Source organism: Phascolarctos cinereus, unplaced genomic scaffold (genome assembly GCF_003287225.1).
Source record: "Phascolarctos cinereus isolate Bilbo 61053 unplaced genomic scaffold, phaCin_HiC Scaffold_2;HRSCAF=192, whole genome shotgun sequence".
Classification (NCBI taxonomy): Eukaryota; Metazoa; Chordata; class Mammalia; order Diprotodontia; family Phascolarctidae; genus Phascolarctos; species Phascolarctos cinereus.
The window spans coordinates 218296805-218440983 of record NW_027555625.1 but is presented as its reverse complement, the minus strand read 5'-3'; the positions used below and the strand labels follow the sequence as shown (position 1 = coordinate 218440983).

At 43.2% G+C, this 144179-nt stretch overlaps 2 protein-coding genes across 2 annotated transcripts; one reads left to right on the top strand and one right to left on the bottom strand.

The window, feature by feature from the left end:
• The first annotated feature begins 25692 nt into the window (after nucleotides 1-25692).
• TOGARAM2 (TOG array regulator of axonemal microtubules 2) lies at nucleotides 25693-109516 on the top strand. Its single transcript, XM_078149783.1, is given in 21 exon segments — nucleotides 25693-25837; nucleotides 28919-29069; nucleotides 29873-30019; nucleotides 31259-31531; nucleotides 36885-37096; nucleotides 41425-41452; nucleotides 41455-41623; nucleotides 43703-43749; nucleotides 46873-47054; nucleotides 48376-48532; nucleotides 48849-49013; nucleotides 52578-52722; nucleotides 53580-53685; nucleotides 54623-54858; nucleotides 56679-56837; nucleotides 59525-59642; nucleotides 61252-61346; nucleotides 63558-63747; nucleotides 65312-65528; nucleotides 85763-85849; nucleotides 105089-109516. Coding segments are annotated over 20 exon segments (3018 nt in total). The 5' UTR covers nucleotides 25693-25837; nucleotides 28919-29041; the 3' UTR covers nucleotides 105346-109516.
• Nucleotides 109517-134897: 25381 nt separating this feature from the next.
• On the bottom strand, nucleotides 134898-138680 carry PCARE (photoreceptor cilium actin regulator). Its single transcript, XM_020983724.2, has one exon. It carries the CDS (start codon nucleotides 138678-138680, stop codon nucleotides 134898-134900), a length of 3783 nt encoding a protein of 1260 aa, XP_020839383.2.
• Between the last annotated feature and the right edge of the window lie 5499 nt (nucleotides 138681-144179).

Here is a 144179-nt window from a genome sequence, read left to right as displayed (position 1 = left end):
CCAATACTATAGTGTGAAACTAAGCTCTATTGGGAGAAAGAGAAGGATCCAAGAAGGGATAGGACTTTTGCTTGGGATGGATGAGACAGTAATAACTGACAACAGAAAGAAAACAGAGCTTTTCTATTCTTATATTGCTTCTCTTTTCTCCGCCAAGGAAAATGACACTGGAAATGACAGAACAAAAATAACAGGGACCCAAGACAAGGAAGGAGATAGTGAGAGAGCATCTAACTGATGAATTAAAGTCACCCTGCTCAGATGAGTTACATCCTGAAGTCTGGAAAGAGCTGGTAAATGTAATTGCCGAGCCATTGTCAGTAACATATGAAACATCACGAAAAATGGGAGAAATACCATAAGATTGGAGAAGGGCAAATGTTGTCCCCATTTTCACAAAAAGCAAGAGAACCAAGTCTGCAAACTATATAAGTTGCAAACTATATATGAACTTGATTTTGATTTCTGGGGAAATTCTAGAATGGAACATTACAGAGATGGTTGGGGAGCGTTTGGAAAGGGAAGCAGTGATTACAAAGAGCCAGCAGGGTGTCATCAAGGACAGATCTTGCCCAATTAACCTCTTCTCCTTTTTGGAAATATATATATTCCTAAACTAGTCAGTGAGGATAATGCTATAGGTGTGGCATACCTGGATCAGAGCAAAGCTTTTGTGTGTGTGTGTGCGTGTGTGTGTGTGTGTCCACAGTTTAATTTTTCTCAAGCTGGTTTGACATGCATTTCATAGGAGTTCAGTTCAAAACTGGACTCCCCTAAGGGGGCCAGTTTAGAATTGGCTCAAATTGGGATTTTTGGGGGTGTGGGTTATATGCCCTTTGAAGAGTAGGTGTACCAATCATCTTTGGGAGGTGGGCTATATTAAAATGAGGGTCTTTCAGTAGGTGACCCAGGTCATTCAATCCTGATCAAAAGAGACATCAGTTTCCATATCACTTGTCTTGACAATAGGGAGGAATCAACATTCTTCCAGGCCACATAATGTCTAAGCAGCATAATGAGCCAGAACAGACCCATTTAGATTACATCTTAATGTCTTTCTGAAGAAGGACTGAACTTAGAAAGAAAGGGGGATGGGGAAACTCTGAGTTTCCAAGATAATGATTACCAAGAAAAATCATTTTTCACATTCCCCCATCTGATTCTAACAAGAGAGGTAGACTTCTCAATGAATCACCAACTGATACGGTCAACACTTCATCAAGGGTTTTGGGGACTTGTAACAATATGGGAGAGGAGAGGGAGAAACTGATCAACAAAGCTTTTGATAAGGTATCTCATACTGTTCTACAAAGAGTTTTACTGAATGATCTCATAGGATCCTTCCATTTCTTTTTTTTTCTTTTTAAAAATTTTTAATATAAATTTATTTATTTTTAGTTTTCAGCATTTACTTCCACAAGATTTTGCATTCCATATTTTCACCCCATCTTTCCCCTCCCCCACCCCAAGATGGCATTCTGAATACCCCTTCCCCTAGTCTGCCCTCCCTTCTATCTCTCCTCCCCCTCCTTCTCTTATCCCCTTCCCCTTCTATTTTCTTGTAGGGCAGGATAGATTTCTGTACCTCATTTCCTGTATTTCATATTTCCCAGTTGCATGTGGAAACATTTTTTTTAAACATGTGTTTTTAAAACTTTGGGTTCCAAATTTTCTCCCTTCCTTCCACCCACACTCATTGAAAAGGCAAGCAAGTCAATACGGGCCATACTTGTGCAGTTATGCAAAACACTTCCATAGTAGACATGTTGTGGAAAACTAACTCTATTTCCCTTAATCCTATCCTGCCCCCCCATTTATTCTATTCTTTCTTTTGACCCTGTCCCTCCTCAGAAGTACTTCCTTCTGATTACCCCTTTCCCAATCTGCCCTTCTCTCTATCAAACCCCTGCTCTCTTGTCCCCTTCCTCCCCTATTTTCCTGTAGGGTAAGACAGATTTCCATACCCAACTGAGTGTGTATGTTATTCCCTCCTTAAGCCAAATCCTATAAGAATCAGGTTCCCTCATTTCCTCTCACTTCCCCTGATTCCCCTCCACTGGAAGAACCTTTTCTTGTCTGTTTTGTGCAAGATAATGTACCCCATTCTACCTCTCCCTTTCTCCTTCTCCTATTATAATCCTCTCTCACCCCTTAATTTTATTCTCCAGATATCACCCCTTCATCTTCAACTCACCCTGTGCCATCTATCTATCTATCTATCTATCTATCTATCTATCTATCTATCTATCTATCTATCTATCATCTATCTATCCATACATATAATTTTTTCCCCTCCCACTACCCTAATACTGACAAAGGTCTCATGAGTTATAAATATCATCTTTCCATGCAGGAATGTAAACAGTTCAGCCTTAATAAGTCTCTTATGATTTCTCTTTCCTGTTTACCTCTTCATGTTCCACTTGAGTCTTGTATTTGAAAGTCAAATTTTCTATTCAGCTCTGGTCTTTTCATCAAGAATGCTTGAAAGTCCTCTATTTCACTGAATGACCATTTTTTCCCCTGAAGGATTATACTCAGTTTTGCTGGGTAGGTGATTCTTGGTTGTAATCCTATCTCCTTTGCCCTCCAGAATATTATATTCCATGCCCTGCAGTCCCTTAATGTAGAAGCTGCTAAATCTTGTGTTATCCTGATTGTGTTTCCACCATACTTGAATTGTTTCTTTCTGGCTGCTTGCAATATTTTCTCCTTGACCTGGGAACTCTGGAATTTGGCTACAATATTCCTAGGAGTTTTCCTTTGGGGATCTCTTTCAGGGGAGATTGTGGATTCTTTCAATTTCTATTTTGCCCTCTGGTTCTAAATATCAGGGCAGTTTTCCTTGATAATTTCTTGAAAGATGATGTCTAGGCTCTTTTTTGATCATGGCTTTCAGATAGTCCAATAATTTTTAAATTCTCTCTCCTGGATCTATTTTCCAGGTCAGTTGTTTTTCCAATGAGATATTTCACATTGTTTTCTAATTTTTCATTCTTTTGGATTTTTCTACTGTGTCTTGATTTCTCATAAAGTCACTATCTTCCAATTGCTCTATTCTAATTTTTAAGGAAGTATTTTCTTCAGTAAGCTTTTGGACTTCCTTTTCCATTTGGCCAATTTTGCTTTTTAGGGCATTCTTCTCCTCATTGGCTTTTTGGACCTCTTTTGCCATTTGGGTTAGGCTTTTTTTAAGGTGTTATTTTCTTCAGTATTTTTTGGTCTCCTTTAGCAAGCTGTTGACTTGTTTTTCATGATTTTCTTGTATCACTTTCATTTCTCTTCCCAGTTTTTCCTCTACTTCTCTTACTTGCTTCTCAAAATCCCTTTTGAGCTCTTCCAAGGCCTGGGTCGGATTCATATTTTTCTTGGAGGCTTTGGATGTGGAAGCTTTGACTTTGTTGTCTTCTTCTGGTTGTATGTTTTGATCTTTGTCACCAAAGTAAGATAATATAGTCTGACTCTTTTTGCGAGGTTTGCTCATGATCCCAGCCAACTACTTGAGTTTTAAACTCTTTGTTAGGGTAAAAGTCTGCTTCCAATGTGAAGAATGTACTGTCCCAAGCTTAGGGGGTTTGTATAGCTGTTTTCAGAGATACTTCTAGGGACCTGTAAATTTTCAGTTCTTCCAAGGTGGTATGATAAAGGTCGAGGTGTTTACTCTTTTCTTGGCCTGAGCTCTGGTCTTTGAGTGACCGGCCACAAGCAGTCTTTTCTCTCTTGGAACCGTGAGGAGGGGTTCCTCTCCAGCCACTACAAGCTCCACCACGCCAGTGCTCCTCCTCACCCCAGGACCGCCACCCAGAACTGTGACCCAGATCCAAGCACTGGCAAAGCAAGAGATTCCTGCCTCAGCACCAGCAAAGAGATCCCTGCAGTCCTGCTCTGATCAGCCACTTGATTCCCCCTCAGTCTGTGGGCCAGAAGCTCAGGAAACAGTCACCACCCCTGTACCCGCGCTGTGCGCTCTGGAACTGGCTCTGACCTAGCTCTTTTCTCACCACAAAAACAGACTTTTCCCACTGACCTTCTAAGTTGTGTTTGGCTTTTGTGGATTGAGGAGTCTGGAAACCGCCCCAGCTGCCTGTGATTCGTTCCTCTGAGGCCTGCTCCAGGTTCGCTGCAGCCTGCCCGCCCACACCGCGCTGTGCTCCTCTCCCAGCCCGGCGGGATAAGCCTTCCCGATCAACCATCCAGGCTGTCTTGGGCTGGAAATTTGTTTTACTCTGTCTTGTTGTGGGTTCTGCTGCTTTAGAATTTGTTTAGAGCCATTTTTTAAGGGTATTTGGAGGGGTTTTGGGGAGAGCTCAAGCAAGTCACTGCTTTCCCACCACCATCTTGGCTCCCCTTTCATTTCTAAGATTCTAAGAGTTTAGTACCTTGATTAAGTTACTCTTGCCTGATAACCCTGGTCCTAAATTGCTGGATCCCTACTAATCCCCAGCCTGTCCATGCCAAACTCTATAGATCTGAGGTCCACCATGCTTTCCTTCCCTGCAATGTACCTTCAGGGCCCTTCCTTTTGTTGAGCTCATTGGAAGGGTGAGAGAGTCAGCCCTGAAGTTCGGGCTTGTTGGAGGGTAAGAGAGCATGGCATCAAAGAGGGAAAACCACCTGAATGACACTTATTTTGGGGAGAGACAGTCTCTAGCAACCTTTGCTGATGTTTAATTTTTTAAAAAATTAGTGGGACACTAGAGTAAAACCATAGCAGGGCACCTGTCATTTTCAGTGTCCGGGCCACCCTAAATCCTCTAGGTCCTTGGGCAACAGATGCTTGGTTACTGTCAATCAACCAGCATTTATTAAGTGCCTGCTATGTGCCAGGCACTGTGATAGGTGCTAAGTAGGGAGACAAAAATAAGCTTGGGGGAAGGGGAGACAACATGTACATCTGTAAGTCTATACAAGGTAAGTACAAGGTAACTTTGGTGAAGGAAGGCCCTAGCAGCTGAAGGGGAGGGGCAGAAGGGAAGATCAGGAAAGGTCACATGCAGAAGGTAGCATCTGAGCTGAGTTTTTAAGAATACTAAGTACTGTAAGAGGTGGAAATGAGGAGGAGGGTTTTCCAGGCACGGGGCACAATCAGTGCAAAGACACAGAGATGGGGTGGGAGGAATATATGAGGAACATGTGAGCAACAGCAAGAAATCTATTTGGCTGGGCCTTAGAGTGTGTGTAGGAGAGTAGTGTATGATAAACCTAGAAACATGTTTTGGGGCCAGGCTGTGAAAGGCAGAGGAAGCCACTAGAGATTTTGAATAGGATTGTGGCCTGGTCAGACTTACGCTTTAGGTTAGGAAAATCATTTTGGCAGCTGTTCCAAGGATGGATTGGAGAGAAGAAATGCTTGAGGCAGGGAGGCCGATTAGGAGGCTACTGCAATATGCCAGTGAGAGTCGAGGGGCTGAACTAGGGCAATGGCTCTGTGAAAAGAGAGGAGGGCATGAATATGAGAGCTGTTACAAAAGTAGACCAGTCAAAACTTGGCCTCTGTCAACAGCCAGTCACTGGGTACCAGGCAAGCTTTTAGAAGCAGATTTAACTTGAAAGTACTGGAGGGGGATCGTCTGGAGCCCTTTTTCACTTGGTGGGGGACTATGAGAAACCAGAGAGGGAACCTATAAAAAAATTGATATCTTTTATTTTTAAATCACCTTCCTTTCTGAATTATCCCTTCTCATCCATACCCAGAATGTCATCCCTCATATTAAAGAATTTTGAAAGTATATAGAGAAAAACAGTCTAACAAACCCAACCAACATATCAGCTGAGTCTGACAGAGTATGCAATAATTCATATCCATACTGCCCCACCTCTGCAAAAGAACAAGGAAGATCCATTTTCTCTTATCTTCTACAGGGCCTTATAAGCACAAAGTTCAGTTTCATTGCTGTAGTTATTATATATTGCTTTCTTGGTTCTGCTTTAGTCCAGATAAGCCTTCCTATGTGTCTCTGAATTATTTATATATTTTCTCTTTTAAATAGTATTAATTTTTTCAAATTACACATAAAGACAATTTTAAACATTCACTTTTTAATAAAATTTTGAGTTCCAAATTATCTCCCTCCTTCCCTTCCCTTCTTCCTCCCTAAGACGGTAAGCAATTTGATATAGGTTATATATGTGCAATCATGTAAAACATATTTCCATATTAGTCATGTTGTATAAGAAGAAACAGAACAAAAGGAAAAACTACAAAAAAATAAAGAAGGTGAAAATAGTATGCTTCAATCTGCATTCAGACTCCATCAGTTTTTTCTCTGGAGGTGGATAGCATTTTCCATCATGAGGTCTTTGGAATTGTCTTGGATCATTGTATTGCTGAGAAGAGCTAAGTAAATCATAGCTGATCATCACACAATGTTGCTATTCATATGATGTTCTCCTGGTTCTGCTCACTTCACTTTGTATCAGTTCATGTAAATGTTTCGGGGTTTCAGAAAGAAATCAGCTTGCTTGTAATTTCTTATAATACAATAGTATTCCATTGCATTTATATACCACTACTTGTTCAGCCATTTCCCAATTGATGGGCATTCCTTCAATATCCAATTCTTTGCCACCACAAAAAGAGCTGCTATAAATATTTTTGTACATATAAGTTTTCCCTCCTTTTTTATGATCTCTTTGAGATACAGACCTAGTAGTGGTATTGCTGGATCAAAGGGTATGCACAATTTGATTGCCCTTTGGGCATAGTTCCCAATTGCTCTCCAGAATGGTTGGATCAGCTTACAACTCCACCAACAGTGCATTAGTGTCCCAATTTTCCCACATCCTCTCTAACATTTATAATTTTCCTTTTCTGTCATTATATTTGCTTTTTAACATGTGATAACCTTATATTATATCCATGTACCACAATTTGTTTAGCCATTTTCCAATCAAGGGGCATATGCTTTCTTTCTAGTTCTTTGCTATGACAAAAAGTGCTGCTATGAGTGTTTTGGTTCACATATGTTCTTCTTCTTTTTTTTTTTTCCCTTGGCCTCTTTGGTATATATGCCTCACAATGGGATCTTGAAGTCAAAAGGCACAATGGATTTTAGTCAGTTTCTTAGTGTAATTCCAAATTGTTTCCCCAAATGGTTAGATCAATACATACCTCCATCAACAATGTGATTACTTTGACTCCCTGCAACTCTTCCATCACTGACTATTCCCATCTGTTGTCATCTTTGCTAATTTGTTGGGTGTAAGGTAAAATTTTAGGGTTTTTAAAATTTGCATTTCTCTTAAAATTAGTTTCTTACTTTCAACATTTTAAAAATAGGTGAGATACTAGGCAAAAAAACCCCCCAAAACAACAACCTTTGCAGGATTCCTGCCATATTCTAGGCCACCCAAGGTGACAAGGTCCTTTCTCAGCTTGGCCATAGCTAGTCGCAGCATGTGCCAGGCAAGCTTTTAAAGAAATGAAATTTTATTTCAAAGTACTGAAGGGAGATCATCTTGAACCCTATTTCACATAGTAGGGAATCTGAGAAACCAGAGAGTGACCTTCTTGAAGCTGGAAGAATGAAACCTGACCGAATTGGAACCAGGTTCCCCAAGATCTGATCTGAGCCTCAGATGTGAGGGATGCCCCAGTGGGTCACATTTAGACCAGTACATGGTGTCCTGCTATTAATGAAAGGCTTACCCTCCAGTTCTCTCTTACCTGCTAGAGCTGTTGTGGGGGGGGGGGGTTGGGGTGGGAAAGGAATGCTGCTCTGGACTTGCACACATCAGTAGGATGGGAGGAGGAACAAGGAGGCAGGGGGCAGGACAGGAAGCCCAGCCACCTCAGATCCTTCCTGCTCCCCGGCCTCTGTGCAGGGTGGCCTCCTGGGGGTGCCCTTACACTGACTGAGCAACAAAGGAAAAGAGGCCAAAGGGAAAACTACTCTTTCTCTCTCTCTCTCCCTCCCTTTCTCCCTTACAAAGGGATTTCTCAGACTTCTGCAGAGAAGTGGTTGCTATGCAGCCTTGTTTATTCAGGGTGAGCAACACTGTATGTGCAGGTAGAGCGTGCACTCTGCTTTGTTTCTCCGGGCTGTGGTTACCTGTGCCTGCCCAGACAGAAAGGGGCCCCTCAGCTGCGGGTGCAAAACTGTCACCTTGGACTTGAGGCTCGGCAGTGGCATCAAACAGGGGCGTGGAGGGAAAGGAAAGAGGGTCAAAGGTGGCAACCCTTTGGTAGCTGCCCTCACGTGGGAGGGAGTGAAGATCCTGGCCAGGTGTGATGGAAATCAGATTACAGAAGTAAGAGGGAAATGCCCAACTCTGGGAAGTGAGGTGAGTGAGTTGTCCACCGGGTGGTCAGGGAAGCGGGGAAGGAAGGCATTGTTGGAGTTCAAGGACGTGTGACACATTTTTGCAGAGAAACCCAGGGCCCCTGAGAAGGAGACTGCATTTCCAAGAAGAAAGGGCAAGAACAGTTTGAGGGGAGAGGGAGGAAATGGAAGCTGTCTCAGACCACCCCCTTTCTTCCATGCCAGACATCTGTGAGGAGAGAGGTGCTGGCCATCACACAGAAGCCTGGGGAACAGAACCTAGCTCAGTAGCCAGCAGGGAGCAGGTGATATGTGCAGATATTTGGGAGATGATGCTATTGATGAAGGAGGGGAAGGCTCAGGGAGACCGGGGCAAGAGTCTATGCTCCATCTTCTCTGTTTCTCTGGAGATAGCATCTAGTCACCTAGAATGAGTGACCCCCTCGTGCTTTGGGGAATCTCTTTTCTTTAAATTGCCATGTTTTGTTTTTATGTATCATTTTGATTTCAGAATGTGTCCCTCTTCTCTCCTGTCCTAGGCAAGCCATCCCTTGTAAGAAATAATTTTTTTTTTCCAAAAGGGAAAAAATCCTGACAAGGCTAACCCCACCCATTTACTGAGTCTGACAGTATGTTCAGTGTTCCCCATCCAGAGACCCCCCACATCTGCCAACAGGGAAGGGAAACCCCTTTTCTCATCTGTTCTTCAGGGCTAGTCTTGTTTATAATTACGCAGTATTAAGTTCTACCTTTTTTGTTGTTCTTTCCATATATATTATTGTAGTTGTATAGATCGTTCCTGATTCTGCTGACTTCCATCTCAATCAGCCTTCCCATGCTTCTCTGAATTCCTCATACTCATTGTTCCTTATGATCCAGTAATAGTCTATAACATTCATTCATGTATCACAATTTGTACTTAGCATCTAAAGGAAGGACATACTGGGAGAATATGTGTGAGGGTGCTGAGGGCTATGGGCAGGCAACTCTCAATTATTGAGCAACTGATTGGTGGATTGTTCAGAGCACTTGTTTTTTATACCTGGGAGAGGCACTTATCTCTTAGACCATTTGCTCTTTCTTCCTTTCACCACAGGGTAAAGAGGCATGGTGGAAAGGGGTTTGGTCAATTTGGAGTCCAAAGACCCAATTCAAATCCTGGTTTTGCCATTGACTATTTAATTTCTTTAAGGCTCAATTCTCTTATCTGTAAAATAAGAGAATTGGATTGTATGATCTGTAAAGTCCCATCCAGCACTAAATCTATGATCATATAACCCTAAATATTTCTACATGTTCTAATCTAGAAGGATGTGTAGAAAGACAGAACATGGGGTTGGAGAAGGCATTGTGGTGTGGTGAAAAGAGCCCTGGATTTAGAATCGTAAGGTTTGGCTTTCAACTCCTGACTCTGCCTTATATTGGCTGTGTGACTTTGATTAAGTCACTTTCCTACTTTGAGCCACCACGTCCTCATTTCTAGAAGAAATGCTTTCTTGATTTGGGTTTGCTCATCTGTAAAATTGAGGGGTTGACTTAGATCTCTAAGGCTTCTTACATTTCTAAACCCCATGATCCACTTCTGTGTTTTGAAAGAGTGTGATGGTAGGGGTGTTTATTGATGTTCATTGGTCATGGCTCATCAGTCTTTGGTATGTCATTGTGGGGAAAAGACCATCCCCTTCTAGTGCCCTCAGTACTAGAGTTCTTAGCCTAGGGTCAGTGAATCTGCCTTTTAAATATTTTGATAGCTGTGTTTCAATATCATCGGCTTGCTTTGTATTTCTATGCATTTTATTTTAACAAATGCATTTAATAAATGCTTTTAAAAACATTCTTCTGAGAAGGGGCCATAAGCTTTAGCATACTGTGCCAGAGGGGCCCATGACACAAAAACAGGTTAAGAGCCCTTTTCTCAGTGGCCTTCCTCAGCCTTTCTGGACTGCCTTTGGAGCTCAGTGGAGGGAGAGCCCTTAGGGCCCGGGGCCAGTTCTGCACAGCCTTCATCCTGTCAAATTCCATGTGGGCGCTGTCACCCCAGAGACAACCTCAGGGAGGGAATTAAAGGGTGGAGGGAAGAGACCCTTACTCAAGAGTGTTGATCCTAATCTCATCCATTCTCTCCTCTTCCTCCTCCTCCTCTTCTTCCTTCTCCTTGATGTCTCTTTCTCTGTCTCTGTCTTTCTCTCTCTGTCTGTCCTCTCCCCTCTTCCTCTTCTCTCACTTCTTGCTATCCTCTCACTTCTCAATCTTTTGCAGTCTGGCTTCTGATCTCATCACTCGATTAAAAACTATTGTCTCCAAATTACCAATGATTAGATCTCAATCAGTCAGTCAACAAACATTTACTAACGGCTTACTTTGTGCCAAACACTGTGCTGGGAATACAAATAGAAATAAAAAGAATCACAGTCAAGGAGTCTACATTGTAAAGGGGGAATAAAACACTTAAAAGGCAACTGGAGGGGCGGCTAGGTGGCGCAGTAGATAGAGCACCAGCCCTGGAGTCAGGAGGACCTGAGTTCAAATCCCACCTCAGACATGTGACACTAGCTGTGTGACCCTGGGCAAGTCACTTAACCCCTTTGCCTAGAAAAACAAAACAAAACAAGGCAGCTGGAAAAGGGGGAGGGGTGGAAGAAGGTTAGGGGGTGACAGGTAGAGAAAGTCCTATGGAAATGAGTCAGTAATGCAGCCTGGAGACAATGAAGATGTCTTTGGCCTGGGCTCTCTCTGTGAATGGGAGGTTCTGGAGGAACCAGTGGATTGAAGGTGAGGCCTCAGGGGTTACCTGAGGTACTTCCAATGGAAGTGGAGTGAGCTTCCAAGGTGAAGAGGTATCTATGACATAGTAGAGAAAGTCCCGTGGAGGAAGGAGCATGAGCTGGAGAGAGAGATGGAGGCAGACTGCCACCTCTGACGGCCTTTTCTCAAGCCTCATCTTTTTTTATCTATTCTGCAGCATTTGACCCAGATGACTACCCTTTCCTCCTGAATATTCTCTCTGGGTTTTGATGAAATTGCCCTCTGTCCCATTCTTCTCAGGTTTTTTGGTTATTTATTTGTGACGATTTTTTTGCTAGCTCATCATTTATAATATCTCTATACCCTTAAACCACAGAACAACTCTGTAACCTAGAGCAAAGCACTTGATGGGCTTCCTTTTGTACTACTGAGCACTGGGACCAAGGTTCTGCCTGTGTGGCTTACAGAATTGATGGAAAGAGAAGAGTGATGCATCTCAAGTCTTATGGACTTCTTGGACAAAGACTACAGAAAAATATGTGAAATTGAGCTCGCTTTTTCTGGAAGGGGATGGCTCTTGGGCTTCTATCCAGTACGATATCATTGAGACTCATCTAAGAAAAGCTTTTTTTATTTCCCTTCCCCTCTTCCTTTTGGCATCTGCTTATGAGTGCATAGGCAGAGTGGGTAGGCTTTCCTCCAGTGAGGCGGGTATAAGGGACCTCAATTCACTCATTAGTGAATTTAATTTTTCCAAAAACGTGACTCTTTAATACACATCTTTGGATTTCACTACCGTACCTCAGCTATCCTCTCCTTCGGTCCCTCTTCTCATTGAAGTTCTTCCTGGAACTTCCATTTTGAGGAATGACCTGGAGCAGCCAGCTGGTCTTCATTCTCTGGACTCTATTATCCTGTCCTGACCTGGGTGCTATGTGCAAGGTACTGGGAAAAGAAAGAAGAAAGTGAAAAAAAAAACCCAACAACTGTCCCTGACCTCCAGGAGCTTAGTGGGGGATAGAGCATGGAAAGAAATAGGTAAATAAAAGGTAATTTGAAGGAGAAAGCACTACCAACAGGGAGGACCAGGAAAGACTTCCTGTAAGAGGGGGCACATGAGCCAAGCAAAGCTATAATTGGGAGTTTTTTGTACTGGGAGCACGTGACATGAAAGGCTTGTTGGGTGGAGGAGGTGGACGTTGTTTCATGTGTAGAGACAGAGACTCCATTATACTGGGGAGACTGATGGAGAGGCTATCTACCCATCAGAACACTGGGGAGCCTCTAAACTGCCCATTAGGATCCCTGCAGGCCTCACATTGATTTGGAAAACCACACATTAACATTATCTATGTTATATTGGTCTTTTATTTATTTTGTTAAATATTTCCCACTTAAATTTTAATCTGGTTTGGGCAGCAGAGTGTTCCAGGCCACAATGCCTTGGGGCAGAATATTTGACACCTCTGTACCAGAGGAATCAGCCACTTGGCAACTTCCTATTTTAACTCTTCTTGATCACTAGATCAAGCTGATTTCAGTTGTTTCTTCATATTTGGCATGCAAGTGGGTGGGGTGGGAGTGGAGTGGTAGCTTTTACAGCAACCATACTTTTGGAGGATGGGGTTTAAACCAACCTGATCCTCCCCCATCTTCAATATGTCATATTAGAGTTGGAGTAGACTTTAAAGATCACCCCGTTCAGGGATTCCCAGTCCTTTCCAGTCCTTGAGTCCCTCCTTGGATTTAAATAAATCTTCTCATGCCCTCTGTTCAATATGAAAGCAAATAAATTCTAGAGTTTACCATGGATATGCCCATAAGACATAAAATAGAGGTTGATTTTTCATAAAGAACACTTTATTGGTTAAATATATTTCATTTTTGCACCACCTAAATTTTTCTTTGTATCCTTCTCCCTCCCAGATAGCCATCCCTTATAATGAAGTGTTTTTTTAAATAAGGAAAAAAATAAAAACAAAACCTCAGCAATATCAATCAATATGTTGAAAAAATCTGACATTGTATACAATGTTCCACACCCCCGGACTCTTCACTTTGACAAAGGAATGGGGGTGGGGGGTAGGGGAGAAATATCTTCACATATCTCTTCTTTGGGGTGAAGCTTGCTGTTTACAATTTTGCAAATTTCTGTTTTGATTGTTTTGTGGTAGTTAAGAAAGAAAACCTTTTTTTTTTAATGAATGCTACTACTTTTGGAAAATTTCTTCAGTTAACCACACTGGAGGAAAGCCTACCCACTCTGCCTATTCGCTGGTAATTCAGTAATGTGTTTACCAAATATTCCCCTATTCTCTCTTGACGAGCTTCTAGTACTCAAAGAGGTATGAGTGCTCTAAGGTAGGAACTCGCTGATCTAGTCTTCTTCCTTTTATGTAGGATGAAACTGAGGCTCCAGAGTAGGAAAAGATTTGCCCAGGGTCACAAGAAGTTCATTCAATTACTGAAATTTAGGCTGAGTTAAGATGGAGTCAAATGGGTCACTCATCTCATAGACTCACAAACTCTTCAAGTTGGACTCAATCAATAAAGCATAAAAGCTCCTATTATGTGCCTGGCACTGTGTTAGGTATAGGGGATACAAAGAAAAAAGGGTGGCAACCTTGTCATTAAGTATTTCACATTCCATTGGGGAATGGTGTTAGCTATTACAGTAAACAAACTTTTTTTTTTCAGTGAGGTGATCGGAGTTAAGTGACTTGCTCAAGGTCACACAGCTAGTAAGTGTTAAGTCTCTGAGGCTGGATTTGAACTCAGGTCCTCCTGATGTGAAATGTGAAAAAAGCCAGAGAGGGCAAAACTTCAAGAGAAAAAGGTTTCAGGAATGGGAAGGTGGAGACATCCACAGGAATTCATAGCCCTTCTCTTATAAGACCTAAGGCATTGCCTCCAGTGGGTCAAACTTCCTTAAGAGGCAGAAAAAGACTGTGAGAGAGAAGTGGTGGGAGGAAGGGAAAAACAGAGGGAGAGAGAATTGGTGAGAGAGAGACAGAGACACACACACACACACACACACACACACACACACAGAAAGAGAAAGTGAGAAAATGGGGTATTTACTGCTTGCTACCTTGGTTGCCTCCTATCTGCAGACAGCTAGGCTTACTGTGAGGCAGCTCCTGCAGAGCCACTGAGGGGACTGGCTCACTGGGCCATGGCCACCATCTATAGGTCTGGCCAGAGCTCAATCTAGTTATCTGGAGCCTCTACCTTTTCTTCCCCGTTATTCAAGGTCTAGCTATTTTCCCAGTAGTCCTTGCTCCCAGTAGGACCCTTTTCACATCATCTTATCCCCCGCCGTCTTACTACTACCCCACAAGTTCCCCCCTTGCCTTTTTCCTTGGTTGAATACAAGTGCTGTCAATGGCCCTCCCCGCTACATCCCATCCCAGAAAATTTCCTGTCTTTGGACAAAGCCCCCATCACCCTGTGTGTTATAGATTTTACTACATAGGGTCTCCAAGCTGTAGCGATCACATTAATAACTTTTCATCTGAAAGTCACTTAGTGAAATAGAGAAAGGGACCACATGGACCTGAAGGTCATTATGCTGTGCCTAGGCTGCAAAGGGAGGAGCTAAATGTTTTAACAGAATGTATCTGATTAAATCTCCAGAGAAAAAAAATGTTAGGGAGGAGAAGGTGCTGACTAGAGAAAAGATCATTAAACTACTTCCTTCCAGGCAGGAAATGGCAAACCCTAGGAGGGATTCAGCTATGCCCCTGTCCAGCTGGGAGGAGGAAGCACAGAAACACCCATTGATTTTATTAATGCATAGTGGATAGGGCACTGGACTTGGAGTCAGGAAGGCCTGGGTTCAGACTCTTCTTAGAATTTTATTAGCCATATGACCCTGGGTAAGTCACTTAGCAGAAACTGTGCTTCAGTTTTCTCATCTGTAAAGTGTGTGTGTGTGTGTATATGTGTATTTGATGGTATCTAGTCCCTTCTAGCACTAAAACTATGATCTGATGATTCTTAAAGGAAGCTAAGGATTATAAGAAACAGAAAGGTGAGTAGAGAATGTATTCCAGACTGGGGGGAGGGGGGAGGAGATAGCCTGTACAAAAACATGGAGGTAGGAGATGAAATTCCAAGTTCAGGGAACAGAAGTGGACCAGTTTGGCTAAAATAGAGAGTTCACAAAAGTAAGCAAAGTAAAACAAGCTGGGAAAGGTAATCTAGAGCCAGATTTTGAAGGATTTTAAAATGGTAAATTGAGGAGTTTGAATTTTATCCTAGAAGCATCAGGGAACCCCTAAAAGAGTCTTGAAAAGGGGAGTAAGACAATCAGGCCTATGCTTTGGGAATTCTACTTCGACAAAGATTTATTAAGCACCTACTATGTGCTAGGTGCCAGTGGTACAGATGAAAAGAAAAAAGAAAAATCAGATCTAAGACATCTCCAAAGGCCTCGTGATGGAAAATGCTATCCACAAAGAGGAAAGAACTATGGAGTTTGAATGCAGATCGAAGCATACTATTTGCTATTTTTTTTTGTTGTGTTTTGTTTCCTCTTTCTGGTGATTCCTCCTATTGGTTCTAATTCTTACTTACAACATCACTAGTGTGAAAATATGTTTAATAGGAATGTATATGTATAGCCTATATCAGCTTGCACGGGGTCTTGGAGAGAGAGGTGGGGAGGGAGGGGAGAAAAATTTAAAACTCAAAAGCTTATGGAAGTGATTGTTGATAATTCAAAACAAATTAATTAAAAAAGTAGAGAAAGAAAAAAGAAAAATCATCCCTGCTTTCAAGCAAGTTACAAATTTTACTAGGGGAAACAGTTCTTATTATATACATGCATAGTAAATACAGAGTAATTGGGGAGGGAGTGCTAATAACCGGGGAGCTCAGGAAAGGCCTTTTGTAGGATGCCACCCTCAAGCTGCTCCTTGAAGGGAGTTAGGGATTGGAGAGGCAGAGTTCAGCCAGGAAGGTGATTTTGGCAGCTCTTTGGAAGATGGATCAGAGGGGAAAGAGACTGTCTATTTGCAGGGAGATCATTGGAAAGTTATGACAGTCCAGAGGAGAAGTGACGCAGGCCTGAAATCGCTGGTAGTTGTGGCTGTGTGAATGGAGTAATGGAGTGAAAGGGATGGATATGAGACACACTGTGCATATACTCCCTCAGAATTCACTTCCTCTCTTTTGGAAACATTTCTAATAAGTTAATTACTTGGTTTCTCAGGCTATAGCAGACAAGAAGTAGCAAATAGGAAACAAGCGGGTGGATGGGACTGATCCCTGGGTAGAAGGATTTTTAGAGGCAGAAACAATTGATATCAACAAGAATTGATAGATTAACAGTGAGGATGTAGACATAGGAAACTATAGAAAGCAGACACAAGAATTCCAAAAGCATAGCAGTCTGGGGTCTTTTAATGGTGGGATCAGAACTTGAGGGTTTCACTGTACTATAGCCCAGAACTAAACTGATACTCTTGTTTCTGGTTTTTTTTTTTTTTTGGCTAGGCAATGGGGTTAAGTTACTTGCCCAGGGTTACACAGCTAGTAAGTGTCAAGTGTCTGAGGCTGGATTTGAACTCAGGTCCCCCTGACTCCAAGGCCAGAGCTCTATCCACTGTGCCACCTAGCTGACCCTAAACTGATACTCTTTTTTTCTTTTTCTTTTTTTTAATTTTTAATTAATTGATTCTGAATTATCAGTAATCACTTCCATAAACTTTTGAGTTTTTAGTTTTTCTCCCCCTTCCTCCCTCCCTCCCCAAGACTGCACACAATCTGATATAGGCTATACGTATGTATTCCTCACTAGTGTTTTGCTTTTGACCACCGCCTCCCTGTCCCATCTCCCTTCTATTAGCCCCTTCCCTTTTCTTCCCCTTTACCCTTACTACTTCTTCCCTCCCTTCTATCCCCTTTCCCTTTTCTTTCTCCTTTTCCCTCCTACTGCCTAAAGGGCTAGTTAGATTTCTATACTTGATTATGTTGTTCCCTTCTTCAGCCAAATCTGTTGAGAGTAAGGTTCAAACAATGCTCATCTCCCTCCCTTCTTTCCCTCTGCTGTAATAGGTTTTTGCGCCTTTTCCTGTAATGTAATTTACCCTTGTCTGCCTCCTCCTTTCCTTTTCTCTCAGTACATTTTCTTAGATAAGATTAATTCACTCCATTTAACCCCATTTGATTAGAATTTTTTTTTTATCATTACATCAAAGTCACTTATATCTGCCCACTTTATGTATACCCCTTGAACATGGTGTAATAACAATACAGTTCTCAAGAGTTACAAGTGTCATCTTCCCTTGTAGGGATGTAAATGGTTTGCCCTTATTAACAACATGTTGTATTTTTCTGTCCTGTTTACCTTTTTATGTCTATCTTGAGTCTTATATTTGAAGATCAAATTTTCTGTTGAGCTCTGGTCTTTTTGTCAGGAAGGTTTGAAAGTCCCCTATTTCACTGAATATCCATTTCCTCCCCTGAAAGATCATGCTCATTTTTGCTGGGTAGTTGATCCTTGGTTATAATACAAGCTCCTTTGCTTACGGAATATTATATTCCAAGCCCTACGGTCTTTTTATGTAGAAGCTGCAAGGTCCTGTGTGATCCTGACTGTGGTTCCAAGATATTTAAATTGTTTCTTTCTGTCTGCTTGCAGTATTTACTCTTTGACCTGGTAATTTTGGAACTTGGCTACCATATTCCTTGGTGTTTTCAATTTGGGATCTCTTTCAGATGATTGGTGGATTCCTTCTATGGCTATTTTACCCTCTGGTTCTAGGACCTCAAGGCAGTTTTCTTTTATTATTTCCTGAAAGATACTGTCCAGGCTCTTTTTTCATTGTATTTTCAGGTGGACCAATAACTTTTAAATTTTTTCTCCCTGGATTGATTTTCCAGGTCAGTTGTTTTACCAATGAGACATTTTACATTTTCATCTATTTTTTTATTCTTTTGTTTCTGTTTGACTGATTCTTGCTCTCTCATAGAGTCACTAGCTTCCATTTGCCCAATTCTAATTTTTAACAAATTGTTTTCTTCTATTAGATTTTATACCTCCTTTCACATTTGGCCAATTGTATTTTTTAGGAACTTGTTTTCTTCAGTGTACTTTTTTTCCAGTTGGCCAACTGAATTTTTTAAGGACTTGTTTTCTACTGTTAATTTTTGTTTTTCTTTTTCCGGACTATTGACTCTCTCTTGCATACCTCTCATTTTTTCTTCTATCTCTCTTCTTTGACTTTTAAAATCCTTCTTGGGCTCTTCTAAGAAGGCTTTTTGGGCTTCAGACCATAAACTGATACTTTTAATGATGATCCTGAATCACCAAGAAAAGGTTAAGAAGTCTCTTCCCAGAGGGCTCTATAAGGTGTCAAGAGGAGTACTATGAAATAATACCGGAAAGGTGGGATGACGATAGATCGTGAAGGACTTCAAATACTAATCTGAGGAATTTGTATTTTATACTGAGGCAGTAGGGAGCTATTGAAAATTCTTGAGTATGCGAGGAAAATGGTCAGACTTATACTTTAACAATATCATTTCTATAATTGTACAGAGGATGGTTTGGAGAAGAGAGAAAGTAGATTCAGGGAGATAAATTGGGGCTCAGTAGCAACAGTCCAGGCAAAGTCATAGACTCAGATTTAGAGCTGTAAAGGACCTTCCTGACCATTGAGTCCAACCCCCTTATTTTATAGATGAATTGTTGTTGTGTGTGTATGGTTTGTCCCTCATTGTCAAAGAGGATGATGACATCAGGGAGATGATGACGGGGCTTGCAATTGACTTTGATTTGAGTGAGGGAGGGCTGTGCAAAGTCATCTGCCTCACTTTCTCCTCCGGAGCCATCTGGCTCCAGTGGCCAGATATCAATCAGGATGACTAGAGATGCCCCTGAATGCAGGGGGAGACCTATAGATGAGTAAACTGAAGCAAGAGAGGTTAACTAACTTGCCCAGAGTCATGCACATAGCTTGTGGATGATAAGTCTTATCTGGATGATAAGTCTAGTGTTCTATCCCATAGATCTAGTGTCCAGCCCATGCTGCCTCTCCATAGGAGGTGATGAACTAGAGCTAAGTGAATGGATAAATAAATGGATTTGAGAGCTGTGGAGGGTAGAATCAACAAGACTTGGTTTATGTGGGGGCTGAGGGAGAAGGAAATCCTTGGAGGACAACTCTAAGCTTGTAAACCTGACTGATCCCAAATTTGTCTCAACTTCTGTCATCATATGATATTATGCATAATTATTATCTGTGTTGATGTCTTATCACCTCTTCTAGGCACCATGAGGGCAGAGATTGTGTTCTAACTCATCTTTGTGAGATAGTACCTATACGCTAGTTGCTGTTTGATATGTCTTTTGAATTGAACTGACTTGAATCTCTTAAGGATGTGGAGCTATCCTTTGAATGGTGTCTGAATTCAAGGGGGCAGAGGGGGTCTTGGATGGATTTCAGGAATGAAGGATGTGTGGGTGGCTGGGTCAGTCAGTCAATAAACATTTATTAAGTGCCTACTATGCGCCAGGCACTATGCTAAGCACTAAGGATACCAAAAGGGGCAAAAGACAGTCCCTGCTTTCAAGGACAGTAAGATGTAAGAAGACTGGAAAGGTAGAGGGGGCCAGGTTATGAATGGTGTTGAACACCAAACAGATGGTTTTGTATTTCATCCAGAATATGATAGGAACCGCTGGAGTTTAATGAGTGGTGGAAGGGGAGGGGATGACACCTGTGCTTTAGGAGAGTCAGCTTGGTGGCTGAATGGAGGATGGACTGGATTGGGCAGACACTGGAGACAGGCAGGCCCACCGGTAGGCTACTGCAGTAATCTGGGGGTGAGGTGGCAATGTCAGAGGAGAGAATGTTCAAGTGATGAAATCAGCAGAGGTGAAACCAACAGGCCTTGGCCACGCTTGGATATAGAGGGGGAGAGAGAATGAAGAGTCCAGGGTGACTCCCAGGTTGCAGACCTGGGGGTCTGGGGAGGATGGTGTTGCCCTCTAAAGTAATAGGCAAGGTAGGAAGGGGGAGGTTTTTTTGGGAAAGATAATGAGTTTGGTTTGGTCAGTTAGATAGGAGGGCCATACCCATTCCTTCTTTCTATCCCTTTCCCCATCTTTTTTATTTCTCCTCTTTTGCTCTATAATTCATTGATCCTTTGGCCTCCTACCTGTACTGCCTCCTGTTTGGATTCCATCTTCCCAGATCTTGGGGACCCGCTCTCAGCAGGGCATGGTTCCCAGACATGGGCCCCCTGCTTCCTCTGGAATGTGCCTGGCTCATGACAAACAGGTCTGGCTCCTTGGCTTTTGTCTGCACGCTCCTTGACATATGAAACCCCTCTTAATTTCTGTGGTGTTGATCATTATGGAATCCCTACTAAGCTGCCTCTCATTCCCCAGCCTAAAAACAGTGTTAGGGTAGGTGGTGTTGAAGTCCCAGAGCCCTAGGTTAGGGTTGGGGGCAGGGTTTGGATGACCTGGACACCTTTGGATTGTAATCTCTTTAACAACAGAGACTGTCATTTTAAATGTAGGGTTAAGTCCATAGGACCCTGTGAAGATGGATACTTAATGACCACAGCTCTAAGATGTTAGCTCTTTCACCTTTAAAACCTCATAAACATTTTATAAATGTGGTATGAAAAAGCATAAAGAATTTTTTGATGCTGCAGTCCTGTTACAAGGAACCCATGACTTGTTGATTACAGTTTTATAAAGCAAATCCGCCTATTATTTTGCTTGTAATTGCCATGTTATTAAAAGTTAGAAGCAGGTAGAGAACTGAGTTTTATCACCTACCAGTAATCTCTGTAACCTGGGACAGATCCCTCTCTGGGTCTCAGTCTTCTCATCTGTAAAATGTGCTTGTACTACCTACTCTACTTCAGAAGGTCATTGTGAAGATCAAATAAGACAATGTAATCAATCAGTAAATATTTCTTAAGCACCTACTATGTGCCAGGCACTGTGATACTGGAATACAAAAAAAAAAATCAGTCTTTGCTTTGGAGTAGATTATAGTTCTCTCAGGGAGGACAACATGTCCAAGTATAGGTTTGTGCAAAATCAATAACAGTTTTGGGGTTTGTTTTTTTTAGAGGCAATCGGGGTTCAGTTGTCTCACCCAGGGTCACACAGCTAGGAAGTGTCTAAGGCCAGATTTGAACTTGGGTCCTTCTGACTCCAGGGCCAGCATGCTATCCATTGTGCCACCTAGCTGCCTCTAAATACACTTTTAATAGCTTACACTTGCACTAAAGCTTTTGAGACACTTTATATAAGGTAATCTGTGGGGGAGGCATTGGAGGGACCATGAAAAGTCTCTTATAGGAAGATGAATTTGGCTGAACTTTGGAAGAACTAAGGGATTCTAAGAGGCTAGGCCTTGGGGACAGCCTGCCCAGTAGAATGGAGATGTCTGGGGTAGAGAGCTGCAAGAAGACCTGCTTGTCCCAATGAGGTGTTTGGGAAGGGAGAGTGATGGATAATGGTCCTGGAAAGGTAAGTTGGAACCAGGTTGTGAAGGGCTTCTTACCATCTCGAAGCCCCAGACTCTTTGTTCTTACTGAAGTTCTCAGACCCTTATTTTTCCCTTCCCAAGTTCTCTCAACCAGCTGTTTTTGTTTGATTGTTTTTAGGGGATTGCGGCAGCTTCAGGCCAGCTGTGTCTGGTTAGGCTGGGCCTCTCTGGAAAGCTACTGCTTGGTTTTTCCCTAGGTACCTGGTTACTTCCTTTGGGGATTGTAGGCACCCCGGAGGGAGGAGAGGTGTTTGTGAGATGGAATGCTGCATCTCCTTCTTCTGACAGTGTGTGTGTTCACGAGCCTGAAGTTTAGGCGCCTTCATCTGCCTGTGGGTGGCAAGATGCTCTTATTACTGATGCCAGAAAAAGCAAGAGTTTGTTCCTTCCCCTGATAAAGCCAGGATTGTTGGCAATCTGTGGAGTGAGGTCAGGCAAAGGGAGTCGGGGAGGAGGATGGCCGAAGGGAAGATGGGAGAGGAAGGAGATAGGCTAGAGTCCCTGCTGGGGTTTGGGGCAGCCAAGCCCAGAGGACTGGCTGGCTGAGTGTTTGACCAGAGCCGTTGCTAGGAGGCCTGTCTGCCCTCTGGGTGCGTGTGGGAAGTGGGAATGACGCATGGTGGGGGAGATGGGGAGGGGAGGAGGAGAAGAGAGTGGCTGGTGCCCAGCAGTCAGCAGGAATGCTTTTCATTGCTTCTAAAGGGTCAACCTTCCCAGTAGAGAAGTTTTATAACCTAGCAAAAGTGAATTGGTAATGAGCCTCTTCCTCCTTCCAATTGCTTTCTTTTACATAAGCGGGAGGGGTGCTAGCTCATGCTGTGCAGTCTAATGAGGAAGAATCCTTCCCTCTAGGTCAGGACGTAGAAGTCGTTTAATCCTAGTCTCCCCAAGTTTGTTGGGAGTGAGAGGACATGGGTTCGAATCCTAACTTCAACACTTTACTACCTCTGTGATACTTCCCCTCTCTGGGGACTTAGTTTCTTCATCGGTATAGTGAAGCAGTTGGACTAAATAGCCCGAGGGGTGCCTTCCTGCTCACAGTCTCTGCCCTCATCACCCCAGGCCTGATCTATTGCAATACCTGCTGGCTGGTCTGCTTGCCTCGAGTTTCCCTGCTTTCTATGACCTTCAGGATCAAATACAAAACCCTCTGTTTGGGGTTTAAAGCTCTTTATGACCTGGCCCCCTTACCTTTCCAGTCTCCTACCTCATGCTTCCTCACATGGTCTGCAGTCAGTGACCCGGGCCTCCTTGCTTTTCCTGGAACAAGATGCTCCATCTCTTTATCCCTGGCGTTTTCACTGTCTGTGCCCTCTCCCTCCTCATCGCTGCCTCCTGGCTTCCCTGGCTCCCTTCAGGTCCCCGCTGAAATCCCAGCTGCTTCTGGCAGCCTTTCCAACCCCCCTTCATTCTAGTCTCTTCTCTCTGCTGATTATCTCCAGTTTACCCCGTCTACAACTTGTTTGTGTGGAGTTGTTTGCACTTGTCTTCCCCATTAGTCTGTGAGCTTCTTAAGGGCAGGGGCTGTCTTTTGCCTTTCTTTGTATCCCCAGCACAGTATATACTAGGTACCTAATAAATGCTTATTGACTTATTAGTCCTATACGTGCCACTGGCACTGATAGCTATGTGGCTCATATGGATAGATCACTGGCTCTGGAGGCAGAAAGTTTAGTCATTTCACTTGTGTCTGACTGATCCCATTTGGGATTTTCTTGACAAAGATGCTGGAATGGTTTGCTGTTTCCTCCTCTAACTCACTTGGTAGATGAGGAAACTGAGGCAAACAGGGTCAAGTGACTTGCCCAGGGTCACACAGCTAGTAAGTGTCTGAGGCCACATTTGAACTCAGGTCTTCCTGATTCCAGGCCCAGAGCTCTATCCACTGAGCCACCTAGCTGCCTCAGAATCAGGAAAACCTGAGTTAAAATTCTTCCTCAGACCCATAACAGCTGTGTAACCTTGGGCTAGTCATTTGACCTCTGTTTGCCTCACTTTCCTCAACTGTAAAATGATGATCATAACAGCACCTTACTCATAGAGCTGTTAGTGTCTCAGGAAATACTACATGCAACACACGTAGCACAGTGCCTGGCAGTGCTGTAGGTGCTTAATCAATGATTGTTTCTTTCTTTCCAACGCAGGGGCCTCAGCTTCCAGTCAACTCAACAAACATTCATTAAATGCCTGATAATGCAATTCATTAAGCCCCAAAGGGCACTGTGCTGGTCTCTGGGAGGTACGAACCTGAAAAACTTAGGTGTTTTCTCTTGGGCCCAAACATGAGTAAGAGGGAGGTGTCAGGGAATGGTTGTGTTGTACAGCTGAAAGAAGAGGCAACATGGGATAGTGTGCAGAGATCCAGCCTTGCAGTCAAGGACTCCTGGACAAGGCACTTTGCCTTTGTGCCTGACATAACTTTTTAAGTCCTAAAGTCGCACCTGATCTTCATTGGTAGAGGAAGTGTCCTCATCTGGAGTTTCCTACACAGGGCTGGCCCATATTCCAAGCAGTTGAAAGAGCAGTGGGGTTGGAGTCAGAAGACTTGGGTGACCTCCTGGTTTGGGGATTAGCTGGAGTTGCTCTATTCTTTGCCCCCTATGTGGCTGTGGGTAAGTCATTTCCCTTCTCTGGGCCTCAATTTCCTCATGTCAGTCTGGATGATCTTGAAGGTGCCTTTGTCAGCATCCTCTGCTGTACTGCATTCAAATGCCAATATGGGGGCTCCTTTTCGATGGGCATGGGCTTCTCTGGCAGTGGTTCATTGGATCATGGGGTTTTAGAGTTAGAAGGAACCTTAGATGTCATCCAGTCCAACGTCCTCATTTCACAGACAAAGAAACTGAGGCCTGGAGGGATTAAGTTAAAAGATCAACCCAGGGTGATGATGTTAGTAAGCTATTGGCCTCAGTTTCCTCACCTGTCAAATGAGCTGTCACTGGGCAAACCACCCCAGTATCTTTGCCAGGAAAACCCCAAATAGGGTCATGGAGCGTCAGATGTGACTGAAACAACTGAACAACAAAAAACAGAAAGGACTGGAATCCAGCCCCACTGACTCCAGATCTCGGGCTTGGGGCTGGAGGGAGAGGGGAGAAAGCAGAAGTCAGCTACAGAGGGGTTGCTGTGACCACTATACTTAATTACCACTACTACTGCTACTACCACTACTACTACTAACTACGTGCAGTTATATAATGCTTGAAAGTGGCAAAGTGCTTTCATAAGGGTAACTCTGTGAGGTAGGTAGTACAAGTATCATTACCCCAATTTTACAGATGGGTAAACTGAGACTCAGAGAGAAGTGACTTGTCCAAGGCCACACAAGTATTATCCCAGTTCAGCTGGGATTTGAATGCAGAACCCTTTGCTTGGTACCATACTGCCTCCCTTTACTTCATTTCCGTTGCCTGGTCCTTAGTTTTCTCATCTGTAAAGTGAGAGGATTAGGTAAAATGGCCCCTTCCCTCTCTGTAAGTCACGATTCTCTTATCTTCTTTGCAGTTTTCTCTCCATGATAGGGTAGGATGATTCCTTAACTCCCTTTCCATGCACCTAAATTGCCTGCATTACAGAACAGTCTGAGTTTCTTCTAGAGAGTTACACACAAGGAATATGATTTCCAAGCTTTGCCTGGGATGTTTGATAATAACAGAAACAATAATAATAGCTAGCATTTGTATGGTGCTTTGAGGTTGGCAAAGCCATTTACAAATATAATCTCATTTTATCCTCACAACAACCTTGGGAGGTAGCTAAGTGTCCTGTATCAGATAGACCTATTGCCTCATCAGTGTGGGTGCTTCACGAAAAAAAGTACAGATTGCAATCCCATGCAGCCTTGGAGATGATGATATTCCATGATTTGCAACTGTGTATCCTCACTGAACGAGTATAGATGTTAAAATAATTTTTGTTTTAAGGAGAAGCTAGGGTCCTAAAAAAGACTACATTTTCCAAAGGGTGGATTGCCAGCTCTTCTCCTCCCGTTCAATTCAGGCTCTGGTTCATTGTCCCTACATGAGGCCTGTATTAAATGTGTTACTGATGGATCAGTCCTATAGGTTGTCTATCCAGTTGCATATCATAATGTGGACCATAAGCCCTCTTTATTCAGAGTTTTCCTAGGCCAAACGGTCAAGTGATTATGTATCTCATTTAGGATGCTCTGCAGTGGTCTGAAGCTTGATGCCTCAGCACAATGCCATCCACCAACGGGAGCACCCGAAGGACCTCACCATTTAAAGATCATTCCTCTTCCATTTAGACTTTGTACTGGACATCCTCCATGACATCGGCAAACATCTTTGGGTGAGCATGCATCTTGTTATTTTATCCCTTTCTTGAAATTGATATTCAGAAGATTGAGTTATCTTATTTACATCTTTCATGCTATCCTGTGTGATTGACATATGCATGGGAGATACCTTGTGACATATGCATGGGAGATACCTTGTTGACATGTGCGTGGGAGACAGTTTGTTGGGGAAGAGCATTTAAAACCATGTGTTGTTCTGCTGAATCAAGTGAGTTTTTTTTTTAATCATCAACAACTAATAAGCGTAGTGGAATATTGTGTTCTGTAAACCTTTCAACCAATCGTGTGACTGCTACAGAATATAAAATGTACATGTGGCCTGATCTCAATTATTAACTGTAAAATCCTGCCTATTCCCTTCTTGTATACGTCCCCAATATTTTTGTGAAAACTTCTCTCACAAAAATTTTATAGAGATGGGGAAGATAGTATAAAGGTCACTAGCTATTAATATTCTTGGATACCTTTTTTAAAAAATTTTATTTTATTTAAAAAAATTTTTTTTTGAGTTGAACATTTTTTCTCCCTTTTTCTCCCCCCCCTGCTCTCCCCAAGACGGCGTACAATCTGACATAGGCTTTACATTTACATACCCATTAAACATATTTTCACATTAGTGAAGTTGTAAGTAAAAATTAAAACCAATAGGAGGAACCATCAGAAAGATGAAACAAAATTCAACTTAAGGTAAAAATAAGTGAGAGCATTTGACTTCCATAGTTCTTTCTTTGGATTTGGACAGCATTTTCCACCCTGAGGCCTCTGGAAATGTCTTAGATCCTCTTAATGCTGAGAAGGGTTCAGTTTAACATTCTTAGTCATTGCATAACGTGGCTGCTATTGTATACAAAGTCCTCTGGGTTCTGCTCACTTCACTCAGCATCAGACCATATAAGTCTTCCCAGGTTTTTCTGAAGTCAGCCCGTTCATCATTTCTTATAGAACAATAGTATTCCATTACATTCATATACCACAACTTGCTCAGCCATTCCCCAATTGATGGGCATCCTCTGGATACCTTTTTTTAAAAAAGTTCAATTTTATTTTATTTTCAGTTTTGAATTCTCTTCCTCCCTCTTCTCTTCCCTTCCCTATTAAGAAGGCAAGATAAATGAAACCTGTTAAAAATATGTATAGTTGAGCAAAACCAATCTTCACATTGGCCATGCCTTCCTCTCCCCCCTCCCCCTGCAAAAAAAAGAAAGAAAGAAAATATGCTTCAGTCTACACTCCGAGTCCATCACCTCTCCATCTGGAGGTAGATAACATGTGTCATCCTGAGACTTTTGGGCTTGTGGTTGGCTGGGCATCTTTTGAAATGGAGAAATGAATTTGTTAACTGAAATCTTCATAGATCTTTTCCAATTTTTGTCTGTTCATTGAGCTTCTAGTTTTATCTATAAATACAGAATTACCTGGCTCAGTTGAGTCTCTTGCCAAGCTTTCTTTAAATTTATTTCTTGCTCTGGACTCTCTCATTGCTTTTTGAGGTTATGCTCTTCCTAATGTTTAACCATTTTCCTTCCAACTTCATGGTATGAGCCAGCACTGCCCTTGCTTGGTCCTCAGCTCTCTCGCTCAGCAAGGAGATCAAATGTTCACGAGCGATTTCTAAACTCTCGTTCTTCTCATCATGATTAGTCTTCCTAGCAAATGCTGAGATAGTTAATGTTCCTCATAGATCGATTCCAGCACACGTTTTTAGGCGTTTTCAATTGTGTCTGTCTCTTCTTGACCCCATTTGGGGTTTTCTTTTTTTATTTTTCTTTACTTATTTTTACTTTTTACGAGGCAGTTGGGGTTAAGTGACTTGCCCAGGGTCACACAGCTAGTAAGTGTCAAGTATCTGGTCTGAGACCAGATTTGAACTCAGGTCCTCCTGACTTCAGGGCCGGTGCTCTATCCACTGCGCCACCTAGCTGCCCCTTGTGGTTTTCTTGACAAAGGTACTAGAGTGATTTGCCATTTCCTTTTCCAAGTCATTAAACAGATTAGGAAACTGAGGCAAACAGGGTTAAGTGACTTGCCCAGGGTCACACAGCTAGTAAGTGTCTGAGGCCAGATTAGAACTCAGGAAGATGAGTCTTCCTGGACTCTAGGCCTGGTGCTCTGTGCACTATGGTGCCACCTAGCTGTTTACCTGGCACAAAATAGGTGCTTAACAAATGCCAGTTCCCTTTTCCTCCCTTCCTCCCTCTCTATGTTCTAGCCAAGCTGGCCTCCTTGCTGTTCCCAGCACATGAGATTTGCGTCTATCTCCCCCATGTGTGTCTTCTCAAAGTCAGGTCTCCCACATTCCACCGCATGGCTAGAGTCCTCTCTCTTCTCCCTCTCTATTTCTTGGAATTCCTGAGCTTCCTTCAAGGCTCATTTCAAGTCCTCCCTTTTTCTTCTAGTGGGCCCCCATCACCCCTCCTTCCCTTGAAATGATTTTATTTTGCATATTTCACATTTTCTCATCTATACTAATTTCGTTTTCCCTCACTAGAATGTGAGCTTGAGGTGAGGAACTGTTTCATTTTGTCTTTGCATACTCAACACTTCAAAATTTTGCACAGGACTAGGCACATAATAGGTGCTTAATAAATACTATTTTATTTGAATTTTTGAATTTAATGTGTTTATTGAAGAGATTTCCCCCCACCTTTTTTTTTTTTTGCTTTTTGAGTATAGCTGACAGTGGCTGCTTCTGGAGGAGAGGGCTGGATATGACTGCTGTGTTTGAGTACCAAATGGCGAGCCCCGTTACCATGGCAAAGGCCCCTGCCTGACCTTACCAATGCCAGGGACTGAAAATTGGCTGGGTTGATTCATCTACTAGACTTGAGCTATTCTTCCAGGTTTAAACCAGGTTCTGAGTCACATGGCTTTGAAAAGCTCTCCAAAGGGCTGAATGTGTCCAGCACTTTGTAGCTGAACTTGTTTCACACATTGGCCCATGGCCCTTGGCAGAAAGTCCGTCCTCTAGCCCCTGCTCACCATGGAGCATAGTGAGGCTGGCCAGCTCAGAGCCCTGTTCCAAGAGGGATTTGGTTCTTTTCATGTGATCAAGGTATATATTTTTTTCTCTCCAGGTTAGACCACCAGATGTTGGGGGTTAGAAACCTCAGCGACCACCAAGGCCCTGGTGGCCAGATGCCCAACGAGTAGCTCCTGTTGGCCAGAAGACCTTTGCAGAGTCCTGTGCTCCTTGAGACATGGCTACACATGATGACTTCAGCACAGGTAACAAACTCCCAAGGGGGAGGGGTCTCCCGGGGTTGTAAGGGCTCTTCCTCCTCAAATTGAGTCAGGGCAGGGTGCGTGTGAGGGTAAGTCCTCAGCTGGGGCCAAGTATCTCTTCCTCGCATTACAGCCACAGAGTGGCAGAGGCTGAATTACATCCTGGAAAGGAAACTGCCCTATAAGTCAGGGGAGGTGTTGCTGGGGAGCCGGGTGACCCTGGACAAGTCTCTTTGCCTCTCTGGGCCTTAGAGGATTGGATTAGATGATCTCTAAGCTCAGTCTAACTCTAGCACCCATGTGGCATTGGGGGATGAGTATGGAGACCTAGAATATGGGAAGGGGCTATGACACAGATGTCAGGACATTTTGGTACAGGTGACTCAATCAAAGATGTGCGTCAATCAACAGGCATTTATTAACAGGCCAGACACTGTGCTGGGGGCTATGGTGTATACAAAGAAAAAAATGAAATAGCCCCTGTCCCTAAGAAGCTCAGTTCTATGGGTAAGGAAGAGACAAGTACAAGAATTAAGTGAGTACAAGAAACATAAAAAACCGATCAAGGCAAATTTCATCTAATTGATCCACCTATGACACTGGGTCTCCTTTGTGTGGTCCTAATAGTTTACAGGCACAAGGCTGTTTTTAGTCTTCCCTCAATCATTGGCTAAGTTGGGTCTGGCTTTCAGAGTAGGGCCTGAACCTTGGCCCTCTGGCAAGTGGGGATGGTGCCAAGCCCTCTCGATTTTTCTTTCTTTAGTCACCATCCCCATAGGTGTTAAAACCCATGTCTTTGTTTCCAGCCAAATTCCGGATTCCTGTAGCAATATATTGTGGCAGCATCCCTCGATCCAGTGCCAGCTCTGGGTTCCGCACCTTCCATGGTCGCAATAGAAACATCAACTCAAGCCTGCAGGACCATGCAGGCCAACGGACAGGAGAGGATGAGGGTAGGATGGTCTCCACCCGGGTGAATTAGAGCAAAATAAAATGTTGTCTAGGGTTTGTGAACAGCGTGCATACACACATATGTACATATGTACATTTACACACATCTATAGGTATTTATATACATGCGCATGCATATATGTGAGTAATGATGGTCAAGTATATGCATGTGTACATTCATTAATGTGTTTGTTTATGTGTTTATACATATATACGCACACGCACAGACACACACTCAACCTTCAATTATTCACTATTATCTAGGTCCAACAACCTAGATATTCCTTCTGGGCACTGCCCCCCCAGCAGCACTAGCTAGAGAACTGAGGCTTGTTTAGATCAGGCATGGAGGAGGAAGTGAGTGCATATTTGAATGTGTGACTGCCTTCTTTAAACATTTGAAATTTTTATTGCTGTCTTTTGTTTCTCAATCACTTTCACTTATGAATATATGGGGCAGCTGGATCAGGAAGGTCCAAGTTCAAATGTGACCTCAGACACTAACTAGATGTGTGACCCTGGGCAAGTCTCTGTGTACCTCATTTTCCTCAAATATTAAAGGGGGAGGGCAATAGCACCTACTTCCCAAAGCTGCCAAAATGAGATATTTGTTAAACACATTGCAAACCTTAAAGTGCTATGTAAGTGGTAGCTATTATTATTACAATTACCCTCTCCCTTTCTCTACCTAGCAAGCTATCCTTTGTAATGAAGATTTAAAATTTAAAATTTAAAAGGGTGGGGAAGAGCTGTTCAGCAAAACTAATTAACACATTAATCAAGTCTAGCAGTATATGCAATGTTCCAAGCCCAGAGTCTACCACCCTTGCAAAGGAGGTAAGGAGGCACATTTTCGGGTCTTCTCTCTGAGGCCAAAGCTTGCTAATTATAATTATTAAGCATTTGGTTTCTTTCTTTCTTTTTTTTTTATTATTACTAACTACAATTTACCTTGTTGTAGTTATTGTACACATCTATGTACACACATCTATGTACATACATGTATATTTGTCTAAGTACACATATACACATACACATGTGTATATGTATGTCTATATATAATATTAAATTTTTTTTTTTTATTCTGTTTACTTAAGTCTGTATGCTAAAACTATATTTAGAGGTCGTTTTTAGATCACCTTCAGTTTTACAGCAGTAGCAGGTGGAATCATTTGTTTGCCCCGATACTTTGCTAGGCTTGGGCCAAGGTAACTCAGTTGTCCTCATTTGTCTGCCCACAGCCTCCCCCCAGTCCCTGCTGAAAGTCCAGATGGAGAAGCAGGGCCCTGTATGGGGCAGAAATGGAGACCTGACCAGCCTCAAGGCCTCAAAGGCTTGGCAGTCCAGGAACGGCTATGTGAAGAATGTGGAGGCGGTCTCTTCAGGGCCCCACCCTCTCCTGCCCGCCACCGTCCGGGAGATGGAGGCCAACAGTGCAGCCTTAGAGACCACCCAAATCAAGGACAAGCTAAAGAAGAGGAGACTCTCTGAGGGGCTGTCTGCTTCTCCCCGAGGTGAGCCCAGTGGTTCTGCTTGTGAAAGGGTGAAAACCAGGAATCAGAGAGGCAGGTTTTAGGCCTGGCTCTCAGCCAGGTGAGCCTGGACAACTTATTTCCCTTCTCTGGGCCTTGACTACCTTATCTGTAAAATAGGTGTGGGGGTGGGGTGGGGTGGGGGGGAATAGGGTTAGGCGGTCTCTACAGTCGATTTTAGCTCTAATAGCTTGAGGTCAAAGTCCCAATGAGGAGAGGAAAAAAGAGACTGCCCTGAAAACAGTGGAAGCTTTGTCTGTTTGATGGACAAAGACCCCATCAGCCACAGGAATCCTGGGATCTGGAAAGAGCAACAGTGGACACAAGGGGTTGGCTGTGTAGGAACTCTGTTTTTGTTTCCCCCATAAATGTCACACTGATCACAGCAGCCGGGGCTCAAGCATCCAGTCCTGACTTAGGCCTGGCTAGAACTCTGGGGAAGTAGCGAAGTGGGTAGAGCCCAGGGCTCACAGGGTCATATTAGAGATCACTCAGTGATCTCTCACAAATCCTTAACCAAAGGATTTGTTCAGTGAAGCTTAGATTCAGTCAAAGGGCTGCCCTTGAGGACCTAGAGGGCCACATGTGACCTGGAGACTTCGGGTTCTCCACCCCTGAATCCAGTGTTTTTATTATACAAATGAGGAAACAGAGGCCCAGAGAAGTTAAGTTAGTTGTCCAAGGTCACTTAGGGTATCATAACTAGTATTCAAACCCAAATCTGCCGTCTCCAAACCCAGTGGTCTTTTATTTAAACTGCACTGATGATAATAAGTAAAAGGGCTTTGAGTTCTCTGGAAGAAAGGGCTTCTCCAAATCCAGGGGATTCTCCTTGGTGCTGATCATCCTAGGAGTGTGTTTGTTCTCCGTTACTGGTTATGTCTTCCCCACTGTTTCCCCCAGAAAATGGCCTATCATTCCGGCCATGGGGATGTTCCTTTTGTGCTGTCTGTATATCTTGTACGTGCGTCTGTTGGCCTGCTGTTCTCCCCAGTAGACTGTGAGGTCTGAGGGCAGGGACCATGTCTTTGCCAGAGCTTAGCAGGGTGCCTGGCACATAGTAAGCATTTAATAAATGCTTGCTGACAGACAGACTGACTGACTGACGGTGGATCCCTCCGGTTCCAGATCAGACCTCTGTTCTGTGGTCTGTGTGAATCCAAGCAACAACATTCAAACAGTTGGCAGGCCAACGAAAATCAAATGACTTTCCCTGAGTTTCCCCTGGAGGAAACTTGCTGTGTAAACTGACCAGAAGAGGCCTCTTAGGCTCAGGTTCAGGTTCAACCAAGAAGCAGATGTAACAAGCTCTCACGTGCTATGTACTGGAAGTGCAAAGACAAAAATGAACTGCTCCCTGCCTTCAGAAGCTTACATTCTACTAAGTCATTTGTGGGATTGAGCTCAAGCACAGGAGACACCCACACCCACACCCATACCCACACCCCCACACCTCTTGTTCCCCAGGGGGTTCAGTTCATCACTCACTCTTCATTCAAATGAAATATTTGTAAAGTATTTAGAATGGTGCCTGGTACATAGTAGGCACCTAATAAATGCTTGTTCCCTTCGCCTTCCCTTTCCCCCTTCATTCTCGATGGCTGACCTGCTGTTTAGAACACATGACATTCGATGGCCTGTATCTAGGCTTGTTCCCTTTGCCTACACTTCCCTCCTTTCTCTTCTCTGCCCCCGGCTCCCTTTAAGGGCCATCTCCTTCAAAAGACCGTCCTCCAAATTGCCAGTGCTCCGGGGGCACAGCCGAGACAGCAGAGTGAAAGCAGTGACTTGCTTGAGCTCTCCCCAAAACCCCTCCAAATACCCGTAAAAAAATGGCTCTAAACAAATTCTAAAGTAGTAGAACCCACAAAAAGACAGAGTAAAGCAAATTTCCAGCCCAAGACAACCTGGATGGTTGATCGGGAAGGCTTATCCCGCCGGGCTGGGAGCGGAGCACAGGGCAGCGTGGGCGCACAGGCCGCCACAAACCTGGAGCAGGCCTCAGAGGACTGAATCGTGGGCAGCTGTGGAGGTTTCCAGACTCCTCAATCCACTAATGCCAAAGAAAACTTAGAAGGTCAGTGGGAAAAGTCTATTTTTTCCGTGAGAGAAGAGCTAGGTCAGAGCCAGTTCCAGAGTGCAGAGCACAGGTGCGGGGGAGGGGCGGGGCTCTGTCCTGAGCTTCCAGGCACTGACTGAGGAGGGAATCAAGTGGCTGATCAGAGGGGGACTGCAGGGATCTCTTGCCTTGCCCGTGCTTGGATCTGGGTCACAGCTCTGGGTGGCGGTCCTGGGGTGAGGAGGAGCACTGGCATGGTGGAGCTTGTAGTGGCTGGAGAGGAACCCCTCCTCACAGTTCCAAGAGAGAAAAGACTGCTTGTGGTCAGTTACTCAAAGACCAGAGCTCAGGCCAGGAAAAGAGTAAACACCTCGACCCTTATCATACTACCTTGGAAGAACTGAAAATTTACAGCTATACAAACCCCCTAAGCTTGAGACAGTACATTCTCCACATTGGAAACAGACTTTTTCCTTAATAAAGACTTTAAAACTCAAGTAGTTGGTTGGGATCATGAGCAAACCTCGCAAAAAGAGTCAGACTGTATTATCTTACTTTGGTAACAAAGAAGATCAAAACATACAACCAGAAGAAGACAACAAAGTCAAAGCTCCCACATCCAAAGCCTCCAAGAAAAATATGAATCAGTCCCAGGCCTTGGAAGAGCTCAAAAGGGATTTTGAGAAGCAAGTAAAAAAATTAGGGGAAAACCTGGGAAGAGAAATGGAGTGATGTAAGAAAATCATGAAAAACAAGTCAACAGCTTGCTAAAGGAGACCCAAAAAAATACTGAAGAAAATAACACCTTAAAAAATAGCCTAACCCAAATGGCAAAAGAGGTCCAAAAAGCCAATGAGAGAAGAATGCCCTAAAAAGCAAAATTGGCCAAATGGAAAAGGAAGTCCAAAAGCTTACTGAAGAAAATACTTCCTTAAAAATTAGAATAGAGCAATTGGAAGATAGTGACTTTATGAGAAATCAAGACAGTAAACAAATCCAAAAGAATGAAAAATTAGAAAACAATGTGAAATATCTCATTGGAAAAACAACTGACCTGGAAAATAGATCCAGGAGAGAGAATTTAAAAATTATTGGACTATCTGAAAGCCATGATCAAAAAAAGAGCCTAGACATCATCTTTCAAGAAATTATCAAGGAAAACTGCCCTGATTTTAGAACCAGAGGGCAAAATAGAAATTGAAAGAATCCCATCTCCCCCTGAAAGAGATCCCCAAAGGAAAACTCCTAGGAATATTGTAGCCAAATTCCAGAGTTCCCAGGTCAAGGAGAAAATATTGCAAGCAGCCAGAAAGAAACAATTCAAGTATGTGGAAACACAATCAGGATAACACAAGATTTAGCAGCTTCTACATTAAGGACGCAGGGCATGGAATATAATATTCCAGAGGGCAAAGGAGATAGGATTACAACCAAGAATCACCTACCCAGCAAAACTGAGTATAATCCTTCAGGGGAAAAAATGGTCATTCAGTGAAATAGAGGACTTTCAAGCATTCTTGATGAAAAGACCAGAGCTGAATAGAAAATTTGACTTTCAAATACAAGACTCAAGTGGCACATGAAGAGGTAAACAGGAAAGAGAAATCATAAGAGACTTATTAAGCTGAACTGTTTACATTCCTGCATGGAAAGATGATATTTATAACTCATGAGACCTTTGTCAGTATTAGGGTAGTGGGAGGGGAAAAATTATATGTATGTATGTATGTTATGTATGTATAGATAGATAGATAGATAGATAGATGGCACAGGGTGAGTTGAAGATGAAGGGGTGATATCTGGAGAATAAACTTAAGGGGTGAGAGAGGATTATACTAGGAGAAGGAGAAAGGGAGAGGTAGAATGGGGTACATTATCTTGCACAAAACAGACAAGAAAAGGTTCTTACAGTGGAGGGGAAACAGGGGAAGGTGAGAGGAAATGAGGGAATCTTATTCTCATAGGATTTGGCTTAAGGAGGAATAACATACACACTCAATTGGGTATGGAAATCTGTCTTACCCTACAGGAAAATAGGGGAGGAAGGGACAAGAGAGCAGGGGATGATAGAGAGGAGGGCAGATTGGGAAAGGGGTAATCAGAAGGAAGTACTTCTGAGGAGGGACAGGGTCAAAAGAAAGAATAGAATAAATGGGGGGGCAGGATAGGATTAAGGGAAATAGAGTTAGTTTTTCATAACATGTCTACTATGGAATTGTTTTGCATAACTGCACAAGTATGGCCTGTATTGACTTGCTTGCCTTTTCAATGAGGGTGGGTGGGGTGGGAGGAAGGGAGAAAATTTGGAACCCAAAGTTTTAAAAACACATGTTTAAAAAAAAAGTTTCCACATACAACTGGGAAATAAGAAATATAGGAGATGAAGTACAGAAATCTATCCTACCCTGCAGGAAAATAGAAGGGGAAGGGGATAAGAGAAGAGAGGGCAAAGATAGAAGGGAGGGCAGACTAGGGAAGGGTATTCAGAATGCATGCCATCTTGGGGGGGAGGGGAAAGATGGGTGAAATTTTGGAATTCAAAATCTTGTGGAAGTAAATGTTGAAAACTAAAAATAAATAAATATATATTTAAAAAGTTAACATTAAATAAATAAATTAATTAATAAAAAACAAAAAAACCAAATTGTTAGTGCTCGAACCTCAACCACTGTATATTTAGTCCACCCCTAGGGAGCTCTGGAGTGCATGGATAGAGCTCTGGACTTGGAGTCAGGAAGACCTGAACTCAAATCCTTCCTGGGTATGTGATCGGAGGCAAATCACTTAAGCTCTCCATCTCAGTTCCTTCATCTGTAAAAAGGGTTGCTGATAATATCACCTACCTCCCAGGGTTGTTATGGGGATCAAGTGACATGACATATGTAAAGTACTTTGCAAACCTTACAGCACTATAAATGCTATTTTTGTTATTATTATCCTCTGTTGATATGTATCCCTCTCACTGGATTGTTAAGTTCTTTAAGAACAAAGATTGTCTCACTTTGTCTTTGTATCTCTAAGCCCTAGTCCTGGTGTTTGACAGTAGTAGGTGGTTAACAGATACTTGTTGATGGATTGATTGAATAAGCATTTATTAAGTGCCTACTCTGTGTCTGGCACTGTGATAGGTGCCTGGAAAACCAAGAAAAAAACCATTCTCTGCCCTGAAGGAGCTTTTGTGAAGGCCTGTGCTGCTTTTCTCAAGGAAAGCACCTTTGACAAAGACCTCTCCTTTCCTTGGAGCTCCCATTCATTTCCTTTTTACCCCATCTGCAGCTTCCTTGGATGCTGGAGGAGTTACTAAGGGTGCTTCCCTGAAGAGTGCCATCCCCCTAGCCACCTCTCAGAGATTACTGGTGGCTTCCAGGCCAATGCCTCCCATCCAGAGCATTCCCACCACCCCAGAGATCAAAGGGTCCTTGGAGAATGGCTCAGGTCCACAAGGGAGTAGCAAGGGCCAGCTAAGGGCAACTCCAGCTGCACAAGAGGTAATGTATAACCTACTGTTCTAAGTTTGCAACACCTGTTCCTTTCTTCATGGAGTAAATGTCTTCTATTAACTAACACAGAAGCTGGTCTCTGTGTATGTGAATAGACATGTTCACCCATTTATTTGTCTATATGATTTTTTTTCCCATTTTTCATGTGACCTATCATCAATTAATCAAACAACGTGCATTTATTAGGCACCTACAATAGGCCAGGCACTGTGCTATATACTAGGGATATAAATATATAAGTGAGATAGATAGTCCCCGCTTTCAGGAAGCTCACCTTTCACTGGGGAGATATAGCATGCTCTCAGATACACACAGGCTGTACATATGCATTGGCTCCTGAGTGAGAGAACCCACAGCTGGTTTCATCAAGGAAGACTTTTCCAAGGAAGGGACACTTGAGCCTTGCCAGGTAACCTGTACTGAAAGCTTTGACAAAGGGGGTTAATTTGATACATTATCAATTCCAGGTGAGAATGATTCCCTTCTTTCTTCTACCTGCCTTTTGACATCCTTAAACTCAAAGCATGGTCATGGGGGCACTTAAGGTCAGTTTAAAGGCCATGGGGTTTTAGACTCTGAAATTCTACAGAGAAAGATTTTGCCATTTTGGGTGCTAGGGCCATCTACCATTTGTGCCTCATTGAATCTGAAAAATGTTTTGTCAGGAATAAAAATAACTCTGAGCCACACCTTTTCTAATACAAATGTATCAGAGGCAGGTAGAGGAAGACATGTAGTTGCCATTCTTACTGTAGAGAAAGGTATGAAGTAGTGCCATTTTTCCTTAAGTTTCCATGTAGGCACTTAATAAAGCTGGTTGACTGACTAATGGATACTGATCTTGGGTCAAACTTTTGTGGGACCATGCCGGACATAGTTCAGCAATGAGAAAATGAGGATGCTCTTGGGGATGAAGTAATTCATAGGAACTTAGATTTAGGGATGGTCAGAGACTTTAGAGGCCATCCAATTCAATCCTCTCATTTTGCAGATGAGAAAACTGAGGCCCAGAGAAGACAGCATGGAGAAGTTGATAAGAGTGCTGGGCCTGACGGTGACTAAGACCTAGGTTGAATAAATAAAAGAGAAAGAAGGTGTCAGGGCCCTGGGTAATAGCCCATTACATGTCCCACCTGGTCTTGACCTTGGAGATGAATTGGATCTCAATTACCCCAAGGACTTGAGGAAGTCAAGTCCATTCAGGTCTCATTAGAGGCACTTAGGGATACTTATATATGGATGTATTGTTTCTGATAGACTGTAAGATCCTGGAGGGCAGGCACTATTTCATTTTTGTCTTTGTATTCCTAGCACCTAGCGCAAGGTAGTGGATGGATGGCTGCTGATGGACTGCCACTAGGACGTAGCCACAGGTGCTTTAGCCTGGATGAGCTGTCCTTCTTAAAAGGCAGTACTTGTTGGCTAAGCCATTGTTGGCACAGTTAGCTTTCTGGGGAGAGATTCTGGCTGTAGCATCTAATCTTGGCCTGGACCTGCCTTGCTACCTTCTTCAGTTCCTTGGTCCCAGACTGGCTGTGGTCAGTTCCTAGCCTGATTGTTCCAATCAAGCCTTTGTCTTTCTTCCCATCTGTGTCTTGTCTCAGGCCCACCTGCTCTTGATGTGTCCTTACCTTGGAATACTTAGGATCGACCTCCAGTTTGCCTGACCTCCAGTTTACCTAACCACTTGGTCGAATAGATCTTCAAATGGCCAGCCTCAGCATGTGTACACTCTACCTGGGTATCAGCCCCATTTTTTGCATATTCCTTCTTAACGGCTGCTGGCTGGATCTTGCCCAATCCTTACCTCAGTTGGGAGAATTTCCAGAATACAGATTTAGCACAGACTAACCTGGTCCATCTTGGGCATAAAGAATATGTATTTTTAGTCATTTTTTGGGGGGTGGCCTAATTAGAGGATCATGAAATTGGGATCTGGAAGGAGCCTTAGAGGTCATCTATTCCAAATCTTTCATTTTATTGCTGAGAAAACCCAGGTAGATTCACTGACTTACCCAATGCTCACAGGTAGTAAGTGACTGAACTGAGATTTGAACCCAGGTCCCCTGACTCAAATTCAGCTCTCTTTTCACTGCAACCTATTGTCACAGACCAGGAATAGATCACATCCCTGAAATAATACAAGGTGGTGTAATGTGTGTGGGGGGACTGGGCCTGATATTCTATAAAAGTAAATCCAAGGAGATTGTAGTCCTGTTTTCTACAAAGTCCAAGTTTTTTTTAATTTAAAAATATTTATTTTAAAATTAATAACCACAGTGGAATCAAACAATACAAAAAATAAAATCATATGTAAAACTATGAATTCCAAATGATTTATAGTTTGCTAAAAGGGAAAAAATAATCACATATGAACTCTAATGACTTGGCAACAGTAGCATCGTGTATCCTCCTGGAGCTCCTTCTAGTTTTCTTCCAGGTACTTATTAGATTTTATTATGATGATAGGTATAATTAGTTTGCACTCTATCATTTCTTATGTGCCTTTCTATATTTATTTGTTTTCTTCATATTCATCATTTATCACAGTAACATAGAAGTAATAGTAGCAGTAATATAGAAGATCCAAAGTTAAACACAGGACAGCCTTCCTTGGAGGGAAGAGTGCTGGACTGGGAGTCAGGACACCTGGCTTCAACTCCCAATTCTATCTGGCATCCACTGGTTGTGTGACCTTGGTCAAGTCACTTTGCATCTGGGCTTAGCTTTCTTCATCTGTTAGGATGAAAAGTTTGAACAGAAAAATGTTTGTCAGGAATAAAAATAACTTTATCTGAGCTAGACCATCTCTAATACACTTGTGTTTTCCAGCACAGGAAGACATGCAATAATCATTTTCATCACAGAGAAAGGCATGAAGTGGCCATTCTTTCTAAAGTTTCCATATAGGCACTTAATAAGTGCTAGTTGATTGACTAGTGGATTCCCATCTTAGGTTAAACTTTTGTGGGACTGTGCAGCACACGGTTCAGAAATGGGAAAATGTGCCTTGGGGTTGAGGTAATTCATAGGAGCTTAGATTTAGGGACTGCCAGAGACTTTAGAGGCCATGAGATCCAATCCCCTCATTGTGCAGATGAGGAAATTGAGGCCCGAGGAAATAAAATAGGGGCAGCGTGAAGTAGGTGATCAGAGTGCTGGAATTGAGGTCAGAAAGACCAGGTTTTCATCCTGCCTCAGAGACTTACTATCTATAAGACCTTGGGCAAATCATTTTATCTCCTTATACCTCAGTCTTCTCACTGCTAAAATGGCAATAATAGTAGCAGCCACCTCAAGGGGTGTCGTGAGAATAAAAAATGGGATAAGGTAGGTAATCAAATGAGATAACATATCGAAAGCGCTTTGCAAACCCTAAAGCACTGCTGCCTAAGATGATGATGAGGAGGAGGAGGAGGAGGAGGAGAATGATTAGAAGGAGGAGGAAGATGATGAGGAAGATGGGAACTTTAAAGTTCTATATATTTAAACATGTCATATATAAATACAATATTTATATAATAAATATTAGCAGCTACTATTATTAGTAGCAAATTAATGTTATGTCTTGTTCAAGGTCATGCAGGTTCCGGAACAAACAATTTCACAGGGCATGGGAGCGTGGTTAAAATCACTGTGTCACTGACTTTCTCAGGTCTAAAATTCTATGATTCTTTGAAATAGGAAGAAAGAAGGAAGTGGAGTCTGACTTAGGAATTTTTTGAGTTGGAGAAGTAAGGTAGTAGGATGGTTCTGAGATGGCCACAAAGGAAGTTATCCAAAGGGCGATCCTGCCTCACAGGCCCCAGGGCTACTGTGGGTTTTTGATAATTCTTTACCCGGAGAAGCCACAGGAAGGAGAAAGTAGGGTGGGATGTTCCTTGGGACATTAGTGTCCTAAGCTTCATGTTTCTCTATGGGATTTCCTCCATCTAAACCTCCCTCTGATGCCACATCGTGATGTGGGGCAACGCTGGGTTCTCAAAGACTAGAGCTGAGGCCATGCTCTGGCAGCTCTTCCCAAGCTGGAGGCTTGAATGTAAGTGAAGGCCTGGCCATTGTTTGAGAATTCGCTTACTCAGCTTGAAGAGACTCATCACCAGAAATAAGGCTGACCATCGACTGATATGTGGAGTTTTGGGTTTTGTTTTGGTTTTTTTTGGCTTCATCAACTCATGATGACTAAACACTAAGGCTGGAGGAGTTGTGCTCTGCATCCACGGAGAGTCCCATGCCATCAAAACTGCAGATCTTTAAAAGGATCGAAGGAAGAAGAATAGCTAGACTTTAACTCCCTCTCCCGATGCTGTTTCCAGGTGCAGATATCCCTTCAGTACCTGCATTGCAGGATGAGAAGATGAAGCAGTCTCTGGGAGGCACCCTGATCCCTCCCATCTTGAAGGCCGGGCAGCTAGCAGACACCAAGTCAGTAACATTGCCAGCTATTGTTAGCAATCCTAGTCCTGTGCCCCCAGGCCAAGATGTCTTCACTCTCCAGGAGGTCCCTGGAATAGGGTAAGCCACACTGGGCCCTTCATTGGAATTTTGAAGATTCAGAGATCGTTAGAGTTAGCAGGGACCACCAGCTCCAGTTGGGTCTGCATGGGTTCCCTGGGGCCAATGCTCCATAGTTGGGTGCTTTGGATTATTGTTGATGGTCTAGAGGAGGGATTCTTAACCTAACATCTCTAAATTTGTATTTTAAAAATATTTTATAAGTATATTTCAATATGTTTCCTTAGTAATCCTGCGATTTTTTATTTTATGTATTGAAAAACATTCTGAGAAGGGGTCCATAAGCTTTACCAGATTGCCAAGGGGTCTGCAGATACAAAAAACCCCAAAAAACCAAACAGTTAAGAACTCCTGGTCTGGAAGACTGGGTTCCTAAGCTGGATGAGTTTATCATAATCCTGCTTGAGATAATTGGTGGTTTTTGTCCTTGGCAAACCTAGCTCCTTTAAGTGGAACATCCTCTGGGCAAGGACCATTTACACTCTCCCAGGGAAGCAGCAGTGTCTCTAGGAGAGGCTGCTGCTGACTACTCCGGACTGGAGTCAGTCCAGATAGTGTCAGAGGGTGGGCAAGAACATAGACAAGACTCCCAGGTATGCCCTGAAGCATGTTTTGGGTGGGCCCTCCATCCTGTCCCTACCTTGTTCTCCCCTTTCTTTTAAACCTTTAAGGGTGTCCCCTCCACTCAGATTTCCCTTAGCCTGAGAACCCTGTCCCTCAACCCTGCTTCCGCCCTTGAGCTGCCATCTTGCCTCTCTCTCCAGACTTCTTTCAGGAGCAATCTACACATGCTGCCGTTACCTTGTTGGCCCTTTGCAATCTGCTTTCCAGCTTCACCACTCTGTTGGAGCTGCTCTTTTGAAGGTCATCAGTGACCTCTTGTAAAGTTAGATGGTCTTTTCTAGACCTCATTGTCCTTGACCTTTTCTCAACATGTGACACCATTGGTTGATCACCCTTTCCTTGAAACTTTCTCCTTAAACTTTCAGCTTCTAGGACCTCCTCTTTCCTTTTTGGCTGCTACTTTTCTGTCTCCTTTACAGGCATTTTCCCTTTCCCTCTTCATGTGGGCATTTCCCAAAGGTCTCTCCTGGCCTGTCTTCTAACCTGCTCCATGCACTCAGCGATCTCATCTACCTCTTTGCTATCAATCATACCTTTTAAATCTACTCCCAACCCAGTCTAGTGTCACTTTTCTAGATGGCTTGATGAACATCTCTACATAGGTCTTCTACAGTTGTCCCAAACCGAACCTAGCTTTATGCACTTCCTGCCTCCAGACTAGCTTCCTGGTTTTCTTATTTTCTGTAGATGGCAGTCCAGACTCAAAATTCTCAGAGTCAATGGGGACTTGTTTCTCTTCTCCATGCATGGCCAATTAGTAACCAAGTGCTGTTGATTTTGTTTACAGAATATCTCTTGCCTTTTTCTTTTCCTCTCCATTCTCTTGTTTGTTATTATGTCTCACCTTACTTTTTTTTAGCTGGTATTACTTCATCTAGTCACTTCCTGCTCTAATTTTTATTATACATGGTCACCCAATTAATATTCCTAAAGCACAGATAGCTCTGGTCATGTCACTCTTTTGTTCAGAGAGATTAAGGATGGGATATACCTTGCAACTAGAGTCTAGAGCTGTGAATCACAATAGCTGGTGACAAGAGAAAGAGGCCATCCATGTTTTGGGTCCCAATTGTGTTCTTCAGTACCATGCTTGCACACAGGTAGAGCCAGTTGGAGGTGTCATTACTAGTCCTGTGGACAGACACTGCTTCTAGTTTGGAAGGGCTCATGGGAAGGCAAATGTGAAGCCAGGAAATTCCACAGCTCCATCTCTTTACCCAACAAAAAGCAGTTATATTGTGGCCTAAGCATGGCATGGGGATAGGTTCAGAGAATGCAAGGTTGGTGGCGGCTTACACCAGGCTGGAGATCCCCCAGAAGGTCTGGCACTCTTTAATTTATAGAACTCCCAGAGGCTATCTTCACCAACCCTCCACCTGGAAGGGACATTTCTGGCTTGCTCTCCCTTTATATGGCTTTAAGAAGGTTTTTTTCCCCTTTCTGATTTCTTTGAAGATTGGTACAGGAGAACAGTCCCCAGAAGAGGACCCCCAAGTCTAGGGGTAGGTATGCCTACCTCTGTTTATTTGCTGTCTTGCACTCTTGGCTACAAAGCTTTGAGGAAGTTGGTGGCAGTGGGAGATGGGGAAAATTGCACTTTCCAGTTAAATCCTTACCAGGCAGCTAGCATCATATAGTGGCAAGAATGGTGGTTTTGGAGATGGGAAACACAATTCTGCTACTGTCTCAACTTGGGCAAGTCACAACCTCTCTGGGCCTCAACTTTTCTCAGTTGTCAAATGAGGGATGTGAACTAGACGTTGTTTCAGGTCCCTTACAGCTTTGACATTCTATGAAGACCCCAAAGCTTAATGACCCCCTCGATGATTAGAGGTCAGGAGAATGAAACCAATCCTGGGAAGGAAGTCGGGTGAGAGGATTTGGGTAGGGAGAGGGGGAGGAACCGGAGGGTTGAGCATCTTTTATAACATGAGCAAGAATTCTGATTTGAAATGCTGATTTGGGTTGCCTGGAAAGGGCAAGAGGAGATGGATGGATGTTAGATCTTATTTAATTGGTTGGGAGGGGTGGGGAAGTGAGTGAGCCAGAAGCCTACAGAGACTGGGTTTCAGGAGGGGTTGGTATGCACACAGCCAGAGTTGCCCAAGTCAGAACAGGTCCAAGGAGAGAGTTTTGGCAGGGTCAAAATAATACTTAGGGTGTTCCTGGGGGAGGGGAGGGCCTTGGGGAAGCAGTTATTTTGCTGATTGGAATTAACCAGGACAGATTCTCCTGGAGTTTAGCCCCCTTTGATCACATAAATATTTTTATATGTATGGTCCTGTCCCTCTTTCTGTGATCATCTCTTCAGTAAACAGGCCTAGTAGTGGTGTTGCTGGGTCAGAGGGTAAGCATGGTTTAGTAACTTTTGGGGCATGGTTCCAAATTGCTTTCCAGAATAGCTGGACTAGTTCGCAGCTCTACCAACAGTGTATTAAAGCACTTGTTTCCCTCAGCCCTTCCAACGTTTGTCATTTTTTGGGTGACAGCATCTTTGCCAATCTTATGTGTGGAACTTCCAATTTACTTTAATTTGCATTTCTCTAATTATTACTGATTTGAAGCATTTTTATATGGTTGTTGCTAGCTTGGCTTTCTTCCTTTGAAAACTGCCTGCTCATTTTAGCCCCTGAATTATGCTCAGCAGGTGTGGCTGTTGGCCAGGGAGTGCCTGATTTCAGGACAGAAAGTTCTAGGCCTGGGGAAAACTTGTCTGACGTGCTTGGCCTTTGCAGCAACCTGGCTCCCCACCCATCTCAACTCAGGCCCTAGCTACCCCAGTGTGAGAGCCTAGCCTTCTGGTGTGGTGCCCCTCAGCATCCTCAACGGTTCACACTGACAGAGTCAAGTTTAACGGTTTATAAATTGTCCTCACAACCCTATGATAATAATACTCAAGTATTACTGATATTTTAAATATCCTATTGTGATCCATATATTTTTCTTTTAGATAATCTCCTTTCCAAGGTATTCCTTCTCCCTCTCACCCAGGGCCCCCCACCCTTTCCTACTGAGAAAGCCATTTCTTATAACAAAGGTTAAAAAGAAAGAGGGGGAAAAACCAGTATAGCAAAAAGAACCACCATAGCCACTGTGGCTGACAGTATATGAGACATTCCAACCTGTAGTCCTCCACCTCTGCAAAGGAAAAACAGACGTGCGTTTTCTCAACTCCTCTCAGACAAGCTTGGTCACTATAATTGCATTATAATTCAGTTTTCAGGTTTTGTCGTTATTCTTTCTGTTTACATTGCTGTCATTTTGGCCCGGGCATTATTATTACCATTTTACAGATGAGAAAACTGAGGCACAGAGATGTTAACAACGATAATAATAATTAACATTTATATAGCATGTATGTAAAGCAAATTGAACCTCACAGCCACCCCACTAGATAGGTGCTGTTATTATTTCCATTTTATAGATGAGGTAGCTGGGTGGTTCAGTGGATAGAGCTCTAGAAAACCTGAGTTCAAATTCGGTCTTATACACTTATTAGCATTATGACCCTGGACAACTCACTTAAACTCTGCCTCACTTTCCTCAACTGTAGTTCAGGGATAATAACAGCACCTACCTTGCAAGGTTGCTGTGAGGATCAAATGAAACACCATCTATCAAGTGCTTAGCACAGTGCCTGGCTCATAGTAGGAGCTTAATAGATGCTTATTGCCCGAGGAGGAAACTGAGGCTGAGAGCCATGAAGCCACTTGCCCAGAGTCACAGAACACAGCCGACACATGCGGGAGCTGGCATGCAGTGCTTTTTTCACTCTCTCTGCTGCCTCTGCAAAGTAAGAGAGACAAGAGGAGTATGAGAAAGTTTTGGGAGCTGGTTTTAGGTCTAAAATTCCCTGAAAATTGAGATGATGCCATTCCTTATAAACGACCTTTTTGCATTTCCCAGAACTCGTTTCTTCATGTGGATGGAAAACAGAAAGCACAGCTCACTGATGTCTAGGAGAATTAAGCCATCTGTGCTGGCAGAGCAGCCGATGGGTGCCGATGCCTGCTCTGACACTAACCAGTTGTGCCATGTTGGTTAAGTCACTTAAGTGAGGCTTCACTTTCTTTATCTGTAAAATGAAGGGGATCAGCCTGATGACCTTTGTGATTACTTTCAGCTCTAACGTTCTGTGTTGTGTGACTCTGAAGTGCCTGCTACAGGTATTCCACGTACTTGTCTTCCCCTCCCTTTGGGTGGAAGCTGCTCGAGGGCAGGGTCTGAGTTGTACGGTGACTTAAACATTGTAGGTGCTTCCTAAATGTCTGTTATCTTCCTTCTTTCCCTCCCTCCCTCTCCTTTTCTCTCTTCTTCCCTTTCCTTATCTTTCCTTCTATCATACATGACAAGGCAAGTAAATCCTTCCACTTTTCCTGACTTGATGCATAGATTAAGAAATGCCTTGATTACGTTGCTTCTCACATGGCTTTATCTTGTGCCTGGCATTAGTGTTCTTGAAGACTAATTTGTAGTGTGGCGAGTCAATCAGAAGTGTTTGACGGAAGGAACAAGTTCTGAGAGCTTTAGGAATAATAGCTGGGCTAGTCCCATGGCCTGGAGAGTTGGTTTCAGCAAATATGCTGGCTGTCTTAATGCCATCAAGAATGTGCTTAACTCTTCAGAGGCAAGGCCTACAGTCCCTCCTGTCCGAGCCACGCCAGCTGGTGGCACAAAGTCTGCTGTCCATTCGTCCCACACTGCATCTCCATTGATGACACCCTCCTTCAGCCATGCCAACAAAGACAAACAGCTGAAGAGCCAACAATTGCTGAAAGAAGTGGGCCGGCCAGAAAGCAGCCCCAGGGTATGTGTGAGGACCACAGAGATGGTGGCCATCCCAGAGGACAACAAGCTGGTTCAGTGACTGACTCTCATTCCAGTGGTGATGGTGGTGGTGGTGGTGTTTGTGTGTGTGTGTGTGTGTGTGTGTGCGCACGCGCACGTGTGCGCACGTGCACACACACACACTCATTTCAAAGTAACTATGAGTCTAGGCAGTAGAAACAAGGGGAGAGTGGACCTGTGCAGACCTGCAGTTGCCCCATTGTTCCTCAGTGGTTTGAACCTTACTGGAGGAGGGTGTCACCCGAGAATTAAATTGCTCCCGGGAGTGGGAAGTAGGGGATGGAAAAAGGGACAAAAGGGAAAGAGAAAGAACAGTTCCAAAAGTGATATATAAATGAAGTGTGGGGATATCAGGTAGAAGGAACTACTTAACTCAAAGAGGAGAAAGGGTGGCAAGTCAGGGCAGATGGACTTAAATAAACTACAACCAGGTCATTTGAGCAACTGCCCAGTTATCAAAGAATACCACCTCTTGCTGCAGCCATAATAGCTGACAGTTATATAGCACTATAAAGTTTGCAAAGTGCCTTATAGACAGTCTTATTTGATGCTCACAATGACTGTGTGTGATAGGTGTAATTATTAACTCCATTTTAGAGATGAGGAAATTGAGCCTGAGGGAAGTTAGGTGATGTGTGCAGGTCATGCAGCCCATGAGGGCCAGAGGGGAGATTCGAACCCTCATCTTCCTGACCTCAAGTCCAGTTGCCTCACCCACTGTGCTGAGGAGCAGCTGGCTCAGGGGCCAACAGGATGATGCCTTGAGCTGAAAGCTGCCCCAACTTGCAGTCTAACCTTGAACACATTGCTCTTCTTTTCTGGGTTTCATTTTCCCTTTATTTCTCTGTTCTGGATGATACAGTAAAGGACAGGAAGCACTTTTTCTCTTTCCTGATTGAGCCCACCCCTTTCCTTTCATTCTAATAAACCAAAATGAATGGGTAAGAAGTATAATTTTGGACTGGGTATAAACTAAGCCTTTTGTAGCTTGTTCTGTCCAGCTTCCTAGATACCCCTGAGACAAGCTCTGAGTTCAAATCTAACTGGGTCCCAGAGAAGCTCAGATAGGGTATTAGTGGAAAACAAACCACACCCTCACTGTCATTTTGTTAGCTGCCAAGAAAGAAGGACCAGGAAAAAAATGTGTCCTGGGAGGGCCTGGTATGATTGGATGCTTTTTTCTTTATAAACTGATATAGTTCTAGGGGCAAAAGGGATGCCAGTAGGGTGCTAGGCAAGATATTTGGGGTACAATTCAAGTTTGCATTGTATACGTACAGATCCCGGTGACCATTGCCAAGTCAGCCCAAGAGAAGATGCGTCTGAAGCAAATGAAAGAAATGGAGTTATTCCAGCGGGTCAGGGAGAGAGAAGAGAGGCAGCAGGAGAGAGACTTGCTGTCCCAGAGTCTGACCTCCAGGAGCATGATCAAGGAAGGTAAAAGAGTATTTGGATGGGTGGGTCAACAGAGAAAGTTGAGGACCTTTAGAATGAAGACACGCAGAAGTGAGACTGTCCTCCTCCACGTACCAGGCCGAGGGGACGTTCCTGTCTCTTGGAGGATCAGGGCTATTGAGTCATCCCTGAGAGAATGCTTAGGTGCCACTGCCATATGCTCCATCTGGCTCGGGCTCTTGCTGGGCCCATCTCTAAGGCGCTGGGCAATGTGCTAAGAGGTCTGTCATGGTCACCCAGCAAAGGCTGCCCTAGTCAGTGATACTTGAGCCCCCATATTTTTTTCTGCTCTTCACAGGGCTCATTCCTCTCCACGGTAGTGGATCCCTGTCTGTTTCCGCCAAGTTCGGAAGCCCATGCAGAACCAGCCTCGGCATTATCTTAAAGAAACGAGCCAACCGTTCCTCGCTGCCCAGTATCCCCGTCGTCCACCAGGGACCCCGATTCACCCGCCACGCGTCAGGTAAGGCTCAGCCTGATTGTCCCAGGAATGTGGGCACTGCAGGTCCTCCATCAGGACACCATCCTTCATTTTCCCACCATCATACTGGCACCCTTTGGTCCATCACAAAGATGTTCTTGGTTTCTTTGCTCCCCTTCACCAAAGGTTGACTAAGGGAGTGAAAAATAAGAGTTGGACAGTGAAGGGTTTAGCAACCATGGTGAACTGCGAAAGGAGTTGGCTATGTGTGCAAATAGTGTTTGGGGTCCAGCTGAGGTTGTGTGACATAAATTTGTAGTGGATCCATTCGGAACAGTTGCATGATTTTTCTCCATCTTTGTTCAGTAGCGTGTGTAGAAATGAAACTGTGGATGGTGGGAGTGATCCAAGGCTGAGGCTCAGTAGGTTGCAATTGGTAAAATGATAAGGAAGCTAGGGACTCAAGAGAGGAGGAGAATTTAAAGTTGAATTTGTTCCCCAAAGAACAAGATGGGAGAAAAAGGAGAGAGTGGCTAGTGCGGGAGAGATGGCCTGGAAGAGAACTGAGGGGCCAAAGGACTGGATGTCACAATGCAGATGAAGAGTAGGGTTTGGCAAGAGAAGGCAGAGGGAGAGGTGAAAAGCAAATGGATTATGGTCAGATAAAGGGATTTATGAATTCTTGAACATGGAAGTAGTACATTTATGAGTGATTGCAAGATTGAGGCTATGGCCATCTTTGTGTATGGCTGAGGTAGAGGAGGTGGAGGAATTGTCATGGGGAGTGAGTAGGTTGAAGAACTCAGTGGTTAGGGTGTTTGAGGGAGAGTCATTTAGCATGTTGAAGTGCCCTAGCATGAGGGTAGGAGTTGGGGAGGAGAGAAAATTTGTGAGCCATATATTGAATTCATTGAAGAAGGAAGGGGAGTGACCTGGGGGTCAGTAGACAGTTACAGGATCTTGATTGAGTGGTAGATATGAATAGCATGGACCTCAAAGAAAGAAAGGTTACTGAGTGATGGAGGAAGGGAGAGAACCTGAAAGTGGCAATGAGGGGCAAAGAATATTCCAACTTTCCCGTCTTGACCAGTGAGCCAAGATTTTAATAATAGCTAATAGATGGAAGGATTGGGAGAAGAAAAGATTAAGGATGAAGGGACATTTGTTGTCTGTGGAACAGGCATTCTGGAGGGCACAATGTGACCAAAGTATTTAAACTTCAGCTTCAGTATTCAGTATTTCAGTGAATAGCTTGAATGAATTTATTAAAGTATCGACTGATTTGATCTCCTTGCTGTCCAATGGGATTCTCAAAAGTCTTCTCTAGCACCATAATTTAAAGCATCAATTCTATGTCACTCAGCTTTCCTTATAGGCTGACTCTCACAGTCATATATCACTGCTGGAAAAACCATAGCTTTGACTAAAGAGACCTTTGTTTGCAAGGTGATATGTCTGCTTTTTAGTATGCTGTCCAGATGTGCCAGAGCTTTCCTTCCAAGGAGCAAGTGTCTCTTAATTTCATGGCCACAGTCACCATCTGCAGTGATCTTTAAGTGCAAGAATGTAAAATCTGACACTCCTTCCATTTTTCCTCACTCTATTTGCCAGGAAGTGATGGGACTGGTTGCCAAGATCTTAGTTTTTTTTTGATGTTAAGCTTCAAGCCGGTTTTTATACTCTCCTCTTTCACCCTCCTCAATTCTTCTTCACTTTCTGCCATCAGAGCAATATCATCTAACTATATGAGATTGTAGCTCTTTCTCCTGGAAACCTTAATCCCAGCCTGCTATGTAATAGATTCTTAATACATGATGGCTGATTTGTTGAGTGAAGACTACTTGTATTGGAACAACATTGGAAGTAACTCTTATCCTATATTAGCGCTAGTCTTTCTTCTAGAAGAGGGGGAGATAGGGTGGGGGGTGGTGGGGTAGGGGTTGGGGGAAAGTGAGTCAATGCTTTGAGTCCTGTGCATTTCAGAAGATGCATTAGAGGAGGTAGAGTAGGTCTTGGTAGCCCATCCTGATGTTCTTGTTCTCCATAACTGTAAGTGGTCGTGCTGGTGGTAGCTGGTAACAGTGGTGGTTACTTCTGCTGACTCTGTGGGCTATATGAATGAATGAATACCAAAGGGAGGCTAACTAATAGAAACTTTAATAAAATCTTACCAGACATTCTTATCTCACCTAAAACTCTCCAGTGAATAATGAATGTAGTTTATATATTGTTTGCAACCTAAGCAACACTCAAATCTTGTGAGAGCTCTCAGATCATGTGCCATCTTGCGCTTTCAAATCAGGCTGTCTCCACATGGGCACCAATGTTACTGGATCTTGATGATGGAGAAGGTGCTGGGAAGTGTCACAGTTTGACCTGGATTCACTAGGCCTAGGATGCAATCTGGATCAAGTAGCACTTTGCTCAAGTGCCCTTAAGTAGATCCCCTCTCCTTTCTGGGTTCCACATTTCTAAGCTATAAAATGAAAGGATTGGACCAAATGACCTCTAGGATGCTTTGATGGACTGTGATTTTGTAAGTTATAACCCCAGGTGGCAGGGTTGCCGAGGATTTAGTACACTTGTCTTACTGCTAACACTTTGATTTAAGGGGGTTCACAGACACCATCTAATTAATCCTTGTGCTATCCAGTGAAGCACAGATGGACTGGGGTGATCTCTGTCTTATCTGGAAGAGAAACTGCAGTACAACCTGTGTCAGTCACAGAATAGACTAATTCAAAAATTTAGCTGCTAAGGGGATTCTATCAGTGAGAATACGAATATCAGCTCTGATGGCAATTCATCCACAAGTCCCTGCTAACCATCACTCAACCATAGATAATGAAGAGTTGATTGTAAATACATAGAATGACTTGTCTGTCACATGACCACAGGTAGCCTATCACAAGCCAGCATTTCTCTATGTAATAATGGACATTCTCCTTAAGTTAGGGCTCCTGAGGATGGAGGGCACCCAATCAGATAGACAGCAGGCTGATTTCCCTCCCTCGGTCCAACAGGAGTCCTGCAGGTAGTGACAGCTTTGCCCACAGCTCTCATCGAAGCCCCTCCCTGCTCCATGTTAGGTATGCCACCTTATTGTGTGTCTTTGGGGCAATGCTGTGGGTGAGGTCTGGGGAGCTGTGAGCTCCGTGAGAAGACACTTGTGGAAGTGAAGAAGCTTAGTTTCATTATTGTCTCATCCAGTGGTGTCAAATTCAGATAGAAATGGATCCTAGCCAGCCACATATTGACTTAGGAAACCACAAAATAACATTATTTATGTTTTTTTCCATATTTTTATTTTTTTTGTTAATTATTTCCCAATTACATTTTAATCTGGTTCAGGCTACACTTGGTAGCAAGCAACCTTCTGGCCTCAAGTTTGCCATCTCTGGTCTTGCTCACCAAATGGTCTCCGTATAACTGCTATCTATTGCTTTTCTCTTCATTTCTTCTCTTCCTTTCCTTCCTTCCTCACTCCTTTTTCCCCTTCTTTTCTTCCTTTCCTCTTTCCTTCCTTCCTTTCTTCCCTTCTTCCTTCATTCCTTCCATCCATCCTCCTTTGCTTCCTTCCATGCTCCCTTCCTTCTTTTTTTCCAGCCAATTCCTTGCCTGCAGTGTTCACAGTGGGCTCTCCAGAATGGGAGGAAGAAGATCGGATAGACAACTCCAAAGAGCCAAGGCCTGTCTCAAATCCAGAGCTAGTACTGATGAATGCCTTCCAATGGCTTGAAAGCAATGACTGGTGAGGACCAACCCTGCCTTCCTTCTCTTGTGTGCCTTTACCCTCTCATGTTCCCCTGCCCCTGTGTGGCCTGTACAATGACTATTGAATATCTCCAACATTCAGGAGTGGCCCCTATACCATCTGGAGATTAATTGCAATGTAGGACATTACTGTGCTGTGCCCATGAATGAAGGGTGGAGGGGAATGAACTTGGACTTACCCAGAAACTTGACCTTATTTGCTAGGAGTTTTTTTTTAATTTAAAAAAAATTTATTTTTCCCCAACTACATGTTAAAACAATATTTTAACTTCCAAATTCTATTACTCTCCCTGTCTCCCTCCTTTCAAAACTATAGTTTATTCTAGTCCTGGGCTAATAAACTAGGGGCCTGCTGGGGTCTCTGCAGTCTCCGTGAAGTTCTGCATGGTGTAGTTGAGCTTTCTTTTAATGCCTGCTCCTGTGAGGGGACTTGCACAATGAGTTTCGTGGTCAGGTCCATCAGTTACATTGCGGTATCCCTCACTGTATTCCAGGGAATGTGATATAAGCACAATTGCAGTAAAGCCGGTTGTTTCATAGTGGGTTTTTGCTCCAGGAAGTATTAGCCTGATTTTTATATCATAATGAGTGATTGATACAAAGAAGAAACCTCCACTTCGAGGCCACGACTGTTACAATTTGGTGACATGCATGCTAGCTGTATGCACAGGCTTTGTGGGGTGTGATCTGGGCAGCTTTGGAGGTGAGACAGCACCGGGGGGCACCGTCTAGGTGGTGCTGTTCAGGCCTTTGGGAGTCCTCTTGGGTCTATGATGGAATGAATGATTCTCCCTTCTGCCTTTGTGACCTGGATCCCTGGGGCTTGCTTCTTAGGCAGATGAAACAGAAAGGTCTGTTGAGCATCAGACGCCTGGCCATCTGTCACTCTGAGGTCCTTGCAGAGAGACTGCATGACGTTTCCTTGGCAGTGATGAGGGAGGTGAGCAAGCTGGTGCTCACTGGGCAACCAGCCCATGAGCAGTATTTTTCATCCTCTCTCTCTCTCCCTTCCCAACCCTCTTCCCACACTGGCTGTAGCTGTCCAATGTATATGAAATCTCTGCTATGGTCTGGGATGATTGTTGAATGGATTCCTTCTGCGGATTTCTTGCATTGGTTGCCCTTCCCCCCCTCCTCATCCACACAGCCATCAGATAAAACTTATGTACATTGCACATAGTAGGTGCTTGATAGAGATTGTTGGATGAAGTCTATTGTTGAATAATCTCATGCTTGAATTATAGTATAATCTTCCCAGACAATCTCCTTTCCCTTAATACACTGTGTGACCCTGGCCAAGGCCCCTTCATTATTCTCAACCCATTTTCCTCAGAAGACTTTGATATGCAGTATCTATTGTGATGATATCAGAATCTTGAGGTGTAATTCAATCAGTCAGTCTAACAACTAGCATTTATTAAGCACCTATTACATGCCACGCACAACAGGTCCTGGGGATAAAAAGGCAAAAATAAAACAGCCCAATCCTCAAGGAGCCTACATTCAAAAGTAACCTAATGTGTTAAGCAGAGACCTGGGTTTAGAGGCAGTGTGGAGTGTTGGGAAGAGCACTGAGCTTGGAGTCAAAAGACCTGGATTTGAATTCTGCCCGTCTCACTTTACTCCCTATGTATAGAATGTCCTCCAGCCTTCAGTGTCTGTCTTTTTTATTTACTCCATTATCCTGAGTTTAGTTCTTTACGCCTGCCCTCCATCCAGCTTTTCTGGTCTCAGCATTGTGTGAAAAGTGATGCACTCCTGGGTAAGACCCAGAAGGGTCTGGGAAGTTGGTTCCCACCTCTCATTGGGAATTTTATAGTTCTTCCTGCCATTCCATCATCCCTGCTGAGGGGCTCCTCTTTCTGTCTCCCCCAAAGGTTACCAATCTCCGTTCCAAGGTGTCCCGCCTGGCCATCAGCACACTGGGAGACCTGTTTTGTACCATGAAGAAGAACATGGACCCAGAAGCGGAGGAAGTCGCCCGATGTTTGCTCCAGAAGATGGGGGACACCAGCGAATTTATCCAAACAGCTGCTGACCGGTCCCTGGGAGCCATGGTGGAAAATGTGACTCCTTCCAGATCCCTGGCAGCTCTCACAACGGGGGGTGTACAGTATGTATTTGGCTGTCATTTGGGGGTGGGAGGAGGGAAAACATGAGATCTAGAGAGCTGAGGACACAGGAAGAATGGCGCTTAGGGGTGAGAGGAATGAGGAGACAAGTAGAAGGAAAGGGGGGGAATGGATGAGCAGGATATGGAAAGGTAATCCCCTGTTTTATGTACCACATTTTTGTGTGTATTAACTAAACGGTTTAGATGGGATGGGATGGGGTAGAAAGAGAGGATAATTTCAGAAGAGGAGGGCTTGAGGGAAGAGAGAGTAGAAAAGGAGAGGAGATATGGAGAAGGATGATAAGGCACCCTAATCATATAGGGTTAGGGTTGACATGCTGTGGCTCCCTGTGAGGGAAGCCGGTTCTCCTTGGGTGGGAAAGCTTCCCCCTCATTCCCATTCTTGCCTGTTCTCCCCCACAGTTAGCCTGTGTGACAGGGATGCTGAGAGATTAAAAAGCTAATGGGAGTTTAGGTCTTCTGGATGAAATGCATGTGTGCAGGCACCAAGCCCTTGGGCAGAAAGGAGAGAGGAGGCACCTTGTTATTTTAATGAAGCAGGCTGGCTGGGGGCACCTGTGGATTGCAGTAATAGGCACCAAAGGGAGACAAACCTGAAGAGGGTTTGTCCCTCCTCTTCCTCTCCCAGAGGAGGAGATGTTTCTTTCTGATGAAATCTAGGCCAGTGAGGAGTGAAATCAAGCAAATTCTGATACATCAGCTGGCAGATTCTGTTCTTCCTACCAGCTGGACCCACTTCTTGCTTAGCATTTCTTCAGCCAGATTTGTTTACCTCTTTTAAATATTTTTTTTAATATTTATATAACATATATATATAAAATATTTAAATATTTAAAATAAAATCTTCTAATCCATTTTCACTTGTGAATCTAATCCCATAGATTTGTGAGAATCACCTCTTAGGCGGTTGCACCAACCCTACACATCTGAGATCTTGCATCATTCTGCAGATCAGTGATCTTGTCTAAGACCTGCAGGGGGTGGTCTTGTATCAGCTTGCATGCTTCTCATAATCCATCTACAGATTTGACTGTATCTAGCCGTAGATTGGCTGTCTTGCAATAATGTGCTAATCTGGAGTCCTATTTCAGATTGCTGCAGATTGGTGACTTTATGTCAGTCTGTAGATTAATTATCACTGTTTTTCCACCTTGGGAGAAATTGATCGCACTGGTGTGGTACTCCCTTTGCCGAGAAGAATCAAGGTCAGGTTTCTAGGGGAGCCTTTGGAGAGAAAGCACCATTTGGTGTCAGGTGATAAATGGGTTTTGGACCCAGAAGCAGAATGGTGTATTGGGCTTAGAGCTCTGGAGGAAATGAAGGAAGAGCTGAGTTTTTTGGTAGTTCTGGCAGCCAGACAACACTGTCTTCCTTCCTTCCTTCCTTCCTTCCTTCCTTCCTTCCTTCCTTCCTTCCTTCCTTCCTTCCTTCCTTCCTTCCTTCCTTCCTGCCTTCCTTCCTGCCTTCCTTCCTGCCTTCCTTCCTGCCTTCCTTTCTGCCTTCCTTCCTGCTTTCCTTCCTGCCTTCCTGCCTCCTGCTTCCTGCCTCTTTCTTTCATGCCTGCTAGCGTCAGCACTCCCAGCCTTTGGTCAGGAATGGACAGTTCTCTTTCTATCCATGCTCTAGGCTCCCTGGAGCCCCATGAACAGCTTATCCTGTACCTTCTCAGGGTTTAGGTCACTGACATGAAATGCCTTTGAATCTGAGTCCTAGTGATTTGGCTTTACTGGTCCTCTTTCCTTAGGTCTGGGTGTCCCTCCCTGAGCTGACACCCCTGGCCATTCTGTGCTTTCTTCCAGCCACAGAAACCCACTAGTCCGAAAATGCACCGCTGAGCACCTATGCAATGTCGTAGAGCAGATCGGGGCTGAGAAACTACTGTCAGGGACGAGGGACAGTACTGACACGCTGATTCGAATCCTGGTAAAGCTTGCCCAGGACTCCAATAAAGAAACAAGGTAACTGGGTACTTTTTGAAACTGAAAACTGCCCAGCAGGCCTTAAAAAGTCCCAGTACAGGTGAAGCCACTGAACCTGTGTTTAGCTCTGCCTAGACTCTATGCCATCAGAATGAAAGACTGCATGATGTAATAAAATGATCCCTGGATTTGGAGTCAGGAGGTCTGAGGTTCCTATCCTGACTCTGCCACTTCCAATTTCTGTGTTTTTAAGCAAGTCAGTTCCATCATTGGACCTTCCCATCTGTAAAATGGGGGCTTTTGGGTGATAGGGATATTGTCTCTAATCTATGACCCCATGAACATAACGAGCAGAGGCTGGGTAGGGAAGCCAAGAGGACGGTTAATTTATCCTGTAAAATTGTTAAACATGTTAAACAAATGTACCTCGTCATGAGAGGGGGCAGGGGAAGGGCAGGAAGCAGCTGTGGACCTGACAAGACACTGGTGTGCCTGTGGCAAGCTTTGTGTCTTCCTGTCCACCTTCCCTATAACACCTGCGACTTACTACAAAACAAATGTCAACATGTTGTGGGACTTGGTGGCATAAATATATACACATTTAATAATAAAAGATGGCCTTAATAGAGCACTTCAAGGTTTACAAAATGTTTTCCTTCTAGCAATTCTGTGCAATTGGTAGTGTAAATACAGATACTTATTATAGGTAGAGCTTAGAGAAGGAAGATGTCATTTCTGTATTTAGTCTCGAAGATTAAAACTAGAAGGGATCTTAGAGGTTGCCTAGTCAAACACCTACCCCCATTTTACAGATGAGAAAGCTAAGGGCCAGAGAGGGCAATGACTTGCCCAAGGTCACACAGGGAGTAAATGGAAGAGTTGGGACATGAACCCAGATTGAACCCAGGTCTTCTGACTTCCAGGATGATGTTTATTCTACACTGCTGGTTATATTAAAAACTCCTGTTACCCCCTAGTCAGCTGCCTGACGTGACTACTGCTCCCCAGTTCCAGCTCTGAGCAAGAAAGATGGAAGTCCTTCATATTTAAAAAAAATTGATAATTTTTTTCATCACAAGTATTTCCAAATAATTTCCCTCTCTCCTACCCAATAAGTCTTGTAACAATTGTTATTACAATTTAAAAAAACAAAGGAAAAAACCAATAGTTCAGCAGAACCCACCAACCTATCAACCATTTTCTCAAGTCTTCTCCAAGACTACTCTTTGTCCTTATTCAAGAGGGAACTAGGGATTCAGTGCTGGGGAGCATGAGCTTTGAGTAGTCTTTCCAGTGGTGGGGATGGGATTCTTTTGCCCCACCTACTCTGGCTCACCTTTCCCCATTGACCAAAGGCAGGTGTTGTTGAGATGGCTGTCAAATCTGTGCGTTGTAGAATAAGGGGAATTTGCACAGAATTTCAGTGGCCTTGTTAGCACTGTCCACTAATCAGCAAAGCTAATACAAATTAGTTTTATGCTTCAGTATTTGCCTCTGTCTTGGCATTAATTGGGTCTATCTATTATTGCCTTTAAAAAACATGATCTTCATCACAACAAAGAGGAAACAAAAGAACAGCAGGGTTGGTAGATAGGCAGGGATGTTCCAAACATCTTTTCATAGGCTACAGGAGCAGGAGACAAGTGTTTTCATATTACAGCAGACCCTAGAAGCCTGGACTCTTAGGGTGAGAAGGGAATTTTCTTAGAAATGTGTTTATGGGGAGCAAATCAAGAATCCCACCACGTGTTTGTTTGCAGAGAGCAATGTGGATCTTTTTGGTATGTAACCCCAACTTGTCCTCTTCTCTGTGTTGCCATGGAAACTTAGGAAGTGGGAAGTGTCTGTTTGCAGACTAGCAAACATTTTTATCCCGAGTTCCCAGGCACCTGTGGTTGTATTGGCACCATCAAGTTCAATGTCATGGACCCTTGGGAACTCTGGGTAAAAATGTCTGCTCACTGATAAACAGTCACTTCTCATGTCTGTCCCAAGTTTCTGTGGCAGTGCCCTGAGAGAAGAGTGAGTGGAAGTGACATTCATTTTTAAAACATGGAAGTAAGTGTTGTGGGTGGCATGCACACATGGAGGTGTACACTTTCTTAGATTCTTTTGGTATTTTTGATATGAGAGGCCGAAGGCCGTGGATCATACCAGCCTGGAGAGTACCATGAGCTGGTGTGTTCCACATGGAAATTTCTCAAGAGCCTCATCAACATGTCCTAGAGTAAGATGGAATACCACACCTGGAGTGAAGAAGATATGAGTTGAAATCCCACCTAAGACACTTGTGATCCATGTGACCCTGAACAAGTCAATTAACCCCACTTGGCCTCAGTTTCTCATTGGTAGGGAGGGTTGATCTAGATGGCTTCTATGGTCACTTCCAGACCTTGGTTTATGACTATGATGTGTGAACTTGACACATCTTGGTAAGCACCTGGAAGTCTTTCCTGGAAGTCTCAACCCACAGAGGTTGTCCCATCAATATACTTATTCTCCAGGCAGTCTCATCAATCCAAGTGTCTTTTCAGTTCCCAGCTGACAAAGAGATGCATGAGAGATCTTTCTGAGATGTATTTAAAGGGGAAACGGGACAAGGACATTCCAGATCTCCAAGATTGCTGCTGAGTCCCTGTATTGACCAGGAGCAATCCATGTGTATGAAGGGGATGATGGCAGCCTCCATTAAGGTTGTTCTTATCTTTCTCCTTTTCTCATGGTAGGCTTTATGGTCGAAAAATGATAAACAGCTTGATGTCAAGCTCGAGGTTTGATGCATTCCTGAAACAGTCCCTCCCGTCTCATGACCTGTGTAGTGTGATGGCAACCATCAAACAAAAGGTGAGTGCCAAGCACAAAAAGAGTATCCGAGCTTCTGGCCTGGAGGGAGCCTGCTTGATGATGACTGAATGCAGCCTCTGGGAGATGGTAGAAGAGGGGAGATTGTCTGCCAAGGTTCTGATACCAGAGAGGAAATTTCAGGGCAAAGGCATGGCTGGAAGTGGGGCAGGGTTTTCACTTACCATTACTTTCTAAGGTGGAGTAAATAGTTTGATATTCCTTATGATTGACTTTCTCCTAGTTTTCTTCCCTTCTTCTCTTTTTGAAAGAGGTAGCCATGGTGGAGAAAAAAAGAATGCTAGGCTAAGGGTCAAAAGCTCTTGCCTTGTTGTGACCTGGGGGGGGGTCACCTGACTTCCCTGGCCCTCAGTCCTTCCCCTCTCGAATGAGGGGGTCAGACTAGCTGGCATCAGAGGTCCTGCCCAGCTTGAAATTGATGTTCATGTGAACTTGTGCGGCTGTGCCAATGTGAGCACGTTACTCCACCTGGGTTTCAGTATCCTCTAATGTAAAATGAGTTAGAGCTCCTTCAGGGGTATGATCTTTAGTCTATTGATCACCCAGTTAATCGGTGTTCTTCCTAAAATGTGACACCCAGAGTTAGCTTTCTTTCTGTTGAGCACATACTTATTCTCTCTGGGCCTCAGTTTCCTCATCTGTAAAAATGAGAGGGCTCAACTAGACAACCTTTGAGATCCCTTTCACTTCTATAGCTGTTATCTTATATTCTTTCTTTACTTTTTAAAAATTTTGTTTTGTTTTGGCTTTTCTTGAGGCTTTAATTGCCAGCTCCTTTAAGGAAACATACAGGGATTTTAAATAATAATTCACATTTCCATGGGTGGCTTAAGTTTACACAGCACTTTCTCCACAATAACTATATGACGCAGACAGGGCAGATATCGTTACCTCCATTTTATGGATGAGAGAACTGAAGCTCAGACCAGTATGGTGACTTAGTCCCACAGTTAGTAAATAACAGCCAAGTTTTGAACCTAGAATTCTTAAACTGCAAATTACAGACTAGCCAATTATAGAAGTCATCTAACTTATACACAGTCCTCCATAAATCAAACAACAAACATTTATCAAGCTTTTATTATGCGCTGGGCACCGTACTGGGCATACAAGAACAAAAAAGAAACAACCCTTGCTTCTAAGCACTAACATTCTATAGCTGTGGAGGAAAAGCCAGGGCAAGGCTTTTCTGAACTGACTTATCTCCTTCTTCCTGACTCTGGAGACATCCAGGAAAGGTGTGCCTACCACTCTCCCCTAGAGATGTTTCTGTCCTTTCTTTTCCTTGGAGTGAGTTTTGATTAACCTTTAGAACCTGAGGCCCATAGTACAGAAAGGAAGTCTAAAAAATCTGGTCTGTGAAGAGCCAAGGCACATTACTGGGTGGGCTCCTGTTTCTGTTGTGAAAACCCAACAATGGTGGCTGTCTTCTGTCTGTTTCATGGCCTTTAGGGTGCTTCTAGGATGGGCCTCTCCCTTCAGAGGTTTCTGTATGTATGTATGTGTGTATGTATGTATGTATGTATGTATGTGTGTGTGTGTATATACATATATATATATATATATACACATTAAAAAAAATTTTTTTTAGGGAGTGGAAGAAAGCATAGAGCCTCCACCTATCAGGGGCCGCAAGATATTGAAGACCATAACAATCTCTGAGGAAGTCCGGCCTAGTGAACAAGGGTATGACACCACTTTTGAATGACAGAATTCTGATTTTAAGATCTATCACAGAGAGACTGACTAGGACCAGTCTGTGAGGGGAACCCTTTTGTCCTGGTGGATTCTGAGAAATAACATTGTGGGAAGGAAAATAGTCCTTGGAGCACAATGGCGCTAAAGGGAGAATTTACAGATCAATATTTGCATGAATATACTGGTGCTAATATAAGAAGGAGTTGGGAGTCCTCCCGTATGCAATGCTCTGAGTCCTATTTTTCACTGAATTCGAATAAATTGGAGCAAAGTCTGTATTCTTTGAATGTGTTTCAGCACAGCTATTTTATCTTTAGAGTGGCTGTTCTTAAGATTGTAGAGTTTGAGTTGGAAGGGTCCCTGGAGGTCATCTAAGAACCTCATTTTACAGATGAGAAAAAGGAGACCAAGAAAGGTTAAATGACTTTGCACAGGGTCACAAAAGTAGGAAATGGGGGCAGCTAGGTGGCACAGTGGATAGAGAACCAGCCCTGAAGTCAGGAGGACCTGAGTTCAGATCCGGCCTCAGACCAAACACTTGACACTTACTAGCTGTGTGACCCTGCGCAAGTCACTTAACCCCAAATGCTGGAAAAAAAAAGTAGGAAATGGAAAAACTGGGAATTGATACCCATGCCCTCTTACTCCAAATTTTCTTTCTTTCTTTCTTTCTTTCTTTCTTTCTTTCTTTCTTTCTTTCTTTCTTTCTTTCTTTCTTTCTTTCTTTCTTTCTTTCTTTCTTTCTTTCTTTCTTTCTTTCTTTCTTTCTTTCTTTCTTTCTTTCTTTCTTCCTTCCTTTCTTTCTTTCTTCCTTTCTTCCTTCCTTCCTTCCTTCCTTCCTTCCTTCCTTCCTTCCTTCCTTCCTTCCTTCCTTCCTTTCTTTCTTTCTTTCTTTCTTTCTTTCTCTTTCTTTCTTCTTTCTTTCTTTCTTTCTTTCTTTCTTTCTTTCTTTCTTTCTTCTTTTTCTTTCTTCTTCCTTCCTTCCTTCCCTCCTTCCTTCCTTCCCTCCTTCTTTCCTTTTCCTTCCTTCCTTCCTTCCTTCCTTCCTTCCTTCCTTCCTTCCTTCCTTCTTTCCTCCTTCCTTCCTTCCTTCCTTCCTTCCTTCCTTCCTCCTTCCTTCCTTCCTTCCTTCCTTCCTTCCTTCCTTCCTCTCTCCCTCCCTTTCCTTCCTTTCCCTTCTTTCTTCCCTTTTTTCTTTCCTTTTTGTTTTAATAATGCTTTAACAAGAATTTTTTTTCCTCCCTCCCACTTCCCCTCCCCACCATTCAAAAATTGAAAATAAATGGAAAACAAAACTCTTGTTGACAAATAAGCAGTCAAGCGAGACAAATTCTCACATTGGCCATGTCTAAAAATGTATGTCTCATTCTATAAAATTAAACTTTCCGTTGTTTCTTGATTCCTTCCCTGCCTCCAACCTTTATTTTTAACCTGTTCCCAAGTGTTCAGCAATTTAAATCAACAAATTTTTTTTAAGTATAGACTACACAAGCACTCTGTGCTTTACATTATGTATATAAAAATTAAAAGCAATAGTTCCTGCCTTCATGGAGCTTGTGATCTAAGAGGAAGGTTATGACATGGACAGAAATAAATAAGACACGGGGTTGAATGTGATGGGCGAAGAAAATGCTTTAAGAAGATTTTAGGAGAGAAGAGAATGTTTTACACCCTCTCTAAAGGTAGGGAGAAAGGTAAGAGAAGGGACTTCCTTGGTACAGAAAGATCACTGACTCTGAAGGCAAAGGGCCTGGGTTCAGGTTGTGCCTTTGATACATAACTACCGTTATCACCTTGGACATGTCCCTGAACCTCTTTGGGCCTCATTTCTTTCATCTGTAAAATGAAGGGATTGTACAAGATGGCTTCTGAGGACCCTTCCAGGTCTACATCTATGCTCCAAATACCACCTCATCAAGGTCATTCTCGGAGAAAGGAGATTTCACAAAATTTCCACGAGCTATGGTTTTCTTCAAGCTATAGGATGAGTGAGAATATCCATCATCAACGGCCAACATTGGCTGGTACGGACTGGAGGTCTCATTCCCAAAGCTCGTTCTTGTGGCCTGAGTTTTCCCAAGTGTTGTTGGGGGTAGGAGTGGATGACGGGAAGGAGAGGAGATGAGCAGATAAGAAGGCTGTCTGTCTGAGGGGCTTCTGGGAGGCTGACTCTCAGGCAGCCGCCTACCCACCCTGTAGGTGCAGCTCAGAGAATGAACCGGCGATGATCCAGCGAGCCAGCACTCGTCACACAGAAATGGCTGAGCAGCTGAAGGAGCTGAACTCCCTGCTGCAGTCCAAGGAGTACCGGGCCCGAATGGAAGGCATCACACTCCTCCTCGTCCGCTGCAAGAACAGCCAGCATTTCATCACTACCAACCTGACACAGGTGAGGGTACCAGGGGACGTGGAGGGTGTACAGAGAAGGCCAGCTGGTTGTCTTCACTGTTGCCATGCTTGTTCTGTCAGTACACTTACTAAATAACGAATGCCTTTAAAGAGGCTGCCCTGCCCCACTTTGGCCTTCCTGGCTCTGTGACTGCCTCTGTTGCTTTGAAGTGACTTTAGACATGATCTCCTGACTAGTGCGTCCTCTACTTTGAGATGTCCCAGGAGCCACAATGGCACCAGAGGGTGGGAAGGTAAATCTCAGAGATCCTACCCTTGTCTGAGAGAGAATCCTCTCTTACAGCATCCCTGGCAAGGAGTCAGGCAGCTTTTACTTGAGAGACCCCTAGGGATGGAGAGTTCACTATTGCCCAAGACTTAGCATTTCACTTTGGACATTTCTCATTGTTAGGAAGTTCTGGACAGATAACAATTAGGTCATCCCTCGGATCCTTTATCACTCTGCTTCGCAAGATTGATGTACATTTTGTGTCATTTTTAATATAACCACCATGAACACAAAGGAGCTTAAGTTTTAGAGGATTTATCAACCCAGGCATGACCATATAGGTAGAAGCAGGAGTGATGGCAGTGATGGCTCACATTTGTATGGTACTCTATATCTCCAAAGCTCTTTCCCATCAATGTTTTCAAAAAAAATTTGAGCCTTACAACAAACCTGGGAGGTAGGAAGGGCAGGTTTATTCCCATTTTGCAGACAAGGAAACTAAGATTTAGGGGAGTGAAATGACTTGTCCAGGGTCACACAGTTGCAAAGCTGGGACTCAACACTAGTCCTTTGCCTCTCAGTCTGGTGTATTTCGCATTGCTCCACTGCCTGAAAGCCAGACATCCTCGCTCCCAAGCCTTCTGTTTCAGTGTTGTGTGTGTCTGTGTTTAGACAAGAGAGAAGTTGGTTATCTTGCTCTTTTCAGTGCTTGGCGTTGTGCTATCCTGTGTGTGGCAGGTGATAAACATTGATTTGTGTGGGTGAGTGGATCAGGAACATGCATTATTTACTCCTAAAATAATAGATCTGGAAAGGGGCCTTAGAGGCCATCTCCTTCAGTGGTGTCGAACTCCTGGCATAAAAAATGCCTGAGTGTGGCCAAAACCACTTTAAAATATAATTGGGAAATGTTTATCAAAATAAATAGTACAGTAAAACTTAGATAATGCTAAGTTCTGCTTTTCTAAGTCAATATGCAGCCTGTAGGGATTTCTGTTTGGGTTTGATACTTTTGAGAGTCCAGCCCCTTCATTTTACATATAAGGAAACTGAAGCTCAGAAAGGCTAGGTGATTTGTCCAAGGTTGCATAGAGCCAAGATCTGAACCCAGGTCTTCTGAGTCAAGTCCAGCCTTCTTTCTACCATGCCATTCTGCCTTGGAAATAAATGTCTTGTGTCTCTTGAAAACAAACTTGGAGTTTAGAGCTTGCTACACCTCACGTGGCATGCGCAGGTCATTTGGCTGACCACCTTATGGCTTCTTTCTTCTTCATCCTCCCTGCTTGACAAGCAGGGACCTCCATAGAGTCTTTGTTTTTCCTTTCTCTCTTCTCAGATCTTCGATGCATTCATCCCAAGGCTCCAGGATCCCAACAAAAAAGTGAACCAGTGTGCCCTAGAGATCTTCACAGAAATGATCCCTCACCTCAAAGATAACTTACATCCGGTCCTGGTCTCTGTGGTCACTGCGGTCTCAGATAACCTCAACTCCAAGAGTTCTCCCATTTACGGAGCTGCCGTGATGGCTCTGGATGCCATGATTGAGAACATAGGTGAGACACCTCCCTCTAGCTCTGAGACAGCTCCTCTTTCTCCCAAAGCTCCCTGGAGGTGTGGCTTATTTTGGTCCCTAAATGTGACTTCATGGGTGTAGGAAACGATTCCCTCTATACCAATGCAATCAGCCCTTGCTTTGCAATTTACTGTCTTAGAGATTTGTCTAGGGCCCTCAGGAATTAAGTGACTTACCCAGGATCACTTAGCCAGTATGTGGTCAAGGCAAGATTTAAATCCAATTCCTGACATGGAAGCTGACTGTTTATCCATTAACTACCCTGTTCCTTAAAATAGCTGAAAATCTCAAACAACCACTTTTTCTGCTTACCAATCAGAAAATACTGGTTGATTCTCAGATCAATTGTTTCTAAGAAGGCCTTTATTTTTAGCATGGTGTAAGGGGTATACCTAATCTAGGATCTGTGAACTTGTTCGTTTTTTTTTCTTCAAAATATATTTTTATAACTATCCTTTATAATCCTAAGCATTTTATATTGTCTATTGTAAACCATTATTCAGAGGAGGGATCCATAGGCTTCCTAGGGCTGTGAAAGGGTCCATGACACAAAAAAGGTTAGGAATGTGTGTCATAGAGGGAAGAGAACAAGGTTAGGACTCTGGAGACCTGGGAACTGGTCCTTTCTCTGCTTCCTGGAAGCTGAGCGACCCGGGACAAGGCACTTCTCTGCCGACCTTCCCTCTCCTCACCTGGAAAACAAGGAGATTGCACTAGGTGAGTTTTAAGACTCCTTCTGATTCCAATAACCTCGACAAGCCGGTGAGGTCTGGTAGCTTGGGTCCAGGGAGCACTGCTGGACTGAGTCTGACTCGTGATCCCAAGCCATAGCTCATGGAGCAGGTGTAGGCCAACCTAGACAGCCTATGGCCTTGGGGCTGTTGATGGATCAGTCATGGATCGTGACAGGCTTTTAAAGCTCGGAGGGACCTTGGAGGCCATCCACTTTAATGCCTTTATCATACAGATGAGGGGATGCTTAGGAGTGGGGGCATTTGTTGGGAGAGCTGAATGCCCACATTTATGAAGGTCCCACAATTTGCCAGACACTGGGGGTTCAAAGACCAAACTGAAACAGTCCCTGTCCTCATGAATCTTGCATTCTCTCTGAGGGGGAAAACATGTACTTTATTGTTAATTATTATTACTAATAAAAATTACTATTAATAATAGCTAGCATTGAGTAACACTTTTCAGGTTTACGAGGGGCTTTAAAAATATTATTTCATTTGATCCTCACAACAACCCTGGAAGGCAGGTGCTATTGTTATCCCCTTTTTACAGATGAGGAGATTGAAGCAAACAAAGGTTAAGTGACTTATCCAGGGTCACACATCTAGAAAGTATCAGAGGCAAGATTTGAACTCAAGTCTTTCAGACTCCAGGTCAGAGTGCTGTATCTGTAATACCATTTAGCTTCCTCAAGATGCATATGAAATAAATCCAAGGTAAATATGAGGGTCAGGATGATGTCACAAGAGAAGGGAGGAGCCTAGCATCTGTAGAAGTCAGGAAAAACTTCCTGTGGTGTTTGAACAATTTTAAAGGAAACAAAGATGATTCTAACCCCCCTTCTCCTCCCCCTGCCTTTTCTTTTGTCTCCTCCTTTTGCTACTTTCTTATTCATTTTCTTTTTTTTCTGCTTTTTTCCTCTATTGCCTGGAACTCAGGCCTGCTAGTGTTACTTAGTATGTACGTTTGTACGTCCATGTATGTATGTATGTCTGTACCCACTCTGTGACCATATTCATCTCTCTGTTTCCTCATCAGTACAGTGGGGACCATAATCCCAGCCTCATCTACCTCCCAGGATAGCTGTAAGCATCAAATGAGATCATGGATGTGAAATGCTTTATACACTATAAAGCTTCATATAAATCTAAGTTATTACAATTACTTTTGCTAACAGTAATGCTGCATATAATGTTAGAGTCAGATGATGTGTTGGTTAGTTTTACTAAACTATTTTCTTTCCCTTTTTTTATTCTTTGTTATAAGGGATGCCTCTCTAGGGTTTGGGGTAGGGAAAGATGTATTGGGAAATCTAGGTGATGTAGCAACATTTTTTTAAATGAGAGCATTGGACCAGAGTAGGGTTTCTTCACCTTTTTTTGTGTCCTGGATCCCTTTGGCAGTTGAATAAAGCCTCTGGACCCCTCCTCAATAATCTTTTCAAATGTATAAAATAAGAGGATTACAAGGGAAACCAAAAGTTAATAAAAAATAAAGATGCCACTTTTTCCCCATCCAAGTTCATGGACCCCTTGAAATCTATCCACAGACCCCTTGGGAGTCCGTGAACCTCAGGTTAAGGTCCTTTGGACTAGATACCCTCCAAGGCCCCTCTAACTCCAGCATTCTCTGATTTTATGAGGCTTCTGGAGAAGCTTGGAGGTGGTGGTGCAGCTTTTCAGCTTTCTCCTAGGAAGGTGTGTGGTCTAGAGGAAGGAGTCCTGGCTTACAGGCTCCTTCTTCCACTTCACTGGATGACCTTTGGGCAAATCTCTTAACTTCTCTGGTCCTCAGTTTCTTCTTCTGGAAAATGGAGTGGTGATGGACTAGATTATATTTAATACCCCCACTCCCACCGCCAGCTTTAATTTGATGATCCTGTGACTGCCTCCTGTCCTGGAATTCGGTTTTCTGCCCCTGTGCCTCTTCCTCACAAAAAAAATCTGCTGCCACAATTTGGGTTAGATCTAAACATATTGTCTTCACTTCTATACCTGTTCAGTAACTCTGGGAGGTGTCGTGTGTTGTTGAACAAAAGCCTGGTCCTGCCCTAGAGGAAGCTGCGTTTCACTGGGGAGCCAATTAGTCAAGCGTGATGGGTTCCTCACCGGCTCACAGGATTTAGAGCTGGCAGGGAGAGATCTTAGAGAGCACCTTGTTTTACAAAGCTGAGCTAAGGGACTTGCTCAAGTTCACGCAGCTAGCTGGTTGCTGAGCCACAGACCAGTGTTAGCTGCCCTCCCCTCCAGGTAAAGGCTGCATCAAAAGTACCTCAGAAGTCTGATGGAATTAGACGTGTGTAATCAGAAGAGCCCTTCAAGACCACGTAGTAGTCCAATATGTATTTATATGCATGTCTGTCTGTCTGTGTATAAATGTATATATACACATACATATATAGTGCTATCTTTTGTTTTTACATCATCTACTTTTCCCAATATATCATAGAGCAATTACTTATAACAAAGAGCTTTCTTTCTTTCTTTCTCTTTCTTTCTTTCTCTCTTTCTCTCTTTCTCTCTCTCTCTCTCTCTCTCTCTCTCTCTCTCTCTTCTCTTTCTTTCTTCTTTCTTTCTTTCTTTCTTTCTTTCTTTCTTTCTTTCTTTCTTTCTTTCTTTCTTTCTTTCTTTCTTTCTTTCTTTCTTATTGGGGTTAAGTGACTTGCCCAGAGTCACACAGCTAGTAAGTGTTATGTATCTGAGGCCAGATTTGAACTTGGGTCCTCTTGACTCCAGAGCCGGTGCTCTATCCACTGTGCCACCTAGCTGCTCCCACAAAGAGCTTTCAAAAAGAGGAAAAAAAGTTCAGAAAAAGTAACCAATATATCAAAAGCAAGATTCTACATTTATTTTCCCCTGCTCCTACAAAGAGGGAATTTTTTTTTAATCACATATAGCTTTTCCATATACATGAAAGAACATAAAAATAGGATTGTCCATGATAGCACAAATCTCTGTCATGTGTATTTTTCATTTTTTGAAAAGATAAAATATATTCTCCTGGGCAGCTAGGTGGTGCAGTGGACAGAGTGCTGGGCCTGGAGTCAGGAAGACTCCTCTTTCTGAGTTCAAATCTGGCCTCAAACATTAGCTGAGTGACCCTGGGCAAATCACTTCACCCTATTTGCCTTTGTTTCCTCCTCTATAAAATGAGCCGGAGAAGGAAATGACAAAACCACTCAAGTATCTTTGCCAAGAAAACCCCAAATGGGGTCACCAAGAGTCAGACACCATTGAAAACGACTGAACAACAAAAAAACATTCTATATGTTAGCTGCAAAGCTGTCCTGCTCATCTGAATAGGCAGGCTCATTCTTATCTGTCTTCTTCAGGGCCTAACTTAGTCATTATAATTTAACAGTGGTCATTTTCAATTATTTTGTCATTGCGGTTCTTCCAGTTACACTGTGCTAGTCGTTGTGTATGCTGTTTTCCTGGTTTTGCTTACCACCCCTTGCAGTCTTCCCATTTCTCAGTACCCGTCATCATCATTAGCTCTCACAGTGCGGTAATATTCCATCACGTTCACACACCACAGTTTGATTAGCCATTCCCCAATGGATGGGCATCTGCTTCATTCCCACTTCTTTGTTACTATAGAAACTGCTGCGATAACATTTTGGTGGATGTGGAAACTTTGTTTTTGTCACCAACCTCCTCAGCGTCATACCTAGCATTTCAGCACCCTCCTTTCACAGATAAACTGAGCCTTTCCCCAGGTCATGAAGATATTTGCTGGCAGAGTTAGCTCAGGTCCCTGGGACCCCCAGCCCATCTTCCTTCTCCCTCTTATTTCAGTTTTGTCTGTCTTTCTGCTGCTGCACTATCTTCTCTCTGCTTTGGCTGTGGGTGCACATTCTGAATCCAAGGCACCCTAACCAGCATTTACCAGGTGCCTCATGCTGTTACTCAGGAATCAGAGAGATACAAAGGAAAGACACAATCCCTGCCCACAAGAAACCTAGCTGTCCATGTGAAGGGCTTCAAAGGTCAAACAGAGGAGTCTATAGTTGATTATAAAGGGCAGTAGTGGAAAGCATCTTAACTGGGGAAATGACACGGTCAAACCCTCCCTTTAGAAGTAATCAGTACATGCCTAGTATATATATGTTCTAGACTACATAGAGGGGATGGATGAAATGTGAGATGTAGTCCACGCTCCTCAGGTTGCATGTAGCTTTGCTAGGTAGGAAAAGATGGATACTTTGTCTACAATCTTACTTTCTATAAGAAGCCTTTCCCGATCCCCCTTAATTGCTAGTAGCTTCCTTCTGAAGATTCTTTCCAGTTTATCCTGTCTATATAGTTCATGCTTAGTTTTTTGCATCTAACTGGGAGGTTGGTGGCTCAGTGGATAGAGTGCTGGGCCTGGAGTCAGGAAGACCTGAGTTCAAATCCAGCCTCCAATACTTTCTGGCTATGTGACCTTGGGTCAGTCACTTAATCTCTGTTTACCTCAGTTTCCTTATCTGTAAAATAGGAATGATAATAATAGCACCAGCCTCCCAGGGCTGATGTGATAAACAAATTAGATACTATCTGTAAAGCACTTGGCACAGTGCCTGGCACATAGTATGTGCTTAATAAATGTTTGTTCCTTCCTCCTTCACCGTTAGAATATAAATAAAATAAAAATACAAATAAAAGCAGGGACGGGATTGGTTATTGCTGTTATTGATTTGCCTTTCTTTGTTTCCCTAGCACTTAGCATAGTGCCTGGCCCATAGCAGGCACTTAACTAATGCTTGTTGATTGACTGACATGACACGATTATAAAATGGTATCTAGTGCCAAACTATGTTGCAAAGACAGTTCACAAGAATACCAAGAAGAAGGATATCTGAGTGGGCTGGGATGGAGGGAGGGAAGATTTCATAGATAGAACCTTGATTATGGAAAGTACTGTCAAGGTCACATAGCCCAACCTTCCACCACCCCTCCCACAGCCTTTCTGTCAGATGTTGTCCAGACTCTATTTAAATCTTTAATCTCCAGTAACTGGGAACTCAGTCTATCTCAAGCTGGTCCATTCTCCTTGTAAACAGGTCTAATTGTAAAGTGTTATATTAGAAAATTAAGGTAAACTGAGAGACTGTGGTCTGAGTATAATCAATGTATTAGTCAGGTTAGCAGTAACCAATAAATTGGGTCAGTGGCCTCTCTTGATGACCAAAGACCCTGAGGTAGGACTCACCAGTCTTACTATAGTTTTGGGGAGTTCAGGGTTGGGTAGGTAGGGAAGACAATACAATTGGTTACAGGTTAGATAGCATTGTGGGTGTCAGGACAACATGATTGGTTATTTTAAGGAAAGCAGCCTAATGTCCCCATGTGGGGCTAGTGACTACCCTTATCTGACCATGAAGGAAGTTAATTGTTTTATGGGACCCATCAGCATCTTGCAGCCCTTGTTAGTTGACCTGAGTTAGCAAACTCCCTGATGTCTAGAAGGGGGTGTTAGGGAGAAAAGACCCTCCTTAAATGTACAAGGACAGGCAAGGATGGACAGTATATCTTTTGGGGATCCTAATAAGTTAATTTGTAACTTTAAGCTAACTCGGAGGAAAAGCTGACTCAATTATAAAATTAATACAGCATAAAATTAGTTAAACTCATGCAGTAGAAACTAGAGGTGATATCAATTTTGACATTTTCAAAAGTTCTTCTAAATACTGAGCTAAATTTCTCTGTCCCTGTCATTTCTCACATAGTCAGCATTTAAATGAAGGAGAGAGTTGGAAATTTTCCAGGAGAGGAATTAAACAACAACAACAACAACAACCACAAACCTATGAAATACCTGTGTTCTATTAGGATTGTAGATTTAGAGCTAGAAGGGACCTGGAGGTCATCTGATCCCCCTCACGGTACAGATGAGGAAACTGAAGCCTGGAGAGATGAGGTGACTTCCTCAAGGTCATACAGGTAGTAAATGGCAAAAGTGGGATTCAAACAATGTTCTTTGTACATAGTCATTTCTTTTTCAAACCAACATAAAGACAAATAGGAAGATAATATGGGACCATTAGCCCTCCAACAGTAGTCATTCCTTATCCCTGAGGCCAAAGTATTGATGATATGAAATCTTTCCTGCGCTACATCTGATATTCCTATTCCCTTTCCTGGAGAAATTAAATTCATTAAACAAAGAGCATAGAGACAGCATGATATAGTACATAGTGTTCTGGACTTGGGGTCTAGAAGATCTGGATTGAAATCCCACCTAGGACACTGCTATCAACTTCTACATGCCCACTACATTGTAGATGAGTTTCCATCTCTGTTGGTGGATGGAGTTTCTCATGCTGATGAAAACCGGATCCGTCCTATTAACCATCACCACCATTAATCATGTGACACTTGTTGGGTGACTTTGGTCCAGCTCTTAGGAGAAAATGGCCTGTGGGGTCTATTGAGCACCAGAGGGAGCAGAACTGTCATTGGCTGGAGCCTGGAGATGCAGTTTCGGGGCAGCAACAAATCAAGGAACTCAATTGGGTTCTCTTCCACGTCTCCAGTTCGTAAATATTGTCAATTTCCCCTCTTCCTCTTCAAGGGAATTTACGACTTGCCCAGTGTGTGGCGGCAGAACAAACAATATAAATCCCACTCTAAATTACGGCTTGTTCCAAATGTTGTTCTGTGTAAGTGAGATTGCTATTGCCAATAACCACACGGCCAAGGCCCTTGCTAAATCATTGACTCACATGGATTTATTGGGAAAACCAGCACCCAGAAAAACAGGCTTTAACTTCTTGAAGATCACAAGACCCCACATCTTGGGAGAATATTTAACTATTCCCATACCTGAGAGTTTAGCATCTTCTGCTCTCAGGATACTACAAGACTCTTTAGAATAGAGTATCTATTATCTCATCCTCTGAATTCGCCCATTAAGTAAATAGGACAGGTATTACTATCCCAATAATAATGGTGATGATAATCATGGGGTTGAGTCTGGACCTGTGATTTCATTGAGATGGGGGCCTCTTGGATGAGAAAGCAACCCTACCCGACACAAGTTGACACCATTTCTGCAACTTGTGGTCTTATGAGATGCATATTTTTGAATACGGTCAAAATTTGGACATGGCCAATGTGGGAATTTGGTTTGCTGTGTTACGTATATTTGTTGTAAGGGTTGTATTTTTATTTTTCTTGTTCAGTGGGAGGGAGAGGGAAGAAGGAAAGATGATAAATGCATGTAAAAATAAAGAAACAAAATGCATTTTTTTTGTGGAAAAACCTTAGAGTGGCCTAGATTAGGAGGACCAAGTAGTCAAGTAACTTGCCCAGGGTCAAATAGCCTGTGTGTATCGGAGGCAAGAATTGAACCCAGGTCTTCCTGACCCTAAGACTTGATTTCTGTTCAGTGCTCCATACTGTCTCAGGATATTTTTATACTGCTTCAAACTTTGCAAAGGGAGATTTTCCATTAATGATCCCATTTGAGCCTGGCCGTAAGCCTTTTGAGGTAGGTATTGCTGGTGTTATTATCCTCATTTTATAGCTGAGGAAACTGAGACTCGGACTAAGGAACAGAGAGTAGTGCAATTTGGGATATCACGTGTGTGAAGCAATTTCATTAATATTGAATAATAATAACAACTAGCATTTATATAGCATTTTAAGATTTACAAGGCACTTTACAAATGCTATCTTATTTAATCCTCACAATAACCCTAGGAGATTGGTGTTGTTATTATCCCCATTTTCCAGATGAGGAAGCTAAGACTGACAGCATTAAAGTGACTTACCCAAGGTCATATAGCTAGTAAATGTCTGAAGGTGGATTTCAACTCAAGGCTGACCCTAAGCAAGTGCTCTATCCACTAGATCAAGCTGACTGCAGATACCAGACACAAGGAGTTTATAATCAAAGTAGTCCCTGTCTGAAGTTGGGTCATCTGCCCCATGGGTATTTAATCACAGTTCATCTTCACTATGGGACTTGTACAGGCTCTTGGGCTACCTTTCCATTTCCTGATTGAGTCTGGAGATTGAAGGCAGGTGATAATCGCAATTCAAGTGTTTAAGACCCATTTTTAAAGAGGCAATGTGGCATTAACCTTGGGGTGAGAAGAAATCTGGGTGTTGAATCCTGTCTCAGTTACTAGTTGTGTTACTAAGCAGCTTAACCACTCTAAACCTCAGTTTTCTCATCTGTAAAATGGGCATAACATCTGTAACATTTGCCTTTACAAGGTTGTGAGGCTCAAATTAAATGATGTATATGAAGTCTTTACAAACCTTAAAGTGACGTGTGTGTGTGTGTGTGTGTGTGTGTGTGTGTGTATTTGGGAGGAGGGGAGCAGGGTGTGGACCTGTGATTTCATCAGTATGGGGAACTTCTTGGCATGGGGCAATTCCCTTCAGCAATGACAATCAGCAAGTCAGCACTAACTTAGACTCTTGAGAGAGCTGCCCTGGCTCCAGAGGCCCATAGTCACAAAAAGCGCTACCTAAATGTGAAATGCTATTATTTGATCAGCTTGGTGATTTAACAGTGTGAGGGGCTCCTGGAGGATCGGCTCTATCTCTGTAGCCCTGGGCACTGAGAGTTGTCTTAGGGCAATGAGAGGTTAATTGACTGTACCTGAACCCAAGTGGTCCTGACTCTAAGACTGGCCCTCTGTCTGTCATAACATCATATCTATTATTCAATTGTTACAATAGTTAAAAGAAAAAGGAAGGAAGGAAGGAAGAAAAGAAAAGAAGGAAAGAAAAGAAAAAGAAAAAAGTCATAGACCCTCCCAAATAATAACAATTATACTTTAGTAACTGTTGGTTATGAAAATGCATAATGAGTCAATCAACAAACATTTCTTAAGGACTTACTCTGTGGCAGGAGAATGCTAGGTATTACAGATACAGAGGCAGAAATGAAACAATATTTGCCATACTTGGGGAGATGATAGGTTCTCAAAGCGGAGCCTGCATGCGTTTAAGTAGATACAAAATGTAAACAAAGTAAATACAAGCCAGGACAGGTAGGTGGTGTAGCAGATCGAGCACCAGGCTTGGACTCAGAAAGAAGCGAGTTCAAAATCGACCTCAGACACTAGCTGTGGGATCCTGGGCAAGCCTCTTAACCCTCTTTGCCTCAGTTTCTTCATTTGAAAAATGAATTGGAGAAGGAAATGGTAAACCACTCCAGTACTGTTGCCAAGAAAAGCCCAAAAGGGGTCACAGAGTCCGACAAGACTAATTGACTAAACAACAGTAAATAGAAGCACTTTTTTTTTGGCAGGAGGAGGAGAGGCATAGTAGCTAGGGCTCAACAAAGGCTCCATGTTCCCAGGAGGCGGCTGGGTGAGTCTCAGAAGTGTTGAAGGACACTAGGCGTTCTGAGAGGCAGAGGGGAAGAGGGGATACATTCCAGGCTTGGGGCCAGCCTGTACCAAAGCATGGAAATGGGATATGGAATGTTAATGCAGGGAGAGCAGCTAGGAGGCCGGCGTGGCTGGGCCATCATGTATATTAAGGCAGGAATGTAAAATAACGTTGGGAAGGTAGCTTGGAGTAAGGTCGCAAAGACCCTTAATATGCCAAACAGACAAGTCTGTATTTGATGCTAGAGGTGATGGGGAGCCCTGGAGTTTCATGGGCCAGATGTGCGCTTTAGAGCATCACCTTGACAGCTGTGGAAGATGGACTGGAGAGGAGAGAGCCCTGAGGCAGGGACACTCATCGGATACTATAGCAAGTAGTATAGGTGGGAAATGATGAAGGTCTGACACGGGCTGGTGACAGCTCCTGTGAGGTCAGTAAAAGTATCTTGATAGGATCTATCTTGGGGGTGAGCTCTGGGCCTGAAGTGAGGAAGATTTATCTTCCTGAGTTCAAATCTGGCTTCAGACACTTCCCAGCTGTGTGACCCTGGGCAAGTCACTTAATCCTGTTTGCCTTAGTTTCCTTATCTGTCAAATCAGCTGGAGAAGGAAATGGCAAACCTCTCCAGTATCTTTGCCAAGAAAACCCCAAAAGGGGTCATGAAGAGTCAGACATGACCGAAAACAACTAAATAACATGTGCTTGGAAAATAATAATACATATATGTGTGACATATTATTCAGTCCCCAGAGGATCTATTTACTTTGTTTAAAATGGGTTTTCATAGGAATTTGTAGATCCCTTGAAATAACTGCATTTGCCCGTAGGTGTCCATGACACAAAGGCTGGGAACCACTGGCTTAAGCCCAAGTGAATTAGAGAGGGAAGTGTATTGCAAACACAAAGCTTTCCAAAGTAAAATGCAAACAACCTTTGGATTATTTGCTGTTTTCCATTTCCTTGCCAGTCCCCCCATCTCTTAGCATGATAGCATCATTCACGATAATAATTACAGCTGACATCTACGTAATGCTTTAAGTTTACAAGGCACTTAACATACATTCTTATTTGACTCATATCTGCCTGTAAGGTGGATAGTGTGAGTATTATCATCCTTATTTGGTCCATGAGGAAATAGACAGGGAGGGCTATTTGCTGAGGTTTGCTCAGTTAACTCTGACCTAACTTTCCAGCTTTACATCTTATTCCCTGACATGTATCATATCATATGGTCCAACCACACTGGCCTGCCTGCTGTTCTTAACACAAAGCCTTCCGTCTTCCCACGTCAGTGCTTTTGTAGAGGCTCCCTCCATGCCTGGAATGCACTTCCTCTTCATATCTGCCTATTCAGATCCCTAATTCAACTCACATTACATTATGGCTCTATAAGGTCAGTAAAGGGCTTTACATTCATTACCTCATTTGGCAATGTTCATGTCAAGCTGGAATAGGTCTTCTGGTGCCAAGTCCAGGAGAATTCTTTCCACTGCATACTGCACATGACTTAATAAATCAAAATGTTACCAGAATTTTTTTTAAGGGGAAAAGAATGACCCTGGATTAACAGGTTTATAGATTTAGCTTCTACTGAAATGTAGCATAGTGTTTTTAAAAGCTTAAGAGCTAAGGCCAGGGGGAAACATATTAGGAAAAGTAATCCCCAAATAAAACTCGAGACACCTTGAGGAGACTGAGGAGTTCACAGCCAGCTCAGCTTTGGGGGGAAAATGTCCTGGCAGCTCGTCATTTAATCTCCTACAGTGATGGAGAGGGAAGCCTGGAAAATGAGGAAAATGGGGAGATGCAGTCTATCTCACGGTTGGTAGCTTTTGACTTTTGAATCTGTCCCATGGCATAAGCACTCAGCAATAAGCAGAGGAAGATATGATGGGGAGCCCCACACCTTTGGGGTTTACAAATGTTGGCTAACGATAAGGTCTGCTCTGAGGGTGTTGCTGGTCTCTGTCTCTGCTCGAGTCTGGTCCCCAGTGTTGTGGACTAAAGGCTGAAAGGGTCCACGTACCAATGGTTACCAGTAACCGATCAGAATTGAGCCAAAGGGATGATAAAAATATTGCTTTTCTAGGTATTCGATGGTAACATTTTCCTCAGTGACTTAGGTGGTGGAATGGAATGTTCTCAGCCATGGTTTGCGGATGATGCAACCTTGAGGAGGAGGCTGGGCATCCATAAGAAGGGGTAGGTGGTGCCTGAGAAAGCTGGCTTTTAATAGCAGCAGCAGCAGTAGCATTTATATATCACTTTAGCTTTGCAAAATGCTTTAGATACTTTATCTCAATTGAGCCTACAACCCTTTTAGGTAGGTACTATATCACCCCCATTTTACAGATGAGGAAACTGAGGTACAGAGAAGTTAAGTAAATTGCTCAGGGTTGCACAGTTAATAAATATCTCAGTTGTTGTTGTTTGGTCATTTTTCAGTCATGTCCCACTCTTTGTGACTCTATTTTGGGTTTTCCTGGCAAAGGAACTGGGGTGGTTTGCCATTTCCTTCTCCAGCTCATTTTATACAGATGAGGAAACTGAGGGAAACAGGATTAAGTGACTTGCCCAGGGTCACATAGCTAGGAAGTATCTGAGGTCAGATTTGAACTCAGGAAGATGAATCTTCCTGCTCTCAGGCCTGACCTATCTACTGTGGCACATAGTATCTTGGTATTATTCTCAGTATCTCAGATGAGATTCAGATTCAAGTCTTCCCAACACCAAATCTATCAGAGCTGCCTCTGAATGCAGAGTAATAGTAATGTCACTGTAATATGGTGTTTTAGCCACTTTGCAAAGTGCTTTCCTCACTACAAGCCTATGAAGGCGGTGGAACAGGTGTCCTTGTTTTAGAATTGAGAGAAATGAAGTGACTTGCTCCAAGGGACACAGCTAGTGAGCCTCAGAGCCAGGCCTCAGAGCCAAATCCATTGGGCTTTCTAACTTGGGAAGTCAGAGAAGTGTATGGAGTGTAGTGCTGACAGCCCAGCTGTCACCAGCAAAAGGCAGAGTATGTGATGACTGGGGAGAAAACATGGCATGAAGGCAGGATTGGCAAATTGAAGCCTTCTCACGAGAAGAGAGTAGGACTAGACTAGGACGGGCCTGTCCAATACAAGATTCTGGGATTCTTAAGTGACTTGAGTGTGGCATCCTAGCAAGCCACAAAGCTAAACAGTAAGGAGGACGATCTCCAGGGGGTTCAGTGAGCAATACTGTGCCATTCTAGGGTGCCCAACCAAAGGAGGAGAAAGTTAGGAGCTATGATGTCCTTTCCTCTTCTAATTAGTCCAGATGAGCTCAGTTCAGGCTTTCGAAGGCCTGCCTCTTCACCAGTGCCTCTTGAGCTCCTAGCCCCCCTCAAGGCTTAGCTCAATTGCTGCCTAGTTTAAGAGGCCCCATCCTGACTCCCTAAATTGTTAGCAGTCCCCAGTCCCCAATCACTGTGGATTTGTTTTGTATCTATCTTGTATAGAGGCAGTGTGGTCTTCATGTCACAAAGACCTGAATTCAATTTCAACAGATAATACCTTCCCCTTTCAGACTACTTTCATCTACTGTGTAAATGTCTTTTATGTACGTAATTATTTACACGTCATCTTACCCATTAGAATGGGAGCTCCTTTAGAACAGGGACTGTTTTTGCCTTGCTTGTATCCCCACTACTTAGCTCCGTTCCTGGCACATTGTAGGTACTTAATAAATGCTTGTTGCCTGACTCAGAGGTCTGGTCACCTCAGTCAAGCTAGCTAGATGATTTTTCAAAGCACCCTCCAGTTCTAGAATTTGGGGATAAGGGTAGATAAAACAGCCATAATTTCCCCCATAGCTGTCTCTCTGTGGTTTGGTTAGAAGGGGTAGGAATTGATGCCTCCTTCTCTTTCACTGAGGAATGGGTGTTTGCCTAGTTGCTTCATACTAAGAGCTTACCTACTGACTGTCCAGAGTATCAGGGCATTTGATGTTATTTCCCTGCAGGGTACCCTAGCACTGAGGCTAGGAAGGAACTCTGGCAGGGGTGAGTGGGCTATATTCTTGGCGCAGAGGCCTACAATCAAGAGTGACTTATGGGGCAAATGGAAGGAGAGGTATGGGTTCTTCCTTTGGAGTCTGGGAAAGCCTAGTTAGGGTTTGATTGGTTTCTTTCAGTTTAGTTACAAAAGGAAATTCACCAATAACTTCAATACGACAATGATTTGGGAAAAAATTCTACAAGTCACCAGAAGAGATGAAATTCCATTTATGCAATCCTTTCCTTAAAACAACCTTTTGAGACAGACAGCACAAGTATTGTGCGTAAAAGTCCTACATCAATGCATTGCCACTAGGAAACACTGGACATGAGAGAGCATTTAAAGGCACCACAAGGGGCAGCTAGGTGGCACAGTGAACAGAGCCCTGGCCTTGGAGTCAGGAGGACCTGAGTTCAAATCTAGCCTCAAACACTTAACATTTACTAGCTGTGTGACCCATGGTACGTCACTTAACCCCAATTGCCTCACCAAAAAAAGCAAAAAAAACCCCAACAAAATAAAGGCACCACAAATAATGGAAATGACTTTATCTTAACATGATGTTCCATCTTGTGCCTCTGTGACTTTACACAAGCAGTCTTCCCATGTCTGGAATGCTCTTCCTCCTCACCTTGCCTCTTGAAATTCCTAGCTTCCTACAGAGCGCAGCTCAGGTGCCACTTCTTAGATGAAGCATTTCCTGATCCCCCGGTGATTAGCCCTTTTCTCATCTCTCCTGGAATTACTCTACATGTATTTTGCATTTACTTATTTGTGTCCATGTTTCACCTTCCTAACAAGTTTCTTGCAGTCAAGGACTGTTTCATTTTTGTGAAAATCTTTGTATCTTTATATATTCAGTGTCTAGTACAGTGCCTTGCACATAATAGGGGCTATTGAATATTAACACTATTAAGTATTTATTAAAACATTTGTCAGTTTGAACTGAATTAACAGGAAACAACTGGTTATCAATGTGAGAGTCACTTTTGAATTAACTACATAGAGAAAGACCTTTTAGAGCAAAAATAAAAACATCAATTTAGAGAAAAGAATGAAAACGTGAAGGCATGCAATTAAGGCAACTCTATTCTGACCTATTTTTAAAAGCTATTGATGCTTCCCAAATAGGAAATGGATAAAGGAACAGTCATTGATGTGGGCTGTCATGATTTCTTATGCTTACTTGACATAAAGCAATCTCCACAGTTATGAAGACAGAAGACCCTAGAAATTATTTCAGCCAGCAAACACCTGATCTTCAAGCCAAGTGGTGATAGATAGTGACCAAGGGCAAGAAAATCTTACCAAGGTAGATTATGAGCAGAGTAGTATCATCTTATTAAACAATGAGAAGCAATGGAAGGAAAAATGAATTCATAGAAAGCTTGACATGACACCCAATTAAGCCGAATCATACCAAGAATATTTAATGATGGAACTGCGAAGAAGATAATGAAGAGATAAAATATGGGAAAGATCCATTTTGATTTCTCCAGCAAAGTGTTTTCTCCATCAGCGACAGTAGATAACTACATTTAAACTCTAATATCGCAGTGTGTGGTATCCTGTGTGAGAAAATAGAAATGGCACTAAAGGAAACAAAGAAGCAAATGGTAGCTGGACTAGACCCAAATATATGAAAAGAAGCTGTGTGCTAGAGGTTTCAATCAGTCAATTGTTTATTGATTTATTATTAAGCGCCTACTATATGCCAAGTGCTGTTTTTGATGTTACTCAGGGAGTAATTCTTAAGATATTGGAAAAAAGGAAGACATCAAGCCAAAAAAAAAAAGTCATGGATGTTATTACTACCAAAAAAATTTTTAAAAAAGATAGACGTACCTACCAAACTATATGCTTGCTTTTTCATCTCTCTCTACAAAATTTTTTATGAGAATAAGCTACTTATGTATTGAGGAAATACTTAATAAAAACATGAGAAGGGACAGTTAGCCTTTTTCAAGTGATACTCTTTATAGTCACAAATTGACTAAAGAATATCGATAATACAAGATACCACTATCCTGCTTGTTTGTTTTTTATAAAAAATAATTTGACTCAATAGAGCAAAACGCCGTTGTAAAGTCTCTCTTCCAAAGGTGTCTCACAAGTATGTGTCAAAATCATACAAGATTCTTTGAAATATTGAATAATAGAGTGACTCTCTGATTGTTAATATAAAAGAAATCATAAAACAGGGAGACATATAGCCATCGAAGATGTTTACTACCGACATGGAAGATGTCAAATGCAGAGTCCCAAGTGGAAGAGGCTGATTCTATATATGGTGAGAAGTCTTCTGGTTCAGAATTGTCAAATTCCTGCCCTAAAATATAATTAGGAAATGTTTACCAAAAGTAAATAAAAATACAACACAACATAGATAATGTTAATTTGTAGTTTTCTAAGTCACTATTCAGCCTTCAAGGGTCCTTCTCTGTTTGAGTTTGATACCGCTCCTGTCGGTGGCTGACTTTGTGCAAATTGCATTGGGCACTGAAACATGACAGTGTCTCATCCACACGACCCATGATGACTCAAAAATGTTTGGCCTAACTATGCATGCAAGAAAAACCAAGTAAATGAAGAATGCCAGTTGACTAGGTAAATAGCTCATTAAGTTGCAGATGGATAGTGAACGAGGCCTAGAATTTAATGGGAGCAAGTGGACATGCTGGAGTGTATTTTTAAAAAATGGGGCATTGCTTTCAGTGATTCCAAGCTCCTCAAAACAGAAACCCATCTTGTAAACTTAAATAAATATTCTTCTGGTGACATTGAATGGCTACAAATAGTGGAATGCCACAGTCTCTGAGAATTTTGATGGCGAGTGATCCAAAAGGTGGTGAAGAGATACATGGTGGATGTAAATGGACTACAGCACATAATAGTAATGAATTATATGGGAAAAATAGAATTAAAGAAATGTTTTTCTGGAAAAGGAGATGGACCAATCATGCAGCCAAGCACGAAGGACAGCAGCTCACATGTAACTTTGGTAACCATATGACTTGAGATTCAAAAAGACCCAGTGGTTGGACCTCTTGAGGAGGATTTGTGGGAAAATATGAACAGGTTGCGCTGGATAAGGAGGCTGGGGTGAGATGTGATTCTACTATTGCAGAGAGGAGCCAACATTGAAGACGTCATAGATTGGATGAAGTATTGAAATATGAGCATAAATATCATACCCAGGAGTGTACTGGAGCCAAGCTGAACCTGCTGGAGAGCCAGTCGTTAAATTTTCAGTGTAAGCATTTACCCATCGTAAATTGGCAAATGCCACAAATCAGGGTTTGGTTCATTGTTTGTTGATTGTCTAGACTTAAAGAAAATGTTAATAGTGTAGATTAAACTTAAAAGTGTGTTGTGTGTTATAATACTCTCCCCACCCCTAGCCAGTTGTTAAACATTTACCAGCATACCACTGATTCTACCTGTTTTACAGATGAGGAAACTGAGACACACAGAGAAAAAGTGGCTTTTTTCCAGGTTAACACAGTTCTTTAGTGTTTTTTTAGTGACTTTTGACTAAAACTTAGGTCTCTTACCTTCCAGTTCAATGCTTTTTGCACATTCCCTGGATAAGGTCCCAAGTCTTTATACCCTTGATAAAAGGAATTCAGCCCTGAAGAAGGCCAGATGATTCAGATTGAGAGAAAGCTTCCTTGGTTTGGGCTTGTTATAACATCTCATTTCCCTTGCAACTCACCCGCAGGTGCAGACATGCTCTTTAGCTCCACCTTTGCTGAAAGCAAAGGGCGGCTTCCTTGTCCTACCTTCTATTCATTGAAGCTGTCAAAGTGTTTCTGCAAAATCCTGGGGTCAGGGTGTGGCCATCCAATATTCATGTCGACATTCGGAAAGGTGGTACAGGAACATTCCAGCTGTGTGTACTTAAAGGTGATTTTAGGATTTGGGAGTCATCAAACCCAGCCTCCTCATTTTACAGGTGGAGAAACTGGGACTGAGCAAGGTAAAGTGACCTGTCCCACTGTCACATCAACAAAAAATAGTGGCGTCAGGATTTGAACCCAGCCTTTTGTATTGCACCAGGGCCAACTTCAAGCTAACAAGCCACCGATGAGGAACCTTCCTCACCCTCTGTGGGACTAGGTGTGGTTTTTATGTAAGATCTATTTCTAAGTAGCTGCCTTAACATGAGGAAAGTAAGAATCAGGCTTTACTACTTTGGTTTAACTGATGCCCAAGGGGGAACTAATTGTAGTGTAGGGATGATGAAGTTGCTACTAAATTCAACACATCAGTTAATATTTATTTAACCAATGCTGGTGGGTTCAAGAAACTGCTAGGCATGATGATGTGACATACCCCCTTCCTTCATTTTCCTCATCCACCTAGGAGGGGCCCTTTATTCTTCGTTGTTCTTATAGTAGCCTATCTGGATTTCTCCTTGACTATAGGGGACATACTGTTGTTTCCATCTTTGTGTCTCCAGTACCTAACACAGTGGCTGGTACACAGAAGGTATTTAGGAAATGTGGCATGAAATTGAATTTAAATTTTAAAAAATGGGTGTGGTTCCTGCTGGGGCTGAGTTTACTTACAGGTGGAATAATAGGAGATTTCTCCCACCAGTGCCTATAATTTCATCATCCTTTGGGTTGATCATTTCTCCTTCTCTGATGCCCTTTTATACTGTACTTTCTTTATAAAGTGCTTTCCAGAGGTAACACTAATAATAGCTTCATGTGAAAGAGTTCAGCCTGTTCTCCTTTCTGTACTATAGGAGATAGCAGCACTGAAAAAGCCCTAGGCATCTGGGCCAGGACCAGAGGGAGAGAGAGAGAGACAGAGACAGAGAGAAATTTCCAAGACTTAGCTGGTCATGATCCCTGACTTTAGGGAGCTTCTTACACACGAGACAAAATTTAATCTGAGGCAGCTAAAGGGACACAATATAATATCATGGGGAAGGAATTAGAGGTCAGAAGAACTGAATTAGAAAATTCTCAGTCTAGAGCTAACCTGCTGAGTGACTTCTTTGAGGCTCCTCTGGTGACTTAGAGGCAGCTAGGTGGTTCTTTGGGCCTGGAGTTAGGAAGACCTGAGTTCAAATGCAGCCTCAGATATTTAACTAGCTATGTGACCCTGGGCAAGTCACTTAACCTCTGCCTTCCTCAGTATCCTCAACTGTAAAATGGGAATAGTAATAGCACTTACTTTTCAGGGTGGTTGTAAGGATGGAATGAGATAACATTTGTAAAGCACTTAGCATGGTGCCTGGCATGTATTAGGTGCTTAATAAGTGCTTATTTCTTTTTTTTCTTCCTGTCAATTTTTTGGCCTCAATTTTTTTTCATCTTTAAGATGATCATAGAGTTTTTGAAAATTATTCATAAGATCCTAGATTTAGAGCTGGAAGGGATCTATCAAGTCCAATCCCCTCATTTTACATATGAGGAAACTGAGGCTCAGAGAGATTAAGTGATTTGCCCAGAGTCACACAGCTAAAAAGTGTTTGAGATAGAATTTGAACTCAGGTCTTCTGGAGTCTTTTGGGTCCAGAGTTCTATCAACTATGTTTCTTTTTTTTTTTTTAGTTAGGCAGTGGGGTTAAGTGACTTGCCCAGGGTCACACAGCTAATAAGTGTTATGTATATGAGGTCGTATTTGAACTCAGGTCCTCCTGAATCCAGAGCCAATGCTCTATCCACTGTGCCACCTAGCTGCCCCCTATCCACTATGTTTCCAAGCTGCCCTGAAGGGGGTTGTACTAGATGGCATGTATAGTCACCTCCACATTCCAGGTTCAGAATTACATATAAAGGTGAATTGCATAGGCTCAGTCTATAAAATGGATTGAATAATACCTACTCTAGCTATCTCCTAGGTGACCTGCATAGGTTGTCATAGAGAGTGACTGTGACTTGGTGATTTTCAGTAGAGAGTGACTGTGCTACCAATTTCCTCTCGCTACTGTGATCCTATGTGGTAAATTTCCACTTCATTGTATTAGAGCTACCTTACTGACCTGAAAGAATCCCTTTGGTTTTTCAGTCAGTGTCCTTTTCTATTAGTGGGTATGTTACACCCTGGGGATAAAGTGCTCCAGAAACACAAGAAATGTCTATATTGTCACTATTTCAATTTATCCCATTCAGACAACTTTTCCCTGCTGCAAGCATTTGCTGGTCGACTTTGTTTCTTGAGTGGCCGAGCAATGTGTGACATCACACAGCGCCTATCAGGTAAGAAACCTCCGGCTTCAGGACAGGTTTTGCAATCCCCATATCATGGCATTCTACCTTTTGCTGATGTATCCCTCCCATGGTGCCTAAAAACTCCTGCCCTTTCATTTCTAACTACTTTAAACTTTTCATTCCTTAGTTTACCCTATTTCTAAAATAGTTGAAACACACCTTTCTCCAAGCATTTCATCTTATTGATGTATGAGTGCGTCCTGGTGGTAATAAGGGAAAATTGCTGACTTGGGCTTAACCAAATTTAAAAGTTATCTGTCTATCTATCTATCTATCTATCTATCTATCTATCTATCTATCTATCTATCTATCTATCATCTATCTATACATATATATGTATATAATATATAGATGTATATGATATATCATATTATATATGTGTACATATACACAGACACACATACATACATATTATTGATACCTTTTGTTTTTATAATACAGTCATTTCTGGATATACCTCTTCCCCCATTCCTGGATCTGTCTCCTACCTTTTCCTCCCAGTGACTTTTTCCTTGTAACAAAGGAAAACAGTTAAGAAAAAATACCCAACACAGTATTCTACATATAAGGATATGTAAGTGAAAAGACATGAAGAGAAGGGAATGCATTTTTTTTCATCTCTAGGACCAAGATTGGGCATCATAATTATATGGCATTTGGCTTTGTCTTATTGTTCTTTTCATTTACATTTTTGTAAGTCATTATGTATGCCATTTTACTGGTTCTGCAGACTTCATCCTGCATCATTTCATATAAATCTTCCCATATTTCTCTAAATGTCTCACTTTTGTCATTTCTCTTTTGCAGTAATGTTTCATTTATCATAGTGCATTTATCATAGTTTGTTCAGTCACTCCCAATTAATGGGCATCTATTTTGTTTTGTTTTGTTTTTACTTTTGAGGCATTTGGGGTTAAGTGACTTGCCCAGGGTCACACAGCTAGTATGTGTCAAGTGTTTGGTCTGAGGCCGGATTTGAACTCAGGTTCTCCTTTCTTCAGGGCCAGTGCTCTATCCACTGCACCATCTAGCTGCCCCAATGGGCATCTACTTTGTTTCCAATTCTTTGCTTCTATAAAAGAGCTGCTATGAATGTTTTGGTACATATGAGACCTTCATTTTTATGACTTTGACCTCACTGACATATAAAACTAGGAGTGGGATCTCGAGGTCGTATATAGTTTAGTCACTTTTTTTTATATAATATTTTATTTTCCCCCCAATTACATGTCAAAAAAAATTTTAATATTAGTTGGTTTTTTTTAAGTTTTGAGTTCCAAATTCTATCCCTCCCTCCCTCCCCTCCCCACTCCCTGAAACAGTAAGCAATCTGATATAAGTCATATATGTGTAATCATGTAAAACATTTCCATATTAGTAATTTTGTACAAGAAGACAGACAGAAAGAAAGAAAGAAAGAAATAAATAAAGAAAGAAAGAAAGAAAGAAAGAAGGGAGGAAGGAAGGAAGGAAAAAGCAGTGTGCTTCAGTCTGTATTCAGACAACATCAGTTCTTTCTCTGGAGGTGGATGGCATTTTTCATAATGAGTCCTTTGGGATTGTCTTGGATCATTGTATTATTGAGAATAGCCAGGTCATTTACAGTTGATCATCATATGGTATTGCTGTTACTGTGTACAACGTTCTCCTGGTTCTGCTCACTTCACTCAGCATCGGTCCATACAAGTCTTCTCAGGTTTTTCTGAAGTCTGCCTGTTCATCATTTCTCATAACACAATAGTATTCCATTACATTCATATATACCACAACTTGTTCAGCCATGCCCCAATTGATGGGCATCCCCTCAATTTTTAATTCTTAGCTACCACAATATTTTTGTACAAATAGGTCATTTCCTCTTTTTTAAAAGGAATTTTTCTTAAATCATTCAAATGGTTTCCAGAATGGTTAGATCAGTTCACACTTTCAACCACAGGCTGTTAGTGTGCCTGTCTTTCTGCAGTCCCTCCAACACTGACTGTTTTCATCTTTTATTATCCTTACCAATTTACTTTATGAGAGGTGAAACCTCAGAGTTGTTCTAATTTGTGTTTTTCTTAGTATTAGTGGCTTGGAACATTCTTACAATACTTCTTTTGGTAACTATTCGTTCAAATCCTTTAACCATTTGTCTTTTAGAGAATGCTTTACCAAAACTTATCTGGAGGCTAACGGGAACCATTTTTTCATGTTTTTTTCTGACATAGTTTCTGAGAGTAGAGTGTAAGAAAGCAGGCTGTGCTTGTCATGCCAACATATACAGATTTCAGCTAAGATAAACTGCCCCAAGTTTAGTTTCATGCTTGTGGTAGAGATAGAAAGTGAGCTTAGAGGCATTTCACTCTTGGACTGCAGTGTGTTCAATGACCAAGGGCTCTTTTCCCCACCCTGATGCTATTGATGAAATTGATTCAGAAGAATTTTTTTTACCCACCTTTCATATTGAACATGGCATAGTATTTGGCTTTCTGCCCTTTGATGATGAGTGAAGCTAATAAAGAGGAAACTGAGTCCACCACTCATCCAGTCCTTGTTATCCTGGTTGTGTTACTCACTGACTTACTGAAGGATGTTAGAGTCAGAAGGGGCCTTGGGGACCAAGGACTAAGTAAGCCTTATGCTGCAGAACACAGTTTACATGTAAGGAATTTGATTCTGTGAAGGGGAAAAGACTTATCCAAGGTCATACAGCTAGTAAGTAGCAGAGCTGGGACTTGAAACCAAAGTGTCTCGTTCCAAGTCTTGTGTTCTTTCCACTATGCCTCCATGAGGAATTAAATTTGCCACAGTATCTACTGCTAGCCTGGTCAGTAATACTTTACTGCTCAAAGGGGATTGAACTCAATTCTGCAATTGCAATTGTCTCTGCCACTGACAGTGAAAGAGATGAAAATGTCGTCTTGGAAATGCTCCTCCCTCTCTTAGCAGAGGTGGGAGGACTATAGGTATGGAACATTGCCTATCCTGTCAATCACTCAGCCAGTCAACAAAACTCACCAAGTGCTTACTGTGCACTAGGCATTGTGCTAAGACCTGGGAATACAAAGAAAAGAATGGAAACAGGCCCTGTCCCCAAGGAGCTAATACTCATTTTTTAAAAAGAATTTTTAAAAAATATATTTTGTTTCTTACATCACCGTAGTAGCCCATGCATCTTTCTCCCACCACCTCCTAAAAGCCATTCCATATGACAAATAGTACTTTTCTAAGGAGAAAGAAAAAGTGATCACAGCTGATTAATAACATTGAAAAAGGCCAAAAGCACGTGCACTGCACAAACCCATAGGCCTCCCACCTCCACAAAGGGGTGGGTTGGGGGTGTCTTCTCATAGCTCTTCATTAGAGTCCTACTTGATCTTTATAATTTGGTTATACTCCCTTTTGATTTTTTGCTGTGGGGTTCTTTCCATTTGCATTGTTGTAGTTAATGTGCATATTGTTTTCTTGGCTCTGCTTACTTCACTCTGCATCAGTTTGTATAGATCTTTCCATGCTTTCTCTGTAATCATAAACATACATAATTTCTTTTTTTTAAATTTATTTTATTAATTTATTTTGATTTATCAACAATCACTTCCATATGCTTTTGAGTTGAAAATTTTTCTCCCTCTTCCTTCCCACCACCCTCCCCAAGACAGTGCACAATCTGATATAGGCTATACATTTGATTCCTATTAAACATATTTTCACATTAGTGATGCTGTAAGTAAAAATTAAAACCAATAGGAAGAACCATCAGAAAGAGGAAACAAAACTCAACGGAAGAGAAAAAAAATAGCAATTCAACTTCCATAGTTCTTTCTTTGGATGTGGATAGCATTTTCCAGGCCTCTGGAGATGTCTTAGATCCTTGTATTGCTGAGAAGGGTTAAGTTTATCAACATTAGTCATCGCACAACATGGCTGTTATTGTGTACAACATTCTCCTGGTTCTGGTCACTTCACTCAGCATCAGACCATACAAGTCTTTCCAGGTTTTTCTGAAGTCAGCCTGTTCATCATTTCTTATAGCACAATAGTATTCCATTATTTCATATACCACAACTTGCTCAGCCATTCCCCAATTGATGGGCATCCTCTCAATTTCCAATTCTTTGCCACCACAAAAAGAGCTGCTATGAATATTTTTGTACATGTGGGTCCTTTTGCCATTTGTATGATCTCTTTGGGTATTGCTGGGTCAAAGGGTATGCACATTTTTATAGCCCTTTGGGCATAGTTCCACACACATCATTTCTTATAGCACAGTAATATTCCATGACATCGTATACCACATTTATTTAGCCATTCCCCAATTGTTGGGCATCTGCTTTGTTTCCAATTCTTAGCTATCATAAAAAGTGTTGCTATAAATATTTTGGAATGGGATGACTTTTTTCTTACCAATAACTTCCTTGAGGCATAAGCTCAGTAATGGAGTCTCTAGTTCAAAATATGCACTTTAAAAAAGTCACTTTATTAACATAATTCTGAATTGCTTTCCAAAATGGTTTTATCATTTCACAGCTCCACCAACAGTGTATTCATATGCCTATCTTTCCACAATTCCTCCAACATTGGCTGTTGCCATGGAGCAAATATTCTAATCGAGGAGACAACTTGTACAAATGTTAAGTTCATGCAGGATATTTGCATATAAGTACATACAGAGTATATGCAAAATGAATATAAGGTAGTTTTGAGAGGGAAGGCACTAGCAGTTGGGGCTGGGGAGAGATCAAGAAAGGTATAATGTAGGAGATAGAGCTTGAGCTGAATCATGAAGGAAATCAGGGATTCCAAGAGGTGAAGGTGAGGAAGGAGTGTATTCCACAAAGAGAGAGGAGGAGATATGGGATATTGTGTGTACAGAATATTGAGTACACAAGTATGATTGGATTGCAGAGTACGTGGAAGGGAGGAATGTGTCAGAAGACTGGAAAGGTAGGAAAGGGCTAGGTCATGAAGAGCTATAAACCCAGAAGCATTTATATTTTATTCTAGAGGCAATGGGGGGCACTGGAGTTTATTGAATAGGCAGGCAATGTGCTTGGACCTACAACTTCAGTGAAATCACTTGTGGGGATAGGCTTGAGGTGGGAAGATGAAATAGAAGGCTATTTTAATAATCCAGGTGATGACAGCCTGACTTTGTACAGTGGTTATGTAAGCAGAGAGAAAAGGATGATGTATATGAGAGATGATGAAGAGATAGAAATGACAAGATGTGGTAACTGGGTGAAAATAGAGTGACTGAGAATGAGGGTCCAGGATGATGTGGATATCGCAAAGGTGGGTGACTGGAAGGATAGTGTTGTACTTGTCAATAATAAAGAAGGTTGGAAGAGGGGTGTGTGTGTGTGTGTGTGGTGTGTATGCATGTGTATGTGTGTAAGTAAGATGAGTCCTATTTTGGACATGATGAGTTTGAATACCTCTGTGATATCCAATTTAAAATGCCTAATAGGCAGTTTGTGATGCCAGACTGGAGCTCTAGAAAGAAAATGGAATACTGGATAAATAGATTTCTGAGTCACCCATGAAGAGATGCTAATTACCCCATGGGAACTGAGGAGGTCATCAAATGGCAATGTGAAAAGAAGGGTGCCCCGGATGGAGCCTTGGGGGAGAGCCACAGTTAGAGGGAATGATGTGAATAATGACTCAACAAAGGAGACTGAGAAGGACTGTTCAGAGAGGTAGGAGGAGAACCAAGAGGGGGGAGTATCACCAAACCCTAGAGGGAATGTCAGGAGGAGAGGGTAGTCAGCAGTATCAGATGCTACAGAGAGGCCAAGAAGGATGAGGACTGAGGCTGGCTAGTTTTGCTGAACTGCCTCCCCACTTCCCTCATCTTTTTTGATCTCTTTTTTATAAGAAATGACTCTCTGGGGAAGAAGAGGAATTAATTTGAAAAGGAAGGTGACACAAAAGGAAAAGATACCATAACATTGTGGTTTTTTTTGGCTAGGCAATGGGGTTAAGTGACTTGCTCAGGGTCACACAGTTAGTAAGTGTCAAAAGCCAGATTTGAACTCAGGTCCTCCTGACTCCAAGGCTGGAGCTCTATCCACTGGGCCACCTAGCTGCCCCAACATTGTTTTTAAAGAAGAAAAGACCCATACACAAGAAACATTTTTATAAAGCAATGTTTGCTGTCAGTTTCAGAAGTCTTGACAGAGGAGATCTAGCGAGACCTGGTCTGCCTGAGCAGATGAGATGTGCTGTAATGGTGTGGGTAGACCTGCTGTGGGGCAGACCTGGGCCTGCTCGTGACATCATGAAAGGGTACTCCTTCTGTGATGATACGACCATTTTTGTTTTTGTTTTTGTTTTTTTATAGATAATTTTTTTTATTTTTATTTTTTAAATTTTATTAATTTATTTTGATTTATCAACAATCACTTCCATATGCTTTTGAGTTGAAAATTTTTCTCCCCCTTTCCCCCGCCACCCTCCCCAAGACAGTGCACAATCTGATATAGGCTTTACATTTACATACCCCTTAAACATATTTTCACATTAGTGAAGTTGTAAGTAAAAATTAAAACCAATAGGAGGAACCATCAGAAAGAGGAAACAAAACTCAACAGAAGGTAAAAATAAGTGACAGCGATTCGACTTCCATAATTCTTTCTTTGGATGTGGACAGCATTTTCCATCCCAAGTCCTCTGGAGATGTCTTAGATCCTCGTAATGCTGAGAAAGGTTCAGTTGAACAATATTAGTCATTGCATAATGTGGCTGTTATTGTGTACAGAGTCCTCCTGGTTCTACTCACTTCACTCAGCATCAGACTATATAAGTCTTTCCAGGTTTTTCTGAAGTCAGCCTGTTCATCATTTCTTATAGCACAATAGTATTCCATTATTTCATATACCACAACTTGCTCAGCCATTCCCCAATTGATGGGCATCCTCTCAATTTCCAATTCTTTGCCACCACAAAAAGAGCTGCTATGAATATTTTTGTACATGTGGGTCCTTTTCCCATTTGTTTGATCTCTTTGGGATGTAGCCCTAGAAGTGCTGTTGCTAGATCAAAGGGTATGCACCTTTTTGTAGCCCTTTGGGCATAGTTCCAAATTATTTTCCAAATGGTTGGATCATTTCACAACTCCACCAACAATGTATTAGTGTTCCAATTTTCCCACATCTTCTCCAACATTTATCATTTTCCTGTTTTGTCATGTTGGCCAATCTGATAGATGTGATGTGGCACGATATGATCATTTTTGAAGATACTGGACTTAACCATCTGTTGGGGATGGGCATACAAGCAGGAGCCAGTTGTAGAACTTCTTTACTAGCAAATAGCCCCGTGACTCCTAGAGTGAAGAAGCCTCCTATTCCATTGTTTGGAATCTATACTTACCTCGTTGGATCAGTGATCTCACTGTACTTTCTCCAGTGGTTCAGATTGCAACCCATTCATGCTGGGCTTTCCTTTGCAATTCTCTCTCACAAATCATCCTCAAAGGATCTATTCCATGTGCTCGAGTTCTTCTTCTTGAGCTTTTAACATTCTGAGACTATTATCCCTCACTCTCACAAAAGCGCCTGCCTAACCCCCCCCTTTTTAATTTTTAATTTTTTTGTTTATTTTTAGGCAATTGGGGTTAAGTGACTTGCCCAGGGTCACACAGTTAGTACGTGTCAAGTGTTTAGTCTGAAGCCGGGTTTGTACTCAGGTCCTTCTAACTTCAGGGCCGGTGCTCAATCTGCTGTGCCACCTACCTGCCACCTACTATTTTATTTTTTCCCAATTGCATATAAAAACAATTTTTAATGTTCTTTTTAAAAAGTTGAGTTTCAAATTCTCTCTCTCCCTTCCTTCCCCCTTCCCTGAGATGGTAAGCAATTTGATAGAGCTTTTATGTGTGCAATCATGCACAACATATTTCTATATTAGTCATGTTATGAAAGAAAATATAGAGAAAAAATCAAAGTGTAAAACAGTATGCTTCAATCTGTATCTGGACTCCATAAGTTCTTTCTTTGGAGGTGGGTAGCATTTTTCATTATGAGTCCTTTGGAATTGTCTTGAATTATTGTATTGCTGAGAATACCTGAGTCAGTCACAGTTGATTATCCTACAATACTGCTGTTACTGTGTACAACATTCTTCTGGTTCTGCTTATTTTAACTCTGCATCAGTTCATGTATGTCTTTCCATGTTTTTCCAAAATCAACCTGCTCATCATTTCTTATACCACAATAGTATTCAATTAAAATCATATACCAAAACTTATTCAGCCATTCCCCATTGATGGGTATCCCCTCAATTTCCAATTCTTTGCTACCAGAAAAGGAACTGCTATAGGTATTTTTTTACAATTAGCTCCTTCTCCCTGCCCCTTTTTGCAATCTCTATGGGATACAGACCTAGTAGTGATATTGCTGGGTCAGAGGGTACGCACAATTTTATAGCCCTTGGGCATAGTTCCAAATTGCTCTGCAGAATGGTTGGATCAGTGCTCAACTCCACCAATGCTGCATTAGTGTCCCAATTTTTTGTTATGTCTCTTAGTGTGCACATCCTTGTGGTTAACATGTGGCAGTCTGTTGATATTCTCTGAGATTCTCTATTGTCTTTTGGGTTCTTCACAATCTCCATTTTTCAGAGATTTTGGTGTTCTATCGGCTTACATCTGATAATGTATGAATTTCAGTTTCAGACCTGGCTTGAAGTCCTGTAAATCTGCCAATTTTAATCAGAGAAAAATTCCAGAGGAATGATGTGGATGTTGCTTTGAAACCCTTGTACCCCCCCCATCTAGTAAAAAATGTCCCTCGGGGGGTAGAAATGAGCACATTGTTTATGGACACAGAACTTAACTCTCTAGTTATGATAAAGATGCTAGGCAATGGAAAGGTGAGGATATCCACTCTCAGCTATGCAAGGAAGTTGCTGGCCAGAATTGCCTGGGGGAGGCGGTGTAGTACAGTGGAAAGAACACTGAATTTGCATTCATGGAACTTTGAGTTCAAATCCCAATTCTGTCACTCCTTGTGTGTGATTTTAGGCAAATAACTTAATTTCTCTGTGCCTTAGTTTCCTCATTTGCTAAATCAGGGATTTGCTTGGACTACATGACCTCTAAGGACCTTTCCAGCTCTAAATCTTTTATCTGAGGCTCCGACACTTGCACTTCAACCAGGGAAACCAATTTGTTTCCACCTGTGGGTCGATGCTTACCCACAATCTGATAAATATCCTGTCCCTCGCTGTCGGAGCCTTTGTCTCAGCGTTAGACACCATTCTTGCTGCTTATGCCCCATGCTTATTACTTTCTCTGTTTGCCCAGGTCCTAATTCCTTGTTGCCCAGACTCTGTCCTCGATCCCTTACTCCATGTTGCTCACGTTTAGGCCCCTGCCTCATCATTCCTTAGTTGGCTGGTCTGCACTCTGGGCCTCATTTGCCTGGTCCATGGACTCTAGAATTCTTGTCTGCCTAAGTCTGATGGATCCCTCCCGTCTCCTCTTCCTTAACATTGATAACTGCTCTAGACCTAACTACTGGCCCAGCTAATTTATAGCATCAGCAGCCCCTGTTCTTGTCCTGGACCCCGGAGCCAGTTCCATTGCTACCCTGGTGCCCAAATGACAACAGCAGTGATTTGGGGGCATGCTGGGAGGATGCAGAAATATGTGGGAATGGATGGGGAGAGCACTAGATCCTCTACAAGGCCATGAGCTCCCAGCTTAGATGCACTAATCCCTGATTTGGGGGCATCCTTTTCTGACCTTTTGCAGACAATCTGCTTCAGCCTAGAAAGAGGTGATCATCATTTCCTCCAGTCCTTGAACTTTATTGTAATTTTTCCATCCTGTTCCAAGAGACTAAAAATGGCAGCTGTTTCTCCCCTTGAAGTCACTCTTCATTAAGCCCAGTGCTAGCCATGGACAGAGGAGATGGTAATTTCACCTGACACAGAGAGATGGCCAATAAAAGCTTGGCTTAATAGAAGTAAATCTCTTGCTAATTACCCCCAGCTACATTTAAGCCTAAGCTTAATGGGCCTTTCTGCACTGTGATGGTTCCCAGGAGGGCCTCTGCAGTCTCAGTCAGCTAGAAAGACCACCGATGGCCAATTTCTACAATCACAGTGCTTGGCTCTGAGTTGGCTTTCCTCCCACTCTTTCAGCAAAGAAAATATGAACAAAAATGGAGGTCGGGGCTCTGGAACAAAAAGTGAGGGTGGAAGGGATTGTGTCTGTCCCTGGGATGGAAGGGAAGTAGATGGCTCTTCTTCCAGTCTGAAATGCATTCACATAACTGAGTCTGAGAGGACCTCATCTTCTCAAGTGGAGAGTGGCGTGCCAGGGAGCTTGAGTGACTTTGGGATCAGTGGAGCCGGCACTTGTGCTTAGCATTAATCTGTAGGGACTGGCGAAAGCATCCATCACTGCCTTAGTCATGGACAGGATTCATCAGCATGTCTCTCACTGCCTTCTCATGACAATATTTTTGGGCAGAAGGTAGCTGCTCCCAGGAAGGCAGGATAAGGCGAAGCAGATCTTAGACCTGGACCAGGGGTGGGGGACCTGTGGCTTCCAGGCCATATGTGGCCCTCTAGGTCCTCAAATGCAGCCTGTTGATTGAATTTGAAAACTTCAAATGAATCTTCAAAACTTCAGGGAAGTTTGGATTCAGTCAAAGGGCTGTGCTTGAGGACCTAGAGGGCCACATGTGGCCTGGAGGCTTCAGGTTCCCCATCACCTTCAGCCCAGGACCAGCGTTTCCTTGTGGTGTTTCTTGCTTGCTAATGCTGCCTGTTCTGAATTCTTCTGGTCTCCTTTGTTCTGTCCCCAGTTTACTTACACTTGCTTCTCCTAATCTTAGTTGACTTCCTTGGGACTGACTGCTTCTTTTTCTAGATCTCTGGTATCCACTGCTTAGCTGGACTCCTGATCCTGAGCACCTTCTGGCCAGCCCTATTGCATTGCTGCCCATGGATTGAAATTCTGGGTCTGAAGTCAGAGGACATGGGTTCTAATTCTGCTTACTCCTCTACTGTGTGACCTTGGGCAAGTCATTGAAGCTTTCTGAGCCTCAATTTCTTTATCTGTGGAATGAGGGAGTGGAACTAGATACATTGTCTCTGAGGTCGCTTCTAGTTCTAGAGTTATGATCTTTTGATATATGAAAATACAGCCCGCTGAAAGGGCAGATAGTAATCACAGTTCAGATATCCTTGGATCAGGTGCTGGTGTGTCCTTTGGTTCTTCATTTCCCAGCTGGTCTGGTCATGCATTGTGGACAGGGCTAGGCCATCCAGGAAAGCACTTGCGCATTATCTCGTGGCTCTATCAGGCTATAACCTATGCTTACCTGACAGTAGAGGGAGCAGATGACCAGGGTCTGCCATCCCTGCTTAACAGCCTGGCTGGCTTTGTGGATGCCATCCCATCCCGGTACTGGGCCTCACTCTGTGGCTTATGGGAAGATCAGCCGGCAGAAGAAGGGTGACAGGGTGATTATAGAATCATTAGTCCTTTCTTCATCCTGCCATTGGTGATTAGGCCAGCAGCAGTACGAAATTATTTGGCTGTGAGCAAATGTTTGCCCCACTGGGTTCATTTGGATATACCTACCTGGAAGCTGCATCCTTCCTGATGTGATGGAGAGGATAGTGCTGGCCAATAACAGGTCAGGTTTTTGCCAAACACTAACTGGTTGGTCTTTGATAATCATAACCTGAGGCAGGCATCTGATAGATGGAATCTGACAATCCAAAGGCAAGTGTGAAAGCTATCTTCTGTCCCTTGTGTGGCCCAGGGAGTTCTCTAAACTCCATGGAGAACAAAAACCTTGGACATCCCGTTTTCTTTGTGTGTGTGTTTTTTTTTAATAAATAGCTTTAAGTGGATAGTCCTGTCCTGTTGGATCCTTCCTAGACTACAATCCCCATTGCCTTCTACTCAATTCTTTAGTATCCAAGGTAGATTTTTTTTCCCCTTATTATTTGGCACCTTTAACTACCAATGTTCTTTGCAGCTAGGTGGCTCAGTGGATAGAGTGCTGGGCTCGGAGTCATGCAGACCTCAGTTCAAACACAGCCTCAGACCCTTCCTAGCTATGCAACCATGGCAAGTCACTTAATAGCTGTCTACCTCAGTTTCCTCAATTGTAAAATAACAGCACCTATCTCACAGAAGTGTTGTGAGGATCAAATGAGATAATGCTTGTAAAAAGTGCTTAGCACAGTTCCTGGCACATTTGTTGTTGTTATTCAGTTGTTTCAATCATGTCCAACTCTTCATGAACCCTTTTGGGGTTTTCTTGGCAAAGATGCTGGAGTGGTTTGGCATTACTTTCTCCAGCTCATTTTTAGAGATAAGGAAACGGAAGCAAACAAGGTTAAGTGACTTGCCCAGGGTCACACAGCTAGGAAGGGTCTGAAGCCAGATTTGAACTCAGGAAGATGAATCTTCCTAACTCCAGGCGTGGCATTCTATCCACTGTGTCACCTAGCTGCCCCTTTGTGACCTGGTACATAGTAGGTGCTATGGAAATCTTATCCCCCTTCTCCCTTCTTTTCTTAGTTAAGTCCCAGACCTATCCCTTTACTCCTTTTTTCCATCTCCCCCAACAATAATAAATATATTAATAGGTATTTAATGAATGCCTATTGTGTTGTAAACCCTGGGGGAGGGAGGTGGTACAGAGAATTATCAGATCCAGTCCCCATCCTCAAGGCTCTTAGAGGCAGTCTATCTGAGACGCAGTGTTTAAAGTAGGAAGACCCATGGAATCAGAGTCAGGAAGTTGCCTTGGGGTCTGGTTGACTTGCTTTGTGACCTTGAGCAAGTCACTTTTCTGTTTAGAATGTCAATTTCCTCATCTGAAAAAGAAGGAGGTTGGGTTAAGTAATCTTTAAAGTGCTTTCTGACTTTGACATTCTATAATTCCTGTCAATAAACAAATAATTACTTTTGGGGAGATTAGACACACTTCTAAATAAATACCTACCAATTTAGGCATCTAGGGACAGCTAGCTAGGTGGCGCAGTGGATAGGGTGCCAGGCCTGGAGTCAGGAAGACTCATCTTCCTGAGTTTAAATCTGGCCTCAGATACTGACTAGCTGTGTGACCCTGGGCAAGTCACTTAACCCTGTTTGCCTCAGTTTCCTCATCTGTCAAATGAGTTGGAGAAGGAAATGGAAACCACTCTAGTATCTCTGCTGAGAAAACCCCAGATTGAGTCACAAAGAGTCGGACACTGCTGAAACAACAGAACAACAACAACCAATATGCAAGGTAGTGTATGCTAAGTGCGAAATGAGTATTACAGAAAATGGTGCTATCAGATTTCAGCATAGGTGAATGTTGGATTTTGTCAAGGCTTTTAAATCCAACCATTAATTTAAATCATGTGGTTTGGAATGTTTTTGTTTTTTATATGATTAATTATGTTGATTATTTTCCTAAAGTGGAACTACCCTGCCTACTTAATATATCTTTAATTTGATTTAGTGAATGATTTATTGAATATATTGCTCTGGTGGTTTATTACTTTTTTGGTCTAAGATCTTATTTAAATGTTTTAACCAATATTCATTAGTGATATTGGTCTCTGGTTCTCATTCTTTGTTTTATCCTTCTCTGTTTTAGGTATGCTCTAGGGTTTCAGAGGCTGGAGAGTTCAATGGGGGTGGGGATGGGGTAGTGAGGAAGGCATTGGGGGAATGTAGGATTTGACCTTAGCCTTGGCCAAAGGGTCTATCTTTCAGATAGACAAAAAGGAATACCACCTGGCACACATAGTACATACTTTACAAATGCTTGTTGAATGAATGGAGAGGACATTGTATACGAAGATATAGAGGTAGAAATGTGTGAAGAGTTTGGGAGATGGTGAGCAAACCAGTTTGACTGGAAAGGAGATTTTTTTTTAATAGGGAAGAAGAATTGAGAGGGGAGTTCAGAAGGAAGAGTCTTTCAGGGAGACCAGTTACAGAAGAAGGATTGAGAGGGAAGGGTGACTGAATGGCCATGCAGAGACAAGAGAGAAAGAAGAGTTAAGATAACTCAGAAGGCCTGTTCTCAAGTGACAGAAAAATAGGGAACAGGGAAGTCAGAAGGAAGAACTGATTCAAGAGGCATGGGATGGTTTCAGTTTAAGACATGTCCAGTTTCAAGTGATGGCAGAATGTCCAAATGGAAGCATCCATCACTAAGTTGGAGACCAAGGACTATAGCTCAAGGCTGGTGAAGAAGAGACTCATTCACATGGAGGTGACAGCTGCAGCTACTCTCATTCTTCTGTCACAGCATTCCTTCCCATTCCTCATCCCTCCTCAGCTTCTTCTTCGTCCTCACTGTGACTTCCAAGCCTTCTACTCCTCAGAACTTTCCCAGGCCTACACTCCTACTCCAGATACCTAGCCTCACTCCTTGGTGAATCGGTTGACCTCTATATTGTCCTCTGCTTTGGAATCATTTCCCCCCCATCCTCCTATAGCTGCTCCTACCTTGCCAAACCCTAACCCTGGATTATTCCCACCACTTGCCTCTTTTACTCTTCTACTCAGATGCTGCTGAATGGAACTGGAGTAAGTCACAAACATGCTGACTGGGTCCACGGCAGATTTGTTATCCATTACCAACAGGGCCCTTCACTGTATCAAGATAATACTTTTATTTCTCTCTAATTGAGAGAGGAATCCCTCACCATGACTATTCCAAGCCTTCTCATCTCTTCTCTAGCCTTCCGTGGCATCCCCTGTCTATGACCATCTCAATTGAGATCATCCTCTCATATTTTACTGACTTCAAGGCCATTCAACATAAACTTCCCTTTGTTCTGCTTTCCTTATCTCACAAGCCCTCAACAGTTTCTTACAACCCCTTGACACTATCTCCCATTGTTTCCTCCTTTACTCCAATCTCTGATAAAAAGATGGTCCTCCTCACCAAGTCTTTATGTGTACTTTTGACACCCCATATCTGCTTATCTTTTCTATTAGATTGCTCATCCCTCTTCTCTAAGTCTTCATTCTCTTCCTATATAATGGTTCCTTTCCTGCCACCTACAAATGTGCTCATCTCCCTTATCCTCAAGAAATCCTAACTAGATTTTACCATATCCACTAATCCTATGTCTCCCTTCTTTTCTTCACCAAACTAAAAAAAAGCTTTCCTCATTTAATACTCTCTTTTCCATTCTCTCTCTTTTAAACCTGCAATCTGGCTTTTGACCTCATCACTCAACTGAAGCTACACCCTTCGAAGTTATCAATGATATATTAATTGGAGCAGGGGGATGATAGAGAGGAGGGCAGATTGGGAAAGGGGGTAATCAGAAGTAAATACTTCTGAGGAGGGACAGGGTCAAAAGTAAGAATAGAATAAATGGGAGGGCAGGATAGGATTAAGGGAAATAGAGTTAGTTTTTCACCACATGTCTACTATGGATGTGTTTTGCATAACTGCACATGTACAACCTATATTGAGTTGCTTGCCTTTTCAATGAGGGTGGGTGGGGAGGGAGGAAGAGAGAAAATTTGAAACCTGAAGTTTTAAAAACATATGTTTAAAAAAAATATTTTCACATGCTACTGGGAAATAAGAAATATAGGAAATGGGGTACAGAAGTCTATCCTGCCCTACAGGAAAATAGAAGGGGAAGGGGATAAGAGAAGGGGAGAGAGATAGAAGAGAGAACAGACTAGAGGAAGGGATATTCAGAATGCATGACATCTTGGGGTGGGGGAAGGGGGGAGATGGGATGAAAATTTGGAGCTCAAAAACTTGTGGAAGTGAATGTTGAAAACTAAAAATAAATAAAATTATATTACAAAAAATGATATATTAATTGTCAAATCTAAGACCCTCATCTGAGTCCTCAGGCCTCAGAGTTTTCTGTAGCATCTAGCTCTGTTGACCACTCTCTCTTGGGAACTCTTGCTTCTAAGATTTGTGATGCTCCTCTCTCTTGGATCTCTTCCTTCCTGTATGACCATTCCTTCTCAGCCTCCATATCGCTTTATGGTCCCATTAAGTGCCCTGGTTCCGCTTCTCTTTTCTCTATGTATTCTCTCACTTGGTAACCTCATCAACTCCCATGGATTCAAATACCATCTCTATGCAAAATGATGCTAAAATCTTCATTTCTGGTCCTAGACTTTCTCCTGAGCTCTAGTGCCGCATCACCAACTTTCTGTTGGACATTTCAAGCTTGATTCCTGTAGGCATTTCAAAGTCAATATGTATGAAATGGAACTATAAAACTCATTATTTTCCCCCACAAACTCTTTGAAGTAATACAAGAGAGTCTTAGCATCTTAGAATTCTCAACCCTCAGGGCTGGAAAGGCATCTCAGGGAGAGCTCTAGTCCAATCTTCCCCATATAGGAATTCCCCAGCCTGTGTTCATACAGCTTCTGCTTGGACAGCTCCAGTGAAGGAGAATTCATTACTTCCCTGGGTCACTCATCCCATCATGAGGCAGCTCTGACTGAACTTCCCTGTTACTGTCAAGGGCAAGACTATCCATCCAGTCACCCAGTTTGCAATCTTGGTGTCATCCAAGACTCTCCTCATTTAGTTACTACACGTGTCAAATCAGATTCCAGACCTTGTCATTCTATCTCTACAACATCTCTCACATCTCTGTCCTCTCCACTGCATTTCCTGACCATTTCCATACTGTTTCCACTCAGGCCATCACCACTCCCTTGGCACCTTGGATTCTAACACCTTGAACTCTGATAGGCTAGCTTTAGTTTTATCTGGCCTAGATTGAAGCTTCCTCCACACTCCAAGATAATTCTGCACTATGCTTTCTTCACTCAGGCCATCATCTCTACTTCCTCTCTATACTGGAAGGATTCCATCCCTGGAACCAGCTTGAGCTCTGACAGTCCAGTTTTGGCTTTGTCTTATCTTCATCCAGGCTTCCACCATACTTTCATGTCATTTGTATCCCCAGCACTTAGCACAGTGCCCTGGCCCATAATAAGTGCTTAATGAATGCTCCATATCTATCTATCTATCTATCTATCTATCTATCTATCTATCTATCTATCTATCTATCTATCTATCTATCTATCTATCTATCTGTCTGTCTGTCTGTCTGTCTGTCTGTCTGTCTGTCTGTCTTAGGTGAAGCTAGCAGATGCTGAAAATAAACCTGTTTGCTATGGTATCTTCACCATCTCTGGATCTTTCCTTTTAACCGGTGGGACCTGATCAACTTCAGAGACCCCCTCATAATCCTTGTCATAATAGGCAGAGAAATTAACACAACTTGCCCAAGGTCACCGAATTAGTTGGATTCAATTTCATTCAGTTTAACAAGTATAGATTAATAACCTTCTATATGCAAGGCACTATATTCTGTGCTAAGAATAGAAATAAAAGGATAAAAGTTCCTGTCCTAAATGAGTTTATAACATGCAGCCTTTGACATGCCAGTCTCTTCTCAATACCTTCTTCTCTCTAGGTTTTTGGGAAAACATGCTCTCCTGGTCCTTCCTACCTATCTGACTACTCTTTCTTAATCTCCTTTGCTGCATCTTCATTCAAGTCACACTGCTAACATGGGTGTCTTCTAAGACTCTGTCCTGGGCTCCTTCTTTTTTTTTTTTGTTTGATGATTTCATTAGCTCCCATAGATCCATTAATTATCTCTCTATAGATGATTCTTAAAATTATTTATCCAGTCCTAACCTGCAGTCTCACATTACCAACTCTCTATTGGACATCTTGAACTGGTTTTCCCATTGACATCTTAAACTCAACATGTCCAAAATTGGAATAACTTTCTTTCCCCCTATATCCTCTCCCCTTCTAAACTCTCCTCTATTTCTGCTATCCTTCTAGCCCCCCAGGCTCACAACCTAGGTGTCATTCTCAACTCCTCAGTCTCTCACCACCCCCCCCATATCAAATTTGTTGCCAACATCCACTGATTTTATCTTCACTGCCTCTCTTGTATACTCCCCTTCTCTCCTCTGATACTGCTGCCATTCTGCTGCAGGCCCTTATCACCTCATGCTACAACTATGGCAATAGTTTGCTGATGGATCTACCTGCCACAAGTCTCTCCCCACTGTAGTCCATCCTCCACTCAGCTTCCAAAGTGATCTTCCTAAAGTATGGGTCTGACCATGTCACCTACCTATTCAATAAACTCTGGTAGCTCCCTATTACCTCTAGGATCAAATACAAAATCTTCTGTTTGTCATTCAAAGCCCTTCATAATCGAGCCCTCTCCTACCTTTCCAATTTTCTTTTACCTTCCACTGTTCCATGTACCCTGTGGTCCAGTGATACAGTCCTTCTAGCTATTCTTTGAACAAGACACCCTATTTCCCAACTTAGACATTTTCACTGACTGTCACCCAGGCCTGGAATTCTTTTCTTCCTTGTCTCTGCCTCCTGGCTTCCTGAATTTCTTCTTAGCTAATATTCTGCCTTCTCCAAGAAGCCTTCCCAGTCCTCCTTAACACTAGTTTCTTTCCTCTGTGATTATCTCCAATTTATCCTGTCTACATTTTGTTTCTACATAATTGTTTGCATGTTGTTTTCCCCATTAGACTTCCTTGAGAATAGGGACTATTTTTGTCTTTCTCTGTAGCCCTAGCACTTAGTATAGTGTTAGGCACATAGTAGGCACTTAACAAATGCTTTTGTTTTGATAATGTACGGGGGGACATACCAAGTAAACAGGTAAGTAGATACAAGATGAATTGAGGGGGGTCAAAACTTTAACAACTGGGGGTACAAGGGAATCAAGAAAATCTTTGATATAGAGGCTTAACCTTAAGGAAAGAGAAAGATTCACATTTGAGGAGGCAGCACCTTCCAAGCATGAGGACAGAGAGGTGAGAGATGAAATATGGAGTTTGTAGAATAGCAAGACAGTAAGTATGTCTGGAACATTGAGTGGATGAAGGGGAATAATGTGAAATTAAATGGAGGATGGACTCAGATTGCAGAGGGATGTTGTAATGAGGACCTAGCAAGCCAAGTTGTGTCTTACCCTCAACTATTCCTTTCAGTTTTCCAGGTGACCAAGTGTGTCCTGATTCCTCTTGATCTCCCAGGTTTCTTGATTGTGCCAACACACGTGTCTGGGTCGGGGCTGGTGCATGGAGATGGGAGGTGGAGCAGCAAGCAGTCAGCTGGGCCCGCAGCATGGTAGAGCTGATGACCAGTTCTGACTCCTATAAGGTGGGAAGTGGCAGTGGGAGACAAGTCATGACTCAGGCTGCTTTCTGTCTTCTTTGCCCCACAGTGCTTGTGACTTCAGTCTACTCTTGCAAGCCTCAGGGTGTGGAAAGACACGTCCTCCCTGTTCTCTGGTACTTCCTGAACAACATGATTGGGAATGGTGTCCTGCCAGGACATAGTGGCAACGTCCGCAGCGTGGTGTGTCTGCTGACCAAGAGCCTCTATGAGCAAATGGGGACCCGACTGCAGGACTGTGCTGCTGGACAGCCAAAGCAAGTCAGCAAGATGCTTCAGGAAATCTTGGACTCGGACTTTCAGTGAGGCGGAGCAGGGACAGAGGTTGGGGTCCGGGGGAGGAGCCAAAGGGGTGCTGCCCCCCACTTTGAGACCATTGGCAGCTCAAGAACTTTCAGCTGGATAAAATATGGATCTGAGATGGGCAATTATTTTTTTTAACTCTTATTTTTTTTCAGATAGAAGAATCTGCTGGTAGAGTAGACCTATAGAGTTTCAGATGTATATAGTTTACTTTGAGGTAGAATTAAAAAAAAGCACCTATTTTTCTAAGGTTTTATTTTCTTGCACTCTTTTATCCCCAGGAAAGTTTACACAGGTATTTTTGTTAAAAAAAAAAAGCAAAACCCCTAAAAACAAAAACACCAATACAAAAAATCATAAACAATCAATTATGAGTTATTCTGTGATGACGTTAAAAAGGAAAGAAAAGGCAGGACATTATTTATATATGTTATAGTCTATCTGTGAGCACCTGCCCATTTGCAGATAGACCAAACCCATCTGTGAATGCTCAGATTAGTTATACTCAAATGGGTAGAGCTGTTTAAAGATGTCTAAGGCCATTAGGGACTGTTAGGTCCAACTTGAGATAAGCTGAATAAATAGATGGGGCCAATGGGGATTAGTTCTTTTGCCCTTTGTAGTCATGTAAGGAAAATCCTTAAAGTCTGAAGCATCCCCCTTTGGGAATCATTGTTTTGTGGATTTTTTAAAATCATAAATTAGCATTAACTTGATATTTGCATTACTATAGACCAATTTCAGAGTGTCTGAAGGTTTTGGGTTTTTTTGGGGGGGGTAGGTTTTGAGTAGCCCTAAATGATGTCCCACATGTAGTCATGGTTCTATTGTTCATTCTGTTGTGTGAGCATATAGGTTTTTAGTTTATGGAACATAGCATGGGATTGGGAAGGAATAAAGGAGGAAAGATGGGTCCCAGATGCAAAGAACTAGCACTTGTTCATTTCTGAGGGAGCAAGAGAATTAGAGCCCTAATCTCAGGAATAGGCTATCTAGGGACTGAGTGGATCAGTGGTAATTTGACAGAATTGGGTCAGGGGAAGAGTTAACCTGAGGCTATTGTCCTGATATACTGGAAAGGTAGAACTTGGATACCAAAAGTCTCTGTGCCAATCTGTAGATCAGCCCAAAGGAAGGTGGCACCTCTGGAAATGGTATCAGGGTGCTCAGTTCAAACTCAGGGCCTTTTCCCGGTCTTTATAGCTTCAGGGTTTGAGCAGGCTCAGGAAGCCCCTACTTAAGTAAACCAGCTTTGGACTGGGGGCAGCTTTTGGGTGGTTCTAGGTTCCACACAAGGGGTTTTGAGTCTCTCCAAGAGGCCTGGGGAGAATTTGGGTTTGGGGTTAGACCTGCCCAGCCAGACTTGCTTAGAGCCCTCCAGAAATTCCACAACTTTCCCACTCTCTGTAAATCTTCAGGTTTCACCCAGGACTGGATAGGAATTCCCCACCAGTCCCCAGGTGAATGTCTATGATGATGTTAGGATGTTCTGAAGCTCATTTATTTGGAATTGGCACCTAGGTGTGTCCCCAGACATATCTGGGTCCTCAGGTTAGTGGCCTTCCAGCTAAGGGCAGGGTAGCAGGGTACTTCCAGCTGTTGGTTCCAGCTCCAAATGAGTGAGGTCAGAGTGCCAGTGGGGCAGGTGGAGGAGGAAGCCTGATAGCGCCCCCCAAAGGCACCAAGAGCCTACTCTGCTCCTACTTACAGAGATTCATTCACCTGACTGACTGATTGTTTTATTAGCTGGGTATGTTTGATTATATGCTGAGCTACCTTGCAGGTTTCCTTCACCTTTGAGTGGGATGTAGTGGATAGAGTGCTGGACTTGGAGACAGGAAGGCCTGGGTTCAAATCTTATTTCTGACTCTTCCTAACTGTGCAAGTCACCACCTCTCAACTCCAGGCAGGTCTCTAAGACTCTAAGTTACCATTGTGGCATGTGTCAGTGACTGACAGAATCATAGTACTTGACCTGGGGGAGGGAACGATCCTTTCTATCATGGAAGTCGTTTTTTTTTTTTGGTGGGGGGACCTTGAGATAAGATAAGCTTTGTCTTTTTTCTCCTCTTCCCACTCCAACATTCATAAGAGTAGAGATAGAACTAGGAAGAAGGTAGAACCAACATTTCCTTTAAAACCTTGCATCTTATCAAGAATCCAGAATCTATTGGGGGTTTTCTAGAGTATTTAGGAATATACAACTTCCAGGGCACATGTTGGGACTCAGCCTTATCTCCAATTTCCAAGCCTCTCATCTTGAATACTTAGGTTCGGCCCCAGTGATTGGGGATTTTTTTTAAAAAAGTTCAATTGAGAGGCCAAGAATACTCACTTGCATACTTTAAAAAAAATTCCCACACTCTTAGGTCATATCTGGAACTTTACTTAACCTGTGGACATGGCCACAAGGGCCATACTCTTGGCAAAGACAGATGTCATAGCAGTGCTTCTAGTATGCCTTGGGAGCTTTCCAACTCAAGCCATTCCCACATCATCCCTTTGAAAAAAAAAAAGGTGAAGACAATAGAGTGGCATGATCTTGGGCCATCTCTGGTAATTTCTTGGAGAGTTACAGGGCAGGAACAGAATGAAGCTTAATTTAGTACCACTAGTTATCAGAGCACGTCTAGCTCTTTATATGTAGAAATGAAGGCTGTTATGAAGAGGATATAAACTCAGGTAGGTTTTTTTTTGTTTTTAGTAGTAGGTGTGGTTTCAAATAGCTACCCACACTCTCTTGCCTAATCATTCTTGTGGCCAATAGATACGCCTACCAAATGACTGATGGGGATTGAGGATACAGTCTGTGACTGCAGAACAAAGATTTTCTCCGTGTAGGAAACACAATACATGGGTTGAACCCACAGTCTTAGTTTCATTAATACTTACCCTGCTAGAGTCAACTTCACCACAGACTGACATAACCAAATAGGGCTTCATGTCCCCTTCCAAGGCCCCTGCATCTTTTTAAAGACATACCTGTCCTCCTCTGCACTCCCTTTACTTCCCAGCTTCTTAGGCATAGAAAGATGACAATACCACTGCTTCTAACCACAAAGGCTGGTACCTTCCTTGGGTCCTGCCAGGTGCTAACCTGAGTCACTGCTTTTGTTTAAACAATAAATGTGGAGTCAAAGGAGGCAGTACAGTACAGTGGGAATACCATTATCTCTGGAGGCAAAGGACCTTGGTTCAAATCCTACTAGCTGCATGACCTTGGGCAAGTCACTTAACCTAAACAGACCCATTTCTTCATCTGTAAAATAAGAAGGGTTGTACTAGGTAGCCTTCCAGCTCTACATCTGTACCCCTGTTATCCTAAGTTCTGTGTTTTTGCAGGTCTGTTTATTGTCCTGGTCTGGCATGCAGCTGCTGCTGGGAGTGGACTGGGGATGTTAGAAGTCCAAGGCTTGGCCAGCTGACCAAAGGGGTGAAGGGGGGAATGTAGGTGAGAAGTGGTAAAGGAGGAGCAGAAAGAGGGTGATTACCAAATCCAGACCCAGGTCTTTCACTGTCAGTCCATGTACTCTAATTGTGGTTCAGTCATTCAGTTGTGTCCAATACTCCATGGACCATAATGTGTATGGGGTTTTCTTGGCCAGGATAGTGGAGTGGTTTGCCATTTCCTTCTCAGATGAATTAAGGCAAACAGAGTTAAGCGACTTTCCCAGGGTGACATGGCTAGTAACTGTCTGAGGTTAGATTTGAACTCAGATCTTCCTGACTTTGGGCTCAGCACTATCCACTGAGCTACCTGTCTGCCTCCATGTACTGTAAAGAGATGCCTGGATGTGAAATGCTAAGAAAAGATTAAATCAGGTACATCAACTGAATAGCCAGGTAGGGTCCAGCAAACATGGGAAATTCAGTGCGGTCAGGATTGAGTCTGTCAGGAATACAAGGAACAGACTGAAGTTCTTTCTGCTCAGGAGTTGATAAGAACTATTGGCTTTTCAAGCCTGCCTTGCCCACACAGAACTGATGAGCCTCTGCTGGTGCTGATCATGATGGCCGTGTCTTCAGCAGCAAAGAGCTGGGATAGAAGAGCTTCTGTGGGTTCCACTGTCCTTAGAATGTGAAATATTTGCAAATGTTTGTTTCCCAATGGGCTTTGAGGTACTTGGTACCCATGGGTGCTGTTATCTTCTGTATAGACCTTCAGAGAATAAAGTGTCTACCAACATTATGTGGATTCTATCTGGTGTTTTGGTGTCTATTTCCAGGAAGTGGTTTTATTTGGGCAGTCTTGTTTCTTTCTTTTTTTTTTTTGTCTTTTTAATTAGGCAATTGGGGTTAAGTGACTTGCCCAGGGTCACACAGCTAGTAAGTGTCAAGTGTTTGGTCTGAGGCCGGATTTGAACTCAGGTCCTCCCTCCTGACTTCAGGGCCGGTGCTCTATCCACTGCTGCCACCTAGCTACCACTAGGGCAGTCTTGTTTCTTCAGAATCTGTAATGAGATGGCTCCCCTCTTCTTCCTTTGTCTTTTAAGCCCCTTATCTTCCCACTAATCCAGCACTTCTCTCACTATGGTCCCAGGATAACACTCTTGTGCAGCAGGTTTCCTTGCACGTTTATCTATCTATCCCTCTGAGGAAGAATGCAGAACAACATTTTCCCTGTATAATTCTTCTCCTTCCTCTCATGTCATTTCTAAACCTCAATTTCCTCACCCATAAAAAGGGGATAATAATACCTGTCCTATTGAACTCATAAAGCTGTTGCAAGTATTTTGTAACCCTTGATTCATGGTATAAATGGATGTCATGATTATTTTTTGGAACTAACAAGATGGCTCTAAGCAGAAGGTTCATGGCTGGAAGGCTCCTCAGGGCTACTCTTTCAAAGAGGCAGAGTGAGATAAAAAAGTAGAGCAATTCCTTGCTTATGGCATTTCCTTCACTATAATTCCTTTCTTTCGTTTGGAAAAGAAGAGAAATTATATGAACAAATATAGACTCCTAGTAAAGGAAAGGGAAAGCAGAGGTTTACAGAAAGCAAAACCAGCCCCAGGCCCTGAGTACACAAAACTTACCTTGCCCTGCTTTGCAGCTGAGTTGTGGCTCTGTCAAGAATTCAGGATGGGCAAGACTGCCTTACAGCCCCCCCCCCCCCCCCAGACCCTGTGAATTCTGTCCGCCACGCTTGTTGGGCAGTTTGGTCTGTGGTTCCTGTCTAGCTTTTCCATGATTCTCACATTGGCCTGGTTTCGCCTTTTACCTCTCCCCTCTCCTCTGTGTTCTGTTTAAAGGCAGACTCTGTTGAGATGTTGGCAATTTGTTTTTTTATGGTTGTTATTTTGCCATTTGGATCTGATGCCTCCATTTCCTTATCTTCAGACCACTCAACCTGACCTCAAGCTACTAGGTGGACAAACCCAAAGCTAGGCCATTGGCAGTTTTGAAGCTAGCTCCAGCTCTCTGATGCTTCTCTCCCTGGCCTTCATTAATAGATTTCATGAATCTCTCTCATCCCAGACTTGACTTCCCTCTGCCAGTCCCTTTGGCAACTATGGGCCAGCTTGGGCCACCACTTGCCTTTCCTACAACTGACCTGAATTTTGTGGAGAATCTAAAAGTTTAGGTTTTCTATGGAATTCTGAGTTAGTTCTCCAGAAAATTCCAGTATGTTCTTGGCTTGATTTGTTCCCACCCTCAGGGACCAGATCAAGCCTCCAGCTGGCTGCTAAAAAAGCTCTGTGGGCAGAGGCTCTGGGCAATCTAATCACGGCAAAAAGATTGAGGTGAGCTGACTTTCAGCCAGCCTTTAGGGTGGCCAAAAGCTTCAGGTGGTTTGCTGACATGGAGCCATCTGTAACAGATTGAGTTCTTGCATTACTGGGCCACAACACGAACACAGGAAGGTAAATATAAAAACATAAAGAGTGAACAGTAATTTTCAGGATGGGACACCAGCCACTGGGGGGATCAGGACAGGCTTCTTGCAGGAGCTGGTACTTAAGCTGAGACTTGAGAATAGCTAGGGAATCCCCAAGGTGGGGTGAATTGTAGGCAATGGTGACAGCCTGGGCAAAGGTGAGGAGGGAGATCAGAGGGGCCATGCTGTATGCAGGAAATTCCAGATAGGCCAGTTTGTCTGGAGCAGAGAGATTGTGAAGGATATCAGTGTGGAATAAGGGGGCAGGGCAAGGGGAGGTCTATTACGATGAAGAGTGCTGGGTTAACCCAGGTTCAAATTTCAGTACAGACACTTATTCCATGAGTGACTTTGGGCAATTAACTTAACTTGAACTGAAACTGGGTTTCAGTTTCCTCATGTATATGATATCTGAGGGCCCCTCTGATTCTAAATCTCTGATCCCAATAGGCCTGGAAAGGTAGGCTATGAAGGACTTTAAATGCCAGAGAAGGGAGTTTGTATTTTATCCTAAAGGCAATTGGGAACCACGCTAGCTTCTTGAGTAGGGGAGTGACATGGTTAGACATGCTTTAGGGATATCCACTTGGCCTCTGTGTGGAAAGAGAGACTAGAACAGGGAGATTGATTGGGAGGCTATTGTAATATTCCAGGTATATATTGGTTTTTCATAGGTAGGAGACTACATGCCAGTTGAAGTTTAGTCCTTCCATTTTTTTTTTTGGTTCCTACAGATTAATAATAATAGCTAACATTTATATAGAGCTTTCTATGTGCCAGGCATTGAGCTAAGCATTTTACAATTAGTATCTCATTCGATCCTCACAACAACCCTGGGAAGTAGGTGCTATTATTATCCTCATTTTATAGATGAGAAAACTGAGGCAAACAAATCACTTGTCCAGGATCACATAGCTAGTAAGGCCAGATTTGAATTTAGTTCTTCCTGACTCAAGGTCCAGCACTCTATCTACTCTGTCACTCTGAGCTTCCTAGCTCAGCTGTATCTGCCAAATTTACTTTTTTTTAAAAAAAGTTACCTGCCCCTGAAGTTAAGAGGACCTTAGTTCAAATCGACTCAGATACTTACTGTGTGACCCTGGGCAAGTCACTTAACCCCAATTACCTCATCCTCTCCTAAGGTTGCCACTTTTTAATAACCTTCTTGGGGGATGCCATTTGACACAAAGATTCACCTTGGCTTCCCTTTGAGAATTTTGAGGGTCAGGAAATAATCCAGTGTCAAAAATCATGGATTATTAGACAAATAGCCTTTAAAATCACAGAAGGCTTGTGGTTTCTTCTCAATTTTCACTCTACCTCTCCAAAAATCCAACTGATAAATAATTTTCATGCTGGTGGTCTATACCCCTGAGTCTATGTTTCCTTTATGTCATTGCCCCTGGTTTCTATTGCTTAGGGATCCTATCAATATAAAGCACATTCTTTCTTGGGATGGAGGCTGTCCCTGTTCTGGCTGTTTTTCCCCAGAAGTCCAAGAGCCAATTGAAGAGATGAGAGCTCATCCCCCAAGAAAGAAGCAGCAGCAGTGGGGAATTCTGAGAGTGGAATATTTCTGGACATTGCAAGTGGTCTAAAGGGAAGGATGGGAGGGGAGCAGATTGCCTGGTCCACATTTATTTACGTTCCTGGGACATTTTTTTTTCCACCTAGGAACAGTACAAGACAGAACGGCTTAAAGTGAATTGTGATGAGGCAGCAGGAAGACCCTCCTGGCCTTGAAGATGGGGTGATGCAGTCCAATAGGCACAAATCTGGCCTCTGCCACTTAGGATCTCTATGACTTTGGCCTCATTGTTTAACCTTCTGGGCTTCAGTTTCCTTATTTGTAAACTGAGATTGGACTAGATGACCTGAGGGCCTCTCCAGCTTCATTACATAGTCTGGGGTGCAAAAAGCAAATAACTTTTCTTCTTCCTTCTTTCCCCTTTCTTTGCCTTTTTCCTTTTACTCCTTTTCCTTTTTTTCCTTTCTCTCTGTTTCTGTGTCTTTATCTCCTTATATCTCCCTGTGTTTCTGTCTCTCTGTCACTCTCTTTCTAGCTCTCTGTCTCCGTCTCTCTTGCTCTCCTCTTTCTTCTGCCCTCCTATGGTCCCCCATAGGCATCGCTTTTCCCCTCCTGGTGCCATCAGCCAAGCCTGAAGAAATCCTGACTTACTGTTGGCTGCCCGATTGTCTCTAGATCTCCCTTCTCACTCTCTGCTTCTCTGTTCCCAGGACTGGTAGAGGACCTATGGAAATTCCATTGAGTTCCATTGTGGACCCTGTGAGTGCAATCAACTCAGCTGTGTCAAGAGTTCTGCTATAAAACTGACTTAAAGTGTCGAGTGAATTAAGGACATGCTCCCCTGTGTAGGGTATGTATCTTTAATTACATTTCATAAAAATGTCCAGATGGATTGATGGAACTTTGTATAAACTTCAGGCAGGTGCCATGAGCAAATGATACTGCAATGTAACAAGTTCTACTTAATACAGGCACAGACCACAGGCAAGGACCACAGTCTTTGACGTGGGACCACTTAAAGCACTGTACGCTTGAAAAAATGTCTTTTGTCAGCCATTGTGGGAACTTGAGGGGGTGTCAGCAGGCAATGGCAGCCATCAATCCATGCCCATTTCAATGCCTATATTATGGGCTGCATTCACTGTGGTTACATGCAAAGCACCACTTTATTTTGTAGCAATAATAAATTTTCTTAACTCCTTTGTCAGCCACCCTGTGGGATTTTGGGAGACAGGTCTCGTCAAATATGGGCACTTCAGAATGAGAGAAGGTTAACTTTGTTCCACCTGCCCTTTATTGAATACCAACATAAAGTTATTGGAGATGTGGAGCTAGAAGGTAATGGGAGGAAAGAAATAAGACCTCTAGTTATGCTAAAGAACCATTCACCTCCAGATCTGCATTAGGGGTGGAGGAAGGTTGTATTTCATCTTGAAGGTCACACTTACCCAGGCAAAATGCCACTGATGTTCTGCCACTATCTTCTATTTGTCTCTCCCTCCAAGGATTCTTTTGAACCATTTAAAACATTTTTCAAATGAGATAATATATGTAAAGCTTTTTGTAAATCTTACAGCACCATGGGATTATAGATTTAAAGCTCAGAACCTTGAGGTTGTATAATCCAATCCCTTCCTTTTATAGATGAAGATTGAGGATGAAAGGTTAAATGGCTTCCCCAAGGTCACCAAGGGTAGTAAGTAAATGTTTGAATTCAGATCTGGCTTCTCTGATTCCAAATCCATCATTCTTTCCACTGGACCACACACTTTCTATAGAAATAATCACTTATCATCATCATTGCCATTATCCAATTGTCCTGGAAAAAGTCACTATCCTGTTATTATTCTTTTATATTTAATATTTTGTAGACATGGGTAGATAAAAATGCCTGCTTTTTTGTAATTGAAAAAAAAGTTTTGGGTTGTAAAATCTTTTATAGGCTCCCTGAAAGAAAATAGGGTTGTAGGAATTTTATATACTACATCCTGTTCCCATGTCGCTTTGATTCCTTCCACTGGGGTCACTATATTTTGAAAGCTCTTTATTTTATGTAGTTCAGAAGTTAAAAGTATATGGTATGGACTCTGATTTCATTGGTTTAATTCTTCCCTCCACTTTTGCAGATCACAACGCCCTCCAAGCCTTAGGGGATGGTAGCCTTGAATTGCTGTGGACAGATGACAAAAAAAGAGAAATAACAAATATTGGTGAGGCTAGGGAAGAACAGGCACATTAAAGCAATTTGGAACCACTCAAAGTCACTAAATTGTATATATCATTCAACCCAGTGATATCTCTATTAATCTATACTCCAAAAAGATTAAAAAAGAGGAAAAGGACCCCATACATGTAAAAATATTTATAGTAGTTGGTTTTGTAGTGGCAAAGAATTAGAAACTAAGGAAATATCCATCAATTAGGGAAGAGCTGGAAAGTTGTGGTATTTGTATATAATGGAACACTACTGTGCAATAAGAAATGATAAAAGGGATGGTTTCAGAGAAATAGGGGAAGACTTATGTGAAATGATGCACAGTGAAGTGAGCAGAACCAGGAGAACAATTTATACAGTAACAACAAAGTTATACAGATAACTTGGATATACTCCAGAATTCCAACCAGTGCAGTGACCAAAATGTGATTCCAGGTTCCTCCTGAAAGAGAGGTTATGGATTCATGATGTAAAATGAATACACATATTTGGACATGGACAATGTGGGAATCTGTTTTGTTCGATTAAGTACATTTCTAGTATTTTCTTTTTTTTTTTTTAAATTGGGAAGGGAGGATATGAAGGAGTGAAAATAAATGCTTGTTAATGGAAAGCTTTTTTTTTTTAAAGTGCTAGGACTATAATAAAATCATTAGCTGGTGTGAGCCTGCTGGTGGTGAGCCTTCCTGCATTTAGTGAGGCCAGTCCTTGACAGATGACAGATATTCATCTAGTGACTAGGAAGATAATTGGAATCTTTTCCAGCTCTGTGAAACCTGTCAACATGTGGACTCTGCTAGCATAGCCTTGGGTGACCTTCTTATGCCAGTAAAGCTTCAGAGGAGGACTTTAGTGGAGGGCCCTACTAGGAAGGTATTTCATTTCTGAATGACCAGTCTGTCGTTAACAGGAAAGTCATTGGAGCAGGAATGGTGGTACTTTATGCCTGCCCAGTGTTAGGTCTAGTTCAGTCCAGTATTAGCCTTCAATTAAAAAAAATTCATGTGGGTCAGCAAATACTCCCTTTTCTTTTTCTCAGGTAACCTTTAGAGAAAACAGTGACTGTGACAAAGCTTGTCTCCTTGTGGCCCTTCCCAGACCTTGACTTTGACCAGATTTCTTAGAGGATCGTAGAGCTGGAAGAGATCTTAGAGGTCATTGAGTTATATTCCTTAAGGGGCCTCGGCTCCTTTCCTTCCTTCTTTCCCACTCCTACATGAATGTAATACAACCAAAGTAAAAAGCAAAACCTTATGTTGTGGTAGTGAGATGGTACAGTAGATAGAGCGTTGGGCCTGGAGTCAGGAAGAGCAGGGTTCAAATCCAGCCTCAGATGCTTAGTAGGCATGTGGCTCTGGGCGAGTCACTTAACCTTTGCCTCAGTTTTCTCATGTGTAAAATGGGGATAATAACAGCACCTACCTCTCAGGGTTATTGTGAGGATCAAATGATTATCTCATTTGTAAAGTGGGTTGGCACAATATCTGGCACAAAATAAACTCCTTATAAGTGTTTTGTTTCTTTTTCAGTCATATCTGACTCCTTGTAATTACACCCTTTGGGATTTTCTTGGCAAAGATACTGGAGTGGTTTGCCATTTCCTTCTCCAGCTCATTTTACATATGAGGAAACTGAGGCAAACAGGGTTAAGTGACTTGCCCAGGGTCACATAGATAGTAAGTGTCTGAGGCTGGGTTTGAACTCAGGTCTTCCTGAGTTCAGGCCCTGCACTCTATCCTCTGCATCACCTAACTGTCCTTTTATAAATGTTAGCTGTTATTATTGTTGTGGTTAATTTTTATTATGCTCTAATATGCAACATTTTAATTTACTAGAGACCTTCTTTGTCCATCATGCCTGCCCTTCCCCCCTCCATTCTTCAAGTCCTCTTTCTTCCTTCTTCTTGTCTTTTGCCCCTGCTTGGTCTCCCTGGCGATGTGTCTCTGATCCCTCCTGCTCTTTCTATGTTATTAGGATTTAGTTCTGAATCCCATCTCTGTCATTAACTAGCTTGTGTGATAATGGGCAAGTCACTTAACTTCTCTGGGCCAGCAAATGCTTCCTTTTATTTTTCTTAGGTAGTGACCATGACAAAGCTTGTCTTCTTTTGGACCTTCCTTGACCTTGACCTTTCTAATAAGCCCTTCCCTCTCCTTCCCCTACCTCCCCACTCCCACCCCGGCCCCAGTTTCCTAGTTTGGACTATTTTTTTGGGGGGGACGCAAACAGGGTTAGGTGACTTGCCCAGGGTCACACAGCTAGTAAGTGTCTAAGACTGAATTTGAATTCAGGTCCTCCTGACTTCAGGGCTGGTGCTGTATCCACTTTGCCACCCAGCTGTCCCTCTAGTTTGAACTTTTAAGGTCACTAAAACACATAGGATAGGAGCATAAATTTTGGGCTGAAAAGGACCTTGGGGCTAACCTAGCCCGACCAATTTGTTTTTACAGATGAGGAAACTGAGGCCAAGAGGAGTTAAAAGCCTTGCTATAGGACACAAAGGTACTAAGTAGTAGAGAACTCAAATTCTTGACTCTAAATCCAGCACCTTCCCCCTATAGCCCACAGCTTCTCCCTTCTAAATCTAACAATTCCCTCCAACTCTACCAACATTTGTTAAGTGCTGAATTCACTCAAGGAACCATTGTTAGGCATGGGAGATACAAAGATGAAAAATGACAGTTTTTGCCTTTAAGGAGTTTACTGTCTAAAGAGGTACTACAAATAAATAAAAATACAAGAGATAAGATGTGTTAGGAGTCACAAAGGCAAAGTGTGCTAAGAAAAGTTGAGTGGTGAGAGATCACGTCCAGCAAAGGCAATCTGGGGCCACTGCATGGAGGAGGTGGCACCTGAACTCAACCTTTGAAGGAAGAGGGAGATTTTTAATAGGCAGAGAGGAGCGACAAGTTAGTTTTAGGCCATGCAGGAGCATAGAGACTGGAGAACAGCTAATTGTCTAAACTAAAATCTCTCCCTCACAACAAACCAGATCACAGCCTGGTCTGAATCAGCTGCTTGATGTTCAGGCTGATTTCAAAGGGCCAGTATTAGTTGTTGGAACCTTGCATATCAGCATCACTTTGTGCGAATAGAAGCCAGAATCTATTGCTCTAGGACTTGGAGAATTCAAATTTAGCTGTAATTCTCTATTAAACCAGAAATACATTTAGAAGTGAATTCTTGCTCTAAAACATGCAGACCCTCCTGGCACCTGTGAATCTTTTAACTCTGTTTCTAAACTTCCCCCTTCTCTTCCATCATGCTGTCCTGAGCCAGGAGAAAAAGGGGAGGGGGAGAGAGATAAATAAAGGTGACAGTGGGAAGGAGGGTGTTGGCTGTGTCTATATGGACCAAGTCTATCGTGTTTATCTTCATTCTGGGTATCTGCTAGGGTCCGTCTCACCAGGGGTTTGTTTTTTTTAAAAAACATACTTACTTGATATTTGAATATACCTCTTTGGAACTGATTCAGAGTGACTAGACATCATAGTTATCATTTTTTGTGGGGTTGTCTATTTGAAAAATTACTTAAATGTCTTTTCCCTGTCCCAACATATTCTTCCTCAGTGGTTAGAGATTCGCAGAATGCCAAATTTGAAAGGGATCATAAAGACCTTCTAATGCCTCATTTTACATAAAGATAAATAAGATAAAAATAAAAATAATGATAAAGGTAAAGATAAAAAAAACTGAGGCCCAGAGAGGTGAAGTAATATGCTCAAGGTCGCATATCTAGTCCATGGGTAGAGAACCTAGGTTTCTGGGTCCATGCTTTTTCTTCTTGACTTACTTCTTCTACTTTACTTTTCTTCACCTTCTTTGTCTCCTTCTAACCTTTTTTTATTCCTCTTTCTCTTCTATTTCCTGAGAGAGAAGTCTTTCCCTTTTCCCATTCTTTTCTCTTCAGCTCCTTTCTCCCTTCTACTCCATCATTTCCCCCTTTTCATTCATTCATTTGTTCATTCGTTTATGGAGAATTTTTCTTTCCTCTTTTCTTCCTCATCCCCGCCTTTGCTCTCCTGAATTCTGTGTCTATGTCTATGTACAATCCAGCTCCTACCTACGTTCTGCATTTTTTCATCTTTGTATCTTCAGTAGGTAAGGGTGTGCATGTGTAGGGAGTTCAGGAATACAGAGCAGATAGGATGTGGGAAAGGAGGGGTAGCCATGGGAAGGGGCCTTGGGAGAGAGAATCCTTGTCCTGCCCCCTGACTGAACTGTTTTAGTCCTTGACTATCTATTCAAAGGGCAGGAGAGGCTCCCTACCCCACCCCATTGCCCCTTCCCATGTCTGCCCCTCCTTTTTACTCTGGCTCTTATTTCTCACATCCTCTTTCCACTGCCCTGTTGACTGGAATTGAGCCATGTCCCATCCCACTGTGGATACTCTATAAAACCTATGCCTTCTTCTCTGGTTCAAGGTCTTTGTGTTGTCCTGGTGAAGGCCAAGGTCTCCACTGAGTACCCCAGGGGACTTGCCTGCCCTGCTCAATACCCATCCCACCTTTCCAGTAGCTGCCATGTGTCCAGCTATTCCTGAACTGCCTGATCCCAACCCACTGGAACTTACTTCTCTTATGTCAGGGAACATATTCTTTGATGCATCCAAAATAATAATAGCTAATCTGATAAAAAGAAAATAGTCTGTTTTGATAGTGCTAATGGGACAGGGCTAAAGGATCTTAGATTTACAGTTGGACAGGACCTTGGAGGCCATCTAGCTCAACCCCCAGGGAATCATGTACATTTCTACCTTCCAAAATCATGCCCTGCTTTTGTTTGTGTAACCCAAAGGGGTGACTCTAATAATAGTGGAGATTTGGAGCCAACTGATAATAATAATAATGGTAACAATAACTATAATAATAAGTAGCTACATGGTACAGCAGGTAGTGTACTGGGCCTGGAGTCAGGAAGAATCATCTTCCCAAGTTCAAATCTGGCCTTAGACATTTACTATTAGTGGAATCCTGGACAAGTCATTTAACCCTGTTTGCCTCAGTTTCCTTACCTATAAAATGAGCTGGAGAAGGAAATGGCAAATTATTCCAGTGTCTTTGCCAAGAAAACTCCAAATGGGGTCATGAAGAGTTGGATATGACTGAAAAACAACTGAACAACATAATAATAACAGCTAACACTTACATAACACGTACTATGTGCCAGGCACTGTGTTTAGCATTTTACAATATCTCATTTCATCCTGACAACAACCCTGGCAGGTAAGTGCTATTATTATCCCCATTTTACAGATGAGGAAACTGAAGTTAAATGACTCATCTAGGATCACATAGCCAGTAATTGTCTGAGGCTGGATTTGAACTCAGGTCTTCCTGACTCCAGTGCTTTATCCACTGAGCAACCTAGCTGCCTCAAGTAGGAGAGTAGGTCAAGGCAGGCTGATTAAAAAGGTGTTTTTGGTCCAGGTTGGTTCTCAAAACTGCTCAGAATATACCGTCGAGGTAATTGCATCTCCTTCTGTCTGAAAGAAGGAGCAGTAATAGTTTTCCTCATGGGTTTTTGAAAGTCTTATTTCATGAACCACAGTTTCACCCTCTAATAAGCCTACTCATAAGTCGAGGGGGGGGTAATGCTTGCAGGGTGTCATTTTCTACTTGGCACCCACGGTGGGAAAGACAAGGGCTTGGAATTTGCATGATGTACCCACAACAATCCTTTTGCCTTTAGCACACAGCCAAAGAACAGTATCCTGTTGTCTCTGAGACTTTTGGAAATCCCTTCCCATGCTAAGTATGCACTGTTTGCTATGGGATGGTGCAAGCTCTGGAGGTACATTGAGACAGAGTCAGCAGAGCTTCAGGGACTCAGCAGAACACATAAAATGCCATAACTGTGAAGGGAAAGGCAAAGTTGAGTTTGGATGGGGGGAACAACCTTTATCTTAGACCCTGCTTCGTCCTTACATCCCTGGGGTAAGCACCTTTGCTAAGCAGAGTCTCAGAGTAAATTCATGTGAAAGACTTTATAACTTCAAAAGACTTATAACTTCAACTGTCCATATTATTCTTTGGATAGCATCCATAATAATAACTCATATTTCTATAGTGCTTTGTGGTTTACAAAGCACTTTTCTCAGAACCTTGTGAAGTAGGTAATGTAAAGATAGGGACTGGAGTATTGTTGTTCAAGAGGATGATGTCTTGACTTGCAAGTGATTTAAGTGAAGAAGAGCTGTTCAGAGTCATCAGCCTCACTTTCTTCTCCAGTCACTGGAATTCACTGGCAAGGCTTAGGTCAGAACAACTGGTGATGGTCTTAAATGCAGGGGGAGACCTTGGCCTTTTTAAGCTAAGGTCCTTTCCAAGTCTCAGTTTGTATGAGGCAACACCCATTCAGTGATTCAAGGCTAGGTAAGTATTGAGGCAAAAGATGGCCTAATTTGACTTCACAAAAGAATCAGTCTGGGAGGGGAAGACCCTCAGAGTTTGAGAAACAGAACAGAAATAGAAACTGTCTCAGGGATTGGGGTAGGATAATATAAGGCTGGGGATTGGACCTGGTATAGGAAATACCTTCTACCAACACATATCAGGCCCTTCTCTGGAACATGGAATCCTAGAGATCTGCCCAGAGACAGAGAGCCAGCATGTGTCAAAGGCAGGATTTGCCAACAGGTCTTCCTGGTAAGTGTAATGGAGGATAAAATATCTATGTCCATTGGATCACTGCAGCTCTGTTGTGTTTTGCGTTGGCTCCATTCCTAGAAAGAAAAGAGCTGAGAAAGGGGGCGGGGAAGGGACCTGTATCAGCTCTCAGCCACGTGAAATGTAGACTGAAGGTCTCAAAGTTAGACACAAGGAAGAGAGAAGGGGGGAGGGAACAGAATGAGCATCTGTATGGTACCTACTATGTGTCAGGCACTGTGCTAGGTACTTTACAAACAGCTCATTTGATCTTCACAATGACCCTGGGAGGTAGGTATTATTATTATCCCTGTTTTGCAGTTGTGGAAACTGAGGCAAACGGGTCAAATGACTTGCCCAGAGTCACACAGCTAGTAAGTATCTGAGGCTGGATTTGACTCCAGGCCCAGCGTTCTATCCTCTTCTCCACTCAGCTGCCTCCAGGTGGCAAGATGATGAATGGGGCAGTGGTAAGAAGCAATTAAAGGTCTCTTTAAAAAACTCCAGCCATCAGATCTTCTGCCTGCACCTGTTTATAGCAGCGTGACCTGCACCATGAGGAGAAGCTGAGATCTGGATCCCGAGTTCCTGGGTCATCCTAGTGACTGGCTCTCTTGCATACACAAAAGTGAGAAGCTAGGTTGCAGTTTGTCTATTCACAGGAGTGACTGTGGAGGGGCTAAACCCATTAACTGAGTCTTTGTTAGAACTCCTGGGGTTGGGATCACCTATGGACTGGTTAGGGTGGCCTGGGTGGAGGAGAGAAGCAGTGGGCATGCAGCCATGAGGTCAATGTCTTGTTATGTGCTGTTTATTCCTTAATTTAATGTTACATTATGTTTATTCCTTTTATTCTTCGGAGAGAATAAAGTACTGTATACAGTATCCAAGTGTCCCTTTCCACTCCTGTAAGGAGGCAGTCACGGAGGCTAGGGCTCAGTGGAATGTGGCCAGTTCAGGGAGAAGTGGGCTTTTCCAGTAGGTGGGGGCTCAGAGGTGTTCTACAGCCCTTAGACTAGTGAGATGGCACAGCCAGCCCGAGAGAGGCAGCACTTGGGGATGGCACACCCCCTTTCTGAGAACTTGGCCTGAGAAAGCTCAGAACTTCCCCAGTATTCCCCTTCTGGTAGGACCATGGAGCACATAGCCACCCATGGAGCACTCCCCGGGGGGAATATGGGCACCTTACTGCCTAATCATCCTTCTCAATAAGATCAGGACAGTAATCAACACCTGGTAGTTAATTATTTTTAGCCTCATTTTGTAGAAGAAGAAACTGTGTCAGAGAGTTTTAAGTTGCAGTCAACTTAGGATAATTGAAAGAACACCAGATTTGCAGTTAGGAGAGACCTGGGTTCAAATTCTGCCTCTGACACCAGCTGTGTGAACATTTAGAAAGTCGCTCAACTGCTGAGTTTCAGTTTCCTTATCTGCAAAATGGGAGGTAATAATCCTTAAAGTAACTGCTTCCTAGGGCTGTTGAGAGGATTAGGTGAGAGAGAATTAAAAACCAAGAGCAACGAGCTTTGCAAATCGCAAATCTTAAAGTGCTTTATAAATGCCAGTTATTATATTGTTATTCTATGACTTGCCCAAGGTCACAGGGCTAATATGTGTCAGCTCTAAGACTCAGACTCAGGTCTTCTGACCCGGAGGCCTTAAAGGTCCTTCTGGCTCGTTAGGAAAGCAGAAACACAGCCAAAGTTAATGAAGACCTTTCTGAGATAGTTTATATAGACATAAAATGCTACAGATAAAAGAAACGGTAACAAACCTGGGCCCTTGTCGCCAGGGTAAGGCTAGTACTTAACAGAATAGGCAACTTGGCCCAGCGTTCTAAAGTCGCCTTCCTTCTGGTTCCCAAGATAAAGGGACCCTTTGGCTGGAAAGGAGAGGTCTGCAGAGCTGACTTCCCTGGAGATGGCATCCAAACAGGAAAATGAGCGAGCTCAGCGTTAGGCAGCATCGTCTCCAACTCAAGGCAGGTCTTGTGTGACTGTCGCTGGCTCTTCTCCAGCTCATTCAGACTTGAGGTGATGAGAGACTTCCCCGAAAGAGCTTCCTGGGGGCACTGGCCTCTGGGCTTTGACTCGGTCCACACTTTCACTCCCTCTGGAGCCCTCGACCAACCACATACAGGTCAGGGTGGGATGCCCACTTGCTGCTTCCCTTCATGTCGGATAAGCAGAGGTTATTCCAAGGTGCCATTTCCTTTGGGGAATTCTCCTCTGAGCTGCAAAGAGAAAAGACAGAAGCTGTAGGGTAATAGAAGGAAGGGTGGATGTGTGATTGGCTCTGATGCTTAATTGGCTGTGTGACCATGGGCTAGTCACCTAACCCCTCTGATCCTCAGTGTCCTCTCCTGGAAAAATGCAGTTATAATATCTGTAGTGTCTACCTCACAGGGCAGTTCAATCAATTGGTAAACATTTATTAAGCACCTACTTTGTGCTAGGCATTATGTAAGTGCTGGGGATTTGAAAAGAGGCAAAAAACAACCCATGCCCTCAAGCAGCTTACAATCTAATAGAGTTGTAAGGACAGTGCTCTGTGACTCTTAAAGGTCCATTTACATGGACATTGAGTTATTATTATTAATCCTTGGTATACTGGACAGCCTTTCCCCTTTTGCTTATTTGTTTTTCAGCCAAAGACAAGGTTTATTAGAACATCTGCCATATTGGCCAGACTCTTACAGAATCTGAACATTAGTCAGCTATTGGCCAGATTATAATAATTTGAATAGTGGCTAGATTTTAAGGATCTGACCACCTTAACGGAGACAAGATAAACCTGATATACAGAAAGACTTTGGGAGGGATCTAGGAGTGGCCAAGTAATCAGGAATGGACCCTAGAATGGAGCCTAAATAGGATTTAGGGTGGAAAGTGGCCTGCGGCCATAGGGAAGTAAGACAATGGAGGGCTAGGCTAGGTCAAGGGTAACAGACTCGGGAGATTGGGCCACAGGCAATAATCAAATGGAAGTTCTTCAGGTGTAAGAACCATGGGTTACTCTTTCTGTTCTCTCTCCTGACAGTGCCTACCACAGTGCTCAGAACTGTGGAAATGGGAACAGCTCAGTGTTAATCCACAACAAAAGTTCATGTTCTTCTGTCTATTGATGTCCACTACCTGCTACTCTCAACCAAGCAATGCTCTTGGGAGCTGCAGGGGCTGAATTTTATTACAGTTTTTCTCTTCAAAAGGCAGGTTTCATTTGTTTAATGAAGGGCTGAACCTGGCCCATAGTGTTGACATGCACCCCCATGTGTACCCAAAGGTACCCATCAAATGCCGCAGTCAAAGAATGGAACCGAACGGTAACCCAATGCAAGTCACTAGGCCAATGGATGACTGAATGATAGCCCATTACTATTGCAGCTGTCCTTCCTCCTCACCCCCCTCCTGCCTCCCAAAAAGAGATGGAAAGAGGAGCTGGGGCTTAGATGAGCCCTTCCTTTGTGGGGCTTCTCTACATCCAGCCCATATTAGAGAGGGATTTATTTTAAAAGGCAGTCCTTGTGGTTAGCTACCACCTAAGTGATCCGGTTATTACCAAAGGGTACATTGCTCTCTCTCTTCCCGCTCCAATCCATCATCCATATAGACACCAAAGTAACCTTTCTAAAGCAAATGGTCCAGTAAAAAAAGAACGCTGGTTCTAGAGTCAGAAGACCTGGATTCAAATCCTGCCTTGGAATGAATATTACCCATGTTACCTGAGAAAGTCATTTTATACTGCCAGGGCCTCAGTTTCCTCATCTGTAAAATGGGGTTGGTGTAGATGACTGGGGTCCTTCCAGCTTTAGATCTGTGATTCTATGAATAGATCTGACTGATATTGCCTCTCTCCCGTTCAAGAAGCTTCAATGGCTCCCTCTTGTCTCTAGGAGAAAATATGAAATCCCTAGCCTGGAGTTTAAAACTCTGCATGATCTGGCTTCTGCCTGCCTGCACAGTCTTATTTCATATCATTCCCCTTCATGCTATTTATTTCTGTTCTGGTCAAACTGGACTACTAGCTGTGCCCTAAAAATGACAATCCATCTCCTGACACTGTGGGTTTGCTCAGGCTGTGACCCATATTTGGAATGCCCTCCCTCCTTCCCTCACTCTGCCTCCAAGAAGCTGTAGCTTTCTTCCTTGCATGACTGAGGCTTTGCTTCCTGGAGGACTTCCTGATCCCCTTGTTAACCAGCGCTCTCTAAACCCCTTGAAATTACTTAGTAGATCCCTTTGAATTTATTTATTTGTGTACATGTTGTTTCTTCCCAGTAGAATGAAAGCTACCTAAGGGGTAGGTGCTGATTTGTTTTTGTCTGTGAATCTTAAATGCCTAGCCTTGTTGTTTAGTCGTTTTCAGTTATGTCCAACTCTGTGACCCCTTTTGGAGTTTTCTTGTCAAAGATACTGGGGAGGTCTGCCATTTTCTTCTCCAGCTCATTTTACAGATGAGGAAACTGAAGCAAACAGGTTTAAGTGAGTTTCCCAGGGTCGCACAGCTAGTAAGTGTCTAAGGGTGGATTTGAACTCAGGTCTTTCTGACTCCAGGCCTGGCACTCTATCCACTGCACCACCTAGCTTCCCCAATACCTCAAACAGTGCCTGACAAAAGGCAGGCCCATGATTAATAACGTTTATTGAATTAAATTGATTACAACCTTTCTGGGACTCACACCTGATAGCACTGGAGTGAAAAACTATAAATCCTGAGCTTTTTTTCTACATTATTCTCCTGAGTCATTTAGATGTGCGGTCTCCCCAGCTAGACTGTCAGCTTCTCCAGAACAGAGATGTTGTATCACCTTCATCTTTGTATTCCCCATGGTGCCTAACACAGTGCTGAGTGCTTGGAGGGCTACTGGGTGGGTCTTAGTTTACACTAGCAAACAGCTGGAGAGAACAATTGTAACCAGCACCTTGGGCGAGCACTCCCTTAATGTTCCTAGGGAGGCTAGAAGGTCAGGCAGCTGCTGGGATGCCATCTGGTAATTTAGTAGCTCAAGTAATTATTTTGCTAACTAGGTGCTAAGCTCAGTTATTGCTGTGCTATTGGAGGATTAAGAATGCTGTCAGCACCCTTGAAATTTAGGTACCCTGGGTCAGAGACCCAGTTATGATGCCCTAGTTACCTCTCTGGGAAAAGGCAACAAAGGAGGGGTTAATTGAGCAAATTCCTGGACCTTGGATTCTGTTAATGATTTTGTTTAAGTGGCCCTGTGATTTCATTGACATAAGTAGTCCAAGTATTATTATCCCCATTTTACAGACTGGAAACCTGAGGCTCAGTAAGATGTCTGGGACCACACAACTAAGTGAGGGCTCAGGTTTGGTCTCCTGCTTCCAAAAAGAATGGTCCTTCTGCTACACTGTTCTTTATGTATTGGAAGTACCTTGTAACCATACAAGGAGACAGAAATACAAACTAGAGTAGGTGCACATTTGAGATAACAGATAAGGAGTTGGGGATCTGTTGTCTGTTCTGACTTTCCCAAGTTCCTTTGCAGCTTCCCACCTACTATGCCCAGTGAATTCCATTGCAGTAGAATTCCATTCCAGGGCAGTCACACAAACAAGGCCGTTCTAGCTTCTGCTGAGAGCCAGGTTAGGTGAAGACCAGAGTTCTCTCCTGCCCTCAGGACTATATAGCCTCGCTGGGGAGACAGACCTGGCTCTTGACATGAACAGTCATAAGACAGCATAACAGCAGGAAACCAAATAAGACCATGTGATACAGACAATGAGCTGGTCTCCCAGATGATTCTGGCCAGGGTCATTTGTTCCTGAATGGGCCTGGTGGATGTATGGGCCATTGCTTGCTCTCTCAGTCCCCACCCCTTCCTTACTAGGTATCCCTTTAAGGGAGAAAGCCCATGCCTTTGGTCCCCATACCTCCTCCACCTTTCTACTCTATCCCTTGATCCAGCATTTAAAGAAAAGCGTATGAAAAATAAAGTGTGGATTATTGGTCAGAAGTAGAAAGATTGCTGCCTGTTTCCCCCCCCCCCCCAAGGCAACTGGGGTTAAGTGACTTGCGCAGGGTCACAGAGCTAGTAAATATCAAGTGTCTGAGGCTGGATTTGAGCTCAGGTCCTCCTGACTCTAGGGCCAGTGCTCTAATGATTGCTGTCCAAAGTGCTGATTCAGGGTCTGCTCTTGCTACCTGTTGGTCAAATACAAGTTATTCGACCTCTGGGCCTCTGGTTCCCCTAAAAAAAGAGTGGGTTAGATTAAATGGATTGTAAGGTCTTTTCTAGCTCTGAAAATATAGTCCTATGTGTTAGATGAGAATCCTAGATTTGGTACTAACTAGCTGTGTGACTCTGAGCACGTCATGATATTTCTCTGGATTTCAATTTTCTCATCTGTAAAATGAGGATGATAATATTTACTACTCCTTTCCCACCTTGCAGGTTGTTTATCATCACACATACATACATGTATATGTGTATATATATATACATACATACACATATATGTATATATATATGTATATATACGTACATACATACACATACACCTTAACGCATTATAGAAATATGAATCAGGAGCAGCTGGGTTGCATAGAAGATAGAGCTCTGAGCCTGGAGTCAGGAAGATTCATCTTCTGAATTCAAATCTGGCCTTAGATGCTTACTAACTGGGTTACCCTGGGCAAGTCACTTAACCTTGTTTGCCTCAGTTTCCTCATCTGTAAAATGAGCCGGAGAAGGAAATGGCAAACCATTTCAGAATCTCTGCCAAGAAAACCCCAAATGGGCTCACAAAGAGTCAGACATGACTCAACCACAACAAGAAGAAGTATATTGAATCTGATTGTGCATTTTACAAACTGAGGTGAGAAAGTTGCAGCACTTCTAAGAGGGGATGGAATAGCACTGACTCCCTTTGGGACAGATAACCCATTGCTAGATGACTTGAGGGCTGATGGGAACAGGAGGACCCAAGCACATGTTCCCATGAGCTTCCTTCCAATTTCACAGATAGATGTGATTTCCCTAAGTTATGTTACCGTGGCGAGCCAGTCCATGGATTGATTACCTAAGACTATCCATTTTTTACTCTAGTTCTTCAAGGGTTATGGTAGAAAGATTAGAAGCATGAGACAGTGGAAAGAGACCTAGCCCTTGAGTCAGAAGACCTCAATTCAAGTCCCACCTCTGATTCTTGCTACTTGTATGACCTTGGGTAAGTTACTTAACTTCTCTGGGCCTTAGTTTCTCCTTGTAGACCCGTGATGCTCTGATGTTAGTGTCCCCTTCCCTAGCGTTTCAATGACTCCAAGCTTCCCACGCATCTTGCAGTCGACCTTCTGTGTAACCTGACTCAGGAAGGTGGGTGGTGAGTGGGAGAGGGGTAGAAAGCAGGCAGGTGTTTGAGAGACCCTTGGCAGAACTCTTCCTCTGTATTTAAGTAAACAGGCTGATCCTCTTTTGAATCTATGTAATCTCCCAGCGTCCTGAAACCTTAAGACCCATCAAGGGATTTAGTATTGCAGGATTCCTCTGCCCACAAAAGAGGGGTACAGTGAACTATCACTGGAGCTGCTGGTCTCTAAGTACAGGATGTAAACATCATTCTCATTTTCTGGAAAAAAATACAGACCAAGAATTTCCGCCAACAAAGGTCAGGGAGCTTGGGCAGGCAGTTTGGCTGCAGTTGCATGGAGCTGTTTTCACAGTTTCATGGTGTTATGGGGAGTTGCCTTGGGTTGGATAATCCTTCCTCAAGTACAAACTAAGTGGCCTTTTGCCACTGTCTGAAAGCATGACCCTAGGTCAAGCAGGGCCTACACCCTGATTGTGTCTGTCCCAGGCCCAGAAACATACTTGATATCTGTGGGTCCTCGAGATCGCAGCATTTCAAATCCACATCTCACTATGGGACCCTGGGCAAGTCTAAATTTTCCTTTCTGAGGTTAGTTTCCTCATCTCCAAAATGAGGGTGTCAGACTCCATGAACTTCATTAAATGTCCATCTCTGCTCTGAAATTCTGTAAATTTGTGAAAATGCTACCTCTGAGATAATGATATGCATTTGTACCCCCTTCAGTTGGTTTGCTTCTGCTACAAGTTCATGGGACCCCTTGACAGTCCTTGACACTCAGCAGCCAGCTTTATACTTGAAAGAGCTAGAGGAAATCATGAGGGAGGGGGTGGGGGTGGCCTAGTACAGTGTGGAGTCAGAAGACCTGAGATCAAATCCTGATTTATAATTTATTGCCTGTGTCATCTTGGACAAAGTACTGTGTCTCTTTAGGCCTTACTTTCTTCCTCTAAAAGGTGATGGGGTTGGCCTAGATCAGTGGCTCTCAAACCTTTTGGTCTCAGGAGCCCTTTAAACTCTAAAAAATTATTGAGGACCCCCTCCCCCCCCAAGAGCTTTTGTTTATGTATATAGTATCCTGTTGATAACTGTTGTTGTTCAGTAGTATCTGACTCTTCATGACTCCTTTTTGGGGTTTGCTTGGCAAAGATACTGGTGTTGTTTGCCATTTCACACAACTAGGAAGCATCTGAGGCTGGATTTGAACTCAGAAAGATGAGTCTTCCTGACTCCAGGCCCAGCACTCTATCTACTGCACTACCTAGCTACCAAATGATGTTTTTCAGTTATTTTTCAGTCATGTCCAACTTTCTGTGATCCCATTTGGGGTTTTCTTGACAAAGATACTGGGGTCGTTTGTCATTTCCTTTTCTAGCTCATTTTATAGATGAGGAAACTGAGGCAAATAGGGTTAAGTGACTTGCCTAGGGTCACACAACTATTAAGTGTTTGAGGCCAGATTTGAACTTGGAAAATGAGTCTTCTTGACTCCATGTCCAACACTCCGTCCACTGCATCCCTTAGCTGCCTTATTGATAATTACAATGTTAGAAATTAAAACATAGTATTATTATGAAAATAGCTTTGACTTCATGGATGCCCTGAAAGGGCCTCAGTGATGGGACAACCACACTGAGAAACACTGGCCTAGATCCCTTGCAGCTCTAAATTGATGATCCATAATCCTAAAGAATCATAAAAATGGAGAGTTTTGAAAGACCTTCATGCAGTGACTAAACGAATCCTAAAAATCCCTTCTAACTAGGTTAACAACAATAATAGCAAACATTTGGGTAGTACTCTAAGATTTGCAAAGTTCTTTCTGTTTAGGTTATCTCATTTGTGCTCACATCAACCCGGCAAAGGAGTTGCTGTTATTACCCTCATTTTACAGATGAGGAAACTGAGGCAAACAGCGGTTAAATGACTTGCCCAGGGTCACACAGATAATACATGTCTGAGGCAGAAAGTGAACTCAGGTCTTCAGGACTTGAGAACTTCCTATCTTTTCTGTATTACCAATATTCCTAATTTATTGGGATGGGATCATTAGTAGGACTATTATTGGGATCACCTAGTCCAACTCCTTTGTTTTACAGAAAGGTTAAGTTATTTGGGAAAGATTGAAGACAAAAGGAGAAGGGGATGGCAGAAGATAAGATAGATAGTTAAGTCATGGAAGCAATGAACATGAGCCTATACAGACTTTGGGAGGTAGTGGAGGATAGAAGATCTTGGCGTGCTGTGGTCCCACGGGGTCATGAAGAGTCAGACACGACTGAACGACAATAACGCCAAAGAAGTTATTTGCTGCGGACCATCCGGGTGGTACACGGCAGAGCTGGTGTTTGAGCTCAGGTCCTTTAACTCCCAATTAAAGTGCTCTTTTCTTTAGCTTTTCTATTCCCAGAAAAGAGAAGCAGGATTTCATTCCTGTGCAATGTGATGCTGTTTGCTGACTCCTGCTGCTTGGAAATGCCAGGGTTTCTAATCACAGCACTTTTTTGATTGTTCCTTCTCAAGCCAGTAGTTTCCAGGAAGGCTCCCCTTTAGAACTCTAATGATAAAACAAGTGAATGGCTTGAGGAGGAACATTAATAATCTGCTCTCAGATTCCCAGCTGCGGACAACTTATTTTTGGTTTAAGAAATGAGCAACATCGTGGAAGGATTCGTATAAATAATCCACACCTCATTCCCTCCAGTGGCTAGGAAAATTCATGTGTTTTTTAACTATGATGACATACAGTTTTCCATGGATCATGGTATTTTAGTTAATGTTGGCTGAAAAGTAGAAGTAAGCTCTCTGAGGACAGGGACCATTTCTGTTTTGTCTTTGAATCTCCAGAACACAGAACCTGGCATGATTTAGGGGAGGAATCTTAACTTTGTGTCATGGACCCCGGGGGCAGTCTGGTGAAGCTGATGGACCTCTTCTCAGAATAATGTGTTTAAATGCATAAAATAATATGCATACATATACAGAATAATATACATAAGATTCCAAAGGAAACAAATTACATTGAAATAAAAATGTATTTTTCCCCATCCAAGTTCATGTGCCCCTGAAATCTATTCTGAGACCCCAGGTTAAGAACCCCTGCCTTAGGTAGGGACATGGAGTCAGAAGAAAACAACAGAAAGAGACCTGAATTTGGAATCAAAGGACTCTGATTCAGCTTTCAGCTCCACCACCTATGTGACCTTGGGCAAGGCTCCAAACAGTGATCTAAGGCAAAGCTAGACCTCTGTTTAAATCCCTCCTCTGATAGTTACTATTTGCTTACTATCTGAGTGACTTTGGAAAAGTCACTTCACCTCTGAGCCTCAGTTTCCTTATCTGTAAAATGAGAGGTTTGGGTGAGGTAACCTCTGAAGTCCCTTAGAATTCTAGACCTATCATCCTCTAATGTCAATATTCCTTACCCCAGTGCTTCAGGAGCTATAGCCTTCCCACATACCATTTATCCAGTCTTCTTTGTAAGCTTCAAGGGATACCTAGGTGATGCAGTAGATAGAGGGCTAGGAAGACCTGAGTTCAAATCTGCCCTCAGACACTTACTAGCTGTGTGTCCCTGGGAAACTCACTTAACCCTGCTTGCCTCAGTTTCCTCATCTGTCAAATGAGCTGGAGAAGGAAATGGCAAAGCGCTCCGGTGTCTTTGCCCAGAAAACCCCAAATGCGGTCATGAAGATTTGGACAGGACTGAAAACAACTGAACGAAAGCAACAACCTTGTAAGCTGACTCAGGAAGGAAGGTGGGTGGTGAGTGGGAGATGGATAGAGAGAGAGAGAGGGGTAGTGTGCCTGATGGTCAGACCTTTAAAATGAGGCTGTTGGACTCAGTGACCTCCAAGGTCCCTTCCAGCCCTAAATCTGTGATCTGAGGGTTTTAGTTCAAATTGTGACTCTGTCACCTCCCCCATTCAGCTGTTGTGAAAAACAACCATGACCGAGTCAGTACAGCACTTCATGACAACCTCAAAGTGCAGCGTGAAGGGTGAGTGATTCAGATCTCACCAGTGAGCAGGGGCTGAAGACCTGAGGTCTAGCCCTGTCTCTGTCATTAACCAGACACGTGACCTTAGGCAAGTCATCTACAAACCATGCCGGGGGTGACCCAACTCTCATTAACTCACCCGTCCAAAAGGACCCTGGACTTGGAGTCAGAGGTCACATTCTGACTTTGCCTCCCATTACCCTTATTTGGTGGGTGAGTTGGGGAAGTCTTCTCCTCTCTCTGTGCCTCAGTTTCCTCACTGAGGAGCCTGAACTAGATGACCTCCAAGGTCTCTTCCAGCTCTAAATCTAGAAGCTTTTGACCAGTCTGTCTCCACCAGGTAATACCAATAGCTGATATTTACATAGCGCTTGAAAGTTTGCAAAGAGCTCCACCAGCAGTATCTTAATTCATCCTCACAATCCTGCTGAGACGGAGGCTGCCATCCCATCACTGTTCAAATGAGGAAACTGATGAGGCCCAGAGAAGCTGGATTAGAGGCAGAACTTGAACTCACGTCTTCTTGCCTACTCTGCTAAAGGGGCAGTCAGGATGTGAACTTAGTTATTATGACTGCAGCTCCAGTGGCCTTTCCACCACTCACATGCTATGACCCTAGGAAAAAGCAGTCAAAATTGATTTAAAGCCAGACATCCCATGAAACATTTTTTTTTTCTCTCTGTGAAAGTGAAAGACTAGATTCACCCTCTGTTTAGAAAGATGATAGTGTCTCTGCCTCTGGGAAGAGGAAGGCCCGCAGCAGGTGAGGCCTGCTCAGGGTCAGGATGGGGAATCCAGCACATTCCCCATTCGCACTCCCTAACCCCCCAGGCCTTTCCTGCAGCTGAAGCAAGGGGTGTAAGAACTACCTAGGTTGAGTTCTCCGGCACAGAAACCTGTTTTCTAAAATAGGTAACAGGGAGCCTAAGGAGACCACATCGCTGGGTGAGTTAGCCCTTTCATCCCTTTCCTATTCAGTAAAATGTAAAATGTAAAATGAGGGGTAGCTAGGTGGTGCAGCAGATAGAACATCAGCCCTGGAGTCAGGAGGACCTGAGTTCAAATCCAGCTTCAGACACTATCGGTGTGACCTTGGACAAGTCAATTCACCCTGCTTGCTTTAGTTTCTTTATCTGTAAAATGAGTTGGAGAAGGAAATGACAAACCACTCCAATATCTCTGCCAAGAAAACCACAAACAGGGCAGGAAGAGTCAGACATGACTGAAACCGACTGAACAACAAATGTGGAGGACTGAGGTAGATGATTTCTGAGGGCTTTACTGGCTCTAACAGTCAATGCTTCTACCTAGGTTCAAGTCCCAACTCTACCTCTAACTGGCTGTGTGAACCCATGTTCATTTAGTCACCAAAACTCATGTTTACATATCACCTTAAGCTCTATAAGGCCTTTTCATTATAATAATGCTGACATTTAAATAGGCTTGTAAAGGGCTTCATATATTGTATCTCACTTGATCTTCATACCAGCCTGATGATAAAGGTTTCAGTTATTCTGGTTCCTATTTTAAAGATGAGTAAACTGAAGCTAAGATTGGTTAAGTGATTGGCCCAGGGCCACCAAAGAGTTGGGGACAGGGTTTGAGTCCAGGTGTTCCTGACTCCCAGTTGAACATCCAATTCACTATATCACTCTGTCTCAACAACCCTGTGAAGTGGGTTATTCTAATATTAGGCCCATTTTATAAGTGTCGAGACTGAGGGTCAGAGAAGTGAATTGACTTGCCTAGGCTCCCCGGCTAGTCAGTATCAGTGCCATATGTCTCCTAACTCTAGGGCTCTTTCCCTTGCACTCCACTGCCCCTTAACACTTTAGCTTTCCAGGCCTCAGTTCCTCACCTGTAAATTGAGTCTGTTGGCAAGAGGCTCTTGAAGGGCCCTTTCCACTTTAGCCTTCCATGGCATGACCCAGCTAAAGGACAATGAGCTTGGGACCAGCCTTACCTGGTCGGGCTGCACAGTTCACTCGCGGCCCCAACAGAGGCTGAGCCCGGCAGCCGGAGGCGCACTCTTGGCCGATGGTCAGAGGCGGTCCTTCTGATGAAAGGCTGAGGGTTGAGAGGACACAAGGCCATCCTCCTCTGGGGCTCCCCCCACTGCCTCGGTAGCACAGGGGTTCTCTTAGCCTCTGCCCCTGTCTCTGGATGCTCCCCCCCCTCTGTGGGTGATCCTTTGGGGGAGGTTAGGGGTTTGGCCTCAAACAGAGAGGAGGTTGCAGGACAGAATATGGAGCAGGTGTTGGGGGCCACCTTGCCTGGAACTGGATCGCTCTCCCCCCATGAGCTTGGCTCCTTGGGCTCCTGGGATGGGGAGGTTGGAGGGGTAGCAGTAGAGCCAGAAGGAGGAGGGCTCACTTCTGTGTAACTGACCGGTGGGCTTGAGAGCTCTGGGGGAGCTGGGGGGCTCTGAGGGACATCTGTGGGAGAACTGGGGTTTTGGGGTTGGAGGAGTGGAGAAATGGATTTTCTTGACACTGGGGGTCTTGCTGTCTTGGGGCTTATTGGGGGGCTAGGTGTCCTGGCCCTGACTGGAGGGCCTGTCCTAGGGCTAACAGGTGGGCTGAACTGTCTTTGCATGTGAGGGAGGCTCGGCTGGGTCGGCAGCCCAGTAGGTCTTTGTGAGGCAGGTGGGCTAAGGTTTCTCTTTTCAGTCCTGTGTGAGCAATGTGTCCTTGTAGGGGAGACTTTCCTGACCAGAGGCAGGCTCTTCTCTTGGCCCTGCCTCAGCCTTTCAGATCGGGGTGGCCTGGACATACTGGCTTCCTTGTTTCCACTCAGTCCAGCTGTGCTGCTGGGGTGGGGCAGAGGTATCACCTTATGGGGCTGCCTGTCCAGACTTGCAGCCTCTTCTACTTCCAGCTGTCTCTGGGCCACACCTGGTTTCTCTTGGTTGCAGCTGGTTCCGGGAGCATGGATCAGTTCTAAGGAGAGGTTTCTGGCTTTCCTCTCTGTCTTGGTGTCCCCTGACCCTCTGCCACTGGGAGGGATGGGGTTGGGCACATTTTTATTAGGCAGTAAGTCAGTGGGATTCAGGGTAGCCTTCAGCCTTTGGGAAGCTGATGTTTTCCTGGTGGGGAGAAGCCCTACTGAACCAAGCTTATTGGGCACTTCAGCAGGACACCCTCCAGGCTCCGGATCTCCAGGGGTCTTCAGTGAGTTGAATGAGTTGTCCATCAGGATTTCTGGAGGTGGGGGAGGGAGATCCTCTAAGTCCTCCTCTGTTTCACTGTTTGGAGCACTCTTGGAGACTTGTGCCACTCTAGGGAGAGGTGTGAAGATTGGTGCAAAGGGCCTCCAGTTTGGGCCCAATTTGGGGGGCTCTCCAGCTGCTCCTGGAGAAATCTGATGCTTGGGATACAAAGGGGCAAGCCCCCTATAAATAGGAAATCTGGAAGGCATGATGGGAACACCAAATTTCTTGATGCTACTGACCTCCCCCGAGGGTCTGGGGCTCATTGGCATCACCATCTCTTCAGCAGGACTAAACGTTTCAATGAGTTTCTTGACAGATGGGCGAGGGCTACATCCCTCACCATTCCACCCTTGGGTCTCAGGGGCCTCATTTTCTCTTTTCCAGGATATAGGTTCCTGGATAGGTGTGGTAGCCTTTGAAAGGGTCTCAGTTTTTCCTTTGCTGGGCTGCTGACTCTTAGAGTTGGGATCAGGTTTCTGCAAGACAATCCTTTCCTGACTAGGCAGAATGCTGAGGTTCTTGGCAAGGGAGGCCTTCAGCTTGCTAATGGAGGAGCCCTGGGTGGGCCTACTTCTGCTGTCCAGGCACAGTGTAGCTGTCCTGGGGACGCGGCGCTCCTCTGTGTTCTGTGTTTTCCTTTTCTTACGGAAGCCATAAAACATCTCTAGCCTCTGGCTGAGGTCCTTCTGGACCCTTTGCAGTTCCAGGAGTGTGGGGTCCTCAGTGTGGCCCTTGAGAGATTCCTCCGACTTGCATCTCTTCGGTCTCACAGACGACCTCCTGCTCTCGCTGACTGTGCTTGGCCTAGCAGGGAGGATTATCTTCTTTTCTTCATCCTCCGTCCATTCCTTGTGTGCTGGCTGAGCTGGGACAAACTTGATTCTTTCGCTAATTGCATCCTTCATCTTGAGAATCATCTCCTGGGCCTGGGGACTCTCGATTCTCGTGAAATGTGGCCACAACATACTTTCTGAGAGAGCCAGGGAAGTCGATGGCCTCAAAGACCGAGTCTCTCTCTGACTGTAACTCAGGCTAGTGGTTCCATCTTCATCATCGTCCTCCTCCTCCTCTGCATTGCTGTCCTCTTCATCAGTAAGGAGCAGAGGAGCCTTTAACCTGTAGTCTCTGAAATGTTCTCCTTTCTCAGGGCCCCCGGTTTTTAAGGCATTATGTGAAGACTTCTGCAGCAGCAGAGACCTGGAGTGTGTATTTGCTGGAGTTTCATCAGCGTGTAAAGCAATACTCAGTGCAGCAAGGTGAGTTCTTTGTGTTTCAAGAGCACAGTCCTGGGTTCTGCTGGACCCTGACACTGATGGGTGAGGCTGCCAGGCATCTCCTGACACCTTGGTCTCCCTGTGGGATGAGACCCAAAGCTTCCTTTCTGCGGGCTCATCCAAAGAATCCCAGCTGGCCTGTTTCCCCAGTTTGTCCACAGAATGCAGAGACTCATTGTCAGCTCCAATGCCACTGTCTTCAGAATACAGAGGTCGATCATCAACCTTGGGCGAACCAGAGCCAGCCACATAGCCTTTGAGGAGCTTGATAGCCTTCAGGAGGCACTGGTCCAGTTCTCCTTTAGCCTCTAACTTTTTGTCCAGATGTTGGGCAGCAGAGTGGAGGTAGCTACTGGAGTCCTGCAGAGTACTGGAGGTGAGGGAAGTCACCGTGTGATGGAGAACCTGCATCCTGTTGGCAGTGTATTGTAGCAGCTGTTGCAGGAGATCCGGCTGCCATGGTGGGCCCTCCTTTCCAGCTGGCCAAGCCAGATGGGCTCCAGCTTCTTGGAGGAGGATTTCTCCATCATTGGCGATCTCTCCCAAGAGCTTGTTGATCTCATCAAAGTGCCAGAGCAAGAATCCCACCATTTGCTGGAGGTACTGCTGGGTTTGGGCAGCCTCATGGGCTATACCCAGGATCGCTTCATATCTGGAGAGGCTGGGGTGCAGAAAGGCATAAGCCCTGTGGTGAGCCTTCACCAGGGGTTCAGGGAAATCCACCTTGTCTTCAGGCCCATAAGCAAGAAAGTCTTGGGCTTGACAATAGCAACTCTCTTTCCCCAATACATGGCCAGTGGGAGTCTTTCCTTTTTTAGAAGACTCCTTGGTACTACGTCCCTTCTGTTCATTCCAGTAGAAGTCCTCCCCTGAGGAGTTCTGACTCCCTAACTGAGTATCCTCAGTCGAGTGTTTCTGAGAATCGATGATCTCTGACATGGCAGCTTCAGCATCTAGGGCCATGTGTCCAGATTCTCTCCTCCTGCCTGGAGAGGGCTTTCCAGGGATCAGATGGAGACTTCGGGATATGTTTTGATCCCCTCTGGGATCTGGGTGTTCCCTCACCTGCTGCCTCTGCCCCTGAGGTGAGGCTTCTCCATTGCCGTAGCAGGTGGAGCCTTTAACCAGCAAAGGGATGGACAGACCTTCGGGGCCAGCCTGATGTGCTGACAAAATGCTCTTGGGTTTTTTCCAAAACTGGATACCGCTCCTGGTCATACTGTTGACAATGTCACTATGGGAAGCTGCACACCCCATGGTTTTGAAAGATTTTTTTCCTACTTTCCCATCTTTAGAGAATCAGATTAGAAATAAAAGCAAAAATCATTCTCACCATTTCATCCAGCAGGGTTGAGCATCTCCTGGGCAGGAATCCAGGCCCCTTCCCTTCCCTACCCTTCAAAAACCCCAACAACAACAACCCACCCATGCCAAGCTTGGTGCGGTGACACATAGGTTACAATCAACCTCCTCTCATTTCTTTTAGCCCCCAACCTGAACACTTGTTTTCCTTCTCAGTTTTGAATTCTCAGCGGCCAGTGAACAACAGGCAGGTTCTAAAAGGCTTTACCCTACGGAATTAGAGGACCCTAGGGTTTTTGCTTGTGTCCTGACAGATGCGAATGGCAAATAAAGTCTTAAGCCTATTAGGTTAATCATGCTTCAGGAAGTCGGCATCTGCAGTGTGTTTCAACATACAGTGTTTCAGCATTTACTATTTCTGGAGATGGATTATTTCTGCACATGTTCATGCTTTTAATCCTCATCTAACACTGTGTCGGAAATCAAGAGAAAAGGGCTATAATTGCAGGAGGGCTCTTGGAGAGATGTGCTGGAAGGAGATAGAGCAACCATGGAAAAGAGGAAGTGTCCTTTGTGACTTAGTAGGAGCATGTCAATAGAGCATGCCACGGCCCCCTCCATGACTGGAGAAAAGTGCTTGAACAAACAATAGGCAATAATCGAAGAAATAACTTGTTTTCTTTCTGTAGTATAATGGATGGAAATGCATTAGTTAGAAGAAATTCCTTTGGATGACTAGGCAACAAACAAAAGTAGTTTTCATATTCTTAATGACAGAGATGAAAAGAGTCAGCTATCATAGTAACAGACTCCATTTGATTGGAGAAGTCCAGTGAGCACAGAAGCTATTCTGGGAAGCTCCAAGTCAGTCAGAATACAAGAATGACAAGGCAGAAAGGGAACACACATGCAGGCCGAGAGATCCTTATAAACTCTCCCATAAGCAGCTAACAAGTTGAGCGACCTCGGGTCATGGGCTTAACCTCTCTGGGCCTCAGGCTCCCCATTTATCTCCATAGATTTATGAAAACAGCCAAAATTTGTGCAGTGTTTTAGGCTGCTTGAAATAGCACTTGACATTAAATGTGTTTTTCCTTCTCAAGTGATAAACCACTTACTCAAAAATCAGTGAGAGAAAGCAAGGTATAGGTTTGCCATGGCAATGGGGTTTCCAACATATAACAGGTAGCTACCCTTGTATTTGACAAATGTAGAGATTTAAGATTTTGGGATAAGAATTCATTATTGGTAAAAATTGTTGGGAAAATTGGAAAGCAGTCTGGCAGAAACTGGGCATCGACCAATATCGTATACCATTTACCAAGATAAGGTCAAAGTGGATACATGACCTAGATATAAAGAGAGATATTACAAGAAAATTTGAGGAACATGGAACATATTAATTATCAGAATTAGGAACAGAAGAACAATTTATGAATAAACAAGAGGTGATACTTAAGAAAATTCCCCCCTCCCCAATGCCAAGGAGTCAAACCACAGCCCACTACTGGCCAACAATTTCTGATTACACTTGCATGAACTAGAAACCAATTCCCACTCTTGGAAGTGGGGATGCCAGAAGTTGGGTTTCTTGCTTTTCAGCTGCCATATGTGGCTCTGGCTTGGCAAGGCAGACTGTTCTGGAGGCTTCAGTTCAATTCATTTCAACCAATAATTGTTCATTACCTTTCAGGGATAAGACATGGGGGGGGAGTGGTGGGGGGGGTGGTGATGGTTATAAAGACAAAAAGAAAACAGTCACTGTTATGGAGCTTATATTATCCTGGAGAGCAGGTACATGGAAAGTAAACATAAAGGCAATTGAGGGAATTGGGAGAAGGCTTCCCATGAATCTTGAAGAAAAAAGTAACATCAACAAGGATTTCTTAAGCACTTACTAAATTAAACAAAATTCTGAGGAGTGGAGATGAGGGACAAGTGCATTCCAGGCCTGGGCGGCAGCCTGTATAAAGTCCTACAAAAAGAAAGAAGGAGAAAAAATGTCAGATGGAGGACACAGCAAGCAGACCAGTTTAGTTGGCACACAGAGAATGGGACAGAAAGTAATACATGGGGAAGCAGGTTGAAGCTTAATTGTGAAGAGATTAAATACCTGAAAGAAGAGATTGTATTTTATCTTAGAGGTGACAGGGAGCCACAAAAAGTTGTTGAGGAGGGGAGAAATATGGTTAGACCTATGCTTTTGGAATATCATTTTGTCAGTTAAGTGAAGGATGGATTAGAGGATGGAAGACTGGAAGCAGGGAAACCAGTACACTGATAGAGCCCAGGTGAAAGGTGGTAAGGATCTGAACTAGGGTGGTGACTGCGAGTGGAGACAAGGGGATGGATGTTAGAGATGTAATGGAGGTAGAATCAATAGAATTTGGATATGTGAGGTGAGTGAGAGGGAGGAATCAAGGATAATTCAGAGGCTGATACCAAGACAAGACTTAGCCATTGATTGGACGTAGGGTGGCGAGAGATAGTGAAGCACAAAGGGTGGATGCTCATCAAGCCGTAGAGATAGATGCATAATCATTATGACTGTTTATACTTAGCCCTTAAATGATAGGTAGGTAAGAAGGGAACAAGCATTTATTAAGCACTTGCTCTGTGCCAGGCACTGTTCTCAATGACAAGCTTGAGGAATTTGTCAGTAATACATTGCCAGCACCTTCATGCATAACCAGATTTATTTATTGCTGTTAGTTTCCTCATCTTCTAGTCTCACTTTTCTCTAACTCACCCTGAACACTCCTGCCAATTAACCTTCCCCAAACATTATTACATCATCTTCTGCTCAAATGGCTCCCCACAGACTATGGAATCAAGCCCAAGTTCCTTAGCCTGGTACCCAAACCCTGTACAATCTGGTCCTAGCCCACTTTTCCAATATTATTTTTCTTTTTTTAAATTAATTTTTATTGACTTATTTTGCTTTTACATTGCCTTCATTTTCATTTCCCCCTCCAGTGCCCAGCAGGCCATCTTGTAACAAAGAATTGTCAAGACTGGACAAATGACTGGCAACATCATAAATTGTTTAATGAGTTCCTATGACCAAAGTATTTATTATTATCCACAGTGCAAGATAATTGGCATGCAAACTCCAATATACATGTTGACTTGTGGTATTTTTCCCGGTAGGGAAGTCTACCTGAGATACAAAGTTCTTGTCAGAAGGTTGCTGGGCAAGTCTAGAGTTAGGACAAAGGGAAGGGAAGTGTCATCTATCCTGATACCACCCTTTCTCCACTGTTAGGATGGATCTATATACCAAATAGGCAGAAATATTCCTATTACCTCTTTGGGGGCCCTTTCCACCCTTGCACTGGCCCCTCCCCATAATACCATGCTCCACTCCCTCCATAGTACCAGACATGAACTGGCAAATTCCTTATACCCAACTTGCTTTTCCTCAAGTCCCTCCAGATGTTCTGCTGGATTTGTTATTAACAAGTTCCAGCTCCTGAGATGGCAGTTTATCTCGCATTAGTTACACTTAGATTGGTGTTCTTTTGGAGTCTCCCTGATGAGGTGTCAGGAGACACCCTTTCCAGGCTCACTAATAATAACACATTCACCAAGAGAATCATTACATAATGCCCAAGCTAGAAGGGATCATTGAGTCCAACATCCTGCTACAGATGACAGAAACTTCTCTTTACCTGGCTGTGCCAGTAGGTAAAACCTGGCAGATCTGAGCTCAAGCCTTTCCTCTGACACATGGTGCTGAGTGACCCTGGACAAGCTGAGTGACCCTCTCAATGTTTAAGGAATTCTCTGAGGCTGTAAGCTGAAGAGTAGGGGCTGGCTTGTGTTGCTAGAGGGAGTTCTATCACCAGGAAGCTGAACAGGTCATGTTAAAAAAAATTATATGTGTGTGTGTGTGTGTGTGTGTGTGTGTGTGTGTGTGTGTGTGTGTGAATGTGTGTGCTAGGTGTCTTAGTGGATAGAGTGCTGGGCCTGGAGTCAGGAAGACCCGAGTTCAAATTTGGCCTCAGACACTTACTAGCTATGTGACCCTGGGCAAGTCACTTAACCCTGTTTGTCTCAGTTTCCTCATCTGTAAAATGTTCTGGAGAAGGAAATAGCAAACCTCTTTGCTATATATATTATCTTTGCCAAGAAAATTCCAAATGGAGTCATGAAGAGTTAGACATGATTGGAACAGCTGAACAACAACAAAAATATATGTGTGTGTGTGTATACATGTATACATACAGATTAGATAGGTAAGTAGATGGATAGATAGAGAGATATATGGAGAAAGCTATGGGGTAGTGGACAGAGTGCTGACACTGTAATTAATAAGGCCTGAGTTCAAGACCTATTTCTAACAAGTTATGGCCACATGACCCTGAGTATATCACTTTATGTCTCAAGAGGTGGTATGTTGGATAGAGCATCAGCTTTAGAGTCAGAGGACCTGGGTTCAAATCCTGGCTCTGCCATGTGACTTTGGGCAAGTCAGGTATCTTTTCTGGGCCTCAATTTCCTTATTTATAAAATTCAGGAATTGGGCTGGGTGACCTCTAAAGTCCTGTCAAGCTCTACATCTATGATGCTGTAACAACTCTCTAGGGCTATAAATTGAAGAGCAGATGGGAAGGTGCACAGGCAGAGGAAGTTACCTCACTGGAAGTTTTGTTGTTGTTTTCAGTTGTGTCTGACTCTTCATGACCCCATTTGGAGTTTTCTTGGCAAAGATACTAGAGTGGTTCACCATTTCCTTCTGCAGCTCATTTTACAAATGAGGAAACTGAGTCAAACAGGGTTAAGTGACCTGACCAGGGTCACACAGCTAGTAAATGTTGGAGGCCAGGTTTGGACTCAGGTCCAAACCCAGCACTCTACCCATTGTGCCACTTAGCTGCCCTTTGCTGGGAATACCCTATGTCAATGAAATCACACAGCCAGTAAAAAAAATTAATAACAATATAAGCTGATATTTATATAGCTCTTTAAGGCCTGCAAAGTGTTTTATGCACCCTATCTCATTCTATACTTAAATCAATCTTGTCAGGAAGACACTTATTACTATTCTTCTCTCTTCACTCCCATTTTACAGATGAGAAAATTGAGCCTCAGAAAGATTCAGTGACTTGCCAAAGATGACACATCTAGTAGGTATCTGAGGGAGACTTTGATCCCAGGTCTTCCTAATTCCAAGTCCAGTCCTTATCCTACTATGCCAATACTACTTCTCTACAGTAATAAAGATGAGAAAACTGAAGTCCATGCTTTGGCAAAGCCGCCCAAGCTCCAAATATGTGGCAGAGCGAGGATTCAAACTCAGGTCTCTGGACTCCACCACATCAGGGTTTGTTCACATCTCCTTCCTTCCCTCTCCGAGCAATATGCCTCTGCACATGGTCAATGTCATCTGCTTCATATTGATTAGAAGGGCCTCCATTTTTGAGGGTGACCTGTGCTGACTTTTGCACTACA

Coding starts and splice junctions, on each gene's coding strand:
- PCARE (XM_020983724.2), bottom strand. CDS start 138,680: ATGGGGTGTGCAGCTTCCCATAGTGACATTGTCAACAGTATGACCAGG.